Here is a 144,179-nt window from a genome sequence, read left to right as displayed (position 1 = left end):
ATATATATATATATATATATATATATATATATATATATATATATATATATATATATATATATATATATATATATATGTGTGTGTGTGTGTAGTTTTAATTTTAAATGTCTGTATAGTTGTTATTCTTTTTGTTTCAGTCTCTGTTTTAGTTATTTTAGTACAAGCTGATCTAAAGCAAATGAAAACTGTTGCCTTGCCAACTAACTTACGTTATATTATTTTAGATTAATTAACGTTTACTTTATTTCAAGTAATGAATCAGTGATGATCAGTGAAGTAATGAATTTTGTGGAATATTATCTAGTAGTATAGAATATATATAATAGTTTAGATAAGGGGGAGACCAGGGATGATAGAAACACTTTTTGTTTGAGGTTGAGTAACTTAGTGGTTGTTCATGCTAGACCTCTTTGATGCATTGTAGCCACATTTGTCTACTTCAAATAAAACTCACTTGACCTCGTACTACACTCTCACAGATCATGTGAGTTAATGTCAAATACAAAGAGTTCCGTTGTTTCAAACTACCCCACTACTGAGTTGTAACCTGTTTTTATACAGTCTATGGTTGTAACACTAGCAGGGGATAGATGTAACAATAAGAGGTAATTTGGTGAAACAATGTCCACACATTCCAGATTATGCAAGTACTTTATTGAAGAACAAAAATTAACAATTTAAATGTTCTGGAACTTTAAACTCAAGACTAAAACAAATTGCTGTGTGTGTGTGTGTGTGTGTGTAGTGTAGTGTAGTGTATTTTGCTTTGGAACTTTAAAATTAAAACTATAACAAATTTATGTGTGTGTGTCTGTATAGTATATTAGTGTTGGAACTTTAAACTTAACACTAACATTTCTGTGTGTGTCAGTGTGTCTGTAGTGTATTTCTTATGGGACTTTAAACGTAACACTATAACAAATTGCTGTGTGTGTCAATGTGAGAGTGTGTATAGTGTATATCTCATAAGGGTTAATATTAAGTTACAGCTTTTACAGCCATGTTACACAGCAGGTGGCAGCAAAATCTCTGTAGTTACTTTGGGTCAAGTATATGAGAAACTGTTTACCTCCCAATAGTTCAACATGATTGTAAATGGAACTTTACGGTGACGATGACGTCACTATAATGTTTAATGTCTAATATGCATTCCACAGAACAGTATAAATAGAGCGTAATCGATTCTGTGGTCAAATCTCTTTCTTGTGCTCACACCTCCTCTAGACCTGAGAGTGGCTGGTGATATGGCCCTCCACCACGGTGAAAACTCCTGCGCCTCATGGGCCGCCGATGACTTTAGGATGTTGTGGGGCGAATTTATAGTCTGTGATGAAGAGGAAAGGTCAGCACCAGCCCCAAAACCTTGAGAGCTGAGGAGCCCGATCCACCATCCTGACAGGAGCAGGATTGGAAGGAGATAAGACATAACTATGGAGAATAGGAGAAAGCAATACTGCATAAAAAGATCTGTGCGAACAACACAGGTCTCTGTATACAGGATTGTTTCTAAAAGAAAAAAGAAGAGGGATGTGATAGACTGGGGTTAAGAGGAGAGGCCAGCCTAGTGGCCTGATTTCTTAAGACGGGAACCTATTCCAATGGTCAAAATATGATGGAACTATCTCGTATTATAGATTATTTTAAATAAGTGGTAAAATACATTCATGCATGCTTTTAATTACTTTTTTAGCTTATCAAATGTTATTTTATGTTATTGTGCTGGAAATGGAGATTTTAACCATCCCAAACTGGGCTTATTTTGCATTCACAAAGTATGTCCTTTTGGCAAATGTGATTGTTTTAAGTGTAAGTGGTATAGTTATGCGTGTTTGGGAATTACTGCTTTGTGGCTAACTTTCAGGAACATTTAAAACTGTGTTTGCAAAACAATCCCACACCCTGTTCAGGCACTGTTATCGAATACATAAATAAGAATTACTTTAATTTAATATGTAGAGTTACTATGTCACTACCTTAAATTCATCTGATAACAGTTTCTCTTGAAAATTTATGGCAAGTGCTTTGCTCTCAAAAATCTCTACACAGTTCCTCTGATATCATGTTACTATGTTGGTTGGGCTTTTTGCCGTATATTTGAGGGCTGTTTTGAATGTGCTGTAAAACAGGGACATTTCCGGGGACAGCTCCAGTCTGGGACAGGACATTAAAACCTGGACTGTCCTGAAAATGTGGTCTTAAGCGACAACTCAGAAGTTCACATCTCACAAGATAAACACAACAGAAACACATTCATTCACTCTTGTTGAATGCACCTCACTGCTTTATTTACAGCAGTTATTTCCATTGATATCAAGATTTGACATCTGAAGCCGAAGGCATCTAGAAACTCCTGTGCATCTTGGAGCTGCTGGCTGATCAGAGCTCCAGGATGATTAGTATGATTTTCAGATTAGAAAAAATAAAGATTCAAGACAAACATGTAAAAACATTTCTACAACCGGCAATAACTCTCAAATGACAACATATCAACTATGTACAAAAACATCAATAATATATTTATATATACTTTTATCATCATCTATACCCACTAAAATATATCAAAGCAGCAACTATTGGTCAATCTGAGGAACTCTTTTAGTCAAAAGTCCTGAAAACAGTTTAAATATCCTTCAGCTGTAAATGTGTGAACAACGGGGGAAAAAAAGAGGAAAAAGAGCACAGGTAGGCAAATAAATAAAAAAATATAGTCCGAAAATCTGTTCGTCCTCTGTGTAGTCTGTAATACTGAGTTGCAGGTAGTAAAGCAGTGTTTTGTACAGGCTTCCCCTGTTGCCAGTTTGTTCTTGGAAGGATGCCAAACGTCATCCTACAGTTCCCAAGTTCAACAGATTTGCCACCAAAGCAGATTCAGACGCAACTCCATCTTGTCATTACATAGGCCACAAACAGAGTAAGGTCACTTTTTTCCTATTAATTTCTTCTATATTCAGTTTTTTTTTCTGGACAGAGTCAGGGTGGATGAGGGGAAAGTCTGAGGAGATGGTAAGGTTAAAGCAGCCTTCTGGTTGTCTGAGGTTAATTTCACAGTTTGTTCCATTTGACCAGTCCTTGAAACTTGGAAAATATATATATATATAAGACAGAAAAGAAGCAGTTGATGTGTATCTTCTTTAAATACAAGAAAAAAACCTGCACCCTGTATCATTATCATCATACTGAGGCAGTAAAGAAAAAAAAATGTCCTGAGATTACTTTCTGATTAGCTTTTGATATAGAGCTTGATGAAAGTGAATCTATAAAATGATGAAAAACAATCTAATATAGCTTGATGGGGTTAATAATATTAAGAAGGATTAGATCGAGGTATGGATAAGATGCGTCCGTTTTTCTTACTGCCATTCATATGGGTATATGGCACATGCTCCTCATAACTCCCCCGAAGGCCCACGGATGAGCCCTCATCACCGTCTAGACAGCAGTCCCTCTGAGAGTATGAGGAAGGGTCCAGCGGGATGCTCTCCATGTTCTCCAGGTCCATATCAAACTCCTCTGTCTCCGGTAGCTTGTTCTCCTCACTGTAGAAGAAGGAGACCTCCTGAAACGAAGGATGCAGATCCTCTCGGAGCATCTCGATGATCTCCTGGAAGATGGGCCTCATTTTGGGATTGTAATGCCAGCACATCTGCATCAGGCTATGCCTGGAAGATCAGGAAAAATAGATATGAGTTAAAAGATAAATTCTGGGTTAAAGCCAGTGCTGGGTAGTAACTGATTATATGTAATCTGGGTTATATAAACCAATTCCAAATGTTAAATACTGGTAATTAGATTACCTAAAATATTCAAAATCAGCCTACAGTTATTTTTTATTGATTACATGATTACTTAATATTGACAAAATAGTTAAATTAATTGATTCTCCATAATAATAATAATAATAATTTTCCTTTCTAAAAATGCATATATGTTCAGAAAGGACTACTGCTCTGTGGAACTGCACACAGACCAACCTCTAGTCAGGTGGCTATTATTACACAAAAAATTGAGGCCACACAGAATAAACAAATTAAACTATTTGATCTTTTTAAGCAAGTGTTTTATTTTGATTAAATTTTTTTTATTAAAATTTTCATTATTTAATTTGAAAACATTTTTTATTATTAGCTTTCCATAAATGAACCCCTGAACTTCACAAACCCCAGTTCAGATGTTTAATGCACTTCATGCTGTTGATAAAGATTTTTTTCCCTCTTTGTATTTTTTATCTATATTTTTATATCAAAACAAGATTATTTTAATCAAATCAATGTGATAAATGAGTTGCTCAGAAGTAATCTAAAAATAATCAACAAAGTTAAAAAACAGATTATGTTAGTAACAACAGCTATATTTAGCTATAATTTATATATATATATATATATATATATATATATATATATATATATATATATATATATATATATTAGGGCTGGTAAGCGATTACATTTTTATATCTAATTAATTACATGATGTGGTGAATCATTAATCTAATTAATTGCACATCAAATTTGGAGAAATAACTCTGAAAAGATATCTAATTAATTGCACATCAAATTTGGAGAAATTACTCTGAAAAGATAAATTAAAATCATTTTTGTGCAAAGAATCAAACAGAAAATTACATATACTGTTTTGGACCATGTGAGTAAATGTTGACAGAATTGTCATTTTTGGTTGTGTGAACTATAACTTTAATAATTTATTTTCGTAATTTTATTATTATTACTATGAAAATATGAAATTATTTCTTTAATGAAATGATACTCTAAATAAAAAACTAAAACTTCCAGTAAGTGGTGGTAATGTCTTAATGATCGAGTCATTTATTCATTCGTTTGATTCGTTCAAATGGCTGCTGATTCATTTAGGAGTGAAGTAAAGGGTGCTTTATGAATGGTTCATTGAATTATTAGGCTTGTTCGACTTGAAGCGGATCATCACCATCAGACCTTTCTGTGTGTGACATCAAAGAACCGCAAGAGCTTTAGAGAGCATACAGATACTTGTGCTTTTGAATTGCTCTCGCGGTACTTTCGCGATGTCATACACCGATCGGTCTGTGCAGCGTCACTTCAAAGCCAGCGCAACTATGGCCAGTGGTTCAAATGTGTTCAAAACGTGGATTAAGAAATTAAATGCCGCTGTGGGTTGCTCGGAGATGAATAGTTCTGATTTGTCTTTATATTTTGGTAAAAGCATACAACATTGTGTCTAAAATAACACAATATTAATCTTATTAATGAACTGTTGTATAAGATGAGTATCAAATTTGCACTCGTGTGATATTGCACTTAGCCTACAGCTCCTGTGATATTTCTTAATGTGATGTAAATATGAGACAATCTCAAACGGGCATTTTGCCTCATATCTTGAATTTTAGAGATCTTATCCAGGCTCGATCACTCAGTAAGTTGTTGCTCTGCCTCATATTAGTCATCAATCGACTGTATGAAATGGCAGAAGATCCACATAGGTCTGGGGCAGGGCAAGTGCCTTAAATGCGTTAATCATTTTAACAATTTTAACATTAAATTACCAGCCCATATCCATAAATCAGTGACAATATATATCAAATTTGATACTTCTTCTGACCTATACAAATAAAATTAATACCATATGAGAGGTGTAGGGCAATATCTATGGTTACATTTTAAACTGTAAAATTACAGTGAAAAGCATGATTTACAGTTCACAAAATGAAAACATTTTAGAAAATACTAAACTTCACATTTCAGCCTTTAAATAAATGTTAAGACAAGGGATTGTCAAAATGATCATTATTTAACAATGCTCATTCCTCCAAAACAGAAAAAACATCTTTCACAAACATCTACCTATCTTTTCCTTTTACAGTGCTCCTATTAATGCCATTTCCAATATTGCCTTTCATGCAGTGTGTAATGAAGCTTCATGTGAATGTAAATGTGAATTTGTAAAACATAAAACATTTGCATAATGTGCGCCTATGTTTTACGTTGGCCAGCCGCAAAAAACTTGACCCTGCCCACAAACACGTCATTCTACTGACAATTGCTTGTCTCATCTCGGGGACAAGGATTCACAAAACATTTGCTGTTGAAAGATGGATAAGTATCCTGTTTATATCATGTTATATTAAATGCTTATTTTGGGAAAACAAAAGTGTTTTAACTTTTAGCACTTTAAAGTATTTAGTGTATATAATGAGTTGAATGTGAGGTTATTACAGCACAATTCTTAACCCCATCCTAGACCTCATTTTAAACCCTGGCTACTGCCATGGCAGCGATCATATTTATTCAATGAAATCATAGCCTTTTGAAGTTTAATCATCACATTAAACCATATTGCAATTCTTGTCTTTCCATCCCCAAATTTAAGATCCCTTAAAATCATAATTAAGACTTTCTCGTACCATTTAAGACTTTTTAAGGTTCCATGGAAACCCTGAATATAGCTGTAATTTTCAGCTTCTTGCAATACTCTTTTTATAAAGAAATTATAAAACAAAATTATAAAGAAAATGTTCTTCAAAAATATAATTCTAGCAAGAATAAAAATGTATTGCTAAAAATAAAAAAGTTATCATTCTTTCATGCGACAGTGAAAAAGTTGGTAGGGCAAGTAGAAATTCTGTCCAGCAGTCAAAACAAACAATCAAATAAAAAAAGAGCAATATGTCAGTAATATACTCACAATCTGTCTGCACAGTTGTCCGGTCTGTCCAGATATCCTCCCTCCATCACAAACTTAAGGACCTGTTCATTGGACAGCCCCTGGTACGGCTGCTCAGCCAGAGTACTGATCTCCCATAACACCACGCCAAACGACCTGGGCAAGCACAGCATGGCTCATGAGTGATTAAAACATTGTCCTACAACAATAACACATGTCTTTTTATGGTTGTTTGTGTGCATATGGTCAGCTCACCAGCAATCTGAATGAGCTGTGAAAACTCCATCCTTCAGTGACTCAGGGGCCATCCATCTCACAGGAAGCAGGCCCTTCCCGCCCTTTCTGTAGTAATCAGTCTCATAAATGTCTCTCGTCATGCCAAAATCTGACAGCAGAGAACACAAGACAAAATAACATCATTAGAAAGCTCTTACAATAATAGATGACACAATACAATTTACAAGATATATTACAGCACATCCTGTGCTTCAACACTTGCACCTCCTTTATCGTTATGATCTTGTATTCAGCAGCTCATTTTGAACAAGACCCAAGATTAGTTCCAGCCAGACAGATCATCGTTTATCATAAAAGGACATAATTATCCAGTGTTTTTTCATTTCACATGAAACTGAAGCATTGGAAGCATCACATATCATGAAAATACACATTTTAACAAGGTATTTACACAGGAATCTTAATCGTGGGACACAATGAATCAGTTCAGAGTGTCTGCATTGTGTTGATTATTTATTGTTATCATCTTTACAGCAGAAATTAATTTTGTTTACATCACTGAAACATTATTTTCCTGTTTAACACCACAAAGCTGCTTTGACACAATCTGTATTGCATAAAGTGCTATATAAATAAAGGTGACTTGACTTGATTTAAAAACAAAATAGTACAAGTTATTAGTTATGGTATTTAATGTTTTTTATATACATATATATATATATATCTTTAGTACATTTTTATTTCAGTATTAGTAATTTTTGTATTTCAAACCAATCAATTTATTTCAGTTAGTTACCAAGGGAATATTTCTAATTATCTAATATTTTATATCTTGTGCTATAAGATATCTATATATTTTTCTATTAAGCATTTATTGTTTGGTTTATTCCTCATACAATGTAATACCTACTACCATACTGATTTCTGAACCAGTTATGTTAGTAACTTGGATCGTTCAGTGCTTTGCACAGGCAATTTAGAGACTGGACCACTTAAAACTTACATACATTTCCCTCTATGACTGGTACTGTACCTCCAATTTTTACAGTCAGGTCTTCGGCCACCATGCAGTTCCTGGCAGCAAGATCTCGGTGCACAAATTTTTTGGCGTTAAGGTAAGCCATGCCATCTGCTATCTCAGCAGCCATCTGAACCATCTCTTTCAGTGTTGGAGGAGGCCGACCTGGATTATTCTGTACAGTAAAAACAAAAATCCATTATTTAAACTGTACTTTTATTAATCTAAAAGTCTAGCACCTTATAATTAATCTAAAAGCTGTAGCAGGTGTGATAGTGAGTCCTCTGCTATGGTTTGTTACCTCGGAGTCAGGTCTGAGAGAACGCAGGAAACTCTTCAGATCTCCATGTGTCATTAGCTCCATCACCACCAAAGTTGGCTGGCCTTTAGACACCACTCCCAGGAGCCTCACCTAACCCACAAAATCATGTCAGGTATCTATGAAAAGCTTAAAATTAACATAAAGCTGAAACTAAAGAAAACAAACAACACAAGAGTTTAACTACAAAACATGCAGGACCAGAAGGGCTGACATGTGCATGTCTTACCACATGGTGGCAGCTGAATGCCTTCATCACAGAAGCTTCGTTGAGGAACTCAATTCTCTCTCTGAGGCTGGCCGACTCGTTAACTGTCTTCACCGCGACACAGGTCTGCGGCTCACCTTTAACTATGTCCTTTCCGATGCCCTCATACACCATCCCAAATGATCCCTGGCCTAACTCTCGCAACAGATTAATCTTTTCACGAGGCACCTCCCACTCGTCTGGCTCATACACTGCACAAACACAACAAATGTGCATGACACACAGTGCCATAATTGAGATGGAGCAGATTTCAGATCATTTTAAATGTGATGATCGTCCTAAATCGATTACACTGTTAATGTGATCAGCTGGTTCTTTTAAAACAAAATTAAATGTGCATCGACCACAGCATGTTCTGTCAGAGTTCATTAAGCACATGAAAAGGTAAAGGAAAGTTGCTCACCCTCATCTGGGCTGAAATACTCTGGATTTGGAGAGGTATAAAGTCGGCCAGTCGGACCTTCTGTTTGCCTGGTCAGATGAACAAACAAAATTAGATCCATACACTTCATTAAGGTCAGTTTTCTGCATTGGTCTTAAGGATATTCACAAGAGAAAGACTTACTTTTTCTTTAACACGAAAAAGCCCACACCTCCCATCATGATGAGTAGAAAGACACAGATCACAGGACCCATCACAATCTTCAGCATGTTGGATGGGTCCACACCTGTTCAGATACACACAATAGAAAAGGTGTACATATCCAAACCAAGTGTGTTACAGGTGCAGGATACAATGAAGCAAATAATAAAAGTAAATTAAAATAGTAAGTATCCATACACTGATAATAATTCACCAATGTGGTATAGAAAGCCTTAAAATGCCAAGGAACTAAAAAACTTATATATAATAAATTAAAACACAAGTGGTAAAGTGGTAAGTGCCTCAAGTGGTAGAGCATTGCGTTAGCAGTGCAAGGTTGTGGGATCAATTCCCAGGGAATACGTTAGGTAAAAAAGGTTAGCCTGAATGCACTTGTAAGTCGCTTTGGATAAAAGTGTCTGCTAAATGCATAAATTTAATTTAAATTTAAATGACCAATAAACAACAACACAACAAAACCAATTTATGGTTTAAAAAAAAAAAAATCCATGGCATTTCAGGGCTTCCAAATTAAAATTCAACATTTTTCACCATTATATCAGCGTGTGATTCCGTTATGTGGGTCTTATGCATAATTTAATAATGGAAAATGTAATATTCATAATAGACAAGCTGTGTGTGTATAATAGCGTCTTACGTAGGTCTTGCACATAGAAGTGTGTTGGCTCTGTCCATGATCCATTGCCTGCCAGAGAGGTGGCTCTGATCCGCACTGTATAGTTCCCAGGATGCACCACTCTCAGCCTGCATCCTCCATCTGCAATATAATTCTTCCTGGATACACAATGGTGCAGCTCCTAAGACATAAAGGCATGCAGTTAGACAACCCATACTGCTGAAGATGTCCATAAGCCAGTGGCAAAGTCTTGGCTTTTATCATGTTTTTAAAGTCCACCTCACACTAACACATCTAAATATTACTCTTCAGACTTAATTAAAGTGTAAACAGTTACAGCAGAGTGTTTTAAATCCATCAATGGTAACAGGCGCATGTGCCAAAGTGCAAGTGCAAAACCATCATGTTTTGTTTCACTTACAACAATCATTAGCCTTTATATAATCAACCATTGCTTTTGAAAAACAACATTAGGAACATTTCCACCGTCTCTGGCTGGACTTCTCCATGGTTACAGAAATACACAGCTGACGCAATGATGCTAAAATAGCTTGCTGATTTGGAGCAATCACGTGTTTATTTCGACAGGATTGATAAAAATAAGATTAAAAGTGCAGCCAGCGTTCATGGAGCAGAGAGCCTGGAAAGAATACAGGCTTTGATCTCCGTCTCATGTAACATCTCACCTCTGTATCTCCCAGTCTCTTATAATGGACTTCATAGAGAATAATCATGCCGTTAGGGGCCTTAGGCTCCATCCACCTGATGTGTACGGAGTACTCAGACACATCACAGGTTATCGGCCCCACAATGTCATCTGCTTTTTCTATAAGAAACAAGGTAAAGGTTACAAGGTAAAGTTATTAATAATAGCTAGGGATGGGTATCATTAAGGTTTTAACGGTATTACTACTCTTACCGATACTGCTTAATGGTCCGGTAATTTAACAGTATTCTTATCGGTACTTTGTGTTGTGTTAGGCAGTCGAAAAACTTTGCATTTCTCTGTCTGCACATAATGCACTTTTGAAAGATGCTTTGACAGATTGCTTTTGTTTCCGCCCTTACATGCAAAAATTTTGTGCACTTATGACAACCAGCGTTGTCTGCATCAACTCTAGTGAAGTATAACCACACTTTGGAACGTTTTACTGTCTCCGCCATCGTCACTCTTTGTATTAAGCGGGAATTTTCGTACTGTAAGGGGTCGTTCGCATATCGCGTCTAAAAACGCGTGGAAAACGCTAGGCACGCCGTTTTCTGATTTTTCCCCCAAAAGCCTTCGGGCACTTGCGCTCCTGAGGAGTCTGCAACCATGACCTGCTCTCTCCATGAAGACGCGGAAATTTCAGCAATGGATAAATGGATTTGCAGCACTAAAAACTGCTTGCAGTAGCTCTGCTACTAAATTAATTTAAAAATCCACATACAGCTATCAGCTGTTCCTTCATCTTGGCTGAGCTTTCAACGTTGTTACGGAAAAGGTGAGGAAGCTACATGACCTGCGGTGCGCTTGCGGCATTCTGAAAAGTTGAGATGTTTTTAACTCGATGCGGTGCGGACGCACCTGGAAAAAACGAGCTCGTCGCACCGCGGTCGCCGCTTCCATTATGAGCGAGCATACCGCGCGCCTACATTTGAAATAATGAACTTGATCACGCAAAAGACGCGATATGTGAACGGCCCCTTATGCGTGTGTTTGCGCCGCGCTCATTATTGTTGTGTGTGTGTGTGTGTGACTGACAGACAGCCTCCGCAGCGCGCATGAGAGATCTCACAGATCTTACAGACAAACGTCTTAAGAATATCGCAAATTAGAAATGTTTGGTAAGATATAATGTGCACGATAACATTATTAAGCAAATCTCTTCGGCATCGTCACTCTTTATTATTAAGCGGGAGTTTTCATACTGTTATGTCTGGGTGTGCACCGCGCTCGTTGTGTGCGTGTGTGATTGACAGACAGCCTCCGCGGCGCGCAAGAGAGTTCTAGCAGATCCCACAGACAAACGTCTTAATTTGAACGCACATTAGAAATGTTTGGTGAGATAAAATGTGCACGATAACATTATTAAGCAAAAATACATAGCACATTAATTTTTTTTCCTCCAGTACCGAAAGCAGAACCGATAGCGTCAGATCTTACTGATACAACGGTCTTTCATAATTTAGCCCCGGGGCCATTTTAATACCGGGTTTCGGTACCCATCCCTAATAAGTGAAGTGAAGTGAAGTGACATTCGGCCAAGTATGGTGACCCATACTCAGAATTTGTGCTCTGCATTTAACCCATCCGAAGTGCACACACACAGAGCAGTGAACACACACACACACTGTGAACACACACCCGGAGCAGTGGGCAGCCATTTTTTATGCTGCGGCGCCCGGGGAGCAGTTGGGGGTTCGGTGCCTTGCTCAAGGGCACCTCAGTCGTGGTATTGCTATAATAGCTATACTCTATAAAATAATAATGCGTCATAAAAATAACAATCCCATACCTTCAGGCATGGTGCGGGCACTGACGTAAGCCGCCATACTGCAGCGAGAGGGGTCAGTCTCATGGTTGCAGGCATGGATTTCTATCTGGTAGCTGGTGAAATGGCGCAGATTGGAGATGACCGTTGACTCCTTGGCCTGAACAATCAGGGAGATCTTATTGGCCTCTGCTTCCTCCTCTGGGCTACGAGTGGCAGAGCCATTGGGCAGTGAAGAAGGTGTAGTGAAAAGATGAGAAGAGGTCCTGTTGGCAATGCCCACCAGAGATCTGCGCTGTCGTGATGTCCTAGAGACACAGAAACATGCAAAGAAGCACTTAGTCTAGACTTAGGTTCCTCTACAGCTTGTATTTTAAGATTGTTTGTATTTTGCATTAGTACATGTGAATGACTGGAGTGATTTATGGTGTGATCAGACCTTTATAATACATCAATGTGTCTGAAAACCAAATGTTTGTGGATGTTGAAAGCATGTGCATGCATATGTTGTGATACCAGCTGATGAGAGTCATGCAATAGTGGATGTAAATTATGCAGCCTCAGTCAAAAATCAATGAAAACAATCTGACTACAGTAAAGCAAACATTTAAATGGCAGTTCTATATGTTGCAGCACCTATTTAGTCTATTAGTCAAATGGTCACCTGCACTAAACAGATGTTCATGTCACAAGCTTCACCTCTTCAAAGCAACATGGGAAAAATCAAAAGGGATATGACATGTGCCTCATGACGCAGAGTCTGTTCTTTCTTTGGCTTTGCAACTAACGTAGCTTCACTCCAGCTCAGAAGGAAAAGGACTTCCATTATCACTTCATTGTTGAATACAGACCACAGATTACTGTATAATTACATAAAAGCATGGCAAATTATGGTTTTAGGAAATATATGGAGAATTCAAGTGACTATTCATTCAACACCTTTGAACAAATTCAAACATTAGTAACTTTGCATGAGTGCAGTTTTTCCTTCTGTTGATAAATTCCTGTTGAAGCAGGTTGTTTGTGAAAACAACACATTAGAAAGGGAATTGGACTAGACAAAAAAAAAACTGTATTGTGCAAGAACACACATTATTATTATTTTCTTATTATACTTAAATTCAGTAAGGACACATGATCAAAATGACAGCAGAAACATTTATAATGTTACAAAAGTTTTCTATTTCCAATAAATGCTATTATCATGAATTACATATTTCTCAACGAGTCCATGGCTCCTTGCAAAACATTTAAGAAGCACTAAAAACTATTTTCAACATTGAGAATAATAAGAAATGTTTTTGAGCACCAAATCTGTACAGTAGAATGATTCGGAACGAAAATTTAACTGGAATTGAAAATTCAGCTTTGCCGTCACAGAAATAAACACAATTCTGAAAACAGAAAATAGTTATTTTAAATTGTAATACTTTTACACAGTATTACTTTGTGATAAAAATTTAATGTCACCTTGATGAGCAAAAGAGACTTCTATCAAAAAACACTACAAAATATTACTGACCCCAGACTACTGAACGTTGATGTATTTGACCCATTATACCAAAAGACAAAGTCTAAATGTGTATATTTGCTAAAGGTTATTCTGATCATCTTTTAAGGCGTAGATACACCTCCATACCTGAATTACAAGCCACAAAATTCCAGTTCATTGTGTTCATTACTCATCACCACTAGAAGGAGCAGAAGAGCATTTCATGTGGTTGGTTTTAACTATTCCAGTGGTAAACCACTACCAGAGCACCACAGCCTTCAGTTATATCCTTAAATATAAGAGCTTGGGACAGGAGGATTCAGTGCTTTTGGTGTGCTTGAAGAACCAAAGAATTTCCAAGGATAAAATCATTTTTAAGTAAAACTATGTATTAACATCTAAATAAATTAACGGAATACATTTTATAGTCTGTAAAATCACTGTGAATAAAATGTGCAGAACAGCTGCAAGACAACCATAATATTTAGGGTATCGAGACACACAGTCTGTGTAGGAGTCTGCACTTCCTCTAAATGTGTCGTGATAGTCACTGTCAACATTGTCTATCACTACCACAAAGCAGACAACATCTTCCCACCCCCAAAAAAGATTACACTAAACCAAAGCCTGTACAAGGTATGAGAGAAAGTTTTTGTGTACGTGGTAGCGTGCATGTGCGTGTAGGAGTGGAACAGGATCTTTAAAGCCAGCTGTGAACTTCTGAAGGCCAAAGACACACAAAGACAGTGGAAATGAACAAAAACATATACTCAAGGTCTTGGTGGAGTCAAAAACAACCCAGCTTGACCACTACTAAGAAATTCTACCCTGAGCTTAGAACTCCGAAGAAAATAGATGTACACCATGAACCACTTGAGAATCTCCACTTAGAGGGTCACATCAGGTGAAGAATCTGACAGCTGCATCTCGAGTCTTTGAATGTTTCTGAACCCTTTTCACTAGGACTAACTTAAAACTGTTTTTATAAATTTGTTGATAAATCCTGCACAATGCTCTCCTTAAAACAAAGCAGAAAATGACTATATGTAAAACAATGACCTAATGCATTATATATATTGACTATATATGCAAAAAGTCTATATAATATATGCTTAATATTGCCTATAAATGAAAAAGTTATGAATGCTATAAATTGTCTACATATTAATTTTTTTTATATAATATACAAAATATACTGTTTACAGATGAATGAGTCTAAAGAATATATATATCAGAATATATACAGAATATATATATAATATGTCTTAAGTCGCTGGGATTTATTTTTAGCGATAGCCAAATATACATGGGTATGGTCTAGGGCTGGGATAAACGATTATTTTTTAAACGATTAATCTAGCGATTATTTTTTCGATGCATCGATTAATCTAACGATTAATTTTTCTGACCGATTTGATTTCGATTATCTCCCCATTAATTGACTACTAACAATTTATACATGTTGATTTACATATCTGAATGAAAAAAACATCAATTCCTTAACATTGTAATATATGTTTATTGACTAATATATATATTATATATATATAATATATATAATTAATATATATATATATTACAGTGTATATGAATGTAATTGATTATTAATATATGAAAACATTTAAATAAATTTATGCAATATATTTCCTATATATGAAAAAAAAACTATAAAATGTGTGATCTATATTGCCCTTAAAATAAAGTTTCTATTATGCATGACATATATTGTCTATATAAAAAGTATATGTAATATATGAAAAACATTGTCTATGAAAAAGTCCCTATAATATATGCTATATTTTGAGTGCAAAAATAGTAAAACGTTTTTTTTGTTTTTTTTTAAATAGAAAACCATTTTTTTTTACTACTGGTGAAGTTTCTAACTGATCATTTACAAATCAATTATTTTAATTAATGATTAGATTGATAAATTTTTGCAGTTCTAATCTACACTAGTTAAAGGAGTTAGCAGAAAGTTTACCTGAGCTCAAAGACTTCATTATGGAGGTAGTTCTCAAAGGTTTTGCGGTACTCCGTCTCCTCCGCCTCTTTCTTCAGCTGTTTCTCTGTTTTGGGGCAAGCACAGCAGCGGCTACCTTGGCCCTGCTCTTCGGTTTGGTTCCACTTCTGTTCCTCTTCACTGTCCACTTGTGTGGGGGCTCTGGTGGGCAGCTTCATACCTGAACGCCACAAACACAAGGCTCAGACTTTGTTCTTGCATAATTACAGTTAACAATCCGAGTTCTCTTACGAGAGTTCTCTCGTACTGCGTCTTAGCTAAGACGCTACGGGAAAAGTCTCTTTTCACGAAATACTGAAGCAAAAAATTATCCTTAATTTAGAATTTTTGTAAAGCGCATTTGCAGCAGCACACAGCCATAGGCGAGACGGCTCGCTCGCTCACTGGCTGTTCTGCGGCAACTGCACAGCCTATCGAGCGCAGGCTGATGCAACATGAAACGGGTGTGGCCCACTTCCCGCCACTTCCCGCCGAAACGGGTGTGGCCCAACCCTATAAAAGGAGCTCAAAAAGGCTGACTCACCTGATTTTTCATCTCTTCAGCGAAGCTCACGCATCGCTGGATCACGAAGGAAGCAAGCGCCGTCTGATAGGCATCTCAGCGGGACGAGCTATTCCTGAAGCCGCTGGCCAACGCCGGCTTCCACTGCCGTTCCTGCTGCGCGCTCCGGCGCACATATCCTTTCAATTCTGTTATATCCAATTGTTCTTTATGCGTGTGTGTGTTCGCCCTGCGACACACACTCGTAAAAGAGCTTGCGTCTTTTTTAAGATGCCTTCCTGCGGCTCGTCAGAGCCCCACTCAGCGAGGGAGACCGGTACGTCATCTGTGTCTCCTGCCTGGGTGAAGATCATGCAGCGCTCGCGCTCGCTGACGGCGGATGCCCCCACTGCGAGCTGTTGCCATAGTGACTCTGAGGACTCGCTTGGCCTTTTTCTCTGAGCCTGCATTCTCCGCTGCGCTAAGGCGCCGTAAAAGCGCCGCTTCCAACGGATTCCGGAACCGTCTTCAGCTCAACCGAGCTCGCCGGTTCGCCCTGCGGTGCTTAACCCTCACTCGGTTAAGCACCGTGGGGGGTCGAGGACGAGCGATCTGCCCGCTGTGATCAGCGCGCTCCCCGCCTCAAATGTCACAGGCTTAACGCCCATGTTAGAGCACATCGAAGCGCTGCCGTTGCCCAGCCAACAGAGCGCGCTTCGCATCCAACCCCTAGCTATTCATGCAGACGCATGGTCAGCGCTTCCAGGGGTTTCGGATTGGGTGCTTGGGAGCGAAACTACGGTCAAAACAGAAGTAGCACACCTACTTCGAGCCGAAATACCAAAACTGTTGAGCAGAGGGGCTGTGGAGCCTGTTTCTCAAGCTCAATGCGAGGGGGGGCTGTACAGCAGATACTTTCTAGTGCACAAGAAAGTCGGGGGTCTCAGACCCATACTGGATCTAAGACAGCTGAGCAAAGCATTGGCGAAACGCAGTTTCAAAATGCTTACAACCAGGAAACTCCTCGCGCATATTCGCAGAGGAGACTGGTTCATGTCAATAGATCTGAGGGACGCGTATTTTCAAATACAGATAGCGTCACGTCACAGGCGATACTTGAGATTCGCCTTCGAGGGCCAGGCATACCAGTTTACAGTCCTGCCGTTCGGCTCGTCCGTGGCTCCTCGTACGTTTACGAGGTGCGTGGACGCAGCGCTCGCTCCTCTCAGACTCAGAGGCATGCGAGTGCTGAACTATTTGGACGACTGGCTGGTTCTGGCTCAATCACGAGCGGAGCTCGTGGAACACGGGGCCATTTTACTCGATCACCTCGAGAAACTCGGTCTCAGTGTTAAGTGGACGAAGAGTTCACTGAACCCCAGTCAGACGAGACTGTTTTTGGGTATAGCTCTGGACTCACGTTCCATGACGGCGTGGCTGTCACCACAGTGCGCGTTGGGCATTCAGCGCGCAGCGGATTCTCTCCGCTGCGGCGCGACAGTTTCGCTCAGAGAATTTCAGAAGATGCTGGGTCTCATGGCCTTAGTATCTCCAGTTCTTCGGTTGGGCCTGCTCCGCATGCACCCCCTGCAGTTCTGGCTGAAAGCGCGGGTACCGCGTGGAGCGTGGGTATCTGGTCGGCTGCGTCTCAGGGTCAATCGGAGCTGCGTTACAGCCCTGAAACCCTGGACAGCGAACGACTGGTACCAATCTGGTGTAAGCCTGGGGACTTCCACGAAAGTGAAGATGGTGACGACGGACGCCTCCACTTCGGGATGGGGAGCGCTGCTCGAGGGCAGACCGTCCTTTGGCCTGTGGTCAGAACGGGAAAGGCTCCAACATATCAACTGTCTGGGAATGCTGGCAGTGGAGAACGCGCTGACGCGCTTTTGTCCCCGAATCAAGGGACACCACGTCTTAGTCCGTTCGGACGACATGTCTGTGGTGTCCTACATAAATCGCCAGGGCGGTCTCGGGTCCCGAAACCTGTGCAGGTTGGCGGAACGCCTCCTGGTTTGGGCTCAGCGCAACTTGCGCTCAATTCATGTGCCTGGGCTACAGAATCTGGGTCCAGACAGGCTATCCAGAAGCAACATTCCCACGGGCAAGTGGTCTCTACACCTGCAAACAGTCCGGCTGTTGTGGGAGAGATTTGGCAGGGCGGAGGTGGACCTCTTCGCGTCCCACGAAAACGCACACTGCCCCGCGTTCTTTTCCAAGAACGAAAGCGTGCTGTCACGGAAATGGCCGTGCTGCGCGCTTTATGTTTTTCCCCCCGTCTCCCTCCTTCCGCAGGTGATAGAACGGGTGAGGGAAACGGGATGTTCAATACTGCTTGTAGCACCATTTTGGAAGAACCAACCATGGTTCCCAGATTTGATGCAGTTAGCAGACACTGCTCCGTGGCAAGTGCCGTTGAGGAGGGATCTCCTCTCGCAGGCCGGGGGCTCGATTTGGCACCCTCAACCGGAGTTGTGGTCCCTCCATGTGTGGGCGCTCAACGGTTACCCGCTGATCTCTCAGTGGGAGTGCTAAATACCATCACTCAGGCTAGAGCTCCGTCGACACGACGGCTGTATGCCTCGAAGTGGTCGGTGTTCTCCAGCTGGTGCACAGCTCTGGGATGTTCACTCCTTAGTTGTGAGGTGACGGAGGTTCTCTCTTTCCTACAGGAGCTGTTGGATAAGGGCAGAGCCCCATCCACGCTCAAAGTTTATGTGGCGGCCATCGCAGCGTTTTCTGAAACAGCGCTCGGTCAGTCAATAGGAAGGAACGATTTGGTCATCCGCTTCCTTAGAGGAGCTAGGAGGCTGAATCCTCCCAGACCTCCGTCAGTCCCTATATGGGACCTCGCGGCGGTTTTGGAGGCCATGAAGGGTCCCCCTTTTGAGCCTATCCAATCGATTAGCCTCCAGCATCTGTCGTTCAAGACAGTATTCTTGTTGGCTCTCGCTTCAGTGAAGCGTGTGGGTGACCTGCACGCGCTCTCGGTGAGCCAGTCGTGCTTGGAGTTTGGGCCTAATGACTCAAGGGTCATACTCAAACCTAGGCACGGTTATGTGCCGAAGTCCCTCAACACGCCGTTTCGGGGTCAGGTTATTGCCCTGTCTGCCCTGTCGGTGTCAGGAGAGGATGGAGACTCGAGTCTTCTTTGCCCTGTTAGGGTTTTAAGAGCTTATGTGTCTCGCTCCGCTGTATTTCGACAGACTGAGCAGCTGTTTGTCTCGTTCAGTGGACGTTCCAAGGGAATGGCTGTTTCGAGACAGACTCTATCCAGATGGATAGTTGACGCCATAGCGTTAGCTTACGCTTCCAGGGGCCTTCAGTGCCCACTGGGCGTCAGAGCACACTCCACAAGGGGCGTCGCCTCATCGTGGGCGTGGTCTACTGGGATCTCCTTGCAGGATATATGTATGGCGGCAGGTTGGGCCTCGCCGTCTACATTTATCAGGTTCTATAACCTGGAGGTTCCCGCCTTGCAAGCAAGGCTGCTGTCGGTATAGTCGAATCAGGGCCCTGATGGGAATTCTGAGTTCGTGAGCGTTATACGCTGCCGACTGTTATATGGGCAGTATTGCGTAAGACCCGCATTGCCACATTGGTCAGGCCTTGCCTCGACTGTGTGATGTCATATTGCCGCATCTACGGGTGCTGCTAGATATGGGACGGAGGGCTTCCCCCCCCTCCTGTCCTGGACTCTCTGTGAGTCCCTCGGGTGACTGTGCACTGTAAATCCTGGGCGTTGCTTTCAGGTTTATTGGTGTGTGATCCCTGTGCGCACGGCGTTTTACATGGGGTTCCCGTAGCGTCTTAGTACGAGCAGTACGAGAGAACTCTCGTAAGAGAACGTACTCGGTTACTAACGTAACCTCGGTTCTCTCTAAAAGAGGGAACGAGTACTGCGTTCTCTGCCGTGCGTACGATTCACTCTGGTCCGCTTCGGCGATGAAATAAATCAAGTGAGTCAGCCTTTTCGAGCTCCTTTTATAGGGTTGGGCCACACCCGTTTCGGCGGGAAGTGGCATGAAGGGCGCGAAGCCCTTCATGTTGCATCAGCCTGCGCTCGATAGGCTGTGCAGTTGCCGCAGAACAGCCAGTGAGCGAGCGAGCCGTCTCGCCTATGGCTGTGTGCTGCTGCAAATGCGCTTAACAAAAATTCAAAATTAAGGATAATTTTTTGCTTCAGTATTTCGTTAAAAGAGTATTTTCCCGTAGCGTCTTAGCTAAGACGCAGTACTCGTTCCCTCTTCTAGAGAGAACCGAGGTTACGTTAGTAACTGAGTACGTTTTACCAACCCTAAACTTTTGAATGCTAATGTGTTTGGTCTACATTATATTGTTGTATGTTTTCTAACCTTTCTGACAGTAATCAAACTTATAGAGCTCGCTGGCCTCTGGTTGCTGCTGACAGAAGACCAGGTAGTGTGTGATGTTTCCATTTGGATCATTAGGGGGCTTCCACTTCAGAATGATCTGAGATGAGGAGTTCGATGAGGATATGGGGTCCAGGGGCACAGAGGGTTCTATAAAACAAAAAGCACACATAGGTATATAGAAAAACCATGAATGATTTTAAATAAAAACAAAGGCAAAAAAGTAGACTAGTAGAACAGTACATTAAACTCAATTCTGGCTAGACCACATTTTCAGACTGAGTCACCAATGAGACCAGAAGAACAACGACAGTTTCCAGCATCGATATCACAGCATGCGAACCCAACTATTTACCAAACCAGAAAAAATAGAAGAAGAAAAAAAGAAAAACCCTGAAGCACTACTTTCAGCCCTTGCCAACCAGCTGCTGAAATAATGTTCTCAACTTAGTGAAGGGTTATGTGGTTTATCAGGAAGTAAAGACAAAACAGGCTCAAAATGAAGCCAGACAGACACCTGGCAGCATTAAAAGCAAACCACATTTGTTTTTTCTCCTAAATCACGGCCTGTCATGTTGCACACTGCTGAGTGATTTCACACTGCTGAAAGTCATCAGCGAGCTATTTTACCAGCCTTTGACCTCTTTTATTGCTCTCTCATGCCAAGCCTACACGATAAATGCTGCAACTGGAATCAGAAAACAACTTCAGAAATGACTACATTCAGTTTTAAGCAGGTTCGGTGAAGAGATCCCACATACAATTTCAGAGTTCAAATTTAAAGCTGTAATAGAGTACACAAAAAACTGACCATCCCAACTTTTTACATTTCTAATTTTGTCCTCCCCACTAATCATAATCATATTTGTAAAGTTTCATTTTGCTTGACAGTATAAGGAGTACCAAATAAAATGCCTAATCTTCCTATGACACGGATTCTGAAGTTCTTACTGGTAGCATTGGTGCGGACATAGATGATTTCACTCTTTGCTCCATGGACTTGGTGTTCATCAGAAGCGGAGAGCTGGGTTTTGACCATGATGGCATACTGTGTCCACGGCTTCAGAGGGAGGATGAGGTACCCGGGCTCCTGCTGTTCCTTTCCATCTGTGGCACGAGGCGGAGGGTCTACATCTGCTATGACCCAGCTGTTAGAGCCACATGCGTCCTGACCATCAAACTCAGTCACATTCTTATATGGCCTGGAGAAGCAGGGAGAAATGTCAACACATCCTTACACAGAAATCATCACTTTATTGCAATGTACTCTACCTACAAACTAAGCAATAAAGAGTAAGGGTAGATGACACTTTGAATACGGTTGAAAATAAAAACAAAGTGGAAGTACAGTACGTATAACTTGGTATGGACCATTAAGTTGGCAAAACACAAAATTTAGGCTTCACTTAAAAGTTTCCAGTGGGCAAAACGCTCTAGATTTAGGACAGTACTTCTGTCCCTCACAGCCTCATTTAAAACACAATAAATAAACTGTCTAGACAGATTAAGGTATAAAAAGTCAAGTCACTTACGCCTCTTTGTATAAAACCATGAATCCTAAGAGGTCTCGAAAATCTGGTGGCCAGAATGGTTCCCATTTAATTATGATCTTGTCAGAAAGCGTGCGAATCTGTGTGAACTTCAAAACCTGGCTCTCACCTAATGAAACAGCAACAAAAACGCATTCAGATTTATTCAGAAAGAGCATATGAGCATAACTGAAATCAGCACTATGTCCTGCTCACATGAAGCCTGATCTCCATTGGTCTTTGAGACAATGTCATTCTTTGCTTGCCGATTCTTAGTGCCCGTCACCTCCTCCATCTTCCGGATCTCTGACATGCAGAGTTTTGAATTATGATGGAAAAACATGCGACCCTGCTTGATGGTCAGGTTGTGTTTAGTCCAGTCCCACAGCTGACGCAGGTTCTGGTTATCGAGGGCGTAGAATGAATAATTCCTGATGGGAAAGAAAACAGCACACGAGTGAGGACAAGGGAAGAGGAGGGAATATATTGATGAAATGGGATTATTAGGTGACAAGTCTCATACCCAACTTCCTGTGTCTCTCCATGGATAATTCGGAGCTTGCGAAGGAAAGATAGAGAGACTAGGGCGTATGAGTGTCGTACTGTCAGGTAGCCAGTGATCTCCTCTAGCTGTCCCAAATTAGCTTCCAGCTCTGCGGCTATGTTATCTAACAGGGAGAGATGGAAAGAAGAGCAAGTTTAAAATCGGACTCTCTTGAATGTACATACTTTTGTATGTGTTTCTGTAATTAATTACATAAGGAATAACTAATGGCAAACCAATTAATTATTGGAAGTGAATGCACACCCAAGGTGGCAATGCAGCCATTGTGCAAAACAGAGAAATGTTTGATATAATAAATTATTATATTAATAATTTGTAAATATTATTATTTTTTAAATATTGCACCTGAATGATTTGCTAATTAATACATATAAAATTGTAATAATTATAATAATAATGATGATTATTATAATTGTGTGTGTGTGTGTGTGTGTGTATATATATATCATACTCTAGAATAATTGACAGATTAATAATTAAATATTAATGAAATGTGCGTGTGCATGAGAGGGTGTGTGTTTATATATATATATATATATATATATATATATATATATATATATATATATATATATATATATATATATATGAGCAATAGTGTGAGCAATGGTCGCCAGAGACAAAAGCCAATTATTTCATTTAGTTGTCATTATACAAAAACATTTGCAGAACACTGATTGATTAGCCAATCAAATCCATGAATTACAGAAAGCTGTGTAATATAGCTGTCCTTCTACACTTGCACAAAGAGGTGAAATTTTATTATATGTGTTTGTTCTTACTCCCTCCGCGGATGTTGATGACCAAACTGCCGTTGATCACAGTGCATCCTCTCAGAGCCTGCGCAGAAGTGACTGAGTCCACTGTCTTCAGCCCCATGCACACCTTGGGACAGAGGCCAGCGCAAGGGGTGCAGTTCAACCTGGGGCACAGATCACAGATTGACATGTATACAAAGCCACACAACAAATAAAAGTCATTCATCCACACATGCTGTGAACAGAACACGGAAACGAAGAAATGCAGATATGATGGAGTGTTTCTATTCTTGTTGACACTGAAGCAAATTTGTGATATTATGACAATAACAGATTGTTTGTGTCAAGGATGTGGATCCTGTTGCGCAAGGGAGCGTGGGTGACCTTGCAGGGCAGGCCGAAGGGGCAATCAAGAATGAATGAGATGTCCTCTCAGACACCTCACCTAGAGGCACAACTAAATCACTGATTGTTTTTGTATATACATGTACGTCAGGCCAGAAACGGTTTGTCTTCTGTGCAGGATACTTTACGTGCCACTGTTTCCTGTGAAACTACACTACGCACATTTGTACAACAACCGTAATAAAGTGTGAATCCACAAGCAAAACAAAGGATATGGCGCAGTGGTTTCCATTGCAAAAGTCTTAATTATAATAGTGTCACAACATGATACTAGATGCCAAGCCGTGCCATGAATGTGCACAAACCACCTATCAGGTAAAGCACAAGTATATTCCTTGAATGGGTCATCGCTGTGTTTTGGGAATTGATTGTCTTTTGTGGTACCTGCCAAAAAGGACAGAATGTTCTGCGGTTTATCCAGCTAATCTGAAGAGAAGCTGGAGCGTGGGTGAAATCCGTATTGCAGACATATCAGAGTCCAGTATGCCATGTCTCCCTGCGGCAGGGATACAACTCAAGAGTCGTTTATCTGTCAGTGGCCAGACAGCGCTCCCTGTCTATGCAGATGCCAGACAGATACAAGCCGATGAGAACAGGGTGTCGAAACTCCTGATATCGGAGTAATGTCCTATCTGAAAAGAGTAATATCCTATCTGGAAGAACATGCATTACAGGGTCAGTTCTGTCATTATTTACTCACGTTAATTTTTCTTCAACCACAAGATTTATTAATTCCAATAAACACAAAAGAACATTTTAGATCTGCTTTTTAGATACAACAAAACGGGATGGTGAGTCAAAATGTCACGCCCTAACAAATTATAAAAAGTACCATAAAAGTGGTTCATACAGCATTTGAAGCCATGTAATAGTTATGCTGATAAACTCGTTACACACAAAATATAGTCTGTTACTTAAACAAACCTATAGCATGGCTTCAAAAGACATGGAATACAGTGAAAGAGTCATAAGGACTAATTTCCTGAAACATTTATGGTGCTTATGCTTTCTGCTGATTGACAATATGACTCAGCATTTTGTGTTGTTGCAGTATGGACAAAAACAGCTTAGACATTAAGTTCCTCAGTAGAATAGTTTATATTAGATGGTTTATAGTAGATAGTTTGAAGTGAACTGACGGTGAGTAAAAAATGATCATGATTTTTATTTCTGGGTAAGAAAAAAAGTTTTAGGTCAAAGGTGCAAACAAAATAAGTCACAGTAGATTCCTATTCACAATGGACAAAAATAACCAAATACATTTTTTTTTGCAAAAGCAAATACAATCATTATTTTTACAGGAGGTGTTTCACCGGTGCCCAATATAGTTTTGGAGGGCATAAAATACACATTTCATTAAACTTTTGAACACCCTACCATTCAAAAGTTAAAGAGATAGTTCACCCAAAAATGAAAATTACCCCATGATTCACTCTCAAGCCATCCAAGTTATATATGACTTTCTTCTTTCAGACGAATACAATCGGATTTAGATAAAAAAAAAAAAAAAACTGTCCTGGCTCTTCCAAGCTTTAGAATGGTAATGAATGGTCATCAAGATTTCGAATCAAAATAAAGTGCATCCATCCATCATAAAAAGTGTTCCATGTGGCTTCAGGTGGTTAATAAAGGCCTTCTGAATTGAACGGATGCGATTGTGTAAGAAAAATAGTTGTAGAAAATATTTAAAACTTCATAAACCTTAATCTTTAGATTCCACTAACTGTTGAGAGAGTGGCATTCCAGCGGATGACGTAAAACATAGGGCTTAGAGTAAGTCAAAGACTTTGACAGGAGTCAGGGGAAACAAATGTGATAAACCGTGAAACAGCCAGAATCCTAAAAAATAATGTGATACAGATTTTTGGTCAAACCTCCCGGCACTATAAGAAATGTTTCTTGAGCATCAACTCAGCAAATTAGAATAATTTCTGAAGGAAAATGTGATATTTTCCTGTCTGCTGCTCTTCACATCAAATGAAGTTGCTAAAACACGTTTCCCATTAAAACAAAGAGAATGGACCATCCTTCAGCATACAGAAACGTATGGGTGTATAGAAATAGTGTGAGAGGGAATAAAGCTATGAGACATTGGTTATCCTATATTTCCACTATAAACAAATAAACAATACAAAACTATGTTCTGAAAAGATCTGTAAAACAGAGGTTAGAGGTCTGTTGTAGATGTCCTATTCCTGCTCAGACCTTCTTTAAATGGGCACAAATAGCACTGGCAAGCTTCACACTAGGTCAGGGGCAGTGCTGCTTTAAAACTCACACACTTTCTCTCATTAACATACAACGTTCGCTTTCTGACACACTCGCTCTGTGCCAAATGATCCTTTGTGCACTCAGACAGTCAAGTGAGGTCAGCACAGCCCTGATCGCTCCAAGCCATCTTTGCAGTTCAGTATTTTACTTTACTTCTTATTACTGTTCCATGAATGAGACAAACAGGAAGGATGCTGAAAAAAATTACTTAAACCGGCCTAAGCAGTTTTGCTGGTCTTAGCCTGGTCAGACTTGTCTGACCCACTGGTTTTAAGGATTTTGAAAAATTTTCAGACTGGGGGACTAGCTACACCAGTTTAAACCAGCTATACCTCCAACCCAGTTTTTTTTTTTCAGCAGCAATGGACAGCTTACCAGTTCAAGTAAACAACATTAAATCCTTGGTGCTGTTTGAGCATATGAAAATGTAAATACAAGAGGAAAAGTCAAGTGGCTAGCCTATCTATTCCATTTTCAAGTCTGAAGTCTTAATGAGGCATAAAGTGGTGCAGTGACCCAGACACCCTCTCTCTTAACAGGTTACACTTCATACACAAAAGATTGAGCTTTTATGGGTCCTGACGCACATGTGTAGCATGTGAAGTACCCTTTAAAACACTCGGGGAAATGTAAACTAGTATTTGTGCATGTTCTCTGAGTGGAGAGCGTACAAGTAGTGGGTTACTTACGAAGTGGAGTTCACAGTGGTGTACCCAGAAGGGCACTCTGGGATGCAGGCGCTGTTGTGGATGACGTATTGGTGGCAGTCACCTTTGCTCTGCTTACACTTGTTGTGAAGTTCCTGGCAAAAGCTGAAGCTGACGCAGCGCCAGCCCTTAAAGGTGTAGAAACCAGGTGGGCACTTGTCAACGCAGATGTTATTGTGCATGTAGTTGCGGCAGGCCACGCATTTGCTCGACGACCTGGGCTCCAAGCAGCCGCCCAGACACTGGTCATGGCAGCACTGGTTGTCTTTAGTGCAGGCACGGTGCTTGCATGATGATGGGCACACTGTTGAGAGAGAGAGAGAGAAGGGTTATATTCAAAGAAATTATTTTTAGGGAAAGAACAGATGCTTCTCATCCACAGTGAGTTACATACATACAAGTGCAACAAAAAAAACATACAGCTTCTGTGGTCTGTTTTTTATTACCACATAAAATAATGTTGATGTAAGTTTGTATAAAGAACAGAAAACATATTTACATGGAATATTTGCAGGCACAGTACAGATACTTTAAAAGCCAAAACTTTAAACTATGCCAAACACTTTATTCCAAAAAGTGTAAATACTGTGGCATTATCAACACATTATTCTGGTTGTTTAAACCCGATTGGCTTGACACAAAAACACTGGCTTAACATATTCTGTGAGTTTGAAGTGGGACTATCAGTTTGTCCAACCAATAGAGGATGGGGAAGTGTTTGAAAAAGCTGATAGAAAAATCTATAAAAATTAATTATTTTTGCAACTTGTTGGATTAAGTGTATACTTTAGAAACTTTGTTAAGAGTGTTGCGGAAACTTAATTTTTTCCCCTACAGTTTAACTGTTTAAATGACAGATGCTGTCAATACCACACTTGTAATATACCTTTAAGTGTTTTCTCAAGTCTACAGTCATGCCCTACAGTATCTTGTTGAAACACCACGTTGCAATTGTAAGTATTAAAACAATGACAAAATGGCCTAACTCTGATAGGAGGTTTCTAAAATGGTGTAACTGCATTCCTCTGCCTTTTATGTTCTCTATCTTTCTGTCAAACACACACACACATAAAAAACCTATAAACACATACTATACAGAGAAGCACACTGCCAGTTGTTTGACCAGAGTCATGTTCTAAGTCCTCCTCTCCCACTGAAGTCAGTGTTTACACATTTCTTCACCCCCCATGTGCGAAAGAGCCCATGTGTGGTATAGGAAAAGGAAAGAAAGACAGGAAAAACCCTAAATATAAATCTCGAGGGTCATAGAGGTCCTTATATAGTGGATGGAAGAGAATCTACAGTGATATATAGATTCCTCTGGAATCATTGGAATGGGATTTTATTGGCCTCTTTCTAACAACGTGACCTGCAAGCTTGTCTCTGAGACAGCCTGTTAAAAATAAACACCCATGCGCTGCTGCCCTCAAATATAATTATGAACGCGATCATGCGTGTGTCTGAACATGCACACACAACCTCCCTCTCACAAGCACACACACATTAGTAGTCGAGAAGTGAGCAGAGTTGCGTTGCTGGCTGTGGGATCCTTATATAAGGGTCACTAGAAATGAGTTACTAGAAATGTATTCTTCGTATTCATGGTGGTTTCAAATGGTTTTAAAAAACTTTCATAAAGTAGTAACTTTTAATGAAACATTTTAAATAAAATTATTTTAATGCTTTTAAAACTTCTTTTTATTTTTTTTATTTAAAATAAGTTACATTTTAAACTTGGTTAAAAAGAAAACAGTTCACATAATTCACAATATTACTGACCTTTTGATCAAATAAATGCAGCCACATGAGTTTAACACATTTCTATCAAAAGCATTTTAAAAAATCTCACTAATCTTAAACTTCTGAACAGAAGTGTATGAATTGCAAATTGAATAAATTAAGAGATATAACAACAATTAGTATCACGTCACTGATCTGGATTTATGATTGTATCAGCACAACCCTAATGCACACACAAACACACACCATTAGAGCTGAGCACAAGAAAATGACACAATAATGAATTGCATTAAGACAGAGGACTAAGAACAAGCCACAGAATAAATGTGCATGTGTCTCCTAATGGAATATTTGCTCTTGCGGGTGATGTTACGACAACAACTAGATGAACACAATCCAGGAGTTTGTTTAGACCATAAAGAAAGGCCAGCAAACACTCTTGCTTCCATGACAATGACAAGACAAGATGAGGGATCAGAAATCTCCAGTCCTGCCTTGTGCATAATAATTGAGCATTTAACTGACTTTTAACAACCTCTGACAAGTGTTCGGTGATAGGCAAACAAAACTGAGCTTTCAGAAAAACTCAGAGGCTTCTCTGAAATTTCCAAACGCTCATGACAAGCTCCAACAAACCCAGGGATCATGAAACGCTCTGTAAAAAAAAAAAAAATTTGCATTTATGTCGTGCTTTGCGGAAATAGAGCATGCTGAAAAAAAAAAAAAAAGGAATGAAAACTGAGGAAAGGTTGTCATGAACAGTGAGAAAGCTGGCAATATTCCGAGCAGCTAAAATGGATTCATATGCAACTCCAAACCAATTCTCAGTTTTTCCACTGAGCTCCATAATACATATTTTGGAATACTGAAAAGGTGTAAAACGGAGCTGCCATTCACACAAAGTACACATTATGGTATAGAACCAGTCCGGCGAGGGAAAAGCTGTTGTTGTTCACTTCAAATGTCAAGAAACACCAGGTCAGCCAACTGAAGATCAAAACAACATTACCCTCTGTCCCTTATACACGACAATCCATGGAGGGGAAGCATGTGCATGTGCACATGTGACAACAATGGAGGCGCTAAGTTGAAAAAAACAAGCAAGTCACAAAGATTGTGTCAATTGAAAGCACATTAAATTAAGAAGAATTCTGTTCAAAAAACAACTGTTGACTGGAATGGGTTTCTGTGAAAATTCAATATCATCTATTCTTTGAAAAACCCAACCGCCTCTGTCCCTATTTTCTCCCTCCCCCACTGAACATGGATATGAGCAAATAGACACATGGTGTGCACGGTGACTCCTGATCCAGAGAGTCCAGTCCATTTAACAGTCCCCACTGCAGATCCACCCTCAACCTTAGCCAATGTGTTTGCTGGCTATAGAAGGTAGCTATTCAATGCCCTGTACTGTCTGTGAGGCAGAGCCACCGTGTGTATTAACCCTTTATTGCTCAATTGTCCACAACCATGGGCAGAAAGACAAGGGGAGTGGAAAACACTGCAACAAGAGTCGGAAAAACTTGTTCTGCTCTGGAAAGATGTCAGCTCCTCTCTGCATTCCACCTAAAGAGCCGGAGCATGCTGGGAACTCCTGCAGTCCGGAGGGCTGTCGTTGATAAGTTGTGCTTACTAAGTGGTGCATGTTTGATACCTTAAATAGTGTGGCTTATTGAGGAGAAGGGTGCTGCTACTTTGCCAAGTTGTCTGACTAACCTTAAGTGGGCCAGGACTGTGGGGGGCGGGGGCGGACCGCGGTACGCACCAAGAGTACCGCAATGTGTATCGTGGGTGGTGTATCATAGTTTTTCGGTTCAGTTTGAATATCATTACACCTTTAACTAGCATGTGGCAGAATTTTACAAATGAGCACAAAGTATGTATAGGTAATACGTAAATATTCACTAAACATTATTTACGAACATCTTTTTAAAGAAATTAATAATTTTATTCAGCATTAAACTGATCAAAAGTGACAGTAAAGACAGTAAATGCAGTTTTTTTCTTTTCTTTTCATCAAAGAATCCTGACAAAAAAAACAATTGCATCAGTAGTGTTTTCACAAATAAGGTTCTTGAGCACCAAACAGCATACTAGAGTGATTTCTATAGCGATTTCTAAAGTGATTTAGAAATGTACTAACGTCATGTGACATTTTTAACTGGAGTAAAGACTGCTGAAAATTCAGCTTTGATCAAATAAATGCAACCCTTGTGAGCATAAAAGACTTATTTAAATTTTATATATATGTATATATATATGTATATATATATATATATATATATATATATATATATATATATACACACACATTAGGGATGGGCGTTTTCCACAAATATCACATTCGAATATTGGAGCTCACAAAAAACGAATATTCGAATATTCGTTTATTTAAATTAAGTTTAATGAGTCAGACGTTATTTTTCAGCAACATTTGTTTTCGTCATTTTGAACAAGCTTACCATAAGCTTGAACATTACACATCGTGTTTTGTAGCTGAAAACCTTTAACAATGCGTGCAAACAAACAAAAGTACAGATTAAAAGCAAAAAAAAAAAGTGAACAAAGAAAAAACGTAAAGCAGCCTGCAGCAATTAGGCTATTGTACAGAATGTAGCTTACACTTAACTTTTAAACTGTCAGCAAATCTTGTTTGCTTTTTTTTCTATTGTTTCAAATGTTCTTGTTAAGAAATACGGGAATGTAAACATGATTGGGGGAAAGTCGGCTCCTTAGTCTGTTAACAATAAGGCCGGCTGCGGAGAAAACGCGCTCTGACGGCACAGACATTGGCGGGACTCACAAATAACGGTGTGCTAAGCGAATACGTTTTGTGAAGCGCTTCGTGTTTTCGTTTCACCACTGAATGGGATCCTCATCTGGTGGAATACATGGCTCCAGCAAGAACTGTTCCCACTCGTCTCGGCTGGACTCTCTGTAATCATCGCTGGAGAACTGGCTCAGCCTTTTCTGACGAGTGGGCATTGCATCTTCTTCATCGTGGCGACTGCATCCGCACCACTCGCATCAAGGAAAATGTTCTTTTTTTTCTTACTTCTCTCATGTTTTCATCGAGAAACCTGAGATGATTGTGCCGAGGGTCTAGGGCAGACGCGAGAAGAGGAGTTTTCACTGCATTCTCCAAGTTAGCAGTGTTTATTCGTTGCTTGAGAGATGCTGCAACAATGTTCTTGGATCACTTTCTGTGATTCTCCACGGCATATTTGAAGTACTAGAAGATCGCAGTTCTTTTAGGGGGCGTTCACATATCGCGTCTTTTGCATGCTCAAATTCGTTATTTCCAATGTAGGCGCGCGGTATGCGCGCTCATAATGGAAGCGACGCGGTGCGACGCGGTCCCTAATACTATGGAAAGCCAAAGTAGTCACTAACGCCTGCTCGGGCGTCTGATTGCATCTTGGCACGTCAAAAGCGCGCGATTTAACAGCAAAGCGCGCGTCCTTGACGCGCGATTTGCCATAACAACGCGCGTTCTTAGCGTGCGCTTTGGGATTGTGGACAACGCGCGCCAAAAACGCGCGTTTTGGTGTATCCAAACGCGCGTCCTTGACGTGTGATTTACTGTAAAAACGCACGTTCTTAGCGTGCGCTTTGGAGTCACCAAAGACACGCGTTTTTGACGTGCGTTTATCATAATAGAAACGGTGTTTATTTATATGCCAAACTTTTCAGACAAACATAATGCCCATAACACCATTCTCTCTCTCTAGTTTTTGTGTCACTATGAAGAAATAAAAACAAAAAAAGTAGTTATTATAAAAATTATATTATAGTGGATAAACAACTTTTAAAAAGTACTGATTGATAAAGTAGCTGATAGGTACAGACAGGAATATGTAACAGAAAAACCTCTTTAAAACAAAATGGGTTAATATTGAAAATAAATAAATACAAATTTTCAATTTGTTTGCAGAGAATGTAAGATCATAAGATGCCAAATAATATTTTTACAAACCCGATTCAAAAGGTTATTTGGTGACGACATACCCGACAAACGAGACTGTCATAAGGCCGCTAGAGGGCGCTTGATGCTTGCACAAAAACATATGTGGTCGATTTTAGGAGGACAGTCTTGTTATTTAGATGAAATGAGATGAAATATATGTTACATTTAAACCAAAGACTATAGAATACCCGTATGACTTTGACTGCATTCCAGCAAAAAATCCAGTCAGTGTAAATGTGTCGAGCATTTACAGTAGGCTATTTACAAAAGTATTCAGAACGTTAAGGAGATCGAAATGAAGGTGAAAAAATATATATAAAAAATATAACCAATAATAATAGTGTAATAATAATAATATAGAAATAATACAGGGGAAAGACGATCAGTTAGTTAATGGACTCACAAGACAATGATCAAATATTTTACTTTAAGTCTATTTTATATTATGCACTTTATATAACATTTATTCATGATAAACTTAATTTGAATGCTGACGATCGCATACAGCCGGTAGACAAGGCCTATGGTCATTATAATAATTTAATAATTAAAAAAAATTATATAATAATATAATAATGTCTTAATTCAAAATAAAACATTAATGAATCCAACTCTGAAAATACCTTGTTGTTATGGTCTCGCAGGTTTGTTTACGCATGAAACTCGTGGCCATGACATAATATCATTACATGGTGCTACACAGGTAAAGTTAGATAGCAGCTAAAATTATCAACAACTGACATCATGTAGGCTAAACTGTACCACACCACTGATCTATAATAGAGAGTGTATCAGACACATTTCTTTAATGAAGCTTAACAACATACAATTAAAATGTGTCGTTTAAACAACATAACATCCCTCATTATGACTGAGTGGAAAATATATATATATATATATATGTATGCGGCAGCCATGCCTCAGGCTACCGTAATAGCCCATATATAGCGGACAAAGCATTACAGACTCCTGCCCTATGAAGTGAGCACACGCTTCCGACGTGCCATTTTGAAAACACTACGAGAGCGCACGTTTCTTTCGCCTGTTTGGATACTTCAAAAGACGTTTGCACCGCCAGTTTGGTTGACCTGTTTACACGTTCAAAACGCGTGTTTTGTCCGACTCAAAACGCACGTCTTGGACGCCCGTTTCTATTATGATAAACGCACGTCAAAAACGCGCGTCTTTGGTGACTCCAAAGCGCACGCTAAGAACGTGCGTTTTTACAGTAAATCACACGTCAAGGACGCGCGTTTGGATACACCAAAACGCGAGTTTCTGGCGCGCGTTGTCCACAATCCCAAAGCGCACGCTAAGAACGTGCGTTGTTATGGCAAATCGCGCGTCAAGGACGCGCGCTTTGCTGTTAAATCGCGCGCTTTTGACGTGCCAAAATGCAATCAGACGCCCGAGCAGGCGTTAGTGAACACTTTGGCTTGCCATAGGTCCCGTTTTTTCCAGGCGCGTCCGAACAGCATCGAGTTAAAAACATCTCAACTTTCAGAATGCCGCAAGCGCACCGCAGGTCATGTGACAAGAACTAAACATTCAGCTTCATCCTTTCCTGTAACAACGTTGAAAGCTCAGCCAAGATGAAGGAACAGCTGATCATAGCTGTATATGGATTGCCATTGTGAAATAAATTTAGTAGCAGAGCTACTGAAAGCGATTTTTTTTTTGTGCTGCAAATCCATTTATCCTTTGCTGAAATTCCCGCGTCTTCATGGAGAGAACACGTCGCCTCAGGAGCGCTTCTGCCCGAGCGCTTTGGAAAAAAGGAGAAAGCGGAGCGCATAGCCTTTTCCACGCCTTATTAGGCGCGATATGTGAATGGCCCCTTAATCATTAATTAATTATTTTTTGCTTGCATACACCTTCAAATATGCCGTGGAGAATCACAGAAAGTTGATTCGAAATTCGAATATCATTTTTATTTATCGAATAATTAGAACAGAACGAATATTCGAATGTTCGACTATCTGTGCACATCCCTAATATACATATATATATATATACATATATATATATATATACATATATATATATATATACATATATACATATATATATACATATATATATATATATATATATATATATATATACACACACACACACACATTCTGTTCATTTAGGGAAATTTCCTTTTAGGAAAATGTTGCCTTTATTAAACTGCTAAAAATAATTGGCACAAATATTGAATTTATAATACTGAATATTACTGAAAGACTAAAAAATATGAAAAAATAAAGCCCTGCCAAGCAAAATAAATTGTAATTTCTTCAATGCTCCTTCTCTCCATGTGCCATGTTTCTTCTCTCTGAGCAAGTACAGAGAGTCATTCATTGCTCATTAGCTTTCATCCATTCATGTTCTGGGCATCTATCTGCTGGATCTGGGTCACATTTCAACATCAGGGTGGGTGGCTGGCCGCATATGACTCGTTTATCAGAAAAAGCAAGCTGTATTCGAATGCTTAGCGGCAGTGCAATTCAGTACAGCACAAGCCGAAATGCCATCTTCACTTGTGTGCAAACACCTGAGATGGGACGATCAACTTCCATTAAGAATATGCATTGCATGTGTGTGTGAGAAAGAGGCAGAGAAAGGGAAGAGTGTTAAAGACACGAGAGGTGTATGATAGGAAGCGAGTATTTACCTTTGTTTGCCGAGACACAGAATCTGACCCTAGCAAAAGATACGTCCTCACTGGGTATAGATCACATACAGCTCAGGTATAAACACGCAACTGTACCACAGGAAGGAAAGACAGCACTAGAGAGTTCAGCTATTGTTTTTATGATAGTTGACATCCGACACGTCGGTAAGTGACAAAAACTCTCAAAATATGCTCTGTCACCGCAAATACACAGTAATTCACACTTAGACACATTATAGTATGTAATTAGCACCCGAGAAGTTTCTCTTGTGTAAGAGCTGCTTTATGCCTTTATGAAAAAAAAGAAAAAAATTCTAATTGTCCTACACAAGCGTGCATATACAGTATACATTCATTACTAGATTAAAGCAAGACAAACAAGACACCTTAACAACTGCAAAAGGAAAAAAAAACAAGCTATCTCATGAAATTATTTGTCTTTAAACTGGGTCAATAGCCATGAGATACAGATTCTCCTTAGAGAAGGCGAAATATTCAGTACTAAGACCAAAACAATCACAAGCCAAACCTTCATGTGTATTCAGTGGCACATCTTTTCTTATTAACATCATGCACATAACGCAGACCGGACTCTTTATGAAATTCAACTGTGCTTTGTGCACTTGTCAAACAATTTTCAAGCTTCATATCAAGACCTCACTACAGTAAGGGGGCCCTTTTAATTTAACAGATGGGTGAAAGGATTTCTTGGAACGAGCAGGGTAGATCCAACGGCAATATCCTGGCAAGCTGCTTTTGACAGTACAAAGAAAAAGATTCTCTGCAGTAGACAGTAGAAAATATGCAGGAAAAAAGGTGAAAAAAGTGAAAATTCTACTGAAATATCTTCTCTGTTTTAAGTCAAACAGGTTTAGAATAGGGATGTGCGAGACTAGTTGACTAAATACTGCTGCTACGAGTCATCTCTGAAAATACTATTTTTTTTCCACTGTCTTTTTTGTATAATTATGTTTTGATTTACAGTTTTACAATTCAAATTACTGTCATGTTAATGTTACATTGTTAATTCACTACAGTGATAAGCAGGATAGAGCCAAGAGCTGTGGGAGTGTAGCAAGAACATTATTTTGAAAAGTGTGAAATCTAACATAATAATTTAATTTTACTTCAGAGTTTGCATGCATTCGTTTTGTCTTTGTCACTCACAGCAGCTCAGAGAAGTACAATTGGAAGACAATTAGGGCTGGTCTGGTCTCCCTTTTTGAGCTTCAAAGCTTAAGTAGTAATCAACACCGAATATTCAAAATTTCAGAGGGAGGGGGCTGAACATATTCTTCTCTTTAATAAAGGCAGGAATATTTATGGGTACAATTTGGCATTACTTGGCATCATTCACCATAGTAAAGTATGGTGAATGACGTCAAGTTGACCGTTCCAAGATGGCAGCTGCAATTACGTGCCTGAATCGGTTGAATGGGGCATCTATACATATCTATGGTTGTACCTGCATGTATGGTCATGTGACAATTCATTCTCGGTTATGTAGTGTGGATGGAGAGTTTCTGAAATGCAGTGAAAATGCCAGTGTAGACAAGGAACGTTTTCATTTTCAAAAGCAGTTTAAAAACGAAAATGCACTAGTGTAAAAGTAGCCTAACTTTAGTTGAAAAATTATGTTTTTAAAATTGAATTTGTACTTATTGGTCCTACACTACCTATTGATATGTCTGTCCTGGCGTACGTTGATTTAGGGGCAGTTCTGTATCTTTTGTGTGTTCAAATTCATTATTTCAAAGCGTCTAACTCCCACTGCGAGATGAAAACACCTCAACTTTTCAGACTGCCGCAAGCGACCCATACATCATGTGACAAAAACCAACCAATCAACTTCACCCTTTCTCTAGCAACAGTGAAAACTCAGCCCAGATGTAGGAACAGAATACCCATTTTTTCATTAATCTAGTAGCAAAGCTACAGCGAGCGATTTTTGGAACCGGAAATGAATTTATTCCTAGCTAAAAATTCCATTTTGTCGTGGAGAGCCCAGTTCATAGCTGCTTAGCAACAGCAGGTGCCACGGTAGTGCAAGCTCCCGAGCGCTTTGGAAAGAAAAGAGAAAGCTGTGCGGCTGCCATTTTCCAAGCGTTTTAAGACACGGCAAGTGAACGGCCCTAAATGAATGCTTAAAAGTGCAGCAAGCGATTTCTGAGAAACACTGCTGATATCTTCCCAAAAAGATCACACCCCAATCCTGATAGCTCCGCCCCCAAATTCATGAACATGTTATGCAATACAAGTAACTCCCCATCATGAGTGGACACTCCCCTTTACTGGTGATTGGCTACAAGTCTGTTTTGGAGCATGGTCCGATGCACTTTCAATAGCATTTCTCTGAAACCACTGACTGCACCTTTAATGTACAATGATCATAATGAAAGGGAAGCACATTGCATGTATATGACCTGTTTGTCAGTGGCAAGTTTGATGTTTGTTTTTAAATGGAATGTTTACATGGACTGGTTTTTAAATGTGTGGGGGTTTGTCATATATATACACAGTCAAAAAAGTAAATGTTGTCAAAGAATTTTACTGTTGATGTAACTAAACAAACACTTTGGCTGTTAAATGGCCATGCAGGCATGGTCATCAGCCAATTTCAGATAATCACGTTAACGAGAATTAATGGACCTGGCCCGATACATTAGCACTGCACTGTCAAGCCAAAGAAACAACAGACGCAGGATAATTCTCAAACACAGGCAAGAATGCAACATTAGATCTTTGTTCAGAAGGTTAAGAATGATGACCCTCATAGCGTCTTCCTATCTATTTCTGTCTATTTTTTTTACTTTGGGTAATTCCTGTCAGACCTGTGCTTGGGTGATTCATCATTAGAAATATCTTATTTTCCTAGCTGAACTGTAGAGTGGGAACCTGCACACATATACTTCAACACACAGCTCTAACTACACCTCACATGTGAAGACAAGGCTAAGTCTTTACTTAAGGTCTTCTCTGCCAAAGCAGCTTGAGACCAATGAACACCTCCTGTCCAAATAATGCATAATTCCAGAGTAAGGCGTTGTTTTATCATAAATTAGCGGGATGTTTTGAATTCTTCAACTGTAATAATTCCCAGTCAGAGAGTCCTGTCAGAGTCATTTAAATACTTTATCAGAACAGTGAAAAGTAATTACAGTAAAATTTGGATGACCTTTTGTAAGTTGTGTGTGAACACTGCAAAACAGACTAGTGGTCTACTACATATTCACCTGCATTCAGAGGCCTTCATTTATTCCCAAATTTTTGGGTTATGAAGTTACTTTAGAGCAGATTAATTTAATTTTCTTTCCCTTCAATCATTACCCAGAGCCGCATAAAGATTTGCATAAAGATTTTATCAGTTCACCTAAAAATTTTAATCATGAATGTTATTTAAATAATAAAAGAATTTTTTTTTTTGGTGAACTATGAAAACTGACAAAATTGGAACCTTCCTTTAATTTAGATTTCAGACCATTTACTTCAAAAAATAAACTCAATTTCTTTCTCAAAAACTTGTGTAATGTGCTTGTTGTAAATTCACTGTGCTGTATTTAGAAAAGCACACGCCTAGTGCCTACAGGAGGTGTCACAGTTCATTACAGGGCAAAACCAAGCCATGAACTCACCGTAGAACCCTGAGGCTTTCTCACATTGAAGACTCAGAGGCGCAAAGTCAGAGAGGTGAAGAAGCCCCCGATGGCCCCTCAGAGCTCCTGAGTTACTGTGTAAAGCTAGAAAAACATCTTTGAAGGACAATCAAGTCTTTAAGCAAGGACTGAGAAACTAGCTCAGCATCACACAGCTTCACACATAGAGAGTAGATTTATTAAGACAGCAATTCGAAGTACACAGCCAAACAATGCTCAAGTCTCTGAATGCCCTTGATAACCTTGTTGTTTTGAGCTTTTGTGTGGCGATCGACAGCAAAGAAATATTTGATAAAAGTTATTAAATTATGAACTTAACGAGGTCGACCTAAAATCGGTTCAGAGGCTGTATCTCGGCCAAACTTTGATAAATCGAAACCAAACATGGTACACTTCATCAACACTATGATCTGAGGCTCCATGCCAAAGTTGGGAACAGCGCCACCTATGGGTGTTTTGCTTATAACTTCTGAACAATCAGTCAGAAAATTGTGATCTTGGTGTCTATGGATTCTTTGGATCATTCCAAATCTGTGGATGTCAATTTTGTCAGAATCAACTGAACCACCTGTCCGCCATTTTGAAATTTGAATTAAATTGCAATATCTTTTGAACCTGTGGACAAATCTGCACATAAAATCGGTAGGGATCATGAACACCATGTCCCGGTGGTACCCCAAAAGTGTGAAGACAACGCCACCTAGTGTTTCAGAGATATATAACGATCCTCGCAAAACTCCTCCATGAAAACGATCCTCGCAAAACTCCTCCATGAAATCTTGTTCAATTTTGCTCATTCTCGTCACAACTTCTGTTCAATTTCAAACTTCTCTACTCCTGAACCAATCTGTTGTCCTGACGTACATTCTATTTCTGCCATTTTTCTTCTTCCCATTTTGCTCTCGGCTACAGCCCTTCTGGGACTTGGCCCCGGGATTGCTGCTTGCAGCTATATTTAGACATTATTCTTATGAAAATACTTGAGAGGGCTTGAAGAACACAGGTAAACTTTATATTGTTGCAGTTATGTTTATTGTCTTCATCTGTGGTCAGTCAAAGCATAACTATCTTTTTCATGTTCAGTGACAGCAACACCTGGATGCCATTGTACATAATAGGGATTTCCTCGACCGTAAATTATATTAGTTCAGAGAAACATACTTAAACTATTTGTGCAAGTGCACCCTCCAGCTTCCAGTATGACTGAAACCGACCTTAAAATTGTTTAAAGCACACATAACGCTCTGGGTAAAAACAAGGAAAAATAATTACCCTGCTATTATTCAGGGTTAGGCCTGCCGCGATAGTCGATAAATCAATCAATCGCACAATAAAAAAAAAATGAGCTTGATAATTTTTTCAGCCACGATAATTTATTTTTCACTATTTTATTTTAAAAATGTAACATATCATGATGTGGGGTTAGTCTGGAGCGCAGCCTGTGGACAGCCCGCGGCAGAAAACACCCTCTCTGATGGCACAGATGTCCCGGGAATAAAGAGATAACGTCTCGCTAGAGTGACCAGCTTTGGGAAGAAAAAAACCTTTTAACTGGTCCATTCACATGTCATGTGTGTCGTTTTCTCCTTTTTTCCAAAGCGCTCGGGCAGTTGCGCTCCTGAGGCGTCTGTCGTTGCTAAGCATCCATTAGCTGTGATATCCGTTAAAACAAGGACATTTCAGTAATGGATTTCCACCACCGAAAAACCCTTGCTGTAACTCTGTTACAAGATTTATTTACAAAGAAAAGTATAAAAAAACAATGTTTGGGTGCACCCCATTTTTAAAAAACAACCGGGAATTTCACCCCGAAGGAAGCTGATTGAGTTGGTTCTTGTTACATGACCTGGTGCGCTTGCGTCATTCTGAAAACCTGAGATGTTTTTAACTAGATGTGGCGCTTCCATTATGAGTGTACCATATACCACATTTGAAATAACGAACTTGAGTGCCCAAAAGACGCGATATGTCATCGGTCAAAATGTTTACTTTCGGTTAAAGGTTAAACGGTCCATATGAGCATCCCTAACTGGCATATAAACATAATATAACATACAAATTTATTAATTTATGCCACACAAAGTCAACATGTTATTTCTTGCTCGGAATCTGCCATAAAATAAAATAAAAGTTTATTCATCTTTGAAAAGGTGTACCTGCGTTATTACGGCATTATCATTATATTAGTTGAAACGGGTCTTAGAACAACAATATTATCGTTTATCGCGATAATTTCATGGACAATTTATCGTCCTGCAAAATTTGTTATCGTGACAGGCCTATTCAGGGTATAGTATTGTATCTAAGTTAGAAATTCTAGAACTGTGACAACACTACTCTAAACAAACTGATTAATTGGCAAAGCCATTTTAGACTGTGCTGGTAATTTGCCATCTTATAAAGCTGCATTAAAAGCTTTCTGTGCAACCACTAAAATATCAAAAAGAAGTCTAGTGGTTAACATTCAAAATCCCAAGTCCATGAAAACGTTTATGTGGTAGTTTTATTTCAAAACATCATAACTGGATGATACTTGCCGAAATAAGTATAATGACAACATATGGAGTGAGGTCACTTTACCATGAAAAAACACCTAATTCACCTAATAATTCCTAAATAGGCAAGAGGAAGAAGCCTTTTAGAACATCAGGATATTTTAAGGGATAAATGTCCCAAACAAATTGCCATTCACGCTTGGATCAAACAACTAAATAATCTTATACTGAGTGGAACTGCGTCAGAGTGCGCACATTTGGCTCAATAGCTGGCAGTCAGTCAATTCTCTTGGCCTTATCATGTGCATTTGGGTCCTTGTAACCAGTTTAGCTTGACAGGATGCTGTTTTAATGCGTGCTTACACATTCATTGAGCGCACTGAAGAGAATGAGTGTGGCCAAAAGGCCACGCAAAAGAGTTCTGCAGGCAGTCTAACACGTCAGAGATATGCGCTCATTCTACAACTGGATGAGGACTGTGAGAAGACGACAGAGTAATGAGATGCTACAAGCACATCTATTAATTAGTCTTTGTGTTTCAGGGTTAATCATGTTTTCAGAGAGGTGACAGCACTATGTGACACACTGCAGGCGGTGAAAGTGACTACTAGCAGCAGAGCGTAGAGAGACGCTATAAACACTTTCATTAGGCAGCCAGCCACCTGTAATAGAGGAAAAACACTCAAAGAACATGATTGTACTTGCTCACGTTTTGTTTTTCATTGCCACCAGTTTGAATATTGCAACGACAAACAAGATATCTAAATAAGACATGATGATCCAGGATCACAGTGTCGCATCAACCGCAGTAATGTGTTGATGAATGAAGCAGGGACATCATGCAAATAAAAAACACATGTAGCCTACAGAGGAAATGTGTTCCTCCTACATTGTTATATTAATTTATTAAGACTGTAATAAACGTGAAATCAAATTAAACAAGTCAAATAAGTCAAATGATAACCTTGAAGAGATGGTTCATGCAAAAATGAAAATCGTCATTTCCTCACCCTCACATCATTATAAGTCTCTTAGACTTTTTCTTCTGTGCAGCACAAAAGAAGATAAAATGTCCTGGTGTTTTTCTGATAGGGATGGGCGTTTTCCGCAAATATCACATTCGAATATTTGAGCTCACAAAAAATGAATATTCGAATATTCGTTTATTTAAATTAAGTTAAGTATTTTTAAGTATTTTAAATTAAGTATTTTAAATTATATTATAAATTAAGTATTTTTCAGTAACATTTATTGTTTCCGTCATTTTGAACAAGCTTACACACAATAAGCTTGAACATCACACATCGTGTTTTGTAGCTGAAAACCTTTAACAATGCGTGCAAACAAACAAAAGTAGATTAAAAGCAACAAAAAAAAAAAAAAGTGAACAAAGAAAAAAACGTAAAGCAGCCTGCAGCAATTAGGCTATTGTAGAACGTAGCCTACACTTAACTTTAAAACTTTTAAACTGTCAGCAAATCTTTTTTGCTTTTTTTCTATTGTTTTACATGTTCTTGTTAAGAAATACGGGCATGTAAACATGATCGGGGGAAAGTCGGCTCCTTAGTCTGTTAACAATAAGGCCGGCTGCGGAGAAAACGCGCTCTTACGGCACAGACATTGGCGGGACTCACAAATAACGGTGTGCTAAGCGAATAAGTTTTGTGAAGCGCTTCGTGTTTTTGTTTCACCACTGAATGGGATCCTCATCTGGTGGAATACATGGCTCCAGCAAGAACTGTTCCCACTCGTCTCGGCTGGACTCTCTGTAATCATCGCTGTAGAACTGGCTCAGCCTTTTCCGACGAGTGGGCATTGCATCCTCTTCATCGTTGGTGACGGCGACTGCATCCGCACCACTCGCATCAAGGAAAATGTTCTGATAATGTTCAAAAAAAAATTTTTTCTTACTTCTCTCATGTTTTCATCAAGAAACCTGAGATGTTTGTGCCGAGGGTCTAGGGCAGATGCGAGAAGAGGAGTTTTCACTGCATTATCCAAGTTAGCAGTGTTTATTCGTTGCTTGAGAGATGCCGCAACAATGTTCTTGAATTCGGTCACTTTCTATGATTCTCCACGGCATATTTGAAAGCTCAGCCAAGATGAAGGAACAGCTGATCATAGCTGTAAATGGATTGCCATTTTGAAATAAATTTAGTAGCAGAGCTGCTAAAAGCGATTTTTTTGTGCTGCAAATCCATTTTCTGTGTCTTCATGGAGAGAGCGCGTCATTGGCAGACGCCCCAGGAGCGCTTCTGCCCGAGCGCCTTGGAAAGGAGAAAGCGGCGCGCCTAGCGTTTTCCACGCGTTTTTAGGCGCGATATGTGAACAGCCCCTTATTCATTAATTATTTTTTGCTTGCATACATCTTCAAATATGCCGTGGAGAATCACAGAAAGTGACCAAATTAGGTTTTATTGTGAACATTTTTTTTTTGCGAAATTCGAATATCATTTTAACTTATCGAATAATTAGAGCAGAACAAATATTCGAATGTTCGACTCTCCGTGCACACCCCTAGTTTCTGACCATACAATGAAAGTCAATACAGAGTTATTGTAGTAGCACCGAGACTCTATTTTAGATTTTTTTTTTCAATTAATTTTTCCATTTTAGCTAAGTGTTTGGTGCTTTTGTCATTTTGATTAGTTTTTTGGATGTCAATATTTTATTACTCATTAATTCAGTTTAATTCAGTTAATTTAGTAGACTGTTATACAAAATTTAAATGAAATGCTGAAAATTTGTTTAATAGGTTTAATGCATAAATTTGTTTTATTTTGTTTCAGTTCATGTTTATTTCAATTAACAATTAGTTTTAATGGTTAATACATTTTTAATGGTTTTATATTTAGTCACATATAATAACCCTGTGTCGATGGGGTCCAATGTTGTTTTAAACCCCAGTGTTCCTTAAAATAACTTGTTCTGTACTCTGCAGATGATAGAAAGTCATACAGGTTTGGAATGACAAAAGGGTGAGTAAATGATGACAGAATGTACATTTTTGGGTGAACTATCCCTTTAATGACTGTATGCAAGACATCTCTCTCTCTCTCTCTCTCTCTCTCTTCCTTCTAAAAGCAGAGGAATGTCAGATCAACTTTGACTACCACACCCCAAACTGAAGCTTGAGGATCAGTCTGGACAAAACACCCCTAAGGCTACTGAAACAACATCACCATCTCCTTCTTGGTCTGTACCACATTAACGTGTGTTGGGTGGACAGATACGTACACACTTGAAACTGTCAAGGAAAAGATACTACCACTACTGGAAACATCTGAACAACTTAAGCATATTCCAATTCTTCTGAAGTCATAAGTATTCAGACAGTGTAGAAATACAGGCTTTGAACTAATAAAACCCAGTAGATTTAGAGTTACCACATTTATTGTGGAAAAGGATTATAACAAGATGGCAAATACTTTAGTTATACATTTTCCAAGCACCAGCTCATATGTATGACCACACAAAACAAAAACACTGCCGACTTCTAAGATAAAATAAGACAAATCTTGTTTTGATTTCAAGCTTCTGTGCTCCACAAACCAAATCTGATTGCCATGATTAAGTTAAAACACTTGATCAGCATGAAAGCAAATCTGCAGATGTGCAGAACATCTAAAGAGCCTGGCCAGAGATGTTTTCACAGAAAAACTATTAAAAACACTGATGAAATGCTTGTCTGCTGAGGTTTAATGAATGCTTCAGATGTCTGGGATTCCAGGAGAAGGGCTTGAGCAGTAAGGCTTTGACTGAGTTAATACCTTTGGCACTCGATGGGCCAGTCTCAGCCCTAAAGGAGGGGCTCCACTTGAGTACACAGCCTTGGTTATCAGCCCCGTAAGAACTCAAGCATCCAAAAGAGCCAAAAAGTGTTTGGAAACTTCAAAATGTTAACCAGTTCCAATAAACTAAATAGTTCCAGTTCCAATAAAATAAAAGTTGTTATCAGCCAATTATAATAAATAATCATAGACTTACAATTTGCAATGATGTACAATTTGTTTCTTTTAAGTGGCTGAAGGATCCCAATCTTTTTCTAGATCATAGTGACCTCATTAGTGGGAAGAGAAAACCTTCAAAATGCGTTTTTGGCTTTCTGCTCATCATAGTAAAAAACTCCACCTGATGAATGCATATTCTGTCCAGCCACAAAATGCTGCACAGCCAATATAATTACAGTAGATTAATGCTGAATATAGCATGGCATTCATTTCCTGATTTTACAGAAGGGCTATTTAAAGAGGAAGAAGTTTTGGGATGCATGTTCAGAAGCCATGTTAAAACATTTCACCAAGAGGAAGAACATTTTGTTGAGTAAGGCCAAGCTAAAGAAAGTAAGTTAAGGCTGCAGAGTGAGTGCATGAGAAAAAAAAGATAAAGAGAACAAGGGTGAGAAAAGGAAGAAAGCAGAAGTGACTAGAGTAAATGAAGTGGCCCTGGCTGGGCTTACAAACGTGTGTTTAAACTATTAATTATATTTCATTACATAATATATACAATAACAACACTGAATATGTCATGTTCTGAAGTTGTTATGTGATTGCTAAGGTTTTGGTGTTTTTTATCAAGCATGTATTCTCCCATACTCTCAAATCAAGCACAGTTCATGTGTACGGATCCTAACACGTCTTGGTTTTCCCTTGAACTCTGGGAAAAAACATCCTCCCCACAGTGAACCAGTGCACTGGAAGGGTTCAGTTCCTGTCTAACATTGGCGGTGCTTATGGTCTGCCCCTGGGACCATTCATAAACTCCCAGTAGGAAGTCGCCTAACAATGCCCAGAAACAATTGGGACGAACATTCTGTGAAGTTTGGTTACAGCTATTGTTCCATGCTGAGATTGAATTGGCGCCAGTGTATCCTGTAATATCGGAGTGTCAGGCAATTGAGGAGCAAAGGTGGACTCAACAGTGAAGCCTCCTGCCATAGACGGTCCTTCCTTTAGGATACACCCCTGTTTGCACTTTACACACACTTTTCATCCCAGAGCTATTTACGTTTCTTAGCAGCACTGAGAAACAACAAGCATATACATAATATCTCATTTCCGCACATAAATAACAGAAGAATAGGCGAGTTATTTTCTAGCTGATCCTTACAGGCCCTCAAAGATTGAAACGGATGGAGACGTGAAGGTCACTGACGTATGTGAATCTGGAATGATCTCGCATGGAAAAAAAACTACAGGAAGGATCTCACTCCTCAAGCCCTTACACTTATAAAGAGTGATAAAAATAAAACTGCTCCATTAAAAACTTTTTCCTTCAGCCTTTATCTTCATTTCTCATGCTATTAATATATTTGACATGTTCTTTTGCATAATCAGTTCAGTTTTTAAAAATAAGAATAGAGTGGCGTTTGGATCTGTAAAATGTTCCATCCTTAATACCACAACTGAGGTGAGACCCTTGAGCTAGAGGTCTTCACGGGTCCACTTGTATCTGAAAACCCAAAGTCCAACTGGAAACCAGAGCGGGTTCAGGTACAAAACTATGATGAGTACCTCGGACATGGGTCGGCCTCGGGTAATGTAAAATAAACATCAGGCAGGCACTAATATAAAGTAGCCTAATAATACATTTAATATATGTTAAACAAATCAAAGTAATGGAGAAGCGGCCAAATCAGTCAGCAGGACACTGGGATTTTTCCTGACTGACTGCGGGGCGGTTTCCAAGTTAATGCCGTTTATGTTCAGCTCCAGTTGGGTTCTAAATTTAATTCTGTCTGGTCGGACTTGGGTCCAATTTCATCGGGTCCGTCTCTGGTCTGTTTTTTCTTAAAAAAAATTAAATAATTTATGCATGTCTTTATGCATGTCGGATTCGGGTAAGAAATGATTGGGGTCGGGTACAGATTTTAGAACCCGAGAAGACCTCTACCTTGAGTAAGGCACCAAATCCCCAACTGCTCCCCAGGCGCCACAGCAATATGGCTGCCCATTGCTCTGGGTGTGCATTCACTACATTTGTGTGCACTTAGATGGGTTAAATGCAGAGCACAAATTCCTAGTATGGGTCACCATACTTGGCCACACGTCACTTCACTTCACTAAAGACACGACTGCAAGATTTATAATTTATCTGGGTTCTTTAAGCCATCTCTGGAGTTTTCATAATAATTAAGTATAGTTATAATCCATTGCTAAATGACATAGCCTTTTTTGTACAGTATAGAATACATTTTCTGCCTCATTCTGTGATAAAACGACACATCAGATCACAAAAAGAAGTTATTTCAAACAGTCGACTGATTTTGTGTTGCTGTTGATTTGCAGTCTCTTTTAATGATAGGCCTTATGCATTTGTCAATCCTCCCTGCTTGCTATTTGGGGAATGAGCAAACTTCTTAGTTTTTTTTTTCCGCTGTTGCTTGATTTGAGTACTGCATGTGAGACATCACCAGGTTTTTGTCTGGTGAATCTTACTGCCTCCAAACTTTTCAACGGTAGTGTACTATAAATTACATTGTTTCCTAAACTAACACTCCCTTAAATAGCATTGTGTGCTATTTTGAGGTAGTTGTTTTACTAGTAGCTTGTAGCATCACAAACTACTTTTTAAAAGGGTAGACAGTCGTTTAACAACTTTAATTTATGTGTAGCTTCTAGCTTAGGAAGCTACAGTTTCAAAGTAGTTTCTTTAACATTGCCTTGGGTGAACAAGTAGTCAGACAGACTATGTGACCCAGACTGAGCCTTGAGCAAATCGGATACAAGTAGCTAAACAAAGCTCAGTTTTCAAATAAATAAAAAAGTGAAACATACCATACTAGGCTCTAGCCTATCAAATATGAGCAAATTCTCTAAGCCAAATGCAATCTGTCACCAGGGAAGTAGACCTTAAGCCACAAACTTAAACATTTAGCTACATGTAGTGTTTCTATTCTCCCAGACAAACTACTGCTTCTCCATCCCAGCTGTGTTTCTAATCCCCTCTGAGGATAGATAATGAAGATCATTTTTTAATGTGTGTGAAATATTCAGTGCTGGGGGATGCCCAGACTCATTCAGCACTGGCTGACAGCTTGAACAGAAGCCTCTGTGCTCCCTTACCAGATCTAACACAAAACATGGACTTTACACCGACAGCGAACTTCACAGGTGTGAAGGACAGGCAGAAACTGTTCCCAAGTCTCCAATGTTCTCCCTATTTGTGCTGTACACGATTACACAATCACCTTTAGACAACCATTCAAGTATATCATCGTCCTTTAATGGCTCCCGTTTACCCTTTTATTTGCCCATTTAATGCCTCAGTTCCCCACAGGGTAGCTGGCGGGTACAACGAATTCAGGCCCATTGCTGTGTCATCACTCAGGATGATGCTCAGTTATTCAGTTCAGCGCGGTTGGTTGGTATAAGTGAGCATCAGGCATTTAAAAACACCAAAAAAGGGCCTGATCAACTGTCAGACTTTATTAACTCCTCAACAGCAATAGATTTAAATCAGTTTTACTGCTTCCAACAGCCAAAATATGCTCACTGAGCAAAGCTGCTCAGGAAAAACCAGTGCCAACACTTCCAAAACTATTCCAAATATGAAACAAAACCACTTTTGTACGACTGCCAACAAAACCGCGGAAATTTGCAAAAGAGATTTTGGCAGCATGTCACTGCGCGGTTACCACAGGCAATCTCATTCCCTCCTTCTCTTTTAGAGGCAGCTGTGCAAGAGGCCTGCTGATCTGGCTGTCCTCAGTAACTTTTCTCTTTCTCTGGATCAGACACAAGGAAGGGCGCATGGCTGCAGTCGACCACTCGCTGCTGATCACCAACAGACAGAATTAAGCAATAATGAAATAATAATGCAACTCTTCAACTCCCTCCATGTGGATCGGGATTGAGGGCGAGGGACACGTTTGCATTCCTGTTGAAACCCAGCAGCTGGACAGACGTGCATTTAAGACATAGCTCTTAATGTGATTCAACATTATGCAAAGAGAGATGGGACAGAGGAACCTTAGCAAAAATGAGCAAGAATGCTAGAGAGAGAGAGAGAGAGAGAGAGAGAGAGAGAGTGTATATATGTAAGATCCTCTACGCAGAAGGATTAATGAGCGAGGGAAAACTCACCTCATTAACAGCTTAATCCTACAGGGATTAACACTATATTATGGAGCTCATCAATTTGATACAGTATGTTGTGTAGAAGCCCTCATGTACTTTAAATGTACAAAAACACAACAGTACATGCTTATTTATCCCAAATAACAGCAACCAATGGTAATGATTCACTTGCCAACAAACAACTGAGAAAAAACAAGTACTTTTCCGGTTACATGAAGCTTAGGAAATCATTTTGTTGAAATGGAAATACACTTATTTTTATTCCTGGAAATACCTTTATTCCTGGATTGTTTAATGAATTGTAAATTCAAAAGAACATTTTTTTTATCAGTCTAATAGTCTGTCTGATAATGTTTTGTATTTAATATTTTATATTTTAAGGGGATTTTATAGCATAAACTACATTTATGCAGTAGTTTTAATCCATTCATTACTTGTTAACCACAGAAGCTTAAGTTTATTGTTATTAATGCTTTTAAAAACTGATTTTACTATTACTAATACTTTTAATACGGAGACAACTTTCTGTCTTTTCTATGCAGCAACAAACTGATATAGTAAATGATCTATGCAGCTATGAATTCAAAGGCTCTCCTCTCAACAAAATCTGATCAAGTGGCCACAGGAGAGACACATCTGAGATGCATGTCAATGCCAAGTTTAAACAGTAATGTGTCTCAGCCAACCACCTGTGATCAGATCAACCATGACAGATGTCAGTGGCCCAGTTTTTATCTGGTATTCTGTCACTAGGACACTGAAAACATAGTGTTTCCCCCCTCCAAGAGTATTTTAGGTAAAAATGTATATATAAATGGAAAAAGCGCATTATTGTAGATGCTGATGTTTTAGTACTTCCGTAATCTTAAGTCTTCAGTGTAGCTTTTTCTTTTTAACTACAAATATTGCAACAATATGTGGTCATGAAAATAAGTAAAAATATTGTAAAATGTTTTTAATAGTTTTGAAATACAGTATGTCAAGCCACAGAACAGGGCCTAAACACAAGGCATTGCTACAAAATGAATGACGAAAACAAGATGACGCTTAGTGCCAGAATTAGCTCTTGAGGTCAAGTGTCAAATGGCAGAAAACCTCCCATAAAGTAGCACAAAATATACTCACTTTACACAATCAGACGTTTTCTGCAAATTCCACACAACAACATTCAAAAAGATACTTTACAGTTCGCTACCTTCATAATCCATTGTAAACGGACAGCATAGTTCCTGCAGTACACACAACAAACACTATGAGGTCTGCACAACATACACAAATCAAAACTGTTAGAAAACAAGATTCATCTTACAGTATTCTCTTTGCACTTTAGTGCTCTGCAGTTATATAAATTGGTGCAAACTCGAAGCAATATTGGACCCCTAACCTCAAGTCCTTCATCAGTCACCACAGACCAAGCAGCAGGACAGGACTGGTTATATCATTAGATAATGATGTTTTAATCTTCGCCTTTGGCCAAAAACTCCATCCCCTACTGTACAACTGCAACTGACCAGACATGAGTCAAGACAATCAGCCGAGCAAGGATTTTATCAAGGCACTTAACAAGGACTTCAGTCTATCCTTACTCTTGCATTAATCACCTACAGGCAGTTTGTCCCTCAACTCTACATAAACAGACAAAGCAGCATTATAAAAATAAGTTGTTTTGTCATTTAAAATCTGAGGAGTTTATAAACTAGTTACTGATTTCGAAATGTTTTTCAAAGTCTCTGATGCTCACCAAGGATGCTTTTATTTGATCAATTATACAATAAAAACATTAATATTGTAAAATATCACTTCAATGTTAAAATAAACTTTTCTACTTTAAAATGTGATTTATTCTTTTGATGGCAAATGTAAATGTTTTAGCAGCTGTTACTCCAGTCTTCAGTGTCAAATGATCCTTCAGAAATCATTCTAATATGGACATTTGGTGCTAATTATTATCAGTGTTAAAAACAAAAGTACAAAAGAACAGCATTTTTTGAAAAATAATTTTTTTGCAACATAAATGTCTTTACTGTCCCTTTGAATAAATAATGCATCCTTGCTTAATAAAAGTTGTCATTTGCAGTATATCTGCTGTGTATATTAATATTACTTGAGTTACATATTGACATATATTGAATGGTTTTAGCATGTTGCTATATTGTTTGGGCAGTTGCTAAGGTACTGGCACAAGTTAAAAGAGCCCACCTCTATTAGGCCTGCACAATAAGGCCATCCTTAAAAATATTCTTGTTTGCCGTAACCCGACCGACTCTGTCAATTTAGCACCGACTCAATTTTTTTTTTTTTTTTGCTTTTAGTCCGACCGACTTGCCGATTGTAAATTTGCGTTAAGACCGACCAATTATTTTTTTACTTTTCAAACAACTAATACAAACGCAATAAAATACTATTAATTATATTTAAGTAAGTATTGTAAATATATAAATTGCCTTGGCCTACATACAAATGAAGGCTATCTTCTTTAATTAAAAAAAAAACCCTTGACATCATCTGTGTCACACTGTGGCCTGTGCGTTCGCTTCGTCTCATACTCTCACTCACTGTCAGAGTCAACGGTTCGCTTGGTAATGATGGCTGCGGCTGCAGTAAACTAAATGTTCGCGGTCACTGTTCAAAGTCATACGGGTTCGGGCACCATAATACATCTAAAAAAAATCATTAAAACAGCTCGACACCGCTTTAACTTGGCACAAAGTTCTGGAAAAACTGTGCCCAGATCTTTTCCCATCCCTTCTCCTCTCTAGTCTAAAACCGTGACCGTGTCGACTGTCACTTTATGTTCGAAAATCTATTGCACGAATCAAGCACGAATCAACCAACACAAGTTTCGAAAACGAAAATAAGAAAATGATTTTAATGACCTTTTCTCAGAGCGCGTCCAGGTTTTTTTTTTTTTTTTTTTTTTGAACAGGCGTCACACAGCAAGCTTCAGACAAACACGCATAACAGCAAATAATACTTCTGCACAATGTTTCTCTTTTTACAACAGAAATGTGAATTCAGCCGGTATTCAGTATCATACATGTAATGCATTAAACTTCCTAATCATCGGGAAGAAGGAGGCGGGAACCGGCGGACAATCAAACAAAGACTTTAATTACAAAATAAACACAAAACCGCGCACCAGCCCCTCACGGACGACTGGTGCGCTCAAATAAAAACCAAAACACAACTAAAAGCCCAGGCCTGGTCCTCTCTCGTCCTTCACTGTCGTCGCTCCAGTTTTATATCCTTCCATCTCCTCCGTGGGCCTCGAGACCGGCGGGTCGAACAGGTGTAGCTCATCTCCAATCACTCCACCGGCCTCGCTCCCATGTCCCTCGGCCCCGCCCCACTCGTCACAATACAGTTTCGAGCTTGAATCGCCTAGGGCTGTCAAAATAGCTGAAAAAACTAAATTCGATTTTTTTACTTAAATATGATCAAAATTCGAATTGTATTCGAATTTTAAATGCATAATTTCAGTTAGGGTGAAGAAAAGCTTTTTGCTTCTCTTCTGAGGCTCAAGATAGCGCATCGAGCAAAATATTACTGCATGTTTATTCAAAGCATTAGAATACATGACTGTGAAAAAAAACATAATATTTATAATAATGTTTATGAACCAATTATTATTAATTAAGTTGCTTAAAGAACTATAAACAAAACAGCATCATGTATGCATGCATTGTTAAATAAATAAAAAGGGCGGAAAACCAGTCACACAGGATACATTTTTTCATTTAAAAACATGAGATGCGCGAAATATGCGTTCTGTGTGAACGGCTTGGTTTCAGTTTTGATGTAAACAAGATCTTCTCCACATTTATTATTATTATTTTTTTTTAAGTGGCTTCAACTGGATAGGCTAACATAACCTTATAATGCAATGACACATATATTGTCATCGCATCTCGTGCGCGTACACGAGGTGAAAGATGAGAAAGCAGATACTGCGTGTCGAGCTCATCCGCCTTTGAAAGTTGTGTAGACACAGCTGTGCGCGCGGCGAGATGGAATGGAACACGTACCGGGGCTCATAAGGCAGCTTCCTTAATGCACACCTAAAATATGCGCATTCAAATGTGGATTTTTGTTTTAAATTTGACGAATATTCGGGAAAAAATTTTTTTGGATAGCCTAAGAAAATCGCCTATGCGATTTTTTTGTTGTTGTTGAAATTTAATCGTAAACACAGCCATGTTGAAGCCTGCAGTAAATGTTTTGCATTATGGCAGTCCACTCTGCTTATTGTTTTTCGAAAATGTTGCACTCCTGTTTGTCATTTTGCACGTAACTTCACACCAATAAATCATCAGAAATATTGGTATTTACCAATAGATTGAATCTTTACATTCCTCCTGCCTGTTGTCCGTGGATTTACCTATAGCCTATTTGGTGTTATTTGCCGTATAAAACTTTAGACATGCAAAATCGATTTTACAATTGATTCAATGAACTTGAACAATTTACATTGAAACTTGAAAAAAAAAAAATAGACCGACCTACCGAACCTTTTTTTTTTTTTTAAATTACTGTTACTGCAAACCAAAATATTTTTAAGGATGGCCTAAATGCATGCGTTCATCATGCGCATCTCGTCAGTAAAGCCGGTTCTGTGATTAGTAGTAAATCTGCAGCCTGTGCTTTCAGATGGAGCAGCATTACTACACAGAGACGTAGTTCACTGACAAGCTAAGAAATATCACGCTCATAATCAGCAATGTATCGCATTCGATAATGAAAGCTGTTTGCGTAGCTTGTCAGTGAACTATGACTCTGTGTAGTAAATGCTGCTCCATCTGAAAGCACAGGCTGGAGATTTACTACTAATCACAGAACCGGCTTTACTCATGAGATGCGCATGATGAATGCATGCGATTTATCGTGCAGTCCTAACCAATATGTATTTATTCTTGTCACTAGAGACTCAGGCCCTTTACCAACTTAAAACAAAGGGATTTTTGCGTGAAAACTAATTGCACACATCTGTCTTAGCAAACACAGCTAGAGAGGAGAGTCTTTTCTTTTTAAAATAGGGCCGCAGAAAGACCATTACCAAACAGAACATGATCATGCCTCTAAAACACACATGAACACCATACAGCTAGTTCAAAGAACAGTTACATGATGTGTCCCATGTGTTGCGCAATTGTGCTAGCTCAAGGGCTTATGCAAAGTTCTTCTGTATGTTCCAAACTGTATGTAGAACAAACTGTTGCAGACAGCTTCATCCGTTGCAGATCAGCTCAAAATGTGCGACTGGCCACTCAAACGGATCCTGTCAGGTGAAAAAACAAACACCAATACAAAGCACCACCCACACCCCGAATTACTGCACAACAGTGCTGTTGCATCATAATCATCATCATGAACCATGCTCTGACACAGAAATTGGCTTACTTAACTGCAGATGATCACCTGACTTGTTGCTTCCAGCATGGTTGCTTTTGGCCGTCTCTACTGCTGAAAAAACCAGTGAATGTACTGCCAGCACAGTCTGACAAACACATACAGAGCCCTGACAACTTTCCACTCACTTCTCAAAACATCTCAAGACTCTATGGTAATATAAATGTTATTACCCTAATACGCAAAAGGAAAACAGAAATTTTAAACGATTATCTGATGATGAGGCGAAAATTAGTAGGATTCCAACATTATGTGTTATGATTTAAGGGTGCAAAACTTAAATAAAAAGAAGTGATTTAGGTAACATACTTCTTTGGCAATACTTCTGGTTCCAGCAGCGCTCGCTGAAGTCCCCGTTGATGGTGGTGAGGGGGCAGGTGGTTTTGCCCTGAACAGTGCCAGGGCAGACGTCTCCGCACTCACGATCATTCTTATTGGCCATGATGTAGTTGTCCTCCACCGAGTCAAGGATCATGGACCAGTCAAGGGTGGAGAGGTAGCAGAGGTCGGGGTTCTTCTCCACGCGCACGGCTCCACGGGTGATGTTCATCAGGCTGTGAAGGCCGATTTCTTTCAGCTGCAGCATCTCGAACAACACGAGCGCGTAGTTGAAGAAGAGATTATTACCGCGCACCACTGTGAGGTTGGGAAACAGGTCACTGAGGCTCTCCAGGCCATAAACGCGGAAGAGGAGCAGGTAGTCTGTTATTACAGTCAGCTTGGGGTAACTCAGACCACGGAAATCCTCCGGTTTGGTCGTGAACATGAGCAGGATCTTTAAGTGGCCTTCGATCACAGTGCAGTTCTCCAGCACCCGCAGGTTGGTCACATTATTTCTGATGTCTTTACTTGAGCAAACTGCGACAACAAAAAGACAGCAAAATGTTAATTGGTTTAGTGAAAATCAAGCGAACCAAAATTGCTTAGCCTAAGGTATAAGACAATGCCTTTAAATAGATAGACAGACCGACCGACAGATAGATGTATAGATATATGGATGGATAGATTTATTTATATATTATTTAATGCCAAAACAGCATTAAAGCATTTTAAACTTTGCCTTCATGGTCCTGGACAAAGTCCCCTAACTAAGACATATAGACATAAATTCCCGTTTCTACCATGTACGATTACCTGCTTAATTCTAATGGGAAGAGATAGCTTTTTATACTTCTTATTTTTATAATTTATGTTTAATATATTATTGTTCTGTAGTTTTCATTGTGTAGGTGATTATAATTTATGCAGCAGAACAAATTGCCCTCAAGGCAGGTAAAGGTAAAATTATAGGACACTATGAAATATTGACTGAAAAAGACACACATACAAAAAGAGCAATTAAACAGCGATCACAAAATCATAAACAATAATATTACCTAGGATGCTAAACATCTAATTAGAGACTATTGCTTGCTGTTAGTGCCCTGGTTTCCTTTAAATGAAAAACAGCCCCTGCTGCTCATGATTTTACAGATTCCACAATGGTTTCAATGAACTCTGATGAGCGGTCAGCCCATGCATAACTGAGACCTTTCAAACACTGGGCAGTCACAGTATGAGGCACTGGGAAGGTCAAAAATACCTTGCACTGGCTACTTGTTTACATTAGTTATAACACCCCGGCTACACCACAGGGATTCATAAATATGGCAGACCAGAAGTTTTGAGGCATGAGAAAGCTGAAACACTTATAACCCTACTGACATAAGTGTCCTCTCTCTCTATAAGACAGACACACACACACAAAAACAATGTGCAATACCTCTACACTTACATTTTTTAGCACCACACTGCTAATACACTATGTACAAATGGGGTGCCAGGCACTTGAAAAGAGTATTGTTGAAGCACATGAAAGGAACGGTGGTACAGTGAGATGAGATGTGTCCTGGCTGACTGTGTGTTGTCATTCACTCTCTGAATGACGCTCTAGCCAAATTTAAACCCTGAATATCTAACAATGAGCAATTTAAGTTACAATCATGCATTAATTTAAGAGACGAAAAATACTTAATTTAATTTGTTTTAAAGACAAAAACTAAATTATTTAAAGGGATAGTTCAACCAAAAATGATCATTCTGAAATATCAGAAATATCTGAAAGGGGTCAATTAATTTTTTTTAAAGATCATTATTTTGTGTATTTGGTGTAACAGAATATGTTGACATGCTGTAATGTTCAAAAAACACATTTTTTAAAATACTGTACATTATTGTAGGTCCTCTATGCCCTGCCTCTCTCAAACGCATCGGTTTCTACAAAGTCCCTCGTTCCGACAAGAGCAGTCTGCTCTGATTGACCAACTGACCCAGTGCATTGTGATTGGCCGAACACCGCAAGCACTCGTCGGAAATGTAACACCCCTTTCCATCACAACTTCATTACTCAAAACAAAATGTAAAGATGGTTAATAATGTCCTTAGTTTTGTGTGTTTGCAGTACACAAGCCACGGATGGTTAAGATAGCTGACTCCACTGTGTGACCCCGTCAACGCGCAAAACTCCCCATTTGAATTAGGGCTGCACGATATGAGGAAAAGCTGCGATGTGCGATAACCAGTGTTGGGTAAGTTACTCAAAAAAAATCAGATTACTAATTACTTTACTTTCAAGTTACTTTGAAAACCTATTAAACCTACAAGAAAACACTACAAACAAAGTGAAACTCAGTTCTTTCCGTAATTTAATATTGACTGAAAAATATTACAGAAATATGAAAACAGCAACTTGACTTAAAGATCCAATGCATTTCTATAACTTAACATTCTTAACATAAACTTGCCTAACAATGACAACTGTAGTCTTTTTAAATGTATATACAGTATGTCTTAAGTACAACATTCCTTGCTGCGTGCAACATGCACTGTATATGTGTGCTAGCTTGTACTAACTGTGTTTGTGTGCATTAAAGACAGGAAAAAATACTTTAAATCGATAACACTTGAAAACAGTATTTATAAAATAAAACAAAATAAAAAACATTGCATATTTGAATGCTGAAATGTAGTTGTTTTTCAACTTCAAAGTGAAAGTTTATTCTACACTACAGGGTACTAATATGCAATTATGTATGCAGCAAGTTTCTTTCTTGAAACTGTTACTTGTGACATATTTGCAAATCTCAGAGCATAGCTTTTCTGTTATGGTTTTTGCTAAGTCTTACTTTTGTCATTAGGTTTAAATTAGATTAGTTGACGCATGTCCATTAAGTAAAAAAAATGGGTTTGCTATAGGCTACACATTAGCCAAAAAAGACTTAAAAATGTAGGGACCAAGTAAAAAGTCCATATGTCTGCGGTTGTGGAGACATATTCCAAACGCTCGAATGTTTTTTAAGTTCATACTCAATATCCGCATAGCATTTATCTAGATACCTTGCAAATGTATTTCGGTCCTGCAAGGGTACAGAGCTGTCCGTCACGGGTATCATCGTAAGCAAGTCTCTAAATGACTGCGATTCCACAGTCGACAAGGGCAGCATTTCCTCCACCACATACGCTGCTACAGCTCTCTTCACCTGTCCAGAAGTTACCTTCCCTCCCGATCTTGAACAAAAATCCAATCTTAGCTTGTTTAGACGAGGTTGCACCGCTCTCGTCTCGGGCGTAGGTAACGTTATCTTCCTTGGCGACGAGTTTTGTCGTAGAATGCACTCTGTTCAAGTGCTTCAACAAATTGCTGGTCGAGTTAATAGCGGTAGAAAGTTCTTTAGAAATTGCGCACAGTTTGCATTTAACAGCTATATTTTTGTTTTTACAATCACAAAACTCAAAATAATGTTTATATTTCCACTTGAAGAAACAACCACCACACTTGTCGTCTCCGTCCATTTTAACAGCACGAGTTCTCCAGTAATTCATTAAAGCGCATGCTCAATAACTGACGCAGCCGCCCCAAAACCTGATTAGAAATGCATTTTAATTTATTTACTTTAATATTTTTTCTTACCAATACATTTGTAACGCAAGTAACTTAATTTTATTGACATCAGTAACTGTAATCAAATTACATTTATTTTAAATGTAATGAGTTACATTACTGCGTTGTCACGAAAAGTAATTAGAATACAGTAACGCATTACTTTGTAACGCGTTATACCCAACTCTGGCGATAACATTGTTTAATATTGCGATGACGATATGACTTGCGATAAATATTCAAATGTGAATGTTAGCTATACTGTTCCCATGTCAGTGCTTTAATTGGTTATTTGCAAACCTAAACATTGAATAGCCTATTTCCACTGAATAAAGAAACAAAATAGATCATTTTTGACATGCTTTTATTGAACAAATTGCACATAAATGAAGCATTATAACTAAAAAAAAAAATAACGTTCAATTTCCCCTGCTCCTTTTAGATTATTTTCTTGTAAACTCAACAAAAAGATCTCTCTTTAAACAAAACAAATGTGGGGAAAATAACTGCAAACTAAAAACGAAAATTTTAAATAACTGTATGGCTATTAAAATCAGCAAAAAAAGATCTGCCCCTTAGGACAAGTTACTGCCTTGCTCATCTCTTTAGGACAAGTTCTTGGCCAAGAAACCAGCATGTTAACTTTGCTAGGCTTCAAACATGTTCGTTGACATGTTACTACATTCCCTGAAGTGCTGAAGAGCCTCTCGGAGGGAGAACTAGTTGCAGGTATACAAAGATACTTCCGAGCAAGTTTGGTCAGCTTAGGGTAGGTGACCTGGTGGAGTTTCCACCAGGCCAAAGGGTCGGCTTCACTGTGAATGGTGGGGGAGAACAAGTAGCTGTTAAGTTCAGCTTCAACAGCTTGCTCTAGATGCATGAAAGATGCTGTTGGAGTGGGGCTTGGATTTGTTTTGAGCAAACTGCCCAATGATCGCTTTGTTTTTTTTTCGCTGGGTGGCTCCATGGTCTGGGCCTCTGTGTTCTCAGAATGTGTCCCTTCCTTCTGTGCAGAGTCTTTCATTTCTGACATGATCCTGCTCTTGATGTCCTCAACTTTTTCACTGCTGATGTAGGTGACCTTGAACCTGGGGTCCATGAAGGATGCGATGTCCAGAAGTTCTTGTGTTCCTGGGTCATCATACTTTGTATTCATGTAATCCAGGATTTTCACTTTAATGGACTTGGTTAAATCTGTGTCATCTTCCTTTTCTACAAGGACCGATGTCTTTAAAAGATGAAGGACGGGTTTCACATATGAAACACTGACATAGATTTCCCCGGAAAGAGCATCAGTAAATTCCTGCAAAGGGCGTAATGCCAGGTTTACAGACTCTAGTACATCCAGGTCCTGCCAGGAGGGAACCAGATGCCGTGTTTTACGGTCTGCTGAGAGGACATCAGAAATGGCCCGCCGCTGCTCCAAGACCCTCTCAATCATCTTTTGTCTTGAGCCCCACCTAGTTGGACATTCTGTGATGAGTGAGTGCTCAGGGAGGTTGTGCTCCTGTTGTGCTTTTTTCAGTGCCGTCTTCTGTTTCCAGCTGTGGGAAAAATGTCCCACCAATTTTTTGCACAGCCCAGCAGCACGGTCAATGCGGCTGTCATACTTAACAGCATTTCCTGGAAAGAGAATAAGAAATAAATCGTCACAAACTATTCAAACTACCAGTAAACATTGTAGCCAATTATTTAATTATTAATAATTTAACTAAATTATATTTTATAGTAATATAATTATTTTAATAAAGTAATTTCAATTTCAAATGCTGCATAATTAACTAAAATTCTTACACAGTGATAATCCTGTTAACGTTAGATAAATGCTGACCATGCAGTGGGGAAATACAACTTACAACAAGTGCTCAGAGTTTCCTATTGTTTATAATAAAATAATACTTGCATTAGCCTAATAGTAACTTAGCATTTATTACATGGCTCAGACCGTATATGAAAAACAGATCGTTGCTATGGATACGCTTCTGTTTAGCAAAAGCAATACACTTATTTTTAAATCAATAAACTTCTTTTTAAATTAATATTTTCTGTCAAATTATTTATTTGGAAGGTAGCCATGTAATAAGCGGGATAATTTAGAGCGAATCTGTTTGTTATGCAGCGAATACAATGCCTTCATGCTGATTAGGACTAACGTTAACTTTAGCTGCTATTATAACAACCGCCTCGCTCTATCCCTTACGTAACTTAAAGCAAATATTATCATCACACTTACCAATAGCAAGATGCAGCCTATGGCCAAAGCACTGAAGTCTGACCCAGTGGTTGAGTACTGTTGCTTTCACAACGTTTGCCCCGTTGTCGGTAGTAATGCAAACCAGCTGCTCTTCCCGCAAATGCCAGCTGGCCAAAGCATCACTTAATCCACAGGCAATGTTTTCTGCGTTGTGCTGCCCGGGGAAATAGGATGTCTGTAGACATCGCGTTTTCAGTTCAAAGTCTTGATCCAAAAAGTGCACAGTGAGGCTGATGTAGGGCTCTGTCGTTCGACTGGACCAAAGATCTGTAGTACACGCGTAGTGTTCAACTTGACTCAGTTCCCATTCCACAGTCTCCCTGCATGCGTCATACATTTTTGGAATGGCGATTTGCGAAAAATAGGTCCGTGATGGAATCTGGTATCTTCGGTCCAAACTAGTTACCAGGCTCACAAAACCACCTTTGGTTACTGTGTTTATCGGCATCATGTCCTTCGCCAAATAACGCGTTATTGCCGCTGTGATTTCTCTGTGGCGTTTAGATGTTGTTTCATAAGGAGTCACGCTCGCAAAACTTTGAGAAATTGACTGCTGTTGTAACGTTAGTGATGGCAAAGTTTTAGATTTGCTACTCGGATTTTTTGGTTTTGTTGTTTGGCTAGTTTTAAATTGTTCGTGTAGGTCTTTATGGTTGTATTGCAGGTGGTGATGGAGGTTGGTCGTGTTTCCTCTTGAAGTTGCCACTACTGTTCGGCATGTTCTGCACAGTACCTGTGTTTGTAGCACGTCATCCCTCCTAAATCCAACATATTTCCAGATATCTGAAGTGCTGTTCTTTTTCACTATCAATTCTTCGTCAACCACCACCTCACTCTCTCCTTCCTCCGCCATCGTATAACACACCGTGCAGACTCGCAACTAAATTGACAGCTGTCAGCCACTTTCCCGGGGCTTCATCTGATTGGCCAAATAGCATGAACGCGCCAGCCATGTCTTCAGATCTAAACGTGATAGGTCAAACGTTTATTACATGCGCTTAGGGCATGTAATAAATTGTTTTCCCTTATTCATCGTGTCAGGCTGTCTGCTGCGATGTGTTCATCGTGCAAGTTCATATCGCGATGACGATGAAAATTCGATGTATCGTTCAGCCCTAATTTGAATATTCAATAGCAAATAGTTAAACTAATAACAAAACATACTTTCAGTAGCTGATTCAGAAGCACCAGATTGTCCTAGCAAAGTCAGCATGACCTCCTCTCCTAGGTTCACGAAACAGTCATCCATAAAATGCGTTGCTGTTTTGTTGTAACTTGTAAGTAATCTTAACAATTCCTAAATGCATCTACATTCTGAAGGACAAATAAAGTGCTTTTGCTTTCGCCTAGATACCCACAGCATCTCCTTGACATGGCTGCTTCAACACTAACTGCGGTTACTGAAACCACGCCTTCTTTCTTTGCGTGAACATTTGGGCCGCATTACACAACTATTTCCACATAGTGACGTATACATGTGGGGGCGTGTTTAAATGAGCCATTTTAGGGGGCCTGGCAGAGTCTTGAATTTGATAAAGAATATATCTTTGGATTTGAGACTTTAGTCTTCGCAACTTTACAGATCTTCTTCATGCAATTAATGACAGAATTTTCATTTTTGGGTTAACGATCCCTTTAATGCATTTACGTTTAAATGTAATTATTTACTACTTTAAAATTCTCAAAGCAAGTTTTAGGTAGGTGTTATTTTATACACGTTAAATGTTTTATTTTATTTTTTTACATATTAAAATTTGTTTTATTTAAGTTAAAATAGTTAAGTTAAATTGTTTTATGTAAAAGATCAAAACATAAATCATAACTTTAACAAGCTGACCTTAAAGTAAACTACAGGTTTAAAATATGCTTTAAGAAGAAGAAAAAGGAAATGTCTTAAGAAGAAAAGGCATGTAATTGAGGTAGTGATTTATGGCAAAGCTGATTTCTCTGCAGCTAGTCCCACTTTGTTACAGACCTGAAAAGTATATTTTAACCTGTCATATTGATTGAAATATGCATTCAATCGGCATAAGTGTGTTTGCCTTTGCAGCCACCATTAAGAGACCTAAATAAATCTTCTGTCAAAAGATTTATAATGCAAATGTTCTTGAATAAAAAATAACAATAATAATAAATGTGGCAAATGGCCAAACCACACAAAGTACGCACTTTCCTCTGAAACAAGACAAACAAACAATGGCAAACATTTCAACCAGGACACAGGAAAGAACTAAGTGTGCAAATAAAAGCAGAAGTCTTAAAAAGAGGCTTGTCTCCACACCTCTTGTCCCACTTCCTCTTTTGAGGTTCATCACATCAAACCGAACTGTAATTGAAAAATATGGCCTTGTGAGAAAGCGAATTACAAATAAATATACATTAAATAATTTTCATATCAAACAATCTCATTCTCATTTTTACTTTAACAATCATGGATTTCCTTCAGACATGCTTTATGCATTGGGCCAAACTACAATTATGAACATGCTTCATATCTTTATACTTTAAAATATATTACAATGCTTAAGCAATTTATCTGAACACATTGGGGACATAAATGTGACACCATCAACCACCCCACACTGTGAGAAAAGACTGCAAAAAAGGATACAGGCAATAAATTAAGCATACAGAATGATTGGGCAACTAATAACAGTGAGCAGAGAAGAGAGTTAGGATGATTTAAAGATGCACCTGCACACCAGCTGCTGTGGTGTCCTCAAACTAGCTGAGAACAACAATAATACTGGGTGGGTTTCCACCACTAAATTTTTCTTGAAAATCAGCAGAAAGCGGAGTCTAACAGTTGTTGCACAAGAATTTGCATGAGCGGATTGGAGTATGCAACTAGCTGAATCTATTTTAAAACTTGTGAGAGACAAACTGCATGTGAAATCACAATAACTCAAAGGTTAGGATTTCATATAAGAAAATTTTAGCATTCAAATTAAATATGATTTTTTTGGACAAAATGACCAATAAATGTGCTTAACTAGATTAAAATAAACACGCTGTGTAAATTTTATAATAATATGAATAGTTGAACCAGTAACAGATTTTCTATCAAAGAAATATTGAATATTAGTACTGAATGCAAACTATGAATAAACATGAAGATTAAATGAATGTGACAAAATCAGACTTATTGATAACAAATATCCAATAAACCACTCAGTATATGAATTACTTAGTAACCCCCTTGTGAGACAGCTATGACAAACTTCAAAACAGAACAAATAAAAGGCTCTTGAGGGGAAGCTTATAATTGTCGGTTTGAATGAGATGATCACAAGGTGGATCATAATAGAAACTAACTAGGTGTACAATCAGAAAGTACAACGAGCCGCAAGATCATGGAGTGATGTGGCTACAGGCCAGGGTGAGGCAAATACATTTGAAATGATTTCTCAAAGCTTTAATGGTCATGCCATGACAGCAAGGACTTGACAAGGTTGATAATTGTTAAATTATATACGACCAGTTTTCGGATATTAGCAATGTAACCAAGCAGGTGATTCAGTCAAACGGTTTCAGATTCTTGTCTGCAGAGGTATAAATTATGTTGTTTTGTGCTGTCCTTGTCTGTAAAGACACACGACTGACAGAAGAATGTTAAGAGTGACAGCTGTACTATTATTTTGGCCAAATAAAAACTTACAGACTAAATGACTGACTGGAAGGAAGATAGTAAAGCTAGACTGCAAGTAAAATAAATTAATGAAACATGAAAAAAATCTAAATCTGTAAGACAATAAGGATGGTTTATTAATAACATACAGCCAGAGTGATCCAAAATCTGAGACCATATTGCAAATCTCGGATTCAAAATATAATTTTTGAAATAAACAAGGTTAATTAAATAAATGAAGTATTTTGATATTGAAAACTTTTATATAATCTGAATAAAATAAACTTTGAAACATGCATTATTTGCAAGTCAATAATTCAAACAAGGAAATTTAAGATATTGAGCAAGTTAACTCCTTTTTTGTTTTGTTTTCGGTCAGATATTCTATTTTCGATTTAAGAACAAGATGCTGTTTAGATCATTCTCAGATCAAGCTTGAAACCATGATCATCAGGTTTTACTTCGGGAATTCAAGTTGTTTGCTGCTATCATTGCAGCAAAAGGGCAATAAACCAAACATTCTTGCTTTTGTCTTGTAGTTGATTTTTCATACATTTTTCACTCAAATTATTGCACTGAAATTATTATTCAATAAAAAAGTACTGGATAGCGGTCTCAGTCTTTTCAACCCCACTTTAAGACACATGCTGAGCTTTGCATTAATAAATGTTCCAAGATGAGCCGGGCTCTGAGCAGATTTCCAGTCCAGACGAGACTGAACTGAGGCCCTAAAATAGTTCCACTCTTCCCTAGAGTGGTTCACTACAAGCCTGAGAGGAACAAGAAGGGGGCAAGAAAGTTATCAGAACACATCAGAAAGTTACCAAATCAATTGTAACTTTCCATAAGGTGCTTCTTATTCGTTTTTCAAGCATATGCAAATCTTAAACTTTTTAAACATACTGTCCTGACATACAGTAGCTTAACTGTCAGACACAGGGAAGAGAGTCCCAAAATGGAAAATAGCAGAACTTTGAATGCATAAATTTCATCCAAACTAACACTATATTTAGAATTAGAAACCTGCAAAACAACAAGATAAGAAAAATGTGCATGTCCATCCCCATAAAAAAACTTAATGCTGAAAATACTCCTATATTTTATAACTTTCCATAACTAACATGTTAAAACTCATTTGTTGGGTGAACTGAAGACAAGCCAATGTTTTGTTTGGAGCTGAACACAGGCAAGTGTGTCAAAAGCATGCTCATATTTATTTAGCTGTTGCAGGAATTCTTCCAATAGCACAAGAAACAACAAGTGGTACATAATTACAGTACAATTTTAAATGACTACTGCCTCATTAAGACCAATTACCAGCACATATATTGCGTGTTTACGAATTCTTCCTATGCTGAGGGATTTATATAAAGTATCACTACGAAAATAATACAAGTATATTAATCATTTAAATAAGCCAATATACATTAAGAATATACTTAGAATAAATAGTTATAATCAGGCATACAGATAAAATATAGCAATCCAATATTTAACATTAAAATTCAACATTTTCAATTCATACAACCAGTCTTCAAAGTGAACCGCCTTGAGTTGACATAAAATAAGTGACTGATAAATAAAGAATTATTGATAAGATGTTCCGAATTGATTGCCCAGTGTTTAACGAAAATCTCTGAGGATTTAGCTAATAAAAGTTGTGGCCCAGTGATATCACTCTACAATAGTTTTACTGTGCTGAAAGCTACATTTTAAAAGGACATCTGTGAGCACTAGCACTAGTTTTGCACTTTCCAAACTTCCAAAATAAAAATCGGGTCACGGACCTCCAGTCAGGTTTCATGGCTTCTTTGAACAATAAATAAAAACACAGCCCTATAGGTCTCGACCAATCTGATTAGGATTTAAAATCCTCTTGCAACTCTGTCAACGCAGCAAATGGCTGCATGAAACGGGCCTGGTTGAACTTGAAAATCATTCCCGAGCCTTTACTAGCGGTTCGAGCTACAGATGGATCAATGCTGTCCTCAAACCATCGATAATCTGGTTTTAGGGTCAATGCGCACACTTCATATAATCGACCGTGCCATTAAAGCCAGTTTGAAACGATTAAGCTAAATCAGAACGACCCGATATTTTATTTATTCGCCCCTTGCCCTGCAATGTCCTTCTGTCTGACTCTGCTTTACCAAATGTGTCACAGTGGTCAAGAGCTACAATACCCTTTTCCCTTTCAGAGCGGTCGGTAACATTTGTAGAGTTATATTTAAACAGACAAGACTCCTATAGTTTTAAACCCGTAATATGTAAAGCACTAAACAAAGACATTAAAGTTACACTTACTTTCTCCAGTTGTTTGTTGACAGTTGTAAACAGTGTAGACAGACGCAACCAAAACAATCATAGTCCACAGCCGCATTTTGCCCCCGGGGAAACCAAAATCTGTCCAGAAATCCCCTCCGTGTACGTCTTGGTGTGGTAAACGATCTCTTTTAATAGTCCAGTGCTGTTTTGGAAGATAAAAACGAAAAAGAAAAGAAAAAGCCCTCTGTCACCCCCCTCAGAAAAAAATGGGCGGAGAGGAAAGTTCAACGTGTTCAATCCGCTCGCGCTGCTGCTCTGCTGTCGCGCGTACTTACTGATGCTGATATGAAAACACGCTCGAGGGCTAAGCTAATGATAGCGCGTGCAGCGACATTCATTCACTGTAAAACAATCCACACGTATAAAGCACGCGGACTGCAACATTTACAATGACCGGTCGAATCATTTCCGACCGATTGCATATATTTGTCCAGCACTTGCGCAGATTGCTGCAAGCTTGGTAAAAAAAGGGGAAAACTGGCGAGACACGGATATGAATGGCTGCGCACACAGAGCGCAGGCCGAAACAATCAATTGAGCGTCTGAACGAGATTTTTTTTTTTTTGCCGTTTCGTTATATTTTTCAGATGGAAAGATCTTATAGTTATAATACACTGTTTACAGACTTATAAATTGCAGATAGTGCTCCTGCAAAACGTTCATGATTTCCAGGCTTCGTAAAGGGGAGATTTCTGTTTGTACTTTTTCCAGGTTCCTGCTGACAGTGGGCTCGCGGTAGTTTCTCAGTACTATTCCTCACGGCAAACCTTTAATCTGACAGATTCGTATCAGTAAATCGGATCGGGTCTATGGGCGTTTGCTAAAAACACTGCAGAAGATTACCGCGAGACTTCTAGCCCAAAAGGTCCACATGCAGTCTTTATTACGTCGCTTTTCTGGAGAGCAGTTGCCTTGCTTCACCGATCAATACAACGAAGTGAAGATGATTCCGCAAACCTCACTTACTAGTCTTACTTACTCTCTCGCGGAGAAAAAGAGGGGTATTAAAATGCAAGACTTTATTTATTTATTTATTTATTTTGTGTCCCCACGTTGGTTGTAGCTAGTGCACTGACACTCTGTACAGTACACTCTCTCTCTCTCCAAGGATCCCCTTTCCTGTCTTTGCGCCAGTAAAGAAGACCTGCCAGAGACAAGCGTGGGAGCACAAGGGAAATATGGACTGGAACGATGGACCGAGACAGCGTGCGCGCACTAAACATTGGCATGCACTTTGCATATTATGAAACGCTGGCTCATCGACATTATATGATATCCAGAGCATAGAAAAAAAGACGAAAAAAATGTATTCACTTGTTCCTCGTTGTGAATCTCGTCCTGGTAAATATACCATTATAAAACATGGCAAGACAAAAATATGCATGTGTTGTAGTGTGAAATTGCTTACTAGCCTTTTCTGTGTGACGTTATATACGATTTTACAACCTCACTGTCATTATAACATAAAGTCATTAAAACCATCAAATTCCTGTAAAAATTAGGCTAGAAGAACTTTACATGCAAGTTTAAACAGAAGAAAAAATGTAAAATTTTATTTCTAAGAAAAAACAAGGCTCAAGCTGAAATACTTTTTTTTTATAGTAAACATTTTACCTGCTTTAAATTATGTTAAGTCTACAACCTATAAACTGTGTAATTTAATGTTATATACAGAGAGGACTGAACTTAATCAACTTGATTGAATTTAGTGATCCTGGATGCTCTGCAGTCTCTACTCTCACATAATAAAATAATTTAAGCTCAAATCAATATTTCATGTCCATTTGTGTATTTGGTAAGCAGTTGTATTAAAAATGAGATAATGTACAGAGTTGTTCTGTTTTACGTCAGGGTCCTGATTACCCTGTCAAGGTTTATTTTGTGAAAATTGAATTTTTTCTTAGTGTTTATACAGTATATACTGTAGTCTAGAATCTGACTTGCGCTCTCAGCCTCACACTGTCCAGCATTAGTATCTGTATTAATGCATTAGCAATAGCGATACTTGAGGAAAACTTGCGTACCAAGAAAATATTCCCAATGTATTTATAATGCAGGGTTTTGCCAACTAGATCTAGTAAAACATGTCAGTGGTAAGCTTAGGTTTGTTTATGCCAACCACTCAATTTGATACAAGGTAGCTTCTAAGTTCCTTTAGGTAAGGTTAAAGAGGTTTGGAAAATTATTAGTTTGTATTATTAAAATGTTTTGGAATTAAATCTGTATTTGACACTTGAAGAAGTAGTAGCACAACTGTATTAGTTTAACTATATTTTCTAAGACCTAGGAAAGTCTTTGAGAGAGAAAAGTGAAAATATTGGGGTGTAGTTCTGTTGAACTTATGAGCTTCTAAGCTGAAAGGAGATCATAGAAAAACAGAGTTGACTATGTCAATAAACATACACATCCAGGTCATCAGTGAGAACTGTATTGGTAAGAAACAGGACTGTGTTATACAAGGTGATAAATATGTTTATTCTGCCGCACATTCCTTACAGCTCAGATAAGATGTCCAATAACATATGTTTAGGAATATTCTGGAATCAGTAAAACCTAATTCAACAGCACTTATGCTACAATGTGGATTACAGCAAAATTTATTTGGACTTGTCTCAAGCAAAAATGTGGGTTACAGTAAGGAACTTAGAGTTGGACTTATCTGTAAATGTTAAAATACTCTGTTTCAAAAGTAAAGCCACAAGACATAAACAATATATGTTAACATGATTTTAGTTTGTAAAAAATGGCTAGGCCTTTCTGTGTAAAGTTACATGCATTTTTACAACTTTGCTGCCATGACAACAAAAAACCATAATCTCTAAAATCAGTGTTAAATATGCTATGTTGCCCATGTATTTGTGTTCTGGCATAGAAAAGTGTTGTTTCTCTGTGTGTACACAGCCACAGACCATGTCTTAAAACAAATCACACAATGCGTAGTCGGACTGATGTCTTCCCCTCCTGATGAACATGAGAGAGAGGATGAGGCAAATTAATATCCCCAATCCCTCTTGCCCTACAACCTGTTTACATCCTCTGTTCTAAGAACCACCACCATTATGTGTGGGAACACAGCGTTAAACCCTTCCAAGTGTCAGGTACACAGAGAGAAAACAACCGTCTTCGTCACCACTCGACGTGAAAAAAGACACCAACGCCTTTGCAATGTAAAATACATAAACACCCAGGAGGGGTAAGCCACAGAAGGTCATTGCTGAAAGGGCTGGCTGTTCACAGAGTGCTGTATCAAAAAACTCCTAAATATTTCAGTTAATGTGCAATAATTCTAGAATATAAGAAAGTTTGCTTTTTTGAAGTAAGTTACAAAAAAGAAAGAACTATTCCATAATATTCAAATTTTTGAGATGCACCTGTACATATATATAATGCAATTGACAAGGACAGGATGATGATTCAGACTGAAAGCCAATGACAGTAACACTCATTTATATGAGAATGTATAATCTGATGTAATAGTGATTACACTATATACTGGAACTACTTATATTGGATCATCAACAGTCTGCTGTGCTAACCACTTTAATACATGAAATTCTGAAATAACTGGAATGTTATTTCCCCTTACTGAAAGGTAATTTCTGACCCTGCTCTGGATTAATTTTTCTATTTTATTTTTTACCACAGAATTTATTAGTATCCTGCAAGTAATCTGAAATTATGAATTTCATGTTATAAAGTGGTCAGCAGACTTCTGGAGGTGCAGAAGCTAAGAATTCTCATTGGTTGTTTCAGTAGCATTAAAAAACAAAACGGTTATTCAAACTTAAAATAAATTATATAATAGGCTAATGAAAGCGACGTCTGTGATTTAAGTCTGATGTGAGTTATGCACTTGCACTCGCAAAAACTCCTGTTTTAATCGCTCGAGCTGTCTAAACTGCAAAAAAATAAATTCTCTTACCAACATCTTTTCTGCAGGTCTTTGCTTATGATGACAAGTGAATGAAAATGAAAGTAACATGACATACAGCCAAGTATGGTGGCCCATACTCAGAATTTGTGCTCTCCAAAGTGCACACACACAACAGTGAACACACACCCGGAGCAGTGGGCAGCCATTTATGCAGCAGCACCCAGGGAGCAATTGGGGGTTCAGTGCCTTGCTCAAGGGCACCTCAGTCGTGGTATTGCCAGCCCGAGATTCGAACCCACAACCCTAGGGTTAGAAGCCAAACTCTCTAACCACTAGGCCCCGAACAGCTCTCCTTCTCTGTGATGACGAATCAAAACCTCTGATTGGACACTGCATTCATAAACTCTACTTCACTATAATGAAAAATGTGTAAAAAGAAATCTATTGCAACGTGAGCAAACCTAAGGTAAATATAATGCTGCAATCAACATTTTTCATTTATTTAACAGCCGCGATTGACCCAGTTTAATAATTTTTGCCCCTTATCTCGAATTTGGGAGGCGTTTGTGTTCATTTTGGTCAGAGAAAAATATGTAGGTGATGGGTTATAGATGGTTAAACATCCAACAAGGACTAGTAGACATCTAGGTCGTTGTGTGGTCTTTGCTTTGTGCCATTAGAGTTGTCTTATCAGATTTAATACCTTAATTTCCTCGCAAATTACTCTCTCGGTTTTACAAACATTTATATTAGGAGCAAATAAGCATGAATGATAAGGAGGAGAATCGTGAGAGTTAATTGCAAAAGCTCAGTAATCGCTTCTTTACAATATTGGTATAATGTCACCATGACAACATGCTTTTAAATTTCAGGACTGTCTATTGTGTTCTTTCCTGTGATTGGTGGATTAGTTAAATAATGGTCGAAATGTGCAGGAAAGGTCAGTGAAAATAACTTGAAAACATGACACTTTTAGAGCTGGGCTAAAAATGAACTCAAAGTAGGGCAGGATGTTATTTCTCTGGTCACGTATTGTAATAACACAGGATGTCCTTTTAATTGCCTTATTAAATTTGCTACCTCTTTCATGCTGTTTTGGAGTTAAAAGGAGTACATGACGTACTATCAAAATTACAACCCGAATTCCGGAAAAGTTGGGACGTTTTTTAAATTTTAATAAAATGAAAACTAAAAGACTTTCAAATCACATGAGCCAATATTTTATTCACAATAGAACATAGATAACATAGCAAATGTTTAAACTGAGAAAGTTTATAATTTTATGCACAAAATGAGCTCATTTCAATTTTGATTTCTGCTACAGGTCTCAAAATAGTTGGGACGGGGCATGTTTACCATGGTGTAGCATCTCCTTTTCTTTTCAAAACAGTTTGAAGACGTCTGGGCATTGAGGCAATGAGTTGCTGGAGTTTTACTGTTGGAATTTGGTCCCATTCTTGCCTTATATAGATTTCCAGTTGCTGAAGAGTTCGTGGTCGTCTTTGACGTATTTTTCGTTTAATGATGCGCCAAATGTTCTCTATAGGTGAAAGATCTGGACTGCAGGCAGGCCAGGTTAGCACCCGGACTCTTCTACGACGAAGCCATGCTGTTGTTATAGCTGCAGTATGTGGTTTTGCATTGTCCTGCTGAAATAAACAAGGCCTTCCCTGAAATAGACGTTGTTTGGAGGGAAGCATATGTTGCTCTAAAACCTTTATATACCTTTCAGCATTCACAGAGCCTTCCAAAACATGCAAGCTGCCCATACCGTATGCACTTATGCACCCCCATACCATCAGAGATGCTGGCTTTTGAACTGAACGCTGATAACATGCTGGAAGGTCTCCCTCCTCTTTAGCCCGGAGGAAACGGCGTCCGTGATTTCCAACAAGAATGTCAAATTTGGACTCGTCTGACCATAAAACACTATTCCACTTTGAAATAGTCCATTTTAAATGAGCCTTGGCCCACAGGACACGACGGCGCTTCTGGACCATGTTCACATATGGCTTCCTTTTTGCATGATAGAGCTTTAGTTGGCATCTGCTGATGGCACGGCGGATTGTGTTTACCAACAGTGGTTTCTGAAAGTATTCATGGGCCCATTTAGTAATGTCATTGACACAATCATGCCGATGAGTGATGCAGTGTCGTCTGAGAGCCCGAAGACCACGGGCATCCAATAAAGGTCTCCGGCCTTGTCCCTTACGCACAGAGATTTCTCCAGTTTCTCTGAATCTTTTGATGATGTTATGCACTGTAGATGATGAGATTTGCAAAGCCTTTGCAATTTGACGTTGAGGAACATTGTTTTAAAAGTTTTCCACAATTTTTTTACGCAGTCTTTCACAGATTGGAGAGCCTCTGCCCATCTTTACTTCTGAGAGACTCTGCTTCTCTAAGACAAAGCTTTTATAGCTAATCATGTTACAGACCTGATATCAATTAACTTAATTAATCACTAGATGTTCTCCCAGCTGAATCTTTTCAAAACTGCTTGCTTTTTTAGCCATTTTTTGCCCCCGTGCCAACTTTTTTGAGACCTGTAGCAGGCATTAAATTTTAAATGAGCTAATTAAGTGGATAAAAGTGTAAAATTTCTCAGTTTAAACATTTGCTACGTTATCTATGTTCTATTGTGAATAAAATATTGGCTCATGTGATTTGAAATTCCTTTAGTTTTCATTTAATTAAAATTTAAAAAACGTCCCAACTTTTCCGGAATTCGGGTTGTACATGAAAATAAAAATCATTCACTTTCTTATTAAGAGGTTGTTGGGAACTTCTCACTTCTGTCATCAGGTCTGAGCATCTCTCACTTAATGCATGGCATCCCTGCAGTGATATAAGTGCTCACAATAGGCTCAGTTAAAATCTTATTCAAGAACTTAGCAAGCAACAGAGGGATAATTATGATATGTATAAAAGATGACCGCTTTGCTAAAACCGTTTTAAGCAGGAATTGTATTTATTTGTAGGAAGACCGGATGATTGTCACATGGTAGTCACAGGTGAGTCCAAAGTATTTTCTTTAGCAGAGATTATCTATTTCTTTCTTTTTTTACGGAAATTAATACTTTTATTCAGCAAGGATGCATTAAATTGATCAACAATGCAGTTATTTTGAACTTTGTTCACCAAATTCTGAAAAAAAGCATCACAGTTTCTACCCAAATATGAAGCAGCAAAACTGTTTTAAACAATGATAAAACTCAGAAATGTTTCTTGAGCAGCAAATGATATTTGATGATTTCTGAAGGATCATGTGACACAGAAGACTTAATGATGCTGAAAATTCAGCTTTGATCACAGATGCATTTTATAAAATATGTTAAAATATTAAAATATTCTGAATTGTTATATTTCACAATATTGAAATATGACCTGAAAACACAGTACCATGAGCTCTGACTTCTACTACAGAATAAACACCTACTGAGGGTTAAGGCTCTCTTAGTCAGCAAAGGGAAAAGGCAGAAATCTATACATATCTGTTTAGAACGGGAAAGGAAACAGGACAGGAGATGAAGGCAGCCATGCAGGCTCCCATTCTGGATGCCTGTCAGGAATTAATTTCAACAGAGAGTCATCCCAAAGGTTCCACCATGCATTGCTATCTAATGTAAATATGCTTGGGCTGGTGCTGATTGAGTTTTTATCAGTCCTCTGTCTTCACCCTTCCTATGTTTCCCCTTCAGAGCCACTCCAGTTGACAGTAGTGTCCTTCTGAAAACAGAATGAATCCTGTTTCTGACCCCGTTCCTGTTGCACTGACCCTACAGCTCTCTAATAGGTCTAATAGGATTACATGTGCTTTGAAAAACAGTCCTGAGCCACTATATCTGTCTGTCTGTGAAACCCCTGGACACAATGTAATTTTTGTAGTGAAAGACAATAGTTGCAGAGACAGTGAATTTAAGAAAATGAAGACTGTGCAGGGCAGCAGTGTTGTTTTATATCATTGAGATATTTTATTTATTAATATTAAAATAAATGAAATATTTTCAATATCGTTTTTTATTTCAGTTTCCCTTTTTAAATGAAAAAAAAAAGGTTTTATATACAATAAATATATATATTTATATTTAAAGACTTAATTAACTATAATATATGTATTAAATAATATATTTTTAGTTACTTTTTTGTTGTTGTTGTTAACTATAATAACCCCATGGGCGGACTGGCCATCGGTAGCACCGGGACATTTACCGGTGGCCTGACGGTCATTCTGGACTGCCGGTGTGGTGAGAAATCCAGTCCCCCCGCGAAATCGAGTCCGCTTAGGACCAAGGCGGTAGCTGTTTTAAATGCCTGATCAAAAGTTGTTATCGCGATATCTTGTTGTATGGCTAATCGGAGCTGCGGTAGCTTGTTGTTTCAAGCTAAAATAATTTAGTAAAAGCAACATACAAAATGTAATCGATCAAAATGTTTTTTAAATGTCATAAAACTAGCAACATCTCATAAATAATGCATTGTAATCAGTTTTAATATTCGGTTACTAGAACGCCTCAGCACAGCTTTTGAATATATTTTCCAGTTCTAAAATAATAATAATAATAATTCAGTTGTGATGACTAAAATACGTTTAGCCCACAAATTCAGGAGATTGTGGGATAGTAGAAAGATAATTATTAATAAAACGAACCTACGTACAATATATATATATATATATATATATATATATACATACACACACACACACACTTTGATTTTTATTTATTTTGACTTACTACCTAATTCATGTAATTTTTTTACATTATTTTCAATATTGTAATAAGTACTTATGTTGTTATATATGGTTTTGCTTACAAGCAGTTCATGTATTGCAATTGCTGATTGTATATTATTTAAGAAACTATTGTTTTCAAAGAAAATCATACAGCAATTATCACACTACATAAATTCATTATGACAGAAATTACAATTGTAATTGACTTTAACTCATATAACACATTACATAAAATAGTACAACAGTTACTTGTACTATTACAAACCAGTAATAGTAAGTGAATAATGGCTGTTTGTGCACTGAAAGTAACTAAAAATAGAGCTAGTTTATAATTGTTAATTATAACTTGCAATTATAATAAAATTCTACACATTTTTTTTTTACATATAAATGTTCAAACAATATGCACACTATCAATGTAAGACATTTATACATTTTTCAAAATGAATAACATTTTCAAAGAATCTTTACAGAAAGACATACTGTTGTGTCTATATGGTCAAAAACACCCTCACTGTTTTAATAGTTTGTGCTAAAGGCATTAGTCGTCATACAGACAGCAAGCAAGCCAAAGGCAATGGTGGTTAATAAAGAAAAATCTGTAAGATGTCGATACTGGAGTAAAAAAACCTTTGGAGAAACCAGACTAACCAAAAACACTGGGGACCAGTTCTCCTCTGTATATTCAGTCTGAACATTTGGTACAATATCATTGGTAGTTAACAGTGTTACTGCATTGATTCAGCTGTAAGGTTAGAGGTTAATTGTGCCATGTACAGGCAGTAACACTGTTTTCTCTGTGGCCCAGGTGAGGCATGCAGTGGCAGTGAAGAGTGCTAAGGTGCAGTCATCCATTCATAAATTCTTGCTTTTTTGCTGAAACTGGAAACAGTTCATCCTATGTGAAGTCCATTGTGGAAGATTGGGGAATCATCAGTCTCAACGTAACTCGAGAGCGTCTCGGGACAGAGCTTCTGTGGTAAAGAAAAATATAAAAATGTTTAGGAACTGTAATATAATAAAAAAAATTTCCTCTCTGCCTTTGTAATATACAGTATGCTGGAAGACTTTCTTGACATCATACAGAACGGAATACAACAGAAGCAGGAAACATCAAAAATCACTGTTAACCGTAGAGCATCGGTTTACAATTCTTGCAAAAATCAAGTTATGATTTATGTGTATGTTGTTATAAAAACAATCAAACAGACGTAAATGTAATCTGTTAAACTCAGTCTATTTTGCATTCAAGCATTGCTTTAAATAAAGAGACAGGTGATTTATTTGAGCAGAGCTTGTTTTCTGCCCCCACTATTTGGAAAGGCTAATACGAAAATACAAATGTATATATAAAATAGGACTCGATTTCTCATGACACCGGCTGACGTGCAATAGGCTGGTATGCAACTGTGAACTAATTGACGGAATTATGAATCTACGAATCAGGCGATCGCGGAGCGAAAATGACACCACCACACGACTAAACATCAGCGAAGCACTGCCTAATTGGCTACATCCAGAGGCAGGCTTTATCTTAGAAAATCGCGCAAAAAAATGGAGCATAAACGCAAAGGAGGAGCAGAGAGGGAACGTATAAAAAGGAGAAAAGTCCTGGCCACAGACGCAGCAAATTGCTGCAAAATCCCAGCCATGTTCGCCAGTCTCAAATATAATTCACGCAAAAAACACGATTCACACATGCGTAGACAATTTCACATGCATGAAACCTAATTCACGTACACACAAAAAAAATTCATGTGCGTGAAAAATATATATATATTCACAAAAAGCAATTCACATGCGCAAAATAAAATTATATATTTATAAAATACATTTCACAAATGCAAAAAACTATTTGTAGATATACAACTGTGCACAAAAACCTATGAATGTTTAAATTTTTTTTTTTATTTTTTTATTTTTTATTATGCCTTAACAACATATACAGAACAATACAGCAGACAAAATAATAAAGCCAGGGAAATAAAGGAAGAAAGAAGAAAAAAAAAAAAAAAAAAAAAAACCTAAAGAACATAAACGGACAGTTTTAGTAGCCTTTCTATTAGTACTACTTTGAATAGTACAAAAGTAATTTTCCAATTCTTTAAAAAACACTGTAAAACAGGGTTTTCTTTTAGAAAATTTACACTTATGGATGTGAAACTTAACTAAAAGAATAAACAGATTAATAACAAAGGCTTCGTTATTCACATTATCCTGAGTAAAATATCCAAAAACTACATTTTCAAATAGCAAAATAAAATTAGAGAGTACCTTTTCTTTGATAAACACGGAGACGTCATACCACAGCTTTTTAACAAAACTACAGTGCCAAAAGACGTGAGATACAGTTTCCAATTGCAAAGAGCAAAAAGAACAGAAAACATCAATATCCTTCTTAAATTTACTAAGAAAATGTTTAACAGGATAGAATTTGTGAATAATTTTGAAAGAAATTTCCTTTACCTTGTTTGTAACAAAAAACTTGTGAGGCAATAGCCAAACACTTTCCCAAGAGTTTCTAACAAATTTAGCCCAATAAGCAATAGAGCAAGGCTTGGTAGTAACCTCCTTTAAAAACAGATCGCGAATAGATTTGTTATTTTTAGTCTGTGAAAAACAAATTTTACCACACATTGTATCAGTTAGATTGACTATGGGCATGTCAACCCATAACACATCTCTAAATAAAGAAGTAATACCAGAGTTAATCGCAGAGAAAACAAGAGAGAATTCCTTGGGAGTCACAGGAAAATTAAAGTGTTCAAGAAACTCATCATAAGTCATGAGATACCCTTGAGTATTAAACAACTGAGAAACTAAAACAATACCCTTATCAAACCAGCTTTACAAAAAAATACATTTGTGCTTATACAGAATACAACGATTGTTCCAAATAAAATAACGCTGCGGAGAGAAATTGTGCTTGTATATCAATTTCCAAGCCAACAAGGCTTGAGCATGAAAAGCAGATAGTTTTACCGGTAATTTCTCAATCTTATAATCACACATTAGTAGAAAAGAAAGACCCCCGAGTTGGTCAAAAATAAAATTAGGAATACAATTCCACAAAGAAGGTTTATTCAGACAAAATTTTAACCAGTTAATTTTGAGAGTGTTATTTAAAGTAGAAAAATCCAAAAAGTCAAGTCCACCGTTTTTAAGAGAATTCACGACAACAGATTTACGAATATAATGCACACGATTCTTCCATAAAAAATTAAATAAAGTCCGATCAATAGCATTTAGAGAATTATTGTCTAAATGTATAGTTGAAGCAATATAGGTCAGTCTAGAAATTCCTTCTGCTTTTGACAGAATAACTCTACCTCTCAGGGACAAGTCCCTTAATAACCAAAGGTAAAATTTTCTTTTAATCTTTTCAAGGGTAGGGTTAAAATTCAGGGAAACTCTATCTTGTTCATTTTTCGAAATGACAACACCTAAGTAATTAACATCTTTTTTAACAGGAATACCATCCAAAGATAAAAGGGAGGAATTTTTTAAATCTAAAATTTCACATTTTTTAATATTAAGGTACAAACCTGAAGCATTAGAAAACAAATGAATAATTTTAATCGCCTGATGAACCTGGGTTGGATTTAAAAAAAAAAGGGTTGTATCGTCTGCTAATTGACTAATTAAAATATTTCTACCAGCTATATGAATTCCTTCAAGCTTACTTTCCTTTATAAAATGACAAAAGACTTGAGCTACAATAAGAAAGAGGTATACGGATGCTGGACAGCCTTGCCGAACACCTCGCTCTAAAAAAAATCTCTGTGTAGTGCCGTGTCCTAATTTAACTGAGCTATTTCCCCCAGCATACAACGTTTTCATCGCATTACAAAAAAAAGGTCCGAAACCAAAACGCTCTAAACAAAAGAAAATGAAAGGATGCTCAATTGTGTCAAAAGCTTTGAAGAAATCCAAAAACAGAATTAAACTATCGTCCTCAATAAGTTCAGAGTAATCAATGAGATCAAAAACCAGTCTGATATTATTAAAGATATGACGATCTTTCATAAAACCTGACTGATTTTCATCAATAATGGAGTTCAAGACCAATTTAAAACGATTAGAGAAAATAAGAGCAAACAATTTATAGTCATTATTAAGAAAGCTAACAGGTCTCCAATTGTCTAAGAGAAGAATGTCCTTTTTAGGTTTAGGTATTAAACAAATGACACCTTGCTTCATACTAACAGAAAGCTTAGAGCAGTTTAAACTCTCTGTATACACTTGCAAGAGGAATGGAGATAACAGCTCAGAATATAACTTATAAAATTCAGCCGTTATCCCATCACTACCAGGCGACTTGTTCATTTTTAACTGTGAAATTGAGTCCTTAACCTCATCGATAGAAATTGGCAAATCGCATAAAATTTGATCATCATGACTAATAGTCCTAACATTACCAAGATGTTTACTAAAACTATCCAAATCGGCTAGATTAAATTTAGATTGATACAAATTAGAGTAAAATTTGTAGCAAAATTGGAAAATTTCTTTAAGATTTTCTGAGACAACCCCTCCAATATTTAATTGAGAAATAGAATTATGTTTAGCCCTATTTTTCTCAAGCTTAAAAAAATAGGAAGACATTTGTTCTCCATGCTCAAGCCACCTTTGCCTTGATCTAATAAAAGCACCTTCTGCTCTTAATTTATACAAATCATCCAACTTAATTTGTAAATCAACTAAATGAGTTCTTTGACTATCGGACAAATTTTCAGGCAAGATCTTGGTAATAGAAGAGATTTCACTAACAATTTTTACTTCTTCGAGACGTTTTAATTTAGCCAAATTACCACTATACTTTCTGAGGTATTTCCCAATTTCATGTTTTAACAATTCCCAATTTAAACCAAAATAATTTTCTCGTTTAGCTTTGCTCCAATAAAAGCCAATAAGTCTTCCCAGCTCTGACTTAACCTCTTTATGATTAAGTAACGAACTATTCATTTTCCAATAAGAGGAGCCTTTGATAAATCTAGCTTCAGGAGAAAATATAAATTTAATAGAGACAGCCTTATGATCTGTTAATGGCGTTGTAGAAATATCAACAGAAATATGATCTTTATCTAAATTTCTAGAGACTAACCAAAAATCAATTCGTGAAAGTCTAGATGAATTTTTATTGCTCCACGTGTATTCTCTGTCATATGTATTTTTAACCCTCCAGATATCTACAAGCTCTAATCTATGCATAAAAGCTTTCAAAGCTGTGTTTGAGTTTGATTGGCGACCAGGTGGCCACCTATCAAGAGATTCATTTAGGACAGTGTTAAAATCACCACCAATCACTAAATAAGCATTTGGAAATTTTGACTGCCAATCAGTAAGCTTATCTTCCAAAACAAATAATAGCTGATCATTCTCAGATCCAGAGTTATAACCATAATAATTAACAACAATAAGATTGACATTATAACATTTTAGAACTAACAAAGTAAAGTGCCCATACTCATCACAGTATGTATGCAACACATCCCCTGCAAAATTATTTTTTAAACAGGAAACGCCTGCAGAGTGCTCTGAACCATGAGAAAACCATATCTCATTACCCCACTGCGACTTCCAAAAATTAACATCTTTATCATTAGAATGAGACTCTTGAAAAAAAACAAAATCAGAACCAAACTGTCTAGAAAATAAAAATAAGGCCTTGCGTTTAACAACATTTCTTAAACCCCTGGCGTTTAAAGACACAACAGAAAAAGACATTTGAAATCACAAAAAATGGAACAATTAACCCGCTTTAAGAGCGCTCTATAGACTTAGATTTTTGAAAGTAGGTCACAAAAATCAAAAATGCTGAAAAAGGCAGCACCATGTTAAATATCAAAAATTACAAAAAGAACACTGTAATGGAAAATATTGGCAGATTCTTAAATGTATAAAACAAACCCGTAACAATGTCTACAAAGTGCACGACAGATCAGTCCAAGTCAAAATAGGCGACGCCTATTATTAAAATGAAAGCACTTTAAGTAGACAAGATTTCACCCTGCCCCTGAATGAAAGCTCTGCCTCCAACAAAATATGCCGTCTTCCCCTCTGCACGCGCTTTTTGGACCTCTGGCCACAGCTTCCTTCTCCTTTCACGATCTCCGGCTGAAAAATCCTCCATAAAGCGCAAACCGTTCTCTTTCAGAAAGGAAGAATTCTTCGCGGCCTTCCAGATAGCGTCTCTGTAAGAGCGAACGGAGAACTGCATAATGGTCACCCTGGGACGATCCGCGCCTGGGCCACCTTGTTGCATTTTCCCGAGACGATGGACCACGTCGATAACATCTGAGAGTTTGTCCTTTTCACTAGGGAAAACTTTTTGGCAGATTTTGACAACCTCAAGCTTAATATCTTCGCGCTCAGATTCAGGAATTCCGGATATCCTCAAATTACGCCTTCTCAAATATGTATCCATATCATCCATCCTCCGCTGCAACTGAGCCACAGGTCGTTCAACACCATCCATTCGCCGCTCAAGAGTAGTAACCTTCTCAACAACGGCCTTTAATTCAGCTGACATGTCTGAGATCTTTCTTTCAATTCCGTCTGAGCGACTGTTGATCAGCTGTGTTATGCCTAATAGCTGCGATGAGATATCAGCTCGAGTGTCGTCACTTGCTCTCTTCTTTATGACCGGTGATTTACTCGGTGTGATAGGCAACGCAGGGAACTCCTCTTCCACTAAACAGAACGCACTTTCCTCGCTTGCACAAGAAACAACGTAATCATGACCGCTACTGGCTGGTGAGCATGCATTAGTATTAACGCTAGCCTCCTTAGCATCAGTCGAAGAGTTACTCAAATGACCGCGTTTACGCCCCATGGTGACACTATAAAGGTAGTCTTCAAATCAAAATGGCATACAGGCAGTATACAATTAATTAAAAGTCCTTTTTGCACTAAGCACATATGGTGCAGGAGCTCGTACAAACACATCTGATTAGGCAGCCATCTTGGACATGGGAATAACGCCGCCGGATCGCGGGTCGGCATCGTTTACGGTCGGAACTACGACGGTATCTGATCGTCTTCGAACCTCCGACTTTCGTTCTTGATTAATGAAAACATTCTTGGCAAATGCTTTCGCTTTCGTCCGTCTTGCGCCGGTCCAAGAATTTCACCTCTAGCGGCGCAATACGAATGCCCCCGGCCGTCCCTCTTAATCATGGCCCCGGGTTCCAGAAACCCACAAAATAGAACCGGAGTCCTATTCCATTATTCCTAGCTGCGGTATTCAGCGGCGACAGGCGGCCTGCTTTGAATACTCTAATTTTTTCAAAGTAAACGCTCCGGGCCCCGAGGTGACCGGACACCCAGTTAAGGGCATCCGGGGGGCGCCGGGAATGAATGTTTAAAATGTACGAGTGTCTGAATGTACAAATCGTCATTTACTACGAATCCACTCGGATTTGTGTGTGTGTGTTTTTGAGACTTTCCTGGCAGAGCTCTCTTCCCACGTGTGTCTATCGTACTCTTTAGCCAATCAGATGCGAGCTTACCATTCAACCAATCATATCATAAGCCACTGAGAGTGCATTCAAGGAGCACGATTCTGCGCAACTTTTGCCCAATATGGATGAATTAGAACGGAAATTAAGCCTTTACATCAGTAATCCAGCAAGGCGAATGAAGAACGGGAAGCATGGGTAAGAGTTTATTTCATAAAAGTCTGAGTTTACACATTTTATCGTTTACACATTCAATCAAGACAGTTTTTCTAGTTAGAAAACTAGTTAGAAAAAATACAGTTGTAACAGGACAGTTACAGTAATAGTACATTTTAATAGTACATTTTACATACGTTTAATAGTACATTTTAACCCTCTATGGTACGGTGTTGCCTCCAGGCAACATAGTCTATTTTAGCTTTTTACATATAAAAACTTAATAAAATGTAAATGGTCAATGCTCTCTAAGGGGAGGGGAACTCGAATTTAACCAATGAAAATGCAAAAGAGTGGTCACATGACCCACATGGGTCCATTTTGTTCCCTCTTTCAGCACACGTGCACGTCACATGGCTCCATATTTTCTCCACTGAAAAAGGCATTTTTCACTCATTTCTGTCCAAATAATCAGCTACAAAGAATCTTAATCACCTTCATTGGTAAGTAAAGAAGTATTTTCAAAAACTTTACATTATATATCATCAAATATATCATAGCAAATTACATAAAACTGCATGTTGCCTTGAAGCAACATTGTACCATAATGGAATCACATAAGGCCATACCAGGCATACTACCGTATTTTTCAGACTATAAGTCGCACCTGAGTATAAGTCGCATCAGTCCAAAAATACGTCATGACGAGGAAAAAAACATATCTAAGTCGCACTGGACTATAAGTCGCATTCATTTAGAACCAAGCACCAAGAGAAAACATTACCGTCTACAGCCACGAGAGAGCGCTCTATGCTGCTCAGTGTTAGACTACAGGAGCACTGAGCTGCATGTGCTGCCCTCTCGTGGCTGGAGAAGGTAATTTTTTCTGTTAGTTCCTTTCTCTTGGTTCATGTCAAATTAATTTTTGATAAATAAGTCGCACCTGACTATAAGTCGCAGGACCAGCCAAACTATGAAAAAAAGTGTGACTTATAGTCCGGAAAATACGGTAGGTTTGAATACAAGTATATTGGAGAACCAGCTTATGACGAGCTGTATAAGGTGTGCCCACTGCTGACATCCCTCTTGGAGCAGTTCCAAGCAATCCCAATTGATGAAAATCTTTGTGTGGACGAACAAATTGTGTCATTCAAGGGGAAACACCCCATGAAACAGTACAATCCCAAGAAGCCAAAACGCTGGGGATATAAATCTTTGTTCTTGCTGATAGCAGTGGCATGGTCTACAACTTTGAGGTGTACACTGGGTGTATCTCTCCTTGCAATATGCAGCCTGACATAGGCGCTAGTGGTAACATAGGACATGAAAAGGAAAGGAAGGGGGGCTTTTTAGGAAAAGGAGACCATTTATAATGGGGTTACTCGTAGGGCTGTGAAGTGGCATGATAATCGAGCAGTCACTCTCCTCTCCACCTTTGCCTCTGCGAATCCAGCAACCACTGTGATGAGATGGGACAAAAAAAAGAAGACAACAGTCCAGGTGAAATGCCCAAGCATTGTCACCAAGTACAACAAAAGTATGGGAGGGGTTGATCTGCTAGACTCCCTCATTGCCCTCTACATAACAAAGATTCAATCCAAAAAGTGGTATCACCGAGTGGTCTTGTTTGATTTTGCTGTTGTTGAGGCCTGGCTCCTCTACCGGAGAGACAGCAGAGACGGTGGCATCCCCCCAAAGGATGTGAGCAGCTTTGCAAAATTCAAAGCTGAAGTTGCAGGATGTCTCTGTATGGAGAAGAAGACCTTGAAGAGAAGAGGGAGACCATCACCGCACACTGAGGAAGAACAGCCTGAAAATCGTCCAAAAACCCCTGTAGAACCACGACCATCAACGCTGGTTCGCATTGTTCAGACCAGTCATTAGCCTGTTTGGGTTGAAAGAAAGGGGAGATGCAAATACCAAGGTTGTTCAGGCATTGTAAAAGTGCAGTGCTCAAAATGTGTTGAGAGGAATTGCTTCCTCAGCTTTCACAAGCAGTGAGGTGCCATTAGTGAGGAAGGAGATTTTGTGTGTATTTGCTTGTTTACATGCAGGTCCTTGTGTGTGTGTATGTGCATGCTTGTTAGGATAAGGTTCATATTAGGATAAGGTTATGGTGATTGTTAATTTTTTAACTTGAAACAACACCGATTGTAATATTTTGATATCATAATTTGATGATATGATGGTTTGCGTTCCATGATGGTACAATGTTGCCTGAGGGCAACAGCAGGATTATAAATGTTACTTTTTATTAAATATGAAATGTGTAATTCATTAAAAACTTTATAAATCTGTTTGTTCAAGTGTTTAGTTAAAGAAATTCATGATTTCAGTAAATATATAATTTTTTTTCTTCATGAAAATGTCAAATGTTTCAATTTGTCCATTGTGGTACAATGTTGACTTGAGGCAACAAACTTTTAATTAATAAATACATTTAAAAATAATTATTATGTTTATTGATACTGTTATATTGTCCAATTTTAAGCAGGAAAAACATAAATATTTTTTTCCTCACTGATATCATATTGCGTACCATAGAGGGTTAATAAATACATTTAAAAATAATTATTATGTTTATTGATACTGTTATAGTGTCCAATTTTAAGCAGGAAAAACATAAATATTTTTTTCCTCACTGATATCATATTGCGTGCCATAGAGGGTTAAACATTCAAAGGTTTTTGTGCACAGTTGTATTATATCTATAAATTGGTGTTTTGCATTTGTGAAATGTATTTTATAAATATATAATTTTATTTGCGCTTGTGAATAGCTTTTTGTGAATATATATTTTTTTCACGGACGTGAATTTTTTTTGTGTGTACGTGAATTAGGTTTCATGCATGTGAAATTGTCTACGCATGTGAGAATCGTGTTTTTTGCGTGAATTATATTTGAGACTAATCTGCTTCTATAGGGAGCAGGTCGGTCAGAATTACATTTATATTTACTAGGGATGGGAAAGTTCACTGAGAAAACTGAACCGTTCGGTTCTTCACTCACGGTTCGGCACGTGCTGGGACACGGTTCAGCTAAAATCTGACAAAGCGTCTGTAATATGGTTTACTATAAATAGCACGTAAAACAAACAGGGTTCCGATAATATATGTGGCTGTTGATGGATGAGCATTCTGGGTTCCCAGACATTACAACAATAGCGTTGAAAGAAAAAAAAACCTGGACAAACCATTCACTCTTGTTCAATACTAATATGAACACTGGATCAGTGCATTCTCTTAAAGTGACAGTCTTTATATTAATCGAACAGCAACAACAAAGGAATCACTCACTGCTCTTGATTGAAAAGCTTTTGTAACTTTAATAAAGAATAATCTTTAATTTATAGTCCAAAATGCAATGCTGTTTTACATTTGATTACTTTATTCATTTTCTGTAACTAAAAACTTGAAAGTTTATTTTATTTGTATCTTTACTCTATTGTAAAGATAAAAGGGGAAGGGGAAGTCATGGCCTAGTGGTTAGAGAGTTTGACTCTTAACCCTAGGGTTGTGGGTTCGAATCTCGGGCCGGTAATAACACGACTTAAGCCGAGTTCAGACTGCACGATTTTCAAATTAGTCGGGTCACTGTTCTTTTCACACTGCATGACTATCTTGGCCAGCATTCAGTCACTGCTATGTTCACACTGCACGATGGATCGACGACAGAAGGTGCATGACTTTACAATAGGAAGAACCGCCGACAGCTCTGTCTGGCACGCAAACTATGTTTCACAACCAAACACACGCGAGATGTGACAAGGAAACAATGCAATATCACACGTGCAAGACCGGAGTTTTCACGTGAGACTGGGATAGCTCAGATGAAATGTCAAACAGACACGGGTGCTCCTGCTAAATTTATACTAATTTATCTTCCATTTCATGGGTCCAAATAGACCGAGAAGAAAGCCTTTTTCTGAAATGAAGCCATACTTGCTGATATTGTGGTCTATAACTCCTCCCCGAACTCCCCGCTGCTCTGTATCTTGCTCTTTCATTGGCTGTCAGTCATTGCCGATGTAGTTTTCAGTCAGAACACTTTTCAGACAGCATGATTTTGAATCGCCGACAGGTCCAGATATTTAGCATGCCAAATATCTCATGGGGATCGGTGACTCATCGGCGATTCTCTCAGATCGCGTCTTTTCTCATTCACACTGCATGATTGTCACTCGCGTGAACGAGCTCAGATTTGCCTGTGATTTCGGGCATTTGTCTGCGATTTCTCAAAACATGTCGGCGAGCCAAAAACTGGGCTAAAATCGTGCAGTCTGAACGCGGCTTTAGGTGCTTAGGTGCCCTTGAGCAAGGCATCAAACTCCCAACTGCTCCCTGGGTGCCGCAGCATAAATGGCTACCCACCAGTGTTGCCAGGTCTCGCGAGTCAAATAATAAAAAAAATATTAAAAAAAAATAGCAACAAGCCCAAAACAAGCGACTTTTTCTACGGACCCCCCGGGATCTGGGAAGAGAAAGTTTACATCACTCAATGAAACGTTTTCCTAACCGGAAAAAAAAGATTGCCCTGCTCTGCCTCTGATTGGCTAGTACTCGTTGCCATCTCGGTCAGAGCCAATTAGAAGCAGGATGTGGGTGGGAAAAAACTCAGCTGTCTCCTGTGTGTATGGGGGAAAGAGAGGGACAGAGAGAACAGGCTAACTACGTTTAAATAACATATAGAAAATATCTGCTTGATAACTTATTATGGAGCTGGGAACAAGCCCAAATAAGCAACTACACTTTAGAAACAAGCCCAAAAAAACGCGACCCGCGACTACCAATATTTGTAAGCGACTTTACAGAAAAACAAGCCCAAAGTCGCTTATAATAAGCAGACTTGGCAACACTGCTACCCACTGCTCTGGGTGTGTGTTCACAGTGTGTGTGTGTTCACTGCTCTGTGTGTGTGCACTTTGGATGGGTTAAATGTAGAGCACGAATTCTGAGTATGGGTCACCACACTTGTCACTTTTTTTTGTGTGTGTTGTTAGAATATTCTTAATAATATAATAAATTTAATTTTTAGAAATATTTTTTTTAAAGTTTAGTTTTTCCATAAACATTGCACATACAACTGTACCGAAACCGTGATTCTAAAACCGTAAAACAAACCAAACTGTGAAAAAGTTGAACTGTTCCACCCTAATATTTACGTAATTATTTGGCAGATGGACGCTTTCATTCAAAGCGACTTACAATAGATAAAATCTATTCTTAAAAATATATATATATTACAAATATATATAAAGATAGAAGTTTTAAAAGAGCATCTTAATGACAAACTAACACACTGTTTTACATATTGGGATAAATTATTTTTCTAGTGGCATATTTGACCAGAAATTTAGATTTTTCATTTCTAGCTTACTATATGTAGCCTAGTGTACAATGCTTATGTATTTATTTTGAAGGTGACGAAGGAAGCAACAGTAGCACTAGTGCTACAAGTGCTCATGCTGTTGAAAAAGAGGAGGAGGACAGCTCAACTTTTGAGTCAGAGCAGTCAACTCATGTGCAGCAACAGAGGTGGCCCGGGGTGGAGTCAAATTCCCGGCCTGATTTACTGTCCCAGTACGCCACTGCATAACCCTGATTGGCAGCTGTAATGGGGGTGGCAGCTGTTTCTACCTGACCTGCCTCTTAAAAATGACTTCTGTTGGTGCAATTTAGAAAGGTTAAACTCAAATTAAATTAGACTTTTGACTTGTATAAACCAGTTAGTTTGACATTTCTATTTTTCTAGTATGCATCTGTGCAAATCTTGCATTTAGAGGGAATATATGCGAGGGAATATGCAAAAAAAAAAAAAAACCTATAATATAACATGTGGTATAGCTCTGGTGTTATTATGTGAAATTCTGACTCAGCTCTTCAAACTGTTTGTGTTTCTCACTTCTCAATGTGTGATTCCACCTCCTTCTGACACATGTTGCCATTGGTGGCAAAATTGCACCAAATACTGACTTTATATATAGTCTAAAAACTATGGCATATACTCAAGTCACCAGCAACCAAAGGCGAAAAAGTGAGTAAAACCACAAAAAGTTTTCAGCTGCATGATGTGACTGATGATTGCAGGGTTCATTGAGTTTGAGGGTTTGACTGACTTTTCTCGAGCAGGACTTGCAACGCCCGCACGTGCATTCAAAGCAAATCGATAAAGCGTAATTTTAAAGGGACAGCCAACGAATTATAAAATCCGATTACAATATTTTCCGGCATCATCGGGGCCCTCCCCCAGCCCGTGGATTAATGCGGCCCAGGCTGCATCGCGTCCATTGTTGCACATTTTCAGTAGAATTTGCTAAAGGAAGGCTGACTTGTATGGAATTATATCTCTGCCACAATTCTGCATGAGAAAGATCATATTTTGAGTGAGCGAGCAAAGGTGCGTTTTGCAAGTGCATGAACTGAGTTTTGTGGAGAAAATGTTTGTTTTGCAAAGAAGAAAGTATTGAACACACACAAATAAATGTTGCATTAAAATTAAGTTCTTGGACGTGTGCAGACCTTCTCTTAAAGAGATAGTTTGCTGAAAAATGTAAATTCTGTCATCATTTACTTATCCTTATGTTGTTCCTAACCTGTATGAGTTGCTTTCTTATGTTAAAAATAAAATAAGTAATTTTTAAGATTTCTGGTAATAAAACAGTTGGTGGTTCCCATTGACTTCCATAGTATTTTTTTCCCCTACTGAAAGTCAATGGGAACCACCAATTGTCTGATTACAAGCTAGATTTAAATTATCTTCTTTTATGTTCAACATAAGAAAGCAACTCATACCGGATTGAAACGACAGGAGGGTGATCAAATGATGACAGAATTGCCATTTTTTGGTGAAATATATTTTTAATGCCCATGACAAATATTCAAACTAATACAATGGCTTTGTACCTGCAGTCTGACAAGTGGATCTGTGACCGGCACCGTAGGGTTGATGGACCGGATGGCTGCTTCCTGCGCTGGATTACCTCGACCCCCTCTCCTGTTACAAAGTTGTGTGTTTATGCTGTATTGATTATGTGCTTTTGTTGCTGAGGTGTTTTTCCTGTTCTCACACTGTACTCCCAAACGAGCATAGTCTGGGGGTTATTTTTTCTCCTCCCCTTCCTCAAGTTATGCTGCATTTCTTCCTCAATTCCCTGTCTTCCTGTCCTGTCTACTCCCTTATCATATTGTATGTTGTGTATAAGTATATATTGAAAGGTTGATGGCTAATTTCACTGGTACTTGTGACTAGTGACAATAAAGGGGCTACTACTACTACTGCTACTACTACAATAGTAGAAATAGTGAAGTTAATGCATAACTATTGGACAGCAAAATGGTCAGTGGGTCAGCAGGGTCAGTCAAAAACGTGGAGAAGAAAAGATGCATGTTAATTGCAAAATAATTAGGAATTAAGGTGAAGAGATATGTGTGAGGTGTGAAATCACCAGAAACCATTTAATCTCCAGCCCCCCGTTTTTCCAGAACTGCAACTTACCTGGAGTCTCCAGAAGTACAAAGTATCAGGGTCTCAGAAACCTAGGTTAAGTATAGAATCCTTAAAGAATTATCCCTACTTAGAAATCACACCCTGAAATGTAGTAAAATGCTAGATTAAAAAAAAATTATATAGGCTTTGTTGACATAAACTGAGAGTGACTCTTGAAGGACCAGCACCACATCCTCTTGTAGCGCTGAAGAGTTTATCTTCCAGAATCTGGCAGTAAGTTTTGGGAGCCCATTTTTAGTCCATTTCGAGATTTTATCTGTAGAAGATAACCAGCTTAATAATTATGTACACCTGAATGTAAGGCGTTTTTCACTTCCAGCCTTCATGAACAATTCTTTATCAGTTATAAGTGATGATTAAATACAAAATTGATAGTAGTTATTAAGACTGATGTTGTTTGGAATTGGTCAAATGTGCTTGGAAAAAAAATGTTACAAAAATATCAACAATTATATTGTAACAATAGTTATTATGCATGGACTGTATTTTCCCTTTTCCGCTGTCATCAGTAATGCAAGGAATGTTATGATTGGTTGTCAAGGCAGATAGCAGAAACTTAATTCATGTGATGTGTGTACTGCTAGGCAACTTTGGTTTCCTCTTTTTGTGAAATTTAGATGAAAAATATGTGCCTTTTTATTGTTTGAGTCACTTGTCAAAAGTTGCTAAAAGTAGCCAAATCAAATTTCAAAAATAGCTAAATTTGTTGCTAGGTGCTTCTGGAAGAAAAAGTGTTTTAAGTTGGCAACACGGAACAAATTCGTTGTGCATGTTGGCTAGAATGCGGTCCACTGCTGCCCTCTGGTGGACTTACATTGCATTGTCTTTTTCAATGCAGTACAGATGTGTCTTTGGAGAAATTTGAGTTCTCAAAAGGAGGAGGTAGATCTCAGGAAGACTTTGACTGCCCTTATGCAGCACACATTTTTAAAGAAATGTCAGACTTGGCTACGGTCCCCACATTTCAAATAAATTAGTCTGAATCTCAAGAGCCTAGGCAATCAGGTAAATTGTTGATTTTTTTTCTCCTTGCCTGCTTTGAATAAGTCAACATTTTGTTTAAACCCTGAACATAGCTTGTACTGAGAGAGACTTGAATAATATATTTTATTTTTAATTTAATTTGGCCTTAAAACAATACCTCCACAATAAACCATTATTATATCACAATAAAAATATTAAAAAAAAAAAAAAACCAATATCAATAAACTTTTAATAAATAGTTTCTCATTAGTTCCTAATATTTACAGCCAGTTCATTCACATATAAGGTTTCTATTCTTTTTGAGCACATTTTAGGCACAAATTAATTGGCATTTTCTTAAGCAAACACCAGATTTCTTTAAAGTTAGTGGCTAGTGGCTGGAGAGAAGTAATTATGCATGTACAAAACAGGATGAGAACAATTGTCTCTGTTCCTTGCTAGGATATATGATAAAGAATTCCATTCAAGTTTGGTCATACAGATAAATGCAAAATAACGGAAAAACCTTTTCAGTCAATGTTAATGGTTTTCAATGCTGTAAGAGAACATAAATGGTCCAAATATTAGCTAAAAACAAGTTACAATGACTAAGCCTGTGGAACATCTTGTGGATTTGTCTTGAAAATTTGCCAGTCAAACACACAACTGAATAAAAACACAAAAGACATAAAGTCATAGGTATGGCACCTAAAACCAAATAAACAAAACCTAGAGACTGGTTAAAAAAAAAAATATTCTGAATGCACTTGAGGTTTTCTCTGGAAAATCAACGTTCATGTTGAGATCGGATAAAAGTATTCAAAGTCTGTCTTATCAGAAAGAAAATACACTGCAAATATAAATCGGCCACAAAATTTGGGGTCTAAAATTACGACACGCCAAGAAAGCTCAGCTCTAAAAGAAATACCACGTTTAGAGTCTAGTACAATACCACAGAACTTTGTAACCTTGCACATACTACAGTAGCAGAATGTGTGATATTAATCCACTGGATCTAGCGACGCTCATTTAATAACGTGTAAGCTATTCCACCCACATCAGTGTTTGCGGTAATATGAAAACTAGGCTTGCGGTCAGTAAGCTTATATCCCTGCTAGCCTGCTGTAACATGGCAGTGTTGACGTCCACAGTGAGTTTTGGTGGCGAGGCAGACGATAAATGAGAATGAAATATGAGCAGGCTCCAACAGGAGCGATACGACTGCCCCTTCTCAGACCGTAGTCTTCATCTAGGTTTGGTAATTGTGACTGAAAGTCACTTGAAGGCAACTTTTATTCCCCCTGCATGAATTATGACAGACCTCTTATAATCATAAGAGCAAAGGAGAGGAAGTACAAACTATTTCATCTGATGTAGAACAACAAATGTAGGTTGAAGTGTCATGATACGACTGCGCGAAATGATGCCGATTACCTTCTTTCTTACATTTCTTGGTGGCGTTTCCTCTAGGATTCAAAGAGGAGATTCTCTTCCCCAGAAGCTCGTTTCTATCTGTAGTACAAAACCAAGAAGAACCAGTAGAAAGCAGCACATCATGGGGTAGCCTGTAACGTCACGACAGACACGTTCCCTATTGCTACAGTTACTAGGTCTTTGGACAAGGAACATTTCTATAATTTACGTTGAAATTCTGAAAGAATTTATCTACGTAACAGTAAAAATGAGGAAAACCGTCTCCAAGACCGTATCAGCACAAAACTTGGTCTGCTCGCATTTCCCTACACTTGTGCAAGGCAAAATGTCTTAAGCTCCACTTCCTGTTCCTCAAGGCCAAGGTCAGCTCCCGGTTGGCCCAGTTCCACACTTTTAATATCTGCACCAGTTCCCACAGCTCGTTCTGAGAGGGAAACAAGAGAGGACGCTGATGTCATCTTGTGTAAAAGGTGCACTGCTCGTGTGCGTTTGGAAAGGTGAGAGTGGTGATTGTGAGGAGGTTTAGTGGGGTTATACACTGCTGTCCTCTAGCAGAGGCTCCTTGCCCTCACAGGATCCACCTTGTGAACTGTGTAAGTGGCTTTGTGCGCCGTTGTCGTGCTTCTTATAGCTGCCGGGCCGCAGGTTGAGAGCATTGTGCTCTGGGATGAAGAGTGCAACTAGCAGGGACAGCAACACTGAGCATGCTCCGAACAGGAAGGGAGGGCCGGGGATGATGGCACTCTGAAGGGGCACAGATGCAGAGAGATTTGTGGGTGGATACATGTTTTGTAATACAGAGAGATTTCTTACTGCGTATTAACACTCACCTCATCTGTAGGGTTAGCCATGTTGGGTTTGACACCCTTCTCTTGGCTCTCGGCGGGGTCCATTTCACTGAGCTCCACATGAAACAGGTAGAAGACGAAGCCGTAGAGGGCTGGACCCAGACCGTTACACAGTCCTCGGATTCCTGTGATCATTCCCTGCACCACACCTGACAGAGAAACAGGACAAATGGAATAAGAGTGCATTTTTACAATCACTTCTTTAAAAAAAAAAAAAAAAAAAAGTAAACAGGTCACTTAAATATACATTATAATGCAATAATACACTACCATTCAAAATGTAGCACAATTTTATTTGAAAGTAATTAATACTTTTATTCAGCAAGGACACATGAATTACTTAATGGTTAAAGTAACAGTAAAGAGACAAAAAAAAAAAAAAAAAAAAAGGAAAAAAAAAAAAAAAAAAATCGAATTAATGCTGTTTAAATCCTGAAAAAATATTATTGTTTCCACTGTTCTCAACCCTGATAATAATAATAATAATAATAATAATAGTTTCCTGAGCACCAAATGAATATATTAGAATGATTTCTGAAGAATTATGTAACACTGAAGACTGGAGTAACAGCTGCTATTCTATTTTTAAAATAGTAAACTTTTGTTTTGAATTGTAACATTTTCACAATTTGTATTTTGGATAATAAATAAATGCTGCCTTCTTTCATAAAAAGGTTTCAAACTGTAGTGTATTTAATTCAACTTATTTTAGTTTTTAGTGCATAACTCTACATTTACACAAAAATATAATATAATTTACTATAATATAACATAATTTACTATTTTAATATCATTAAAACAATTAATCAGCTCCGTATCGACCACAATTCTGTGCATAATAAAAAAATAATTCAACAAATTTCATAAGGTCAGTCAGTCATTAAGGAGTTAAAAGTAAACTGAACAGGTTTATTCTGCACTGGCAGACAGTATATTATCAATTTTATTCCATGGCTACCAAATACATACATGCACATAAAATAAAGGAGTTTAAATTATTTTATTGCATAAGACGAGATTGGATAGTTACACAAGAAACATGAAACTAACAAAGCTTTGTTTTTGTCCATGGATTTCAGCTAATGACCCCTCAGAATTATATAATTCAGAGAGCCATGCAATAAAAATAAAACGTGACTCGAATTATTCTGTGGCTAAGCTTAACTAAATTTGACAGCCAGATGATTTTGTATATGAATATATTAAGACTGGACACTTTTTACCGATGTTACTGTGGTGTTGCTGCATGTCTCTCACCTTGTTGGTCGGGGTCTGCGTTGCGGGACACTATGGCACTGATTGCTGGGAAGGTGATGCTAGACATGGCAGCAACGGCTCCAGCGGCCCACATCATCCTTAAGAGAAGAATCAACCATTAGACTCTCTTACACACACATACACACACAGACTCTTGTTTACGTGCATGTGTAACTGGTTTCAGGAACATGAACCGATCCAAAACACACACTGCTGAGGTCTTGTTTACTTGTCTATTTGAGTTCCAGCCAAGAGATAGATAACATGATTATAGCTTTCCTAGTTTTCAAAGAATAAAGCATGGTGCTTGCAATGCCAAGGTCATGGGTTCAATTCCCAGGGTAAGCAAGAACTACTAAAAAAATAAACGAATACTGTGAATGCAATGCAAGTTGCTCCGTTTGCCAGATGCATAAATGTAAATATTAATGATGAATGTAATGGCATGATAAATGAGTCACATAAGCAGAACATAACATCTTATTATCTTGTCTTATTTTTTTATTTTATGTCTTGTTCAAGTGCTTTAAATAAAGCTTATGAAACATCACAATAATAAATACTGATTCCAAATACAAATCTTATAAAAAACTGAACTGAACCATGTCTAATGAAGAATGAGCTGTCCTCTAGTAGGTTTCTAGATAATCAACTCACCAGGGCTGGGAGCCAAAGCCGTACCAGGCCAGCTGCAGGATCTGAAAGCCAAGGCCTAACAAGATAGTGTTCTTATTCCCTATGGAACGCATCAGGATTCCCAGGACAACCGTCTGCACACAGAGATGAACCATTACTCTTCAAATCTTCACTGGCTTCTAATTACAAGCTACCGCCTGGCGCATTCGCACAGTGAGCAGATTAGTGTGAAAGAACACACGCTGTGCTGCTCGGAGACAGAACAAACTCACAATGGAAAGGATGGAAAAAAGCCTGGAAACCAACCTGAGCCAAGATTGAAAGTATTCCCACAACCGCAATGAAAGCAGCGACTGTTTCTGATGTAAATCCAATGACCTGGGAATTGAAGTCAAAAGTTGTTTAGTTGAAAATTGACAGTTTAAGAAGATCTTATGATTTAGGTTAGAACCATTCAATAACAAGAGAATTTTAGTTAGGGTGCAACAATCCAGTGAGTCTAATTGTGCTAGTAATGGTGTTATTTTAACATTATTTCTTAACTAATATAGCTCTTTATTACTATTTTGAAACATTTAAATTTTACTAGTTATTTTATACGCCTTTGTCATTGTTATAATTAAAACACACACACACACACCTTATTTCTGTCTCAGCTTTTAGTTCATAATTTTACAATTTAAAAGTAATTTAAACTTTTATATATAATTGTATATATATTATGGTTTTAGTTTCTGATAACAGTACTGGTGTGAAATAAACCTTTGATTTATTAATATGAAAAACCATCAACATCAATGGCATGCATGCCGTTTCCATATTTAGATCATCTTCATTTCCAGTAACTGTCAGTCGGAAGAAGAAAGTGTGTTATATGATGTTTCTAATAACTGCAGTGATCAGATGCAGGTATATCAGGCCTGTGGTATTGCATGCATGCATCTCATAGAACCACACTATGCTCTGCTCTGAAATATGAGCAAATGGCCTTGTGCAAAACAGATGCACTATAACAACAATGGAAGATGATTGAGTTAAAAATCACATGACTATCTCAAGCAGTTAGAACAGTCATTTGTAACGATTTACCTGGAGGGTGAGGGAGGCTATGTGAAGTGCGACTCATGACTCACTTTTTGGGTATTTGCTTAAGCTACCACAAGGGTTGAGTGTTTGCATAAACGTCACTATGTTTCATGCCTCAGAGATCCGCCATGTCAGCACATAAGAAAGAGTTCCAGATCTGTGCCTGTGGCATTGATACAAAAGGTGTGAACTGTACCTGTCTGAGATACAGGAAGAAACTGGAATATTGTCCAGCCTCAGGCAGGTAAGACAGGAAGACTGTGATGCAGATCAGGAGAACCGTGGAGTCCTGGCCCACCTTTCGCAAGGACTGTCAACAAGAGTCACAGAGAGAGAATGACACAGAGAAAATGAGTGAGTGATTCATTTAATAAGTGACAGATGACATCTTTGTCATTCTTCTTCAAATGCCTGCTGTTGTACAGCAGCTCAGAGGTTGTTGTCGTCGTTTTGTTTTTTGTCAAAATGGTATTGACAATGGCAGTGATTTGAGGCAACAAGGCAACCTGAGTGGGAACCTGCAAAACAGCATTTTCAAAAACGTTTAGATGGGGAAATCTAAAATACTATATTAAAATATTAATAATCAAATAATGATCATCAATAAGTTTTATCCATCAAAAATTTAAATTAATAATTATGTAATATACTGGTATGCACAATATTGTTAAAAAGATTGTGGTTGCTCTTTTTTTTTTTTTTTAAATAAGTCTCTTTAATGTTTATTAACTAAGCATTTATTTCCAGTAATATATAAATTATTAATTAATTCATAGCTGTCGACTGAATATTGACATTACAACTGTTTTTGGTGCTGTTTTTATCGGTCATTTTGTGTTTCAAGAATAAGGTCCAAGGTTAAGAATAAGCTATTAGTTACTAAAATGTAAAAGGTTTTTCTCTATTTTACATTACATCGGCCTAGTGAAAGACAACTTCTCTTATTGATCACGTCTTATGCACTTTACATCTTTTCTTGTGCGGCTGGAAAATAATCACGTTGTATGCATTTGCCAAAACAGATTTACTGAATTCAAAATACGGATGGAATTGCCGTTGCCATGAGCGACCGCTTGCCGTGAGCGACCAGCTGGCAGAGGATTCCGTAGCGTAGCCTTCCTCGAACAGTTATGTTGACGATTTCGGATTTGGTTAACGTATACTGCGTGAGGGTGGCTGTGACTGGATGATGACAGTGTCGGTGATCTCAAGTGATCAGTAATGCTGCTGTTGTATCAGTCAAGAAACGGGACACGGGAGGTCATTTATGGGACACATAAATTAAGTCCAATATACGGGATGTCCCGGCTAATACAGGGCCGTTGGCAAACCTAGACATCAGTGACTTACTGCAAAGGGGTCTGCCTGCTCCCATGAGATTGGTGCTCCCCATGAAGCTGGTCTCATCTTCTCAGGCAAGGACTCAGGAACCGCTACCAGGATAAAACAGATGTCTAGCAGGGCAATGGCCGTGGCAAGGATCACCACCAGAGTATCTCCATAGGTCACTGACAGGTATGCACCGATCGCCGGGCTCGTCACCAGACTGGCTGCAAAAGTGGCTGATACCTGTGGATGAGGAAAGGAATCTCGAGATAAATCAGCTGTGCTGACCGCAAGGGAAATGTTCATCAATGCAGTTAACACATTAATTTCTTATCAGCGGGGCAAAAAAGGAAACCACAGACAGCTTTCAAAACAACAGGAAACCAATATATGCCTAAGCGCTAAAAAAAAATACTGCACATATAGTTGCAGTGAAATGGTTACAGCACATCAAAAGGAAGTCATGAATCATTGTCCTCTTCTCACCAAGCCATAGGCTGTGATCCTTTCATGCTCCTGCGTGATATCGGCCACATATGCAAAGATAACAGAGAAAGTGACCGCAAACACACCGGACATGGAGATCACTGCAAAGTACCACCTATAGACAGAGAAAAATGCTTACATGAAATGCTTACGAATAATAATAATAATATTATATAAACTTAAAAAAGATGCCATGAAATTTAAAATTTTCGCAAAAGTTTTCCGAAATAACTTAAAATTAAGATAATAATATTAAATCACAATCAAGTCACAGTGTATAAATAAATAAATAAATAAACACAAACAAAATGACCATATCACTGTAGGGTTGAAGGGGTCATCTAATGCTACATGCACTTTTACAAGTTGTTTAAACTGAAATGTGTGTTGGCAGTGTGTGTACACAACCACCCTATAATGATAAAAATCCATCAAGTGTTTCTTTTGTAATCTCGTTAAATGTTTTCCCCTTTCTCAAATCGAGCTGTCTGACCGTGTGACGTCACACGGTCGGAGGCCCCTCCCATGATTGTTTGATTGACAGCAGTTTCAGCACAGACTGGATTTGTGTCTTACCTCAGACCTCAGAGTGAGCCGTCATCAGTCCGAGATGCAGACAAGCATGACTCCTAAGTGATTGAGGTGTTTTGTTGTTGGATGTAATAATGAACATAGCAGTAGTCATTTACTCCTGACATCTGAGCGACTGAAATCGCAGAGGATTAAATTGGATCTAAAGGAAATGCGCCCTTGATCTACTTAAATGTGTTTATGTTCGCGCAAATCATTCATGATCCAGCCTCACCTACAGAAGCAGTGAGTATGATGTATTTTAATGAATCATTGCAAATCGCCTTTCCTAATAATGTGCTAATTAGCAAGTTTCACTATGAATGTTGCTAAAGTAAACAGTCTCTCAAGAGATGGAAGCAGATGGAAGAGGGGGGCTGGGGTCAGCAGAGCTCATTAGCATTAAAGGAGAACTCCACAAACCAGCATGTTTTGAAAAGAGCTGTTTTTAACAGGGTAAAAAAATGTTTTTTTTAACACTACCATTGAGAAATTTTAAACAAACTTTGTTACAAACTTTTCATTAAGACCCTAAAGAATCATATCAACTTGTGGAAAATGGGCATTATATGACCCCTTTAAGCAGAAAACAGCATTGTTACTGTTAACTAAAACTATTAAAATAACAAAAAAATAAATAAAAAATGAAAAAGAAGAAAAGAAAATGATCCTAACTTGACACAATGACTTAAAAAATATCTGTAAAACTGTAATTTATTAAACCATTATGTATACTCACAATTATATTATTAACCTGATCAACATAATAAAGAATATATAATATAAATATGTAAAAAAAATGTTTAAAAAAAAAATCACATTAAATTAATGAGAATAACATTTTAATGTATTTTTTAAATGTGTTAAAATTTTACTGTAAAACAGCCTTAATTTTCTTATTCAGAATAATGTTTTTTCGCTTAATTTTTTAATTGAAATATTCAACATTTCTTGATGATTTTTGTGAAATTTACTTTTTAAACTAATACTAATCTCTGCAGAAGTATCCCGGCTATGTTCCCTATGGAGCTGCTAGAGTCAAGAAAACAAGCATTTGTAACTAAGGATGGAACAAGCCCCGTTTTTACGATAAATCACTATAAAATTCTGCACGGTTAGTATTACCATTTCATATTTTAATTATCATTTAAACTGTATTTGATTACCGGATTTTGAACAACTCCGGATAAATAAATACTGTCCAGCATAAAGCACAGTATTAAGTAACAGTCACACATGCGCACAGCACACAGAGTAGTTTAGTTGTGTGTCAAAACATGGTGGAAAGCTGGCAGGTTTTAAAAGAGTGCTAAGGAAATGATGATTTATTAATCATTTATAATTTTCACTTAACCCTTTTCTTTACTTAAAGGGGGGTAAAATGGTGTTTCATGTATTCAAAGTTGTTCACAGTGTTAAAGAGATGGATTCTCATGCTAAACATGGCCAAAGTTTTAAAAAATAATTTAGAAGAATGACTGAGAATTTCTGTGCCGAAAATCTTACTTCCGGGTTGGTACAAGTTTCGGTTGGTTTTTTTCGATCGTGGATCTAATGACGTAGACGAGAACGGAAGTCCTTATAGGAGCGTTTCTCCTATACACGTTGACCAGAGGAGAGCGAGACCGCGCACATCAACGCGCTTCAAAGTCGTCGGCAGCGCTGCGTAGGATTTGTTCGAGAATGCCTCCAAATAAGTGCATTTTTGGATGTGAGGGAAAGTTTATCGTGTTCAGCTTCCCCAAGAACCCAGCGTTACACAAACAGTTAGTTTTTAGCGGTTAGTTTTTCCAGGGCAGCAACGGAGTATATCAAATGCGTTTGTGTGTTAAGGCCCAAGTCGACGCTGGATTTGCACATCGTTTGCTATTAAAACATGGAGCCGTCCCTGTGATAAAAGACCCCATTCATGTAAGTACAATTGCATCAGATTTCTGTATTTTGTTGTAAATCAGCACATAAGTGAATATATTTTAATGGAAACACAAAACATCAGTATTATAACTCCGCCCACGGCACGCCTCCAGGAGCTCGGCTTTTTCCAGAAAGAATCGGAAGGCTGTATTTTTCTTTTATAAATATGATAAAATTAAAGACTTTTTGGATCTATAAAGGATGCAGTACTACTCTATAGGTACTCAAGATTAACATGAGATTAGGTGAAACTGTGTATGTTATGTACCCTTTAAAGGCTGAAATGTGAGGTTTACCGTTTTCTGAAACTTTTTAAAATCTTTATTTAAACATTTCGTACATGTTATTAGATGAACTGTTGTCAGCCATGTTGTCATTTTAAATCCGGACATCACTGATAATGTAATAGTTTTAGTTTGTGCAAACGAAAATTTCCTTTATTTATTGAGGATTTTTTTTATTTTTATTCATGACCAATGTGAAGTCTGCGGTGGGTTAGCTTTGAGCCTTTGTCCGTCTGCATTTGTCTTCATGTAAGAGACGTACCATGGGCTGATCTTCATGAGAGGGATGGGAGCACAGGTGAAGAACACAGTGAGCAGCAGGAAGGACTTCCGGCCCCACACATCTGACAAAGCACCGATTAATGGAGCACTCAGAAAAGACAGCAGTCCCTGAGTGAATACAAAGGTGCATGACCAGGGCTTATCATGAATAAACATGCCAACCATAAGAGTAGTGAGCTTCAATCACAATTCTTATCTCTTCTCACATCAGAAAGGGAGAAGAGGAAAAAGCATGAGTAAAAGTGAATGGCTGGAGTCAATGTCCTACCTTGACACCATGAATAAGACCGTTCATCAGGAATGTGTGCTTGGGGAATGTCTGATGTAACACCTGAAACAAAAACACAGATTGACCATAAATGTAAGCTGTAAACAGATAATCTGTTGGCTACAAAATAACCATAAGCTAGTAATTATTTACAAGCTTTATTCTCTGACAAATCTTATAAAAAAGCACTGCTACTGGCTAACAAGGACTGGGTGGTGCATCAAATATATTGGCATGAATTTAATGCACTTTTAGACTAAATTCAAGATTCCTCCCCGTCTTATGAGTATGACAGGCAGAGATGCTTTAATAGACTCTTATTTAAACTTCAATTTAAATGTATTATTATATATATTGTTATATTGGTGCGTGAAGCATGATAACGTCAAAATATCTGTGTGTTTATGTAGTATACAACTGTTGAAAACGTACCTAATATTTTACTTTACTTAAAGGGTTAGTTCACAGAAAAATGAAAATTAAGTCATTAATAACTCACCCTCATGTCGTTCCAAACCCGTAAGTCCTCCGTTCATCTTGGGAACACAGTTTAAGATATTTTAGATTTAGTCCAAGCTCTCAGTCCCTCCATTGAAACTGTGTGTACAGTATACTGTCCATGTCCAGAAACGTAAGAAAAACATCTTCAAAGTAGTCCATGTGACATCAGAGAGTCAGTTAGAATTTTTTGAAGCATCGAAAATACATTTTGGTCCAAAAATAGCAAAAACTATGACTTTATTCAGCATTGTCTTCTCTTCCGGGTCTGTTGTGAGCGCGTTCAAAACACTGCAGTTTGTGATATCCGGTTCGCGAACGAATCACTCGATGTAACCGGATCTTCTTGAACCAATTCACCAAATCAAACTGAATCGTTTGAAATGGTTCACGTCTCCAATAAGCATTAATCCACAAATGACTTAAGCTGTTAACTTTTTTAATGTGGCTGACACTCCCTCTGAGTTAAAACAAACCAATATCCCGGAGTAATTAATTTACTCAAACAGTACACTGACTGAACTGCTGTAAAACTGAACTGAAGATGAACACAGAGCCGAGCCAGATAATGCACGAAAGATTGACTAATTCACTGACTTTGAATATGTTTTTATTACCTTTCTGGACATGGACAGTATACCATACATACGTTTTCAATGGAGGGACAGAAAGCTCTTGGACTAAATCTAAAATATCTTAAAATGTGTTCAGAAGATGAACGGAGGTCTTACGGGTTTGGAACGACATGAGGGTGAGTCATTAATGACATAATTTTCATTTTTGGGTGAACTATCCCTTTAATGCATTAAACATTTTGATTATACTTGGCAACAATATCCAAGTTTACTTAAAAGTAATACAAAAACGTTGTATGCCTTAGATATAGCAACTTCCTGTTTCATGGCAAAACAGAAATTTGTCAGGCTGCCACAGTCACGTCCTTTGACGAAGGATCTTTCCGATTTAACATTGCTAAGGACTTATAATTACACTCACCAAATTTAAAGATGATCCTATTAAAACTGTAGGAGGAGTTTGTTAAAGTATAAGCCCTGAAAATGTCAAAAACTGCACAATAATCGTACAGGAAATTCAAGAGAATTAAATAGAATTGCTACAAGAGATTTCTTTGTAGGTATTGGGACTTTGCATGCATGCAATTGGTTCAGACTTGGATACTGAGTTACAGCAACTTCCTGTTTCATTGCTTTAATAGCACGCTTTAACACTAATTGTTGCTAACATGTTTTAGAATATTTCTAGCATGCTCAGGCCCTAATAATCATTTTTAATGTGGAAATGGATGTTGTACATTTTCAGCCATCTGACATTATTTAACATTTAAGCATTTTCAGAACAAACTGACAAAGTAGAGAGAAAAATGTATTTATTTATTAGCAACCAAGCGCCAATGGTGCGAGGTCACTATTGGAATTGCTCAGTTTATTATTTAGGGCCCAAGCCACTAGGGTCACAGGGCTTTATTGCTTTTATAAGGATTATTATTATAAGAAGGGTGGAAATATGTCTGTAATCTGTAATGTCAGTTTCATATAACCAAGTGGTCCACAAACCAAGTTTGCTACATGTTCCAACAGATCATTTGTTTTTCCAGATAAATGATGAGTGTCATTGCTGCTTTTCTTTCTGAAGGTTATAAAACAACCACCTCAAGTACAAAACATGTTGTTTTGACTGTGCAATGAAATGACAAACCCATAATAAAGTACAAGGCAAGTCTGTACTAAAACAGAAATGTTACTTTTGCATTTTGATAGGTGAACATCTTTCTATTTGAGGCTGAGCACAAGTACCAACATTGCCGATGAAGGCAGGTGCAAGCCTCTAACTGCAGCAATGATTCCCACAATTTGATTAATCATTAAACTCACTGTGTACTACAGTGTCAATGTTTTACATATGTACATAAGTGTACAAAAGAGATCTATTCTTTTATGACTGGGAAACAAATCAATTGACCTGTATACAAATTCAAAGACAGTCTTCAGTTCCAAGAGGTCCAAAAGTCTAAGAGGGAACATTTAACTTATATAGCGGCATGTTCAATTCTTGATTCTGATGGGCTAAAAAAAACAAAAAAAAAAAAACACGTTACACGGCATATTAGTTTTTCAGTTATTTTCCATAACTGCACAGCTAGAACGGACTTAATCATAGAAGAAACTAACTGGTTATTGATAATTCAACATTGTTGGTCTGTTCTGTTGTAAATGAATCTGTACCCATTGTCCTCCAAACAGGATTTGTACATAGGTCAGATTCATACAATGAGTGAAAACAAAACCTGATACTACTACTACTTCAGTCACTAATAACATCATGGAAATGTAAACAGTCTAACAAGCCAATAATGCACCAATCCAAGAAAAATGGGATTTGTTTCTTCACTTTCACTTAATGTTTCAACTGTTTTTTCCCCTCATTTAAGAAATAATAGGTCAATTTGAATTGTACTGAAATGTAATATACTACTTTTCCCCACTATAATGCCAGAATAAATGTTGTGAACAGGCTGTTCCATTGCTCTGCTGGGAGATGAAAACAAAGCATGTGAACACACATTTCACCTGCTGTGTTAATTTGATATGGCACTCAGATTTTAGGACACACTGAAGGAGAACTTGACTGTACTGTCTGAAAGAGCAAAACTGTGCATCTCGCCGAGACATAAGACTTGTCAGTGTGGCATTCAGCTAGAAGGGTTTGTTAGGCTCATTAGTGCTTCAGTATCAGAGGCTACTAATCAAATAAAATGCCAGGACAAAGTGCACTGAGGCAACTCTCTGGCTCAACTACACCAACTAAATTCAAATTCTCCTCCCACACTGGGAAATGAAGGCAATAAATTATATTTTTTCAAAAAATTATTATTGTTATTGATTGGCAGCACTAGTAAAAATTTAACTAATTAAAAAAAAATTCTGAAATGAATCCCACCTAACATAAGACAGTATATTTTTTAATATTTGTTTAGTGGCATCTTTTTTTATGTCTGAAGGTGAGCATCACTGATACCAATACTACTGTTTTATCTAGGATATAGAGAATATAGAACAGAATTTCCTAATATTTAACTATTGACTATAGCCATCCAACATTACAGTAGCTCTAATTAAGAACTATCATTTTTTAACAATTATTAGACTCTAAAAAATAACAATTTCAAGTGAACTTACAAAAATCTTGTCATAAAACCAATTATAATAAAAGGTTATATTTAGCTACCTGTGTCCTTCAGCAAGTAGGAAATATACATAAATTGAATAAAGTTATCAAACACTAAATTCTAAATTATATATAGATTAATATTTAAAGCTTTTTTTCCTTTTGTTCTTTGATTAAGAGACATCACAGCAGCTGGGTTATTAGGTTATTTTGGCTGCTATTACTTTAAGAGCTGCTGCAGAACATGACACAGATCTGACATGCGACTTTTTACCTTTTCTGTCTCACTTCAGGTCTTAAAGTATCTTATAATGAGCTGACAAGTTGAATCAGGTGTGTAAAATGAGGGAGACCGTGCTGGGGTGCTCCAGGAAAGTTTTTAAAACCACTGCATTTCAGAGACATGTTCTTAAATGTGACTCATAGATAAATACTTACACATGCAGTTTTAAGGCAGCTTTAATGGCCTTTTTTGTTAACTTCATGTCTTAACTGACAACATAAATACGACAATGCATGCTCGTAGCTTCATTTGTGCTTTAATATGATATAATGCTTTAATATAATACAGTGTACGCTACCACATTTGTGTGTGCATTTGAAGAGCATGTGCTACGGGCATAGAATAATGTCTGACAGGGCAGGAAAATTAATGACATACGACCTGACAACATCTCATCTGAACGCAGTTCACTGGTGTTCTACTGAAGCTCCCACGTCACCTGTACCTTTTCCGTGCTCGTTTGAATAAATGCAATTCTTGAGACAGAAGCAGCAGTTGAGATTGTGGTGGTCAACCCTAGCTCCGCCCCTATGCTAATATCATTAAATATTTTTAACGCTGTTAAACTGAAAAAAAGTATATTATTTTCTAATATATTGCATTATAATACATTACATTCTATTTCTATTTTAACATAACTGTCATTACAAATGATAAACAATAGTTTTGAATGAACATTTTTTAATTCTTATTTAATTAGTGACAAAATTTCAAAATCTATCTGCTTGTTAACCAGGGTTCAAAGTCCAAAGCACGAGGAAAATCTGTGCTGAAACAGTGTTACTCACCAGTTGCTCAGTCACATTTTTATGAATTTTTACAAGGCATGTGACATTGCTATACCTAAAACGTATTCGTAACGAGACTACTGTTGTCAACAAAAAGAAGCATTGAGGTTTTCCTGCGTTTCAATTGATCCCAAGCTTGGCCTGATTGGTCCAGATTTCACTCTAAGGGGTTGCTGACCTATACTGGGAGTCAAACCCAACACAATTAAATTCACACATTATTCAAGAAAAGGAAACCGCAATTCCACTTTACATGCAGTGTAAATAATAAGGAAACCACAGTTACACTCAAAGCCACTGATCAATTTGAAGGAAATGGTTTCGCAAATAACACTTTGTGCAGCATGCTGTGACCGTACTGGATACAAAGTCAACAATAGTATCATGCTGACCAGCATAAAAACAACTGAAACAATGTTACAAAGTAAATCACAGGTTCAGTTTCATTTACAACCATGTGGCCTGACAAACCCTCCAGTTAGCCTCCAGAATAAAAAGATCTTTATTAGCATGATGCCGTTTGATGTTGTTTTAATATGGCTGGGTTCATTAGACTCTGCCAACACAATGCATCCCTCATCAACTAAAACGGAGTGCATAATTCTGCCCTCTCCATTTGATCAGGATTCATTTATTCATAAATTTGTATAAAGCTCCTCAGATCCGGGCAATGGAAAATGTCACTCCTTGTTATGGATACAAGAGGAAGGGAGGATGAATGCAAACATTCATGGCTCATAATTTGCTCTGATCTGAAACTGTGAATGAAGGTGATGAAGCAAATCTGGTTTACCGTAAGCATGGGAGTGGTGAGCAGTCCCCAGGCGAAGAACTCCAGGAAGATAACCACCACCGCATGATAGACACTGGGCTCTCCAATCCCCTGTGGCTAAACAAGGAGAATTTATTTGACTAATAATGTTTCTACAAACAAACAAAATACAGGATTTAATGTGAACAGCACAGATAAAGGAAGTAATAAGGAGGACGTTTTGACAAGATAAATGGGAGAAGGCATGATACACATCACAGATTTAATATTTTTTGCATAACAGATGCTTTATTACCATTTATTATCACTAAATAAACAAGATCATAGTGTGCAATAACAGGGTCCGATCTGGTACACTGCAAAAGGTTTTACTTTAGAAAACAAATATCAGATGGATGTCTCGCCCTAGATCAACCCCTCAAAGCCCAAAATGGTCTTGCCATACCCTTATAGAAAATATGCATGCGGAAGTTGAATGGTACACAAGAAAGCCCACACTCCTGTGTTTAATAGCCTGCAGACTAAACACAATGCTATGGTTCATTAGAAGCTGGGGCCTGTGTCCAATCAGCAAAATATTGTTATGTAGGCTACAACTTGTTTGTGGTACAGAGTAAAACCATCTTACACTTCTGGGAAAACCTGTAGTGTGTTTTAATTACATACGACAGGTCAAAGAAAAAAGATTTACTTTCATAGCAAACATACACTTTAGCCTGCTACAAACTGACCAAATTAATTTACTATTAGACCTGAGGTTTTCCAAACACTGGGTATTGTTTGTGACATGAGTTGATAAAAAGCTAATCATTAATTAAACTGAAAGAAACATTAAAATAAACAAATGAGGCTGTACGAATAATCAAATTTAAACTGAAATGGTGATATATCTTATTCAGGGCCATATTAAGATAGTGTGGTACCTTAACCCCACCCCCCTTCAGACATAATTAAGGTGATTTCTCAAATATAATTTATGAAATTGTCCAACTACCGTATTTTTCGGACTATAAGTCGCACCTAAATATAAGTCGCATCAGTCCAAAAATACGTCATGACAAGGAAAAAAACATAAGTCGCATTGGACTATAAGTCGCATTTATTTAGAACCAAGAACCCAGAGAAAACATTACCGTCTACAGCCGCGAGAGGGCGCTCTATGTTTTCAGTGGTACACTACAGGAGCAGTGAGCAGCATAGAGCGCCCTCTCGCGACGGTAATGTTTTAACTTTAACTTCAATGGTAAACAGGGAGAGTGCAGTCAATCGCTTCTGTGTCATTGTCATCCTGAGCTCATTCTTCACTCGTTTTAAAAAAAACTTTCGATCCCTGGAACATTTTGAATTGTAGCTAAACGTCTAGCGTCCTTATCTTTCTTTAACTTTCCTTTTGCAAAACCACTCAATTGACGTCTGTCTATTTTGATTCATTTTCTGTAGCCATTAAAAAAATTACACATTTGCGTGTATTTGTTGTGGACCAACTCAACTCTGACAGATTAGGGACGGAAGGGGGGTACTGATAGTGGTCATGTATTCTTTATTTATTTATAATTTATTATTATTATTATTGTTGTTAAGTTAGTGTTCATAAACGAGTTATGTATGGTCTTTTCAAGAATTTCAAGTTTATAATAAAACAATTTACGAAAAATATTTTTAAAGCTTGTGTCATGTGGTGCCCCCCTAGTTGTTGTGAATGGTTGGTGCCCCTGGGCACTGGCCCAAGTGCCCTTATGGATAATCCGGCTCTGATCTTATTGAATCATAATTATCAAATTATTAATCGTTTTCAAACATCTTTGGGTCTATGGACCTTCAAAGAAAATGGTCTTGATGAGTGTTTCCTTAAAGGACAATGATGCCATAGATTTCACAGTATATCATGCGAATACATCCTACAAGATTCATAAAGTCTTTATTAAAATTTGACAGCTGTCTCGACATTTTAATGCCAAATCGACTCTTTTTCTTTCTTTATACAACCAAAACAACATTAAGAAACCATAACACTACTTTCTTGTTATAGAGAACACATCAGGTAAACAGACGGACAGAACAGATGTCATAAAAATGTACGAATGTTCATTTCTAATCTGATGGGACACACACTTCTGTCACTGATGGTCACCATGGAGACTAACTTTTTCTTAACTAAATTAGTACATTGTCTTAATTCCAAGCTTCCGGTTTCATTTCCAGGTTTGTACACAAGGTAACTCACTCGATGTCAAAACGCAAGCCATGCTCGATCTGACTCACTTCCTTAAAGGTGGCTTGTTTTTTTTCTCACTGTTGGCTGTCTAATGAAACTAGTGTCTCTGATAAATTACGGTTCATTTCACTTCGTAAGTAAAGAGATACGATAAGAATTTTCATCACGAATCAGATTAAATCACAAGAAGGTGCCTGACAGGTTGCCAATCGAAATGACACTCAATGTAATGTTGTTACAGCACATCCTGTAAAAACACTGACTTAGCTTGCTAGCCCTGACTAGCATATGGCTAACTGTCACAAAGAAATATTTTACTCACAGTGCCTCCATCTTTAATGATGATTTTCTTGGCAAGAAGAATGCTGCGGTTTAGCCGCTTTTTCTTCTTTTTCTCTCCAGTCATTGTTAACTTATATCCATTCTTGTTTGTGGGAGATGGACCTGCGAGGTGTGGCTAAATATTAGTTTACCGTTAGCATCCACGCTAAAATATGCGACTTCCTGTCCTCAGTCCTCGCTCTCGGGAGTCCGGCCCATTTCTTTCAATGCAGGCTTCTTATTGGCCAATATTATACGGGTGTGGTTTTCCTCGAGATTTGATTGGCTGAGTATATTTGTCCGTGCGTGTGAACCATAGTCTATGGCAGGGCTATTCAATTGGTTTCATTCGAGGGCCGCATTATCAAATCGAAAAGTTGAGGTGGGCCGGTGGGTTGGTTTGGGGGTTTATCTTATTTATTGAAACATAACAGTTTCAATAAATAAGCTAAAGTAACCCTAAAGAAGTGTGGTATTTACTTGGAAATGTGGTACCCAACAGTATGCAAATATATAAAACCATAATAAATAAAAACTTGATAATTTACTGCTGTGTACAACTATTTTCCTTGGAACAAATAAATTATTTATACAAACTTATAGCTGTTGGTGAGAAATAATAATTATTTTATTTATAATTGTTATGCTTAAATGAAAATATTCTGACAGTGAGACTTGTTAACCACAGGCTCCCACTGTATAAAAAATGCCTAAACACAAGTTAAAAACTATACGCACCTTTACAAAGAAACTGACATAATTTCATAACAAGCATTAAATATATATTCCTCTACCCACCTAATAAAACTAATGCAATATAAATCACTATATTTACTATTAAACTATATAATATTATAGTATATATTTACTATATTTATTTATTACTACATAGTATTCAATATAAATATTGCACATTCCTGCCCAACCATGGTAAATTACTACAGTAAATGTGGTAAATGTTTGTAAGGGTGATTAGGGGATTTAAAGTCTTCTAATTTCGGTCATGCCACAATGTTTCTCCTGCTTTCCTCATCAGTCTTGTTGGGAATGTTGAGGCTGTTTCATCCGATTTAATACTAATTAAATCATCGAGTGATTTGTGGTTTGTAACAGAAATGTTTCTGTCGAACTGAAACGCTTCCACTGGTTGTCGCAACGCTGTTTAATATTAGTGTGTCCGGGACCGGGAGTAAACGCAACTCCGCGCTGGGCCGTGTTTAAACAACTAGTGAAACAACTGAAAACATCGCTATTTGTTGTAACTGTACTGAACGAGAAACCGCTTCAGATGATTCAGTTACGGAGCGGTCCGAATGAATCCGAATAGTTTTAGACCGTTATGCAAGCGCGTTTAGAAAGAATCGAACCGAAAGAATGATTCATTCACGAAGGATTGGTAGCCTATCGCTGGTTCAGTCGACATAAATTCGGGACACATATAAAAACTGCTGAAATATTCACACGTAAAACGTTTCTCAGGTCAATCGGAGCGAAAAGAGGAGGAGGGAGGTTGGTGCCGTCGGGCCGCCAATTGAATAGCCCTGGTCTATGGTGTGAACCATAGACTGTATGGTGTTAACCAGGTGTGAACAACAGTCTTTGAACCCAAAGTGCTTATTACCTTCCCCTTAATTGCTTTACCTTGTGAAAATACATCTTAGTTACAATTCAGCTGTCCGACAAATTCCAAATCTTGTTATTGGAGGTATTAATAGCATGGATATTAAGTTAAATAACTCATAAATTAGAAAAAGACTTACTAGAGCTGTTAACCAAAAGCATAATTCTTCATACCTTTCACTGAGAAAATATGGTCGGCAACTAATACTTTTTTACAAATACAAAGGAAATACATTTTAAAATTTTGCATAGGTACTATCCCTGTAACACATTAAGTTTGTGTCTCACCAAAATGTTATTTTTGTAATTTAGAAAATGAAACACACTTCTACTGTAACTGTAAATATTCTGAAGACTTTTGGAAGCAGGTATCTATGTTGGTTTTTGATATACTTTATAAAATAAATTAAATAGATGAATCCATGATCCTTTTTCTTTTTAACTGTAATACTGGTTTAGATGTAGTTTAGAACACTTCAAAGGTGATAATTCTTCTTGGGAAGTTTCATGTAGGCTACATAAATAAAAAATAATGTCTGTTACTCCCTCTTTTATATATATATATATATATATTCTTTTGTAAAGACCTTGAAATATTTTATGACTCATTGATTTCATTCACTAGAAACAATAAATGTATAAAAACGTAACATTACATATAAAAATGTATGATTTACCCTCCATAATGTATATTTGTTATATGTATCCCAAGTTTATGTTTGTGTTCTGTTTGAGATCAAGTATCTCTGTATGTTTGGTTTTGAAAAAATAAAATAAAGCGCTTATTACCATAATCGGGTGCTGTTTTTATTGTTATCCTCACTAATAGACTGGGTTTCTCCCAAGCAAAAAAAAAAATATATAAATAATTATTTGTAACTTTGTCATACAACTTATATTAGAGGAATAAATGACAGGAATTCAAAATGATTTTGCAGGAACTTTATGTCTTCAATACCAAGAGCAGAATTCAAATAATTTGATTTAAATTCCCATAACAAAAATATTATTATTAGATGTATTAAGATTTCTAAAACAAAATGTGTGTTTATGAATGTGTGTTTTAAAATGTCTAATTTATTCTAGTTTTCAATATGCAGCATTGGCTTATCAGTTTTAACCTGTTTTAACCATTTCTCCTCACTAGAGCAGAATATATACTATCCTTACAATATAAAACATCTGTCTTCATGATGAACATTTTCTCACAGATTTCTCTTTAAAACAAATGTAATTTGACTGCTGATGAGAAAGCATCTTAGAATCTGCCATGGATAACTGTGCATTAAAAAAAAAATCTTGCAGCAGCTTCAACAGTGCACATAAAACAATGCATGCAAAAACATTTTCAAATCTTCAAATAAAATGTTTTAACAATATAAAAAAATTCACATATGTAACACGACATACACCACTTACAGTAATTTCACAGAAAACAATGAATATAATAATGCATTAAGAGAACAGTTCTTGGTTGTGAGAATAATGACTCCTCTAATGAGCCTACCAAAAAAAAACAATAATATATGCCCAGACCACTCCAATATACTCTACACAAAAAGTTGCGTTAAACAACATTTAATTATCAATAATATAAAAAAAGTAGCTGTTAATAAAATATTTTAACCTACCAAAGTGTTGCCAAGAATGTAAGGAATGTTTAAATAATCTTAGCAAAACATAACACAAATTAATTATGGCTTTAAAGTTATTTTAAAATATACCCAAGTTTTGTATTACAAATGTATTCTACAAACACAACAGTACAACATGGTTTAAGTCAGCATGCATGAACCAAGTGTTTGATTTATTCCTCAAAACAAAGTGAGAGCTGATATGGTCAGAAATGGGATATCGACTGTTGCTTGATCCGTTGCAGGAAAGAAACATTTTTACAGATTTTACAATATGTTCTTTTTGGTGTAACTTATTGTCAAACATCCTCATCTATAAAAGGAATGTCTTGGTCTGAAAGACATCTCTTGCCCTGATTGCCTGCAGAAAAGGAGGCAGAGAGGGATTCTGGAACGTCTTGGCTTTGGGTGACACACTTTGACTGGACTCCATCTTGGCATGAGACAGAGATGTTTTGGTTCAACTCTTCAGCAGGCCGTTTGGTCTCTGTTTTAGGATCCCGTGTTGAATCAGAAGGTTTAGAAGGTTTCTCTGGCTTGGAGCTGTTCAAGGCAGTGTTTGCTGAAAGAGATGCTATGGATTAGCCACTGAAGACTAAATATATTAACACAAACTTGTAAAATTTCTGTAAAAGCAGCAGTGCAAACCCATGGTTAGAGAAACAGCAGGTTAAATAACTCAAGCTCAACAACTGTCTCACCGCAAAAGCAGCAAATCCAAGCCTTCTTTATCAAAGAGCGTGTGGGGACGTCCAAACATAATGTTATTAAAATGTCCTGTACCTCAGTACTGACCTTCCGTGTCCAAACTCACAAAATGGTCTTCTTGTAGACTCTCAGAGCTGACTAATGATTCAAAGTCCATGTTCTCAGCGTCTGAGCTATCCTGTTCAAACTCAGGTAGTCTAAAGGCCAAATCATTCCTAAACCACAAACAAGAATAGGTTTTGAATGGTACAATAGAAGTATGTACTAATAACTCTCAACATCAGCACAAACTTATTCTGTGCCCCTGGACAAAAGTTACTGGGGTTTGAAAAAATCAAAATGCACATGTGAAATGATACTATTTCACTTTAAATTAAGCATATTTAAAACTGTGCATATAAGACCAATAACAATTTTGTCAATTATTTTCCCAGGAGCAAGAACAAAAAATGTCATGTTAAACATTCATTTCTCAACTCACTTTTCCTTCTTAATGGACCTGATTCTTTCAAGCAGGTTCTTTTCGATTTCTCTCTCCACCGAGGCATCATCTGAATCTAATTTTGGCCGCTCAAATATCTAATGGAAAATGAAATCATGAGATGATGTAAGATGAGAGCCATGAGGTGCACTCTGCAAGCTGTTATACTAAAGGGACAAAATATTAGACTAGAAATTGCACATTCATTTAATGGATAACGTACATGAGGCTTTGCTACATTATGAATAGTTAGCCACAGTGTGTTGGGGGGGGGTGTCTACAGCTATGATGGTATTCAGAATAGCATTGCCATTTAGGTTTACTGCTTTAATAAAATGGCTACCAAATACTAAAATAATTAACAATTAAGAATCACACAATCAGAATAATAAGTATCATCTTTCCAATAGAAGATTTGATCCCTGACATCGTAACTAAGGTTTAACAGTGATAAAGTTCAAAATACCACCATTTATTTGAAACAAAAATATTCTTTCCTTATAAATGTCTTTGGGGTCATTGTTGATATATTTAATGCCTACTTGCTGATTAAAAGCACTACTTTCTTTTTTTTTTTTAAATGGTAGTTTATATTTATCTAGTATGTGAAGTTTTCTTACCGTGTTCTGCCTTCTGAGCCTGAGCTGTTTAATGGCCATAGCTTCCGCATTTTCCAACTGCTGAATTTCTTCCATTTTCTGATTAAAGCACCTTGTTTGCTCATTAATCAGAATTTCCACAAAACTGCACATAAATGTTAACCATAAGGTTCATATGAGGCAATGTTGTCATAGTATGTTTGCAAAATGTTGGCCAATTAACAATTAACTGTTAATTACAATTAACAATTTGGCTGCTTACACAATTGATGAATTTTGTATTGTACCTTTTACTATTTTAATATCAACCATTAGCACCATGTCAAACCAGACAAACAATCTAGTCATAAAGGAACACAAATAAACCAAAATGATTCTCACAGAGTGGTCTTGTTTATATCTTTCATACTGAGAAGAGGGTCAGAAGAATCTGGGCAGCGTAGAATGCAGGGTGCAAACACGATAGCCAGAGCGTTAGCTGACATTCTATTGTGAGCTTCCTCTTTTGCCACTCTAAATATAAAAAGAAATTATGCATGAGGCAATGCACAGGATGTCTAATATTCACCTTAGTCATATGCAATGGTTCCTTACTTCACAAGATGAAAAATAAGCCTTTCAAGAGTAGAGAAGTTTGAGGGAGGTAGTTCATCCAACTTTCGGTAGATAGCACGCAACCGCTCAGATGCTTCTGGCAGATCTGGAGGAGAAAAAAGACAATGTGTGATTCTTTCTAACATATGTGGAATAAATGTTTAGCCTTCACACCCAAAATTGAATGTGGCCAAAACCCTACCTGCAGCATACATGAAGTCATTGTAGAGGTTGTATGTAATTAGTGGTTCAGGTAGCTCCCGTAACCACAGTTTGACCATGCCGGTGATTGTGTGGATGGGGTAATTGTCAAGACTGACGGCCTGTGGATCTGGAGAGATTAAAAACTTTTTAATGCATAAAAGACTAGCAGCTATTTTCAAGTGAAGTAAGCACATGACAAAGTTTGTTAAACTTATCAAGGAACAATTCACTCATAAATAATTATCTTCTGAAAACTGGAATGGATTTTGAGAAATTTTGCATTAAATCACTTGCTCCTCAATGGATCCTCTGCAGCGAATGAGTGCTGTCAGAATGAGAGTCCAAACAGCTGATAAAAACCACAATAATCCACATAATTCTAGTCTAGTCCATCAAATGAAGTATTGTAAAAAGCTTTGTTAGAAACAGATCCAACATTGAAGGCATTTTGGCCAAAAAAAAGAAGGCATTTTCTCCAGTGATAAAGTCCATCCCTTGCTATCCTCTTACATCAAAATAAAACTATTTTGTACTGTTTTTTCATGTAAACGGTGCTTGATCTATGCATATATTTCTCTCCTATATCAGACAAGGTGACTTTTTCAATGAACAAAGCAATATGGATAGAAGGCTAATATTTTACCCAGAAGCACCAGTCTGAAGTTAAAATAAATCTCAATGACAGATTTGTTTCTTACAAACATGTAGCTTTTCATTTCACAAGATGTTTATTGATTGACTGTATTATTATGATTATCAGCTGTTACTCTTATTCTGATGGCACCCATTCACTGCAGAGGATCCATCCATTTAAGCAAGCGATGTAATGATCCATTTCTCAAAATCTATTCCAATAGAGAAACAAACTCATCTACATCAGAGTCAATATTCAGTAAATTAATTTTTTTGAGTGAACCATTCCATTTAAAAAAAATTACTTGAAGGAAGTACCCTCTAATTTCTGATAATGAGGTGTTAAAGAGCAATCTAATCACACCATCACCTTTCTCTAGAATGTGGTGAAGCTCTTTGGCTCGGCAGACTGAGCCAGACTTGCGGTAGATGCCCTCTGAGTACAGTCCGTTCATTTCGACATGTACCAGCATCTTCTCCATGACAAAGGGTACCGATTCAGCCGTGTGCACCAAGGCACAGAGAGGTACACCAAAGTTGAGTGTCTGCTCACCCGCTTTCTAAATAATGGAAACATACAAATAAACTATAACTATATGATCCAACACATCTTTTATTACAAATAGAAATTAAACTTCTGTTATTATCTACACTATCATGTTAGCGAGGATGATGGCAAAAATGTCACTGGGTATATGGAATGGAGTAATACTACGTAAAGTAATGACAGCAGTGCTCACCTTCCTGTCACAGTGACCCGTACAATTTACAGTTATCTTTCTCAGACACTTCTTATGACAGACCATTTTACAAGCTGAAACAAAAAACACAGCATAAATGAAGTACCACTGAATCCTTGTCAATTAGCAGTGTTTAAAGAAAAGGATGGTGGATACTTACAGCTGCACATGAAGGCCTTTTCCATTCCCCATATGTATGAGCTACACTGGTCACACGATTGCATAATAGTCACCTGGTATGTGCTAAATAAGTGACCCAGTGGGCTATCAGGCTTACAGACAAAACAAAAGGTTTTGGAAGAGGTGCAATAAATATTCACATCCTTTATTACAAATATAAACGTGCTTCTATGTCAGGAAAATAACTTACACATTTATCTCTTTTAGAATTTCTTCTATTCCTCTCCTTCACCTGCAAATTAGACAGAGGTAAACATAAGCTAAATTCAAGGCAAAATGATAAGTAGTTTGGGTCAGATTAATAAAAGAGCAAATACATTTATAAAGTCACAAAACATTTATTTTGTAAGAGGTTCTACAAAAACACAGAATATTTCATATAACAGTTTTACTCTCTTTTTGATTAAATAATTGTAGCCTTGGTAAGTATAAGAAACGTTTTTTAATAAGCATTAGAAAATTAGCAAAATTGGATTCATCTGGGAATTGTGTTTCTGTGGAAATGTACAGTCTTTACAGAATTCTACAGGCCTAGATTCTTTGAGGATCTGGTGATTACTTACCTTCTCAAAAATATTTTTGAGCAAAGCTAAGCTTCTGTGGCAATCTTTACAACTTATAAAGTTACCTTACAAGGCTCGGTCTCCAGTCGCTTGAGCTCTCCCCTGATAAATCCATCCAGAACTGACTGAAAAAGATTTACCACCAGCGGCACTTCAGATGCTTTCTCTCGCCCTGCAAAACTGGATACCTTCTTCTGGTAACCTGACATCAGGTCCTTATAGCCGATATTGGGATTCTTTTGGGCACAGGAAACAGATCATTTCAAACACTTTCCAAAAAAAAAAAAAAACGTAACTTATCTACTGCATTTCTGAAACTATGATGGGAGCAAGGTTATAGATGAGTGCAGATAAACTTACTGATATAGAGTACATGGATTTGATGGTGTCTCTGAACTGTGTGGTGGCTAAAAAGAAGATTTTCTCGGTTTCTGAGAGTTCCTTTGAGCGGGTGCTTAGATCGTTCATCTGGATTCAAAACCATACCATCAGGTGAAGTATTTAAAAGTACAAAGTGATGACCAACAACAAACTATCAGGATCAGGGCTATCAGGAGCTAAATTAAACATTTATAACAACTAAAGTGTCAAATCCAAAAAGCGAAATACCTTTCAGAATTCTGATGAAGAATAAACATCAACACAAACCTGATTTCCCAAGAACTCATCCAATAGGTGAAGTTCATTACTGTCAGTGATCTCTCTGTCCAGCGAAGCATTCCACTTCTCCTGGACACGAGTAGCTCGGCTGATTTTAATGGTGGATTTGTGGCGGTTTCCAGGATAAGTGGCAGAGTTCTTGACACGTGGAGAATAGGAGTGAGAGCCACTGTCTTTTGGCCCAAAGAGACAGAGATAAAGAGGGAAGTCATTGCAACTGGAATAAGTACTTACAACTGGTCTACTTCATACATTTTTATGTGCATGTATTTAATAAATACAATAAATTATTAATTTTAATATTTCTGAATTAATTAAGTGGGTCTTGGAGAATAATTCAACCTAGTTCCATTTTTTCTGTCAGTGTCTTCGCCATAGTTACATTCCCATCCTGGGGTGTCAGGCGCCTTTTAAAAAACTTTAGGAATCCCCCCCTACAGGATATAAACAGAAACAACACACTTATATGTATTATAAATGTTTAAAACAGATTATAAAAATAATAAAAAATAAATAAATAAATCAATCACATTAGCTGTGATATTTCAAGTAAAAGCTAGAACAGCAAGGTTCAGCAAAGTTACATGCCGATGGAAAAGCACCGATCACCTTTCTGGTGTGACGGTTGGTGTTCCTTCACTTGTCCTCCTTGTGATATTCATGTACCCATCAGTATCAGGTGACTGGACAGGAAAGACCAAAGCATGTTTAGAGACTTAAGGAAAATGATCATCATGAAACAGAAGAAAAGATAGTGGCTCACTCATCCAAGCCCTGAATGCCTGACAATCACTCCAATCAAAACTACACATAAAAATGAGTTTTTAGAGTATACATCCCTTTGTTACCCATAGTCCCTAATTCATTCTATTCAAATAGTCATCCTAATATGATGATTTGCTGATTATCAATATTTAAAACAAATGAGTAATTTTTTTCAGTTTTCTTTGATGAATAGAAGGATCCAAAGATCAGCATTTATGTGAAATGAAAAGCTTTTGCAACATTATACACTATATCATAAAAAAAAGTCAGTATAATTTTCATTTTTTGGAAAATAAATTACAGAAATGAATAATTATATTTAGCAAGGATTCTTTAAATTGATGATAAAGACATCATTTTACAAAAGATTTCTATTTCAGATAAATGCTGTTCTTCTGAACTTTCTATTCATCAAAGAAACCTAATATATTGTTGTTTTTTTGCAGCAAATCAGAATATCAGAATTATTTCTGAAGGATGGTGTGACTGGAGTAATGATGCTAAAAATTCAGCTTTTAAATCTCAATAAATTACATTTTAAAATATATTCAAATAGAAAATAATTATTTTAAATAGGCTAGTAAACATTTCACAATTTTACTGTTTTGCAGTACTTTGGATCAAATAAATGCAGGCTTGGTGAACAGAAGGGACTTCTTTAAAAAACATGAACAATCTTACTGTTCAAAAACTTTTGACTGGTAGTGTATAGGCAACTTAAATTTTTCTCAAATTTCTTAGAAATCTATAACTGCTGGACAATAACAAATAATAATTGTTTATATACTACAAAACAACTGTTTTCATACAGCGATAGCTGGAGGCTTTTGTCCATATTAGGAATTTCCTGGTATGACTTTTCTGCGCGAGAGCATGCTCCGGCTTCGAGTATGAATGAAACACACACTGCATGAGTGTTTAGCGCTTCGTGATGTTCATCTCGCCTTCTGGGTCCGAATAAAATATTAGGTCATGCGCAGACTATCCTGTATCTTTGAGTTTACATCTATATTTATTCACACCAGACCAGCTCTTGAAAACCTCTAAGCGAACACACTTGACCGAAAAAGTGTGGGAGACGAATTTCCGTGATATTAAAAGTGGAGGGGACACGTCCCCCAAGTCCCCAACGTAATCTACGCCCATGGTCCCATCATACATACATACAGACAGTTCAGGATAAAGCAAGATAACATTCAAGCGGATGTGAAACAACAGTTTAGCTGACAACCATTTAGCAAAGAAGGTACTATGATAAGTAAATAAATAAGAAACTAAAACCTTACAAAACAGATAACGGAGCTGTTAAAGGTGGGAGTTGAGGAAGTTGAGGAAGAATATAAATGAAAATAAAATAAAACATGATTATGATTAAAATAATCTAGTATGTAATATTACTTAAGACCCAATTAGTACTATAAAATATGATTAAATCACTTCTATAATGATGCCCATTGTTGGAGCCATACAAACATCAAAAGCATTGGCCAGCTTTAGGTATATAGAGTCAAAAATTTAAAACATCTGCAACTAAGCAACCACAACATTATTCTTCTTACATTTATTTACTATAATCACTAATTAGCACACCTAGCAGGAGCCTCAGTTTTGCCGCGTTTCCACCGAAATTACCCGGAACATTTGTACCAGGAACTTTTTTTCCCAGGAACTTTTTTCCCCCCAGACCTGTTGCTTTCTGCGTTTCCACCGCGGTGTAAAGTACCGGGAAGATTAGGCAAATAGACTGGTGACGTAGCTCTGCGCGCGTTTCTCAATACAAAGTACTTTGATTTTGGACGTGCATTCTCGGTAGTGCGGACTTTGTGCATTCGACTCGGGAGTGTGATGTCCGCGACGACGCAAAACCGGGAAATCTGCAAACAGCAGCATATACTTGATAGCTTCAGTCAGCTGACCATGGCTACTATTTTCCTCTCTGTATATTTACAATAAAACAAAATAGGATATCAAATACCACTGCCTCCTTTCGTTTTCATTTAAGCATAATCAGTGTTGGGGAGTAACTAGTTACATGTAACGGCGTTACGTAATTTAATTACAAAATAAATGTAACAGTAATCAGTTACAGTTACTAAGAAAAAATGAGTAATTAAATTACAGTTACTTATGAAAATTGTAACGATTACAAAGAGGATTACATTTGAATATTTACACACATCCACATACAGCTTATACTTTCCCAAATTGCACTAAGACATATGGCCCATAATCTCCGAGACGCGGAAAACACATTCGTAGAATCCAGTCATAAAAATGGAATTCAGCCTATAATGACGCAATATGCCACATTTTGGACGAATAAATCAAAAGTAGGTCAGTACACTTGAATCAAAACCCGATATGGACTGATGTCTGTGAATATTAAAACGCAAAAAGACTGAATATGAATCCTGCACGTTCTGCGTGTCTGTGGAAATCAGGCGCTGACTGGACATTGGGAGAACTGGGACTATTCCCGGTGGCCTGGCAGACGATTTGGCCTTCTACTTTAATATTGTTATCGTATAATTGCAGGCCGAATATACTAAAGCGATTATTTCCGAATCCGCCATTCGATAATTAAATCTCTAATAAATCATGAATCGGTTAGTCGTGACTGGCAATGGTTGGCTCGCGCGCTCTCCGCGCCTCCGCCGAACGGTTTGGATCAGACTCCGAGTAATCAATGCGAGAGAGAGACCGGAGTGAACTGTGTAAGCGCACAGCTGGAGCAGAGAAGCGACACTTCTGTTCAGGGTTTCAGGTGCAGGTCAGTTTCATCTGTAAATATGCTAATGTAGTTTTGTCTTTGTTTACTTAGTCAAGCAGCAGCACACTGCTCGCAATCACACAAAATACTGTATAAACGACGTCATTATTATCTTTTGTAATGTTACAGTAGTAAGTTAGCAGACAAATCATCATATTTTATCATAGGTTTAGGGGGAGCTAGTGGATACAAAAACACAACCCTTAGGAAAATTAATATAGTCTATGGTATGGCACTAACCGTGGTTTAATTATGGAATTTGTAGTAAAAATAAATATGGTAATTCATTTGCCAAAAAAACAAAATTGCACTTACAAAACATGGTAAAAGTCAAATAAAAATCTTCAGTATTAAAGTCATGAGAGGATGGATGGATAATGGAAGTGAAGGTGCAGTTCAAGGAGAGAACTCTTAACTACGTTGCAAGTCCCCCAACCTAAGGATTCAAATCTTTTTGATGTCAGGTCCAAAAAAAAAAAAAGGGTTGTCCATGTTTCAGAATGGGTTGTGGGTGTATGAGTGTGAGATTTCCCAGCCTATTTTTTTCCCCAGTCCGCCCCCCATGGAAATTAATCTCTAGAACAGTCACTTCATGAGCATTTTTTACTTATTTTGAGAAACTATCATCATATCATATACAAAGAGACAGCAGTGTTTCAAAAAGACACCAATGTTTCAGGAGTTTAGTACACAAAATAGTACACATGCTTATTAGATAACCGTATTTGAGTTGATGTATATGCTTTTATTTTTTTATTAACTATTTTTCTCCAAACCATTGTTAGATGCAGTTAGATGCCTGTAGTTATGCAAAGATTTGGTTTCAAAAACAGTATCTATAAACTATTTATTTTGATTTTAAATCTGCTTTGAACTTCAGATCAATCTCTAAGTAAAGTCTGATTGTGTGGTGGATGTGTTCAAATGTGATCATCTTAATTTAAGTGATGAAGGATGGTGAAAGTCTGACAGTATTGAGCACTACTGTAAGGTTAAACCTGCATGGTGTAAAATGGTTGAAGATGATTAACAGTTGCAAATAAACATTCATTAGAAATTTATAAAAGTAATCAAAATGTACTCAAAAGTAATTAGTTACATTACTTTATTAAAGTAATTAAAAAAGTTACACTACTATTACATTTTAAATAGGGTAACTTGTAATCTGTAACCTATTACATTTCCAAAGTAACCTTCCCAACACTGAGCATAATAACAGCTGCAGAAATGTACTTAGTTCAGGGATATGTGTATACAGCCATTACAATGAAACGAAATATTATATAGATTTGCCTTTTTTATTTTCATTTTAACATATAGATAAATATACAGACCAAATATAACCTGTTAGATTTACCCAAAACGAATTATATTTTATGTTTAACCACTAAAGAGACATCAGAGCCAGCGGCACACAACAGAAGGTCTAGCCGAGGTGACGCTGCTTCTCGGCGGAGACATGCGCACTGACCTCTCGCTGATCGCGTGGAGTTCACCGTCTCTGAGATCGGCGAGAAACATTTTTAAATAGGCGCTGTCTTTATAAATAAACCACAGATTTGAGTTTTACACAACTACATTCTCGCCTGATATACTTTTAAAATTACATTTCATGACACAATAAAACAGTAATATTTTGAACATGATCTGAATAAATGGTGGTTGAACTCAATCAATGCTGCGTGAACTAAACTCGCTTTGGCTACTGAAATTTTCCTCTCAGTATATTTACAATAAAACGAAATAGGATATCAAATAACACTGCCTCCTTTCGTTTTCATGTAAACATAATAACAGCTGCATAAATGTACTTAGTTCAGGGATATACAGCCATTACAATGAAACGAAATATTATATAGATTTGCCTTTTTTATTTTCATTTTAACATATAGATAAATTGAATACAGACCAAAGAAAACCTGTTAGATTTACCCCGCAGCTGAATTATATTTTATGTTTAACCACTAAAGAGACATCAGAGCCAGCGGCACATATCAGAAGGTCTAGCCGAGGAGAGGCTGCTTCTCGGCGGATACATGAGGACTGAGCTCCCGCTGGTCGCGTCGAGCTGACCGTCTCTGAGATCGGCGAAACACAATTTTAAATAGGTGCTGTCTTTATAAATAAACCACAGATTTGAATTTTAAACATCTACATTCTCGCCTGAAATACTTTTAAAATTACATTTCATGACACAATAACAGTAATATTTTGAAAATGTTGATCCGAATAAATGGTGGTAGAACTCAACCAATGCTGCGTGAACTCAACCAATCAGGATGTTTAGCGGCCAAGTCCCGCCCCCAAAAGTTCAGGAACTTTGAAAAAGTACCACCTCGCCAGCAGGGACTTTCTGAGGGGCATTTTTTTACCCGGAACTTTATTTAGTTCCTGGTTCCTGCGGTGGAAACACACCGAGTACCAGGCCAAAGTCCCTAGTTTCTGGGTAAAGTTCCTGCAGTGGAAACGGGGCATTTGTGTACTGTGTCGACTGAAACAAAAAAGGTAAGAAACAAAACCGACTTCCAGTCAGAAACATCCAAGAACAGGATCAGCCTGGTTTCCAAAGAGAAGTCTTTGAAATGATCTACACTGAACTAACGCTGATTCTCATGGCATGTTAGCTGTTGCGTGCAAAAGGTCAGTCTTTTACCACAGTCTCCAGTTCCAATGCGGATACTGGACTAGTGTGCTTGCCGGCGCTTGTGTACAAAATGCTTTTGGTTGTGAACCATAACCTATGATACGTCAACCGGTTTAGATGAGGATAACAAAAAAACGTCACCTGTACCTGCTGATCCAGTTATGCATAAACACTGTGAACTAATCAGTACAGCATCTTTGCTGTACACTTGCATACACTACCGTTTAGAGGTTTGCAGTTGGTAAGATTTTTTAAATGTTTTTGGAAGGATCTCTTACACTCACCATGGCTACAATTATTTTATATTATTATAACATAAAATAGTCTAAGAGTGCACCTCAATTAGGCTAAAAAAGCTCAATGAGGGTGCTCTACCACAAAAAAAATCAGAACAAAACATCAAAGTAGGCACACCACACCACAGCTCCAGAGATAATATATAATTGTGAATATTTGTGTTCTCACCACAGGTGACGTTTTTGAGCTTAAACGTCTGATGAAAAGAGTCTAAGCTCGAAACGTCATCTGTGGTGAGAACACAATTAAATATTCATATCTCTGGAGCTGTGGTGTGCCTACTTTGTTCAATTTATTATAGCATAAAATAAATCTTCTATTTTAATATATTTTATGTAATTTATTCTTGTAATGGCAAAGCTTAATTTTTAACGGCTATTACTTCAGTCTTAAGTGTCACATGATCCTTCAGAAATCATTCTGATATGCCAATTTGAAGAAACATTTCATATTATAAAGAAAACTTTTGTGCTGCTCAATATTTTTGTGTAAACTATGAATTTTTATGAATGCAAGTGTATACTTTGCTATACATCCGTTTGGGGAACAAGAAAAAAAAAAACTAAATATTTGGATTTAACAGACAGATCAAAATTAATTTTTAAACAGTACCTCATTTTCTGAAGAACTGATTCTGGACACATTATCCAGGGACTGGGAGACGCCACATTTCCTATCATATATGAAATAGTAACATTTAAATAAGGAATAATGTACTATCAGCCAGTCATTACTGCATGAAAAACTTTGGCACTGGGAAAATTTGGGTTAATGACCAACTGAATATACATAATTACATGGCTAATTAAAAGATAAATTATTAGACAAAACATTTATGATATTTTCCGGGACAACAGTCAAATATACAGAATAGTGGTTATGCAAAAATAACTGCTTACAGATAGAAGCATTCCAGAGAATCCCCTAATAAAAAAAAACTTTACTTTAAAAGAATGACCAAAACAAAACTCTCACCGTATACCCGATTTTCTCAGGCTTTGAAGTCGTAGCCTCTCACCACTGACGTTCTCCACGTGTGCTACGTCCCTCCTCCTCTCCTTCCGTTTTTCAGGAATCTCCTTCAACCTAGTTGTCCTGTCATGACGTTGTAGGTGTACATTATTTTGAGTTTCAGCAGAACCACTTTGGCTCATGTTCAGTGGAAGCGACACAGGCCGAGGGAGGCCTGTAGGAGATGGTTGTCCTTTATTGACAATATTGTCTGTATCATCTCGAATGGGTTGTTCCTCATTGATGATGAGTTGCTTTGTGATTCTAGTAGGATGTATTGTGACCTTAGGCTTGGTCCCTGTGTTTGATTGTGGGCTCAGTTCTTCGGCCTTCTTTTGTTCAGTTGTTAGGGATTCATCAGGCAGTGGAGGCTGTGGCTTTGGTTGACTTTGCTTCTTTTCCTCAGTCTTGTTCAAATGGCCCAGCTCTGTCTGAGATCTGAAAGAAAGATTCAAATGACTAATAGTTTTATCTAGAAGTAAAAAAATAAAAACACTCAAAAGGTAACTTGGACTTACATTTGTGCTTTGAGCTTTTCTTGCTTCTCCAGATATTCAGCTCTCTCCTTGGACCTTCGCCATGCAGTCTGGATCACAATAGCTGCACTGCTTCGGTATGTCTTCCGCAAATAACGCCATGATCGCTGAGGGATGAGAGAGGAAACATCTGCTCAGAAACATTTTCATTTATCAGAGTTTCCCAACCAGGTCCACAAACCGTTTGAGCCTCATGACAGTTCAAAATTAAAATAAATTAAATAAAAAAATTACACTTTTCTTTTGTAAAATATAATTTATTCCTGTGATGCAAAACTGAATCACATGACACATCAGAAATCATCTTTTGAAGGTTTTATTAATGATTATATTTATTTAAAGGTTAGAATATTACTTGGCTATTGCTAGACAACCCCTTGTCAACCAAACAAATAGTACCTGTATGGTTATAATTCCTTCCCTTCTGCGCAAATACTGTTTCCTCATCAAACACGCACAAAACCATCTCTGCAGGATGATGATGCTCCTCATCACTTCTTTATGATGGGCTTCCTGAAGTATTTGTCTTTCCCACTCTTTCAAGAACACCTGTACACATAGTTTGATGGTCAATTATAGAAAGTTGTATATGAATGACAAAAGAGTGTAAGAGAAGAGTGTAAGGTAAGTGAAATCTACCTTAGTTCGGCCAATCTGAAAACTAGAGCTGGGTAAGCCCATTTTGGTCAGCAGGTTGGTGATGTCCTGTTGAGGTGTTGATATTTCCTTCGGCAGCAGCACTCTGAACTGATCTGTAAACTCCTGCAGTGACATTGTTAAATAAGACACTTGATTTATATGCATTCATGGTCCCAAAATGTATTATTTCCAAATAACTAATTTTAATGGAACAGTTCACTCAAAAGAGTTTGTTTCTTCATCGGAACAGATTTGGAGAGATTTTGCATTAAATCACTTGCTCACCAATTGATCCTCAGAATAATAGAATATTAGGAGCAAAATGTGTGTCCATAATGCATAATAAAACTTCCTCCAATTACAAAATGGTTTGGGATCCATCCCCTGTTGTCCTCTTACATCAAACATCCACCAACATATTTGTTTAGGACTGTTTTCATTGGTAAACGTGTATATTTCTCTCCTGATTCAGTCAATATGATTTTTTTCACTGGAGAAAGCAATATTATGGATAGAGGACTTGCATTTTAGCCGGAAACAACACTTTAAGGTTAAAAACATCTTAATGATGGATTGTTTTATTACAAACGAATAGCTTTTTGCTTCAGAAGACATTAACTGATGGACTGGAGTCATGTCAATTACTTGTATTTATCAGCTGTTTAGACTCTCATTCTGTCGACAGAGCAAGATATCAAATATTTTCCGATACAAAAACAAACTTATCTATATCTTGGATAACCTTAATAAATTAAAGCAAATTTTCATTTTTTGGTGAACAGGGTTATTAAATAAAGAAAACTAATTTAGCAAATTAACCAAAAAAAAAAAAAGTACAAATATCAATATCAGCTGAGAAGTTTTCAGTCCATATTACATTACCTTGAAGGTGAATTTGGCTCCATACCCAGACTTCCTCATCTGAACCGTCTGTAGCATGCCTGTGTACCTCAGCTGCTGAAGGACTAGAGCGTCATCAAAGTGCATTTCCCTCTGTAACACATTCACCAACATATATAAAGAACAATGATCCTTGACCCAATAAATAAAATGGTTGAATCACAAAACTTACAATAGCTCTCCACCATACCTTATCACCATTTGATCTGATACATTGGACAAAGAACGGTTCAGCCTTCCTCAGAGTCTCCAACAGCTTGCTTAGTGATGCCTGGACAGTTTAAAACATGAAAGCTTGTGACTCATTGATTCGTCCATCAGCATCCATTAAACCTTTGCAAATCATATCAAAACCTCCCCACAGCTTAGGGGCTCTGAACCTTTTATCTAATTTACAACCACCATAAAAGAGGCTTTACAGAGATGGAACAAACCGATCTATGAGCCCTCTAATGAAGGAGCTTATGCTTTCCACACTAAGATAATAATATTGAACCTGGAACTGAGCACTGATGCTTGGAGGTTTCTTCTTGGTGTGTAGATGGAGCAGAGACCTGTTCGCCCGATCGTGCTGTGTCAGGTCCATAATAAACTTCAGAGAGTGTGAATCTATGAGATTCTGTACAGAAAACAGAGTACTCTCATATTTAAACCAAGGAAAAATAATACACATGTATTGCACAGTAGAAAATATGCATTTCCTATTCATATTAAAGTGAGTCTTGCCCATGTACAACTCTGGATATACATGAACTTAATTTATTCCTTATAATTCTAAAATAATTCACATAAATCTAGTGATTCAAAGGCATCTACATTATATATATATATATATATATATTTTGTATTATAACATTTATATAAAAATATATATGATACAGAAATATGGTAAAAAAATAAAAAAAAGTCACAGTTTAAAATAACGGTTTTCTATTTTAATATATGTGTGTATATTTTGTTCTGTAATGGCAAAGCTGCATTTTCAACAACAATTGTGTGTGTGTGTGTTTTTTGAAATACTTGACATTAGCTTTGTAGACAAATATACAGTAAGTTGTGACTATGTATGACTTTGAATAGTAAATTAACTTTTTTTTGTTGTTATTCATAAGCTGGACAGCCAACAAGTATCAAGCGTACATGGGCACTCCTTCAGTACAGTTTAAAAATAGTATCCTTTAGCAAAACCAACTACAACAACAAGTTTTGATGAATTAATTTACCTTAGGAATTAGCTGCTTGTGCGGCCTGTTCTTCCTAGATAGTGGTAACATACAATTAAGATTTTGATTGAAAATATTAAGATTTTGAAGAGAGGGAGAGGGGGAGAGAGAGAGAGAGAGAGAGAGAGAGAGAGAGAGAGAGAGAGAGAGAGAAAGAGAGAGAGAGAGAGAGAGAGAAAGAGAGAGAGAGAGAGAGAGAGAGAGAGAGAGTAAAAAAAAGGACAGAATATTTCAGTTGATTTTTTTCAAATTAAATTACACATAAGCACAAGCTGAAACAGAGAACAGTGGTGCCGCCACAGACAGATTGTCACAGAACATGTGGCCCACTCACGGAGAGAAGAGACGAGACTTCCTCACAGAAATTGTGGATAGACGCAACTTTTGAGGAACTTCACCACCAAACTGCTTAAGGTATTGGAGGACTTTGGCATGCAATTCCCTGATTGATACCAACCCCAAATCAGAAATGTTTAGAAAAGAGATCAAATAAAGACAGTATACAGCAGAAATTAGTCAGTTCAAACACCCATTTCACAAAGAATCCAGTGAAGAAGGAAAACCGTTAGACTCTTAATTCACAGGAAAAGAAAATCATCATCAGCTGTAGAAGATTACAAGCCTGGTATGAAGACACTTGGAGCGACTGTGAACGTACTTCTTATTTTCAAAAGTTGCAAAAATGTCCTCAAAGACTTCGAGTGGACCCTCTTCAGACCGATCAAAAGAAAAGTCAATCAAAGGGCCCAGACTGTGTAGAGATCGAAATGCGTTTTGAGCAGGTAAATGGACAGTTGTATAGATATAAAATAAACACTGTTATTTGCCTTAAATCCACTGCTCCATCAAGAAGCCACACATTTACAGGAATTAATCCAGTCCATTTACCTCTTTAGCCCATCTACCACAATGCTGGGTCTCTTCATTTTCCCAAGAGAGTTCTTGGAGTAGCGCCTGATCCGATCTGATATGGAAACAAGCATGTTAAAATCAATTATGTAGGCTGTAAGTAAAATGTGTTAGTAGACCACATAGACGTTACCTGGATGTTTTTCAGCCCAGCTTCGTCCAGCCTTGTTAAAGACAGCCAGGGTGCGTATCGTGGCCCTAAGGATGCCCCACCTGAACACAGCCACTGGATTAGCCCCGATCAGATGCCGCAGGTAACTGCACTCACTACTTCGAAGCAATGAAACAATGTCCGGCCTCATGTGGTCGGTGTTCTTCTCTCTGAAGTCCTATAGGGCAGGAACATCACAAAGGCAGTTTAGTATTGTTTTCCTACAATTGAAAAAAAAAAGTTTCAGGGTCTTTTCCTTTACCTTTATCTGGTATTTGACCTTGCCAGCAAAATGCCAGATAACAAAAGCTGGCTCCCGCACTGGGGTTTGCACAAAGAATGGGTTTTCCTGGTGCTCCTGCTTAAACTTCTCTAGTAGAGTGCTGTCTGTGGCTTGAGGAGAACTATAGAGGGAATAACACAGAATATTAACTACTGGACTACTAGAAACCCCATAAAAAAGATATTTTGAGAGAAGGCTTAACAATTTACATTCTGTACTATCCATACTAAATTATTTGCAAGATACAATTCAAGTAGTGGATCAGCAGATGATATACCTTTTTCATTGGTTTTTCACAGTGTGCACATGGTTTTAACAATATTTCATATATATGTGAATATTTTGTGTATTTGTTCAGGAAAAAAATAATCTTAAAAAGCATATTTTTTTCCGGGAACTAATATTCTATTAGTCTTTTTTTTTTTTTGCAAAGTATATTCTAAATATTTAAGAATTAAAACACAGTAAAATCCAAGCAACCTCACTTTCCACTAAAAGAACAGTAGTACTAAAAAGCCATTCTTTATGGGACTGAACTCACTTGCTCTCCTCATCCAGCAGATAAAAGAGCCCGGTGGGTTTCTCGCTGAAGAGACTGATGCAGCCAATATTGTCAGGGTAGTCAATATTGTGCCATGTGATTCCCTCTGCCACGTACTCTTCCTAAAACACAATGCAAGCATGAGGTGTATGCTGTAGAAATTCCTGTCCACCAAAATTCGACATCACAAAAACTCAAGACATCAGAACTCACCTGTTCAACCTTAAATATGCGCTGATTACAGTAACACTGTAGTTGTTCATTGGCATAATTAATGCAGAACTGTTCGAAACTGTTCGTCTTGAAATCTTCAAATCCAAATAAGTCCAGGACACCGATAGATAAGCACTGCGAGGAAGATAATATTTTATAAAATTCAATGTCTTTCCGTTTGCCACCAGCTGAATGGATCAAGTCAAGTCCTTCCAAATAAATTGCATGTACAGTACAGACCAAAAGTTTGGACACACCTTCTCATTCAAAGAGTTTTCTTTATTTTCATGACTATGATAATATATAATATATATAAATTGTAGAGTCACACTGAAGGCATCGAGGGGTATTTGACCAAGAAGGAGAGTGATGGGGTGCCACGCCAGATGACCTGGTCTCCACAGTCACCGGACCTGAACCCAATCGAGATGGTTTAGGGGTGAGCTGGACCGCAGACAGAAGGCAAAAGGGCCAACAAGTGCTAAGCATCTCTCGGGGAACTCCTTCAAGACTGTTGGAAGACCATTTCAGGTGACTACCTCTTGAAGCTCATCAAGAGAATGCCAAGAGTGTGCAAAGCAGTAATCAAAGCAAAAGGTGGCTACTTTGAAGAACCTAGAATATGACATATTTTCAGTTGTTTCACACTTTTTTTGTTATGTATATAATTCCATATATAATTCCACATGTGTTAATTCATAGTTTTGATGCCTTCAGTGTGAATCTACAATTTTCATAGTCATGAAAATAAAGAAAACTCTTTGAATGAGAAGGTGTGTCCAAACTTTTGGTCTGTACTGTATGTAAATAAAATATAACAAACAATACAGTGATTGTTTAAATTAAGGATCCATACTGGGACAGACTCTTCCAAATCTCTCTGGTTAAGTAGAGCGTGGTTGATTCGCAGGACAATCCAGTCAAACAGGGCACTGTACAGAGATTTGGCCATAGAGTCTCTGGCAGTGATGGCCTGAAGACAACAGTTTCAGTATGAGGTCAACAGATTCTTAAGAGTACAGAAATTACAAATATAGATGCTAGACAGGCCTCTTCAAACAGCTGACTTCACACATAAAGTATGACAGATATGCATTTAACACATGACAAGTCAATAAATGAATGGTAAAGAGTAGACAAATGGCAATATATGTACAACCTTACACATAAAAGACAAATTTACCTCGCTGTGGGTATAAGGCAGGATCAGTGTGTCATTAGCAGTCACTGCTTTTCTTGTAGTCAGTGCTTTCACAAGCAGCTCCACTTTAACCTGTAATTCAACAGAAATTAAATAAAAAAGCTTTTAAACCATGTGACAGCAATTTGTCACCTGATTTGACAGATTTTCACAGATTATGAAATCCTTTAAAATGACGATTCCAAATAACTCAAGTGCAAAATGAGTAAGGGGTTCCACTTGGAAAAGCTGAAAGCCAATTGTGAAGAATATAAAAGGCTTAGAGTGATCTGCTAAAAATCATGATTCAGTTTGTTAAATCAAAATCATCAATCATTTTATTGATTCCTTTAATATTTTGAATATGAAATGTGAATGCATATTTGGGTTTCGGTAAGTGATGATGAAGTAGTTGTGGAGAACCAATAAATTAATTCATGTCACAGCACAGTATTTCCAAAGAACTGGGGTGGGGTGGGGTGGGGATATTGCTGAGTATTACTATTTAAAGGAATTATGTTATTACATTTCTGTGCTGTATAACACAATGAATAGAAAAACAATGACACCAAGTAGGAGGTTCCACCTCTTGTAGTGAATTTATACTGAACACTAAAGTGGCCAGTGGTACCTTAAGAAGGTCAGAGATAGCAGAAAGAACACAATCTGGTCCAACTTTAAGCCCCTCGCCAACAACTTTAGGCTCATACGTCACATTTCCCAGGTATAGAATGGCAGAGAGCACAGAGAATATCCTGAAAAAGACCATCAATAATTAAACTACAATAAATATGCATTATATTTATAAAATATATTGACTTTCTTTGCAAGGTGCCTTAAAGAATTACGTCCAAAAAAACATTGCAATAGAATGTTTGGTACTTTTTAAGGTAACAATGCAAATCGAATGACACATGGGAATAGATTTTGAATAATTTAAAAAGTTCCTATTTTGTCTTAATAATTACATTTCTAACACTGTATAAATAATTATTAATTACCAGATTTATATAACCGGCACATTTGCATAAGGAAACATTGCTATTCCTTGGAAGACAGCTCATAATGATTTAAATGTGTCAGGTGACACTGATGTTGCAGTACTGCATTAAACACTGCCGTTCCTTAGAAGACAGCTCATAATGATTGAAATGTGTCAGGTGACACTGATGTTGCAGTACTGCATTAAACACTGCCGTTCCTTAGAAGACAGCTCATAATGATTGAAATGTGTCAGGTGACACTGATGTTGCAGTACTGCATTAAACACTGCCGTTCCTTAGAAGACAGCTCATAATGATTGAAATGTGTCAGGTGACACTGATGTTGCAGTACTGCATTAAACACTGCCGTTCCTTAGAAGACAGCTCATAATGATTGAAATGTGTCAGGTGACACTGATGTTGCAGTACTGCATTAAACACTGCCGTTCCTTAGAAGACAGCTCATAATGATTGAAATGTGTCAGGTGACACTGATGTTGCAGTACTGCATTAAACACTGCCGTTCCTTAGAAGACAGCTCATAATGATTGAAATGTGTCAGGTGACACTGATGTTGCAGTACTGCATTAAACACTGCCGTTCCTTAGAAGACAGCTCATAATGATTGAAATGTGTCAGGTGACACTGATGTTGCAGTACTGCATTCTGTTGTCATGGCAAAAAGAGGAAAGTGCAAAATAAAAAGGCTTGATATATTTTCCCCCACCGTGACAAGTACAGAATTTCACCCATACATACACACATATATACACATATGCACACACACACACACACACACACACACATATATATATATACAACATTTATGGGTAATTGTTAAAAGTACAGTTCAATGTAAACGTAATGGTTTTAACAGAGCAAAATAAATATTACAGATAAAGCATAATCCAAAAATAAGGTTTGTGTTCATTATAAACATTATAATTTAACCTCTGAGACAAACCTTCATCACCATCAGAATATTTCTTTTACTTCTCACTTACAGCTTCTTGGTCGGAGGCAGAAAACCAACCATCTCCATGGCCTGATGAAGCCTACCGAATTCATGCTTCATTTCTGCTTGATCCTCTAAAATTGGGATTTCCTGTGAGGGGCAGAAGAGTGAAGAATTTTTGGAATTAATGGAACTGTTGACATACAGTAAGTATTAATAAATTGCTATACAAATAAGAAATATAGAGTAGTCTTCATAGTCTTAAAAGAATTTGATTATTACAATGTCTTAACAGGACAAAAAGAAAAATAAGCTTAAGAAGAATTCTTCATTTGCCCTCCGTTTCATCTCACCATTGCTCAAAAGACAATCGAGAGCATCATGAACACTAAATGAAACTAAAATGGCTTTATTAGGGAAAACTGATTCTAAGTGATGGCTGTTTTGAGAGTTACTTCTTTGAGGTAGTGGTATTCTTCAGGACGCAGGAGCTTGAACTCATCTTTCTCGTCTTCTGAGGCTCCAATCAAAAGGTAGTAAAAAACATGGTAATTCCTGAAAGTCAGATAACAAACAGACATGGAATGTATGTCGATGTGATACATTTTTCACATCTCCAACACTTTCTATTAAAATGTAAAATGGATAAAGATAATTGTTTTCCATTTTTTTTTACCTTTCAGTTTTTTCTCTGGACACAAGACGGCATTTCTCCAGTAAGTATTTCTCAACAACAGCCCTAAAACATTGAGCAAACAGTATAAGGACTTTTAGATCAATTCAAATCAGTGGCATGTAATTTAGGTTTGGTTTTTCTGCAAACTTTTTGAAAAGCAGGGGAATGAGATCAACAAATGTTGTATGGTGGATATAACATTAATTATTAGTATTACCGGTACATAATATTTCTAAATAAACATAATCCTCATAAGATAAAATACATTAGCATCAAGTTAAGAAAATCTCTTATGTGACTGATAAGAAGCTGTGGGCAGAAGTACACGGATGACTCACCCTCTCACAACGCCGCTCTCCAGATAATTCACTTGAATGAACTTCCCAAAGCGGCTTGAGTTGTTGTTGTATGCTGTTTTGGCATTTCCAAATGCCTGAGAAAACCCGAAAAGGAATGCATCAGATAAGCAAATTGTTTTAAGCTGACAGAAGAATATTTCAGACTAAAAAAAAAGATGTGATTTTCATGAATGTTGACAGACAAGTCTTGTGTTGAGGCAAAGATGGTGGCCTAACTTAATCAGTTCAACTAGCCTTTAAAACTTGTCAAACAGAGAAACTGGATCTGAAACCATTTCTGACATTAGAATATTACTATTATTAGTTGCTCAAACCATAGCACGTAGGTTGTCATAGATAATAAAAAAGAAAAAAACATTTAGTGGGCAGCACATAACTACTTTTATCTCACCCACAAGCATCACAAACAAATTAACACATCTATTTTTGATCGATGTTTTCCAGTTTGATTTGTTTGATGTGATTAATGCTTATATACATGTAATTTTACCCATGCTAAAATGCTTCCTCCTATTCCAGTTAAAAACAAGAGTTCACCATAAAAGAAATTTAAAATCTGTCATCATTTAGTTAACATGTCATTTAAAACTCATATGACAATCAGTGACACACAAATTAAAATGTTTTGAGGAATCTCTTAAGCACTGTTTTTGATACATTAAAAACATATGGTAGGGGCTATCAAGCTTCAAAATTGACAAAAAACATAAAAGTACTCAAAATTACTTCAATATAAGTCTTATGAAGTCATATGATAAACATACGGTTTCCCTGTTCCACTTACATGCTCAAAGGAAAATAAATACTGAGGAAACGCATGAATAGAAAGAAAGCTAAATGAAATGCTACATCTGTTAGTTGTTAAGTTTTTATCAGCTGGTCTGAAAGAGCATGTCACAACATGTTGGCGTACGCCGACTCATTCTGGTATTCTGATAAAGCCAACGCCCAGTGCTTCCACATACGAAACAGAAAAATTAATGGTTAGATGCTCAACAATTAGGCTGAGGTCAGGCCGAACACCGCTATACATCTTCAACAGCTGCTAGGTGTGCTTCCCACAGAGCTCTATCTTGTCCCTTTCACACGGGAGAAGTAAAAGTACAAGGTTACAACTCACAAGGACACTCCTCAGATGCACCTTTAATGACTATTAAATGAAACTCTCAATACCAATGTTCAGTAAAAGTGAGAGTAAAATTCAGTCCAAGTGCAACAAATTTTATTCTCAAGACTTGACATGACCCAGTGCTTCGCAACCCATTTTTTTCTTTCTCAAAAACGTGTTCCATATATTTTCAACAGTAACTGGATTTTTTACATTTCCAGAAATAATGGGATTTTGGCATATTTTTAAGCAGTTGCTATTGTTGTTGTGAGTCTCTATGATATTCAAATTCCTACATCTGGTTTTGGTTCCTTCTTAACTGCAAGGGATATACCAAACATAAATCTTAAGTAATTTAAAAATCTCTTCAAAAAGTTACTTGATTTTAGACATCATTTATCATGTCCATAGTCCAATCTTGCAGCTGAAGTTTAAAAACAAATCTTTAAAGTGATATTTCACCCAAAAAAGAATTTTCTCACCATCAAGTCATCCTAGGTGTATATGAAATTCTGTGGAGTTATATTAAATAATGTCCAGGCTAATCCATGCTTTATAATGGGAGTGGATGGTAGCCCAAAATTTGAAGTCGAAAAAAATTGCACCCATCCATTATAATAAAAGTTCAGATTGTGCCTGAGTCCTTCGTCATAAGATGGGACGCCACTCTCTCGTGAATGCGCAAGCTGGAGATTACAGTTTATAAAGGTTTAAATACGGATATTTTTCTTACACAAACACATCACTTCATTTCAAAAGGTCTTTATTTACACCCTGGAGCCATGTGGACTTCTTTTATAATGGATATAAATTTTGGCCTACCATCCACTCCTATTATAAAGCATGGATTAGGCTGGACATTATTTAATATAACTCCAATTGTTCCAGTAAACAGGACTATGTTTTTAAAACCAGACTAATTTCATAGCATTTACAGTTTTTGATTATGAACACCTAAATATCTAATCTAAAAAACTCTTTAGGTGAGGAAAGCTGTATAATTTCAATATCTGCTTAAAGGCTAAGCTCAATGAACCAAAACATAAAACACAATTATCACAGTGTTGGTGACTCTCAGCTGATGCATAATAGATAAACAGCACTATGTGAAAATAACACTACCAGACAAACAATATGCATATTGTGTTGAGGAGTGCAAGTGAACGCAATGCACAAAGGTCTCTATTATGAAACAGTGAAATGGGATACAGGAAGAGGTGCTTTTAATTAAACAAAGCCAAAGGATGATAACATAGAACTCAGTAATATGATGCAACGCTTATTTGTACGAATAAGTATCTGAGCAAACTGTCCCAAGTTTGTGCATATTTATATTTGTTTATATTTTCATGATTCTTGGATGAATAGAAAGTTCAAAAGAACAGCATTTATTTGAAATACATGGTTTTCTGTTTCATTGTCAAATAAATGTCTTGACTATTTTCATTTTAATACATACTTGCTGAATAAAAGTATTAATTTCTTTCAACAACAAAAAAAAAAATCTTACTGATTCCATACTTTTGAACAGTAGTGTCCTCTTGATCCCAAATTAAATACTGGGTAACAAACTTTACAATAAGGTTCTGTTAGTTAACATTACTTAATAACATTAACAAAAAAATTTACTAACAATGATCTAGGCACTTGTTACTGAACTTATTAATCTTTGTTCACATAACTGTTTATTAAAGTCTATTAAATAATATTATCAGAAACAACTTTTCATTTTAGTAATGCATTAGTAAATATTGAATGAACTAAGATTAATAAATGCTTTAGAAGTATTTTCCATCGTTAGCTCATGTTAACTAAAGTAGTTAACTAATATTAACAAATGGAACCTTATTGTAAAGTGTTACCAAGTACTTAATCTGGGAACAAGAAGACTTCAATCATCCATTTCAGGTGCATGTTTTATTTATCATTTACTAAGTCACATGACATCTAACAATTACCTAATCTATTTATTAAAATACGTATTAAATATTAACAGTCACACAACCTCATGTGTATAATGATAAACTTTTACCAATCCCTTCTTCTACCCATGACACACAACTACTGAAATCATAACCTATTTTTTTTTTCGACCATCACTCACTAAAAAGTCTATTTTAAACCAGCAAGGCATAACACAAGCTGCTTTTTCCTCTTTGCCATTTATTTTCTTTATATACAATGCTGAAGAATTGAGAGGGGCTGGGGCGTGCTGATAAATTTCAAAAGAAAGCTTTTACAAAAAACAGAGAACTTGCTCAACCTGTTTAGAATCAGATTGAGAATCCCAGTAGGGTAGTGCATGACAAACAGTGACAAACGGTGACTGACAGCTCTGCTTGAGGGGGTGGAACTTCACCACAGTAAGGAAACATGAATTATGAGTTATTTCCCCAAGAGAACTTCAGTGGCACATTAGTAACACTTCAACCTAAATCTTGAAGAGAAAATGTAAGGAAGCGGACTGTTCAGGGATATATATACCATATTGGTAATGAATAGATTGTATAAACAATGGAAAAACTCCTAAGAGTGTTGTGAACTAATCATTTATCTCATTGTTTTGAGCATTCCAAAATGGAAGCACCTAAAAATATCAGAGTGTGTTGAAACCCCTAAACTGTGATCCAGTGAGTCTCATGATCTGTAGCAACCATTTATAGTGTAAAAGGAGAAGGAGGTCTGTTAGGAGTTCCTAGGAGAAGAGGAGAATCTCTTTTCACAGTACAGTATTGAATCGACAGTATCACATTTTTCATAGTTCTCTTGGACTGTTAATAGTTCTCAACTTGAAGATTTAAGAGAGTGCTAAATACTATGATAGTTAAAGCCACATCCTGCACAGAGGTAATCATTTCCGTCCTAAAAGGGACTCTTTATCAGTGCACCAAGAAATGGAGATGAGTCAAGCAACCCAATAATAATTGAGACTACAGTTACAGACAAGATACAAAAAAAAAAGAAAAGAAAAGAGAAAAAAAAAGGATAAAGTGGATCTAGACTTACCTATGTTTCTTCTTTTTGTTATATGAAGATTACATTAAAACTGACTTGGGCCAGTATTGTTACTTCTAAAAAAATTTTTAATGGTAATTGAAACAGAATAAAAAAATAAATATTACATGGAAAAATCAATCAAGTTAAAAACTCAAAAAATAAATAAATTAGAAATGTTGGCTTGGCAACTAACTGAAATAAATAAATTGAAGATTAAATTATTAAAGATTACAAACATACACAATATAAAGTGGATTATGAATAATATTATAATAATATATAAATTATATTCAAATAAAACTGACTTGGACACTAAAAAAAAAAAAAATTAAAAAACTAAAAATTATTTTATAATGTGTACTAAGGATTAAAAAAAAAAAATCTAACTGTGAATTTAGAAAGACAAAGGAGTCCATGAAGATATTTTCATGGTCTTGTCATGGAATAAGGACCATTTGGGCTAAAACTCCTTAGCCTTCTTCGGGTCTTGGTCTTGAGCTCAACCTATTCAGGTCTTAGCCTGAACTCTAACTTGAATGAGCTGATTATGCCTACAACACTACCACCATCGTCATTTCCACTACAGAAATGCTGTTAAAATCAACACATCATGCGAACATGAATCATGATGTGGTGGAAAAATCTTTGAATGTCCAAAAAAATAAACTAAATTGAAGATGAAGAAACAACATTTATTGCTGAACCCTGAACAAGGCTATAGATGCCATTCATCCAATAGACATTATCATTGTAAAGCATCAGGGTCTCAACATAACTTGCTGTTTTGCATCCTTTCTTGGTTTCCTATTACAACTAGAGCGCAATCAGACTTCAAAGTAGAAAATTAAATCTGATGAACCTCAAACCCATAGCAGAACTTACCTCAAGCACAGGGCCTGCCCCAAGGATGGTTCGCTCCACTCCACTATTATAGCCCTTCTGGCTGAGGGCAGTCAGGCAATGGATAAGGAAGTTGGTGCTTTGCGTCTTACCAGAACCACTCTCACCGGAGATGACGATGCACTGGTTGACCTTTTTGTTCAGCATTGTGTGGAAGGCAGCATCAGCAATGGCAAAGATATGAGGTTCTAGCTTGCCCAGCGTGTGGTTCTCATATATCTTGACATATCTGGGATTGTAGATGGGGAGAAACTTGAAGGGGTTGACCGTGATAAGAATGTTTCTCGCGAATGTGTAGATCTTCTGCTTGTGGAAGCGATGCCGTAGGGTTCCCAAGATGCTCTCTTCCGTCAGCACGGGGAGGTTACATAAATCATCATATTCCTGAGGCTGCTGTGTGACAAAACCTTGATTCACAAGTCCCTCAGCTACTTTTTCTTGTCTGACGGATGTCATAACATCATACTGGATGGATCCATCATAGCTTCCCTCTTGAAGGGCAAAAAAGTATCCTTCACTTTGCGGGTGCTTGTCTTGGGCCTTTCTAGGCCAGAGAAGGACCCTTTGAACAGGCTGATCGCTGGCTTGAAGGAGCCGCTCCTCTCCGCCGTACTCATGGACCTCCACGAGCACGTAAGGCTTGGATGTGTCCATGCCAAGCGTGGCGAGAGCGGTCTTGATGACAGTGGTTGCCGTTGCCTCTTTTGGGACCCTGAGGATGCAGCCTTGCCCAGGTTTGATGGCAAACCTGGGGTAAATTTGCAAAGTGTAGACCGCTTCATCCTGGTAGCTTGTCGCCTTGTTGTTCGTGAGATTCATTCTTTAAACACACAGACAAGCATCAGCATACCACACTACAGCATGATAAAGATCTGGATACAAAAGAGAACAAAGAATATGAGTTTAAGTGAGAAACAGCAGTCAGACCACCGATGTATGCATGTACACACTTCTCTAATTGGGAACTGCAACAGTTTATAAATTAGCATAAACTGTGTGTCTGGTTGTACAGATTTTATAAGAAAAATATAAAAATATAAAAACAGTTTAAAACTGTAAATGTTTTAATAATTAAGTCATTTTCACTTTCAGTACTCAAGTTCATTTCTATTTATTTATAACTTACTCTTTTTCTCTGTCAGTAAGGTAGACTTTTCTTACTGTGTGATTACATGTAAAACATGTTCCAATATAACGTGGCGAATAATATTCTCCTAAACGTTCACAATATGAACACAGAAAGACAGATTTCTGGTTTTAAAATATTTTGGACATTTAGAAAAAAACATAATTATATCAATTCCATTCTAGCATAGCATAAAAAGTTATTTAATTGTATAAACAAATGAACGGCATAATAAAAACGCATCCAGTAATCAACAAACACGAGGGAAAACGCCATGACGCGTTTTAACAATCTTGACAAACTTTCTGTTTAGAGTTTAGAAAATCTGGCGATAGTTATCTTTTAATAAACTCAATAAAAAATAAAGTACATTGAAAAATACAAATACATTTACCTGTTTCAAAACACCTTAGTTGTGCTCCAGAGCGGAGTCATTTCCAACTTGGGAAAACCCCTGCCGTGCTTTCCAGACAAAACTTCCAGTGCCTCAGCTGACTAATAAAAGCTGTCCACCTGCGTTACCGCCGAACAGGACACCATATGCTGACATATACTGCACAGGTAAAACGATTACGATTCTGTAAGAAGCATAAGTGGCTGACACCGAGAAATGTTCAACGAGAAATAAGGAAGAATACTAACTCGCCTCCAGAATGTTGACGACACTGGCGCCTTCTTACTTCCTTAACACTGTAGTGTTTTAACTGCAGCTGAACCGTGTTGAGGACAAGCCGCCCTCGCCTGCATTCAAACTGACATTGCAGTCGCCGCGCGCTCACCGCTCACGCAGTTAACACCTGCTAGAAGGGAAGGGGGGGCTGGAAAACTGCAGCCGGTCTTGTCACAATTTATAGTTTAAATATCTAAATAATGTGATAAATATATATAATATATAAACTAGTTTAGTTTATTAGTCTATTATGTAATAAACTAGATTCTTGCATTTAAACAAGTCTTTTGGAACAAACATTATTATCACAAAGTGTCAATCTTCCAGTTGTTTTAGGGGAAATAAGAAATACTTCATTGGTAAATAATGCTACAATTATTCTGTTGGACGTACACTACTGTTCAAAAGTAATTTCTGCTCAACAAGCCTGCTTTGATTTGATCCAAAATACAGTAAAAACAGTAATATCATGATATATTAAATTACAATTTAAAATAATAATGATAAAATAGTAAACAATTTTCAGCACCATTACTTTTATTAGTCTTTAGTGTCACATGATCCTTTATAAATAATTCTAATATGTTGTTTTGATGCGTAAGAAACATTTCTGATTATTGTTGAAATGTTGAAAACAATTTTTTTTTTCAGGATTCTGTGATTAATAGAAAGATTGCCTTATATGTATATTCCTTATATGTAGTCCCATGGTATATTTGCCATAGTTGCCCTTCTGGGTCTGCTGCTTTGTCACCCTCTAAATCCAGAATTACTTGGAGTAAGCCATTTAAAAGAAGAATAGTATTTTATCTCTCTTTATTATCCAACACTGGACTGATTGTTCTTTATCAACACAAAAGCATGTTCTTTTATATAAGCCTGTTTTTAATAAATAGTATATAGTTATGCATATAATGATCAAATATATTGCGTATTTAAATTGTGTATTGTGAGTCTAATCCCCACCCCACCAAAAAAAAAGTTATGGTGGGAACTTGATTCAATTCGAGCACTGCCTGTAAGTAAAAAACTTGAATAGCCATCAAAGATCGAGTACCTCTCTCAAAAGTTATTGTTACGTTTGTGATTATGATCGTGAAAAATTAATTTAAATTTAAAAAGAAACTGAAACAGGAAAGGTAGCCTACACATTAATGCCCAAGTGTTACTCCACAATGCATGTTTGGTTCTCACCAGCAGGCGGCAGCATACAACACCAGTCCCTTTCCTTCACTATTGTGTTATTTCAATGAGAGAAAATCTAGAGAAGTTCGATTTTCTCGGTACAGTACAAAAACTTTCATTAACAATACAAACAAACATTATCATTACAACTATAATGCAATTTTATTATTATTATTATTAACCCTTATGCGCTGTTCAGGGTCATTTGAAATCCCAAATGATGTTTGTTGAAATGTAAAAAACAAATTAAATAAATGTTACCTTCATCTAAATGGCATGACACTCCATTACTTTGTTGACAGTTTCTAGCTCAACAAACAAAACAAAAATAAACTGTATACAACTGTTGTACGTTAGTGTAAAAAAAATATGTCTTTGCTGCAACGGCTTTAAAAGAAAAGAAAGTGAAAGTATAATCACAGCAAGTGCTTCTGTTTTCCCTCAGATGAGGAAGGATATCTTAAACAGCACAGACTTGG

The 144,179-nt window shown here is 37.5% G+C and overlaps 3 protein-coding genes across 4 annotated transcripts; all 3 read right to left on the bottom strand.

Moving 5' to 3' along the window:
• Window positions 1–2,258: 2,258 nt before the first annotated feature.
• On the bottom strand, window positions 2,259–67,577 carry LOC132154737 (insulin receptor-like). Its single transcript, XM_059563401.1, has 21 exons — window positions 66,895–67,577; window positions 55,099–55,647; window positions 26,774–27,095; window positions 23,433–23,572; window positions 22,609–22,753; window positions 22,302–22,516; window positions 22,089–22,215; window positions 21,508–21,758; window positions 20,539–20,706; window positions 15,664–15,862; window positions 12,215–12,498; window positions 10,403–10,542; window positions 9,738–9,897; window positions 9,062–9,164; window positions 8,900–8,967; window positions 8,458–8,687; window positions 8,211–8,321; window positions 7,925–8,084; window positions 6,910–7,039; window positions 6,676–6,810; window positions 2,259–3,659 (listed from the first exon to the last, which is right to left on the bottom strand). Exons 1-21 carry the CDS (start codon window positions 66,968–66,970, stop codon window positions 3,305–3,307), a joined length of 4,068 nt encoding a protein of 1,355 aa, XP_059419384.1. The 5' UTR covers window positions 66,971–67,577; the 3' UTR covers window positions 2,259–3,304.
• A 25,996-nt stretch (window positions 67,578–93,573) lies between these two features.
• On the bottom strand, window positions 93,574–110,277 carry LOC132154736 (hippocampus abundant transcript 1 protein-like). 2 transcript variants are annotated; one of them, XM_059563400.1, is made up of 12 exons: window positions 110,065–110,277; window positions 107,549–107,638; window positions 102,001–102,063; window positions 101,713–101,840; window positions 98,683–98,797; window positions 98,221–98,439; window positions 97,067–97,180; window positions 96,091–96,162; window positions 95,806–95,918; window positions 95,149–95,246; window positions 93,874–94,040; window positions 93,574–93,787 (listed from the first exon to the last, which is right to left on the bottom strand). In XM_059563400.1, the coding sequence occupies exons 1-12, from the start codon at window positions 110,146–110,148 to the stop codon at window positions 93,575–93,577; spliced, it is 1,476 nt and encodes a 491-aa protein (XP_059419383.1). In that variant the 5' UTR covers window positions 110,149–110,277; the 3' UTR covers window position 93,574. The 2 variants fall into 2 exon arrangements, with proteins under 2 accessions (XP_059419383.1, XP_059419382.1); XM_059563399.1 differs by having other exon boundaries at window positions 107,549–107,644; window positions 110,065–110,276.
• A 2,613-nt stretch (window positions 110,278–112,890) lies between these two features.
• Window positions 112,891–142,639, bottom strand: LOC132155395 (unconventional myosin-IXb-like). Its single transcript, XM_059564257.1, has 41 exons — window positions 142,492–142,639; window positions 140,702–141,591; window positions 135,694–135,788; window positions 135,356–135,418; window positions 135,135–135,234; window positions 134,729–134,829; window positions 133,373–133,496; window positions 132,745–132,834; window positions 132,418–132,534; window positions 131,562–131,696; window positions 131,349–131,470; window positions 130,787–130,928; window positions 130,507–130,702; window positions 130,353–130,428; window positions 130,123–130,215; window positions 129,799–129,906; window positions 129,465–129,498; window positions 128,738–128,860; window positions 128,432–128,512; window positions 128,224–128,334; window positions 127,342–127,464; window positions 127,102–127,251; window positions 126,685–126,809; window positions 126,131–126,604; window positions 125,768–125,828; window positions 119,289–119,362; window positions 119,022–119,113; window positions 118,668–118,852; window positions 118,380–118,487; window positions 118,085–118,255; window positions 117,647–117,688; window positions 117,437–117,548; window positions 117,277–117,350; window positions 116,907–117,096; window positions 115,902–116,030; window positions 115,700–115,805; window positions 115,487–115,618; window positions 115,127–115,250; window positions 114,507–114,604; window positions 114,113–114,240; window positions 112,891–113,879 (listed from the first exon to the last, which is right to left on the bottom strand). The coding sequence occupies exons 2-41, from the start codon at window positions 141,536–141,538 to the stop codon at window positions 113,617–113,619; spliced, it is 5,709 nt and encodes a 1,902-aa protein (XP_059420240.1). The 5' UTR covers window positions 141,539–141,591; window positions 142,492–142,639; the 3' UTR covers window positions 112,891–113,616.
• Window positions 142,640–144,179: the final 1,540 nt, after the last annotated feature.

This window comes from Carassius carassius, chromosome 12 (assembly GCF_963082965.1).
Source record: "Carassius carassius chromosome 12, fCarCar2.1, whole genome shotgun sequence".
Taxonomy (NCBI): domain Eukaryota; kingdom Metazoa; phylum Chordata; class Actinopteri; order Cypriniformes; family Cyprinidae; genus Carassius; species Carassius carassius.
Note: the sequence above shows the minus strand (reverse complement) of the source record. Positions and strands in the feature narration are given on the sequence as shown.

What these genes read in the sequence shown, in the direction of transcription:
- LOC132154737 (XM_059563401.1), bottom strand. Translation starts at nt 66,970, where the DNA reads ATGCGGCTGTGGACTATGATTGTTTTGGTTGCGTCTGTCTACACTGTT. An exon ending in ACCACTGTGAACTCCACTTC is followed by an intron (nt 23,573 to 26,773) that starts GTAAGTAACCCA and finishes TCTGTGCCCCAG; the next exon opens with GTTGAACTGCACCCCTTGCG. An exon ending in CTCTCAGACCTGACTCCGAG is followed by an intron (nt 8,085 to 8,210) that starts GTAACAAACCAT and finishes TTTACTGTACAG; the next exon opens with AATAATCCAGGTCGGCCTCC.
- LOC132154736 (XM_059563399.1), bottom strand. Translation starts at nt 110,148, where the DNA reads ATGACTGGAGAGAAAAAGAAGAAAAAGCGGCTAAACCGCAGCATTCTT. An exon ending in TCATTAAAGATGGAGGCACT is followed by an intron (nt 107,645 to 110,064) that starts GTGAGTAAAATA and finishes CTCCTTGTTTAG; the next exon opens with CCACAGGGGATTGGAGAGCC. An exon ending in AGCAGGCAGACCCCTTTGCA is followed by an intron (nt 97,181 to 98,220) that starts GTAAGTCACTGA and finishes TCTTGTTGACAG; the next exon opens with TCCTTGCGAAAGGTGGGCCA.
- LOC132155395 (XM_059564257.1), bottom strand. Translation starts at nt 141,538, where the DNA reads ATGAATCTCACGAACAACAAGGCGACAAGCTACCAGGATGAAGCGGTC. An exon ending in TCCAGAGAAAAAACTGAAAG is followed by an intron (nt 135,235 to 135,355) that starts GTAAAAAAAAAT and finishes TCTGACTTTCAG; the next exon opens with GAATTACCATGTTTTTTACT. An exon ending in GCAACTTTTGAAAATAAGAA is followed by an intron (nt 129,907 to 130,122) that starts GTACGTTCACAG and finishes GGTATCAATCAG; the next exon opens with GGAATTGCATGCCAAAGTCC.